Here is a 118572-nt window from a genome sequence, read left to right as displayed (position 1 = left end):
CACTGGTCACATGTCATGAGCAGGTTATTTTTAAAACATCTAAATGGGTTAAACTATTATTTTTATTATAATAATAGAGGGTGGCCCTTATGTAGACAAGATTGCTCAGGATTAGTTTCATGCAGTTAATATTCACTTTACTTAAATTCAATGCAGTGATTATTTTAAGCCTTTAGATTTGACTTGAACTCCATGTTTCTACCTTGATTAGAAAATGCTAACATTTTATCACTAAGTATACTTAGTGAGCATGTGTGAGGCCCTGGGTTCAATCCCCAGTACATTAAAAAAAACTTTAAGAGTCACTATTAAGAAAGACATTGGTGAACAGTCCTATTAAGAAATGTAGTTATTTAGTCCTATGGGGTAGTGCATGCCCTTGGTCCCAGCTCGTGGAAAATGACAGGATCAGGAGTCCAGGGTCATCCTCAGCTACACAGCAGGTTCAGACCAGCCTGGGCTACAGGAGAAGGAGGGAAAGAGGGAGAGAGAGCCCTCAGCACTCAGGAGGTAGAAGCAGGGGGATCAGGAGTACAAGGTCATCCTCAGCTACAAAACAAGTTTATATGAGCCTGGGCTAAATAAAAAAAATAGTCAACAAACTTCCCTTAAAATTTTAAACAAAACATAAAATTGATTTCTAAAAATACTTTTTCTCAAAGCATTCTTAAATATTTACAGGGAATTTTAACTCCTTATTTTTCCATACTGTTGATCTGAACTTTTCAGCTTTATCGAAAATCTGTATCAGTTACCCAGTTATATATTTTAAATTTAAATATGACCATAATACTCAAGTTCTCTCTCTCTCTCTCTCTCTCTCTCTCTCTCTCTCTCTCTCTCTCTCTCTCTCTCTCTCTCTCTCTCTCTCTCAAACAAGGTCTCATTCTGTAGACCAGGCTGGCCCCAAACTCACAGAGATCCACCTGCCTTCGCTTCCCAAGTGCTGGGATTAAAGGCATGTGCTACCACCATCTGGCTACAACTTCTTAAAATGCTACACACACACACACACACACACACACACACACACAAGATCTAAATTTAGCCTTCAAATATCAAAACTATGAGTTTCCTTCACATTCTTCCACATTAAAGGAAATGTTTCCAGGGTCAAAAGCAACTTCTGACCCAATAAAGAAGCAAGTATGGGATGGGGATGCAGCTCAGTGGTAGAGCACGTGTCTAGCACGTGTTGGGCTCTAGGTTCAGTCCCTAGAATCATTAAAAAGAAAGGGAGGGGGAGGAAGAAAGCAGGTGTAGTGGCACATGACAGCATTCTGGAGGTACTGGCAAGTCACCCTGCATGTTGAGAGTTCAAGGCCATCTGGGGCTACCTGAGTCTCTGTTTCAAGACACCAAAAAAGAAAAGAAAGAAAGAATCCCATTATGACCAGAAAGCGAGGGGGTCCTGTCCCAAGGACTGGATTTCCTATGTATTAGAAGACCCTGGGTCAGTCCATTTGAGGAGTTCTTGTTACTCAATGGAGAAACCCCAGCTACTTCCAGAGCCTCCTGACCTTCATGAGGCTGGCTGACTTCAACAGGCTCTAGGTCAGGTCTTAGTCAGTGTAGGTTGTGCCTGGATACACGCTACAAGAGATGAACTGTTGACAGCAGCTCTCTGGAGAGCACCTGAGTGTGAGGGCTCACACTGAACCATGCTTGCTTGCCACAGGGCTATTTCAGTTAGTGCTCAATTACCTCTCTCCAGTAGCTACAGACCTGTAATAAAGCCTGGCATAATTAAGTCATTGCCAAAAGACTAGGTAAGCTGAATTCTGTCTAAATATTCTCCTATTTTGATCTGGAATTAGGAGAGTACCCTTCCTCACTGACTACTGACTGGAGCAGGACCAGTTCAACTTTCCCATTCACAACCCCTTTTCACCTAAGAACTCCTCACACAATGCCAGATATACAGGTATATAAAATATGGAAATAAATCAAACATTTACTGATAATAAATCATAAGAAATTTTAAAACACATATAAACACTATACATACATAAATTCATGCTTTATTAAAGGTAAGAGTAAATTTGCATACTAATGAGACCAGTGTGCTAATTTCAATTTAATTTTACAATGAAAAATTAAGTATCTGAATATTTGATACTGTAGAGAGAAGAGCATCTTCAATGCTTTTCAGAGTTAATCAGTATTTCAATTTGATAATTAGAGATGTTGAGAAAGCTACTTTGCATGAGTGTGCAGTTAAGGGCAGAAGACTGCTTAGGGCCATTTCAGAAATGGTTAGAGGCCTGAGAGAGGAGACTCAGAAGTCAAGAGCACTGTCTGCTCCTGCAGAAGACCCAGCTGTAATGTAACGATTACGTTACTGTAAGAGCTGGAATTTTCCCATGTACAGTAAACACGGCAATGGACAGCATACAATAGTCTTAACGCTAAGCTACAGGGTTGCAGCAGCATTGGCTGTCTTGGCTGTGTGAGGGCATATCTGTACAAACTGAGCACACCGTTGTGGTCGGAATCAACCTTGCAGTGCAGTTGTGTGCTGCAACACCAACAAGCCTGCTAGAAACCCCTCAGATCCGTTACAAGTTCGACTTTAAATACATTTTTGGTTGTTGCGTGGTCAGTGGCCATTGATCACTGCTATTTTGTGCACTTCTTACATTCAGTTACACAAGACCATGTACACCCACAGTTTAAGACGGGTTAGGCAATGAAATGAGATGAATTGAGCATGAAGACTAGAGCTAGGAAGTGTGCAGGGGACTGCAAGAGCGCTCTTCACACCTCTTGTGATCTTCCCTGTCCTAAACTTTGACCTCCATATGCACACCATGACACACATGGACACACACATGCACACAAAGCAAATGAATAAATGCAGTAAATGGGGGGCTCCGGAGAACAGCCCCTGAAGTGTGGAACAGACTGTGGAAGGGGCAGAGTGGAGGCAGTCAACCAGAAAATCCGGGGTCCTGGCCATATGATGGTAAATAATGACTTATATCACCTGCTAAAAGTCCCACTCACCAAAGGCATTACAGTTTTACTATAAAATAGGAAAAATGTACACACATTGCTGTTTCATTCTTTATTTTTGAGACAGGGTCTTGCTATACAGTCCATGCTGGCCTTGAACAGCAATCCTGCATCAGCCTCCCATGTGCTGGCATGCAGTTGTGCACCGCCAAGCTTGCTGGGTGATTTATTATTTGCTCTTGGTTTGCAGTCTAAGTGATATGGAGACTTGTAAGAGGTGAGAACAGCCACTTGAAGTGTCCTACTACGGAGCCAGTTGGGCAGAGTGGGTGACAGGTCATCATTCTTTATTTGCTGTGATGTGGACAGACAAGCCTTCCAGCTGTGACTGACTGGATCGTGAGGGTCTACAGGAGAAGCTGGCCCAGCCCCCAGTCAGGCAGGGGTTTGAGTTGAGTGGGATAATGTGCTGAGACTTTTTATTTTTTTTTGTATATGCATGCATGCATGTCTTTTACCCAAGGAGGCCAGAAGGGGATCTTGGAGCCTCTGGAACCGGAGTTGTAGAAAGTTATGAGCCACCATGTGGGCACTGGGACTTGAACCTGCGTACTCTGGAAGAGCAGCAAGTGCTCCTAACCAGCTGAGCCATCTCTCTAGCGCTAGAGGTGTTAATGTTTTTGGTTTTTGTTTTCCACTAGGAGAGACAATGTTCTATGCAAAGAGGTAGATAGGGACAGGGTTGTTGAAACTCAATTTCCATTCTAAACTCCTTTATTCAAGTTTACCTTTTCATTTGTCTTTTTTGTTGTTTCATTTTTGTTTTGTTTATTGGTGTTTTGAGTTTCTATAGCCTAGCTGACCTCCGACTCATTATGCAACTGAGGATGACCTTGAACTCCTTATTTTGTAGACAGGTTGAGAGATGCCACCTGTCTGTCTGTCTGTCTGTGTGTATTCTCGAGTGTACCATCTGTCACTCTCTACCTTATTCCCTTGAGACAGGGTCTCTCACTGAACCTAGAACTAGGCTGGCAGGCAGCAAGACATAGTGAGCACCCTCTCTACCCTCCACCATGCTAGGGTTCTAGTTGTACACACGTGTGCGGCCTTGCAAAGCTTTTAAATTAGATACTGGGGATTCAAACTCAGGTCCTCATGATTTCACAGCAAGTGCCTTTAATCACTGAGCACCAAAATTGTGGTCTTTAGTTTCTCCCTTGTTTTGTTGTTTTTTTTTTTTTTCCAGACAGAGTTTCTTTTTGTAGCTTCGGCTGTCCTGGAACTAGGTCTGTAGACCAGGCTGGCCTCACACTAACAGAGATCCTCCTGCCTCTTTTAGCTTCTCTTTTTGTTTTTCCTCCCCTATCCTTCCTCGAGTTTTGAACCCAGGGCTCTACACACGGTAGGCAGGAATTCTACCGTGGAAATCTGTCCTCAGTGCTGCGTCTACTAACGTTAGATAAAGCAGATTGCAAGACGACCCCCTCACCCAGTATTTTCACGTTCATTTCAAAACTGATTCAGTGTCTTATGGCAACCTCTTCCTTCCCCTTTGCACCCTGTAAGGAGGAATTCTTTCAGCACACGTAAGCTTGCTGTAAGCCCTTGAACAGCACAGCAAATGCAATGGCACTGCTCAATTAAAAATGCTATTTCAGTCTTGGGATGCAAGATCTTCAGGGTTGCCCCCGAAGGTGTCAGCAGCAGGAAGGAACTTGCTTCAGAATAAGAGGCTGTGTGGGTGACTGGTAGGAAGCCTGAAGGACACAAGGAGGAAGTCTTACTTTGGTTTAAAGAGAATGCTGGGGGTGGGGTGGAGTGGGGGGAGGAGTGTTGCCTCTTTCCTGCAGTCGTTGTTATAGAAAGAGTATGGCTGGTAAACTGCAGCAAAAGTGGGACTCATACACCACCTGAACTGAGCATCACAAACATCTCCCCATGACGAGACCCATAGGGAACCTGAGACCCTTTTTATGGCGGGAGTTGAGACAGGGTCTCATAACTAGCCCAGGCTGGCCTTGAACTCAAGGTCCTCCCATCTCTGCCTCAACTGCTGGGATTAAAAGCATAAAATATCACCGGAGACTCTATAAATCCATCATGGTGGTATATACCTATAATCATAGCTAACAGGGAGACTGGGTCAGAGGGTTACAAGTTCAAGGTCAACTTGAGCTATGTATTAAATATAAACAAAAGGTGTATTGCTGGGTGGAGGCATGTTCCTGCAGTTCTGGTTTCTACAGGTGTTGAGGCAGGAGGTTTCAACTGTCACCGGTTTACTTCTGAAATGATTTGACATCAACATGATTTTGCTTCTTGATTCCTGACTGACCCTTGGGATTGCAAGTTACTCTGAAGTATGTCTTTGCCAGTTTAGTTTTCTTCCGGGGAGGAGGGGGGAGGAGGGGGAATGAGGGGGAGAAGGAGGAGGAGGGGACAAAGTATCAGAATTTAATTCCACTTGTTCCTTAGTTTTCTGAGAGAAAGCAGCAATGCACATAGCTTATGGATTCCAGTCTTCCAGTTAAGATCGGGGTTTAGCAAGCCAGGGACCTATGAGGATTTGCCACAAACCTCTCCATGGGTCGGTGCTATCTTAGTGTTTCAGAACCTTTGAAATGGTTCTCTTCTTAGAAAAGAAATTTAAGTATTTGAGAAACATACACTAGCATGAAAAGAGGAAAATAGAATTTACTAATAGGTATTTGAATATTGTGTGAGAACAGGAAAAAGGTGATCACAAAAGAAAAAAAGCCCAAACATTATCAAACCCAGAAGTTCCTGTACCCTAAAAACATTAAAAGTATCACAGCTCATGTAACTTTTAAAAGAACATGAATATAACAGTCTTTCTGTTATCCTGTGTGTGACTCCGAAGCTACAGGCCCCAGGGCAGGGAGCAGGGAAAGTGGGTCATTTCTCTTCCCCTGTAGCAAATTTCTCTTTCCCCATTACACCATAAGGAAAAGGGAGGTTGGGGGCCCACCCAGATTAGTGACAAACCCCAATCAACCAGCAGCTGTTTGTGTTCATGCACCAAGATGGGGGCTGAGCTATACCAGCAACTGAACAGCCACAAGTGGAAACAGAAGACATAATCCTTATACCAGAGACGGTCAGGACACCTGAGGACCAATAGGTCATTAGGAGTGGGAACTCGAACCCAAGAAAAACCCGGATCCCGCATCACAATCAGTGGATTCCCAGTCTGGGGCCCTTCTTGCTCAAGGAATTTGTATTCCTTGCCAATAATCTTAACTGTTGCTTTGCCTCCCTCCCTGTCTTTCGGTTCTTTAATTAATAGAGAAAAAGAACTTAACTACAACAAACCCAAGGCATCATACACACGAAATATTTCTCTGATCTTTCTCTGCTGCCAATTAAAACAAGTTTTAGTTTATGTCACTTGCAAGGGTCACAGCTCCATGGCACACTGGCACACATGCAACTGCCTAAGCAGCTTTTATTTATTTATTTATTTATTTATTTTTGAGACAGGGTCTCACTATGTAGCCTTGGCTGGCCCAGAACTCATTATGTAGACCAGGTTGGCCTCGAACTCACAGAGATTCTCCTGCCTCTGCTCCCAAGTGCTGGAATTAAATGCCACCATACTTGACATGAGGTGTGAATTTCAGAGGCCTCCACCCAGGCAAGACGTAGGTTTGTGGCTTCCACAAAGACAGGAATTTCAGGATGAGCCACGTTAGGTTTACTGAAAATAGAAAGGTGCTCCAAGAGAGAGTCACCTGACAGGACAAGGGAGTCATAGTTGGGTTTCTTTAAGGTGGGTATATACAGGATGTTGGAGGCATCATTATATATATATATATATATATATATATATAGCTAAGAAATCACCTTCCTTCTTTCCAACCTTGTCCAAAGAATGTATTCATTTATTTATTGGTTTTTGTGAGACAAGGTCTCTTTCTACATAGTCCTGGCTGGCCTGAAACTCACTATGTAGACCAGACTGGCTTCAAACTCACAGAGATCTGCCTGTCTCTGCCCGACAAGTACTTTTTAAAAAAGGATTTGTTTATGTGTATGAATGTTTTGCCTATATGCATATTTGTGTACCACATGCATGCTTGTTGCCTGCAGAGATCCAAAGAGGGTGCTGGATCATGTAGAACTGGAGCTACAGACAGTTGGAAGCCACTGTGTGGGTGCTGGGAACTGAAACGTGGACCTCTGTAAGAGCAGTATTCTTAAGCACTGAGTTATCTCTCCAGCTCAAGAATGTATTTTGCAACAAGGCTAAAAAAAAAAAATTTAAAAAATGAAAGGCTTTGGATGCTGGGAAGGGGCATGTTCAAAAGAACAGGAGGCAGATTGTTGGGGAGTAAGATTGTTGGATATAAGAAGTTTATTAAAGAGTTACTAATCACTAGTTGTAGTAGGTCACTCTGTAGACCAGGCTGGCCTCAAACTCACAGCAATCTGCCTACCTCTGATTCCCAAGTGTTGGGATTAAAGGCCTGTTGTATGCTCAACAAATTCATTCCTTCAAAACTAAAGATTGGCTCTCATAGATCATTTTCTGAACTGAACAAATTTACATGATGCTGGGGATTCTTTTTCCTATTTCTTGAGTCAATGTCTCTTTCTGGATCTACTCTTTGGGTTGTACTGGTATGAAGCATGAATAAAAATGATGTCTGAGTACAGACTGACCTTAGCTGCTCAGAAAGAGGCAGAAGCCTCACAAGGACAGATTTAGAAACAGAGGCAGATGTCTGAAGCAATCCAGCAAAAAGTTAAAAGTGGGGAAGTACAGGGTGGGGGACTTTCTTCATTATGAGGCTTGTGTTACCAAAACCCTTGAGTAGGGTCTCCCTAGGTACAGGATGGAAGAATGGAAGGAATAATATCCTAGGCTGAGGGAAGGATGACCAAAAATAGCCAGTGGTTTTTCTTGCCAGACTGAAGGTGAGGGTGTCACAGGACAGAAATAAGTAAGCCAAGGGTAGTGAGAACCACTCCACTTACACTGTCTGTACACCCAGAGCTGGCTATGGAGGATGAGATTCTTATACATAGGAGTGGTTTGAACGGCTCATGCATCACTTGAGCAGACTGGAGGGGTGCAATATTAGAACAGGGAGAGCAGCAGAGGCTCTGGGCCAATGCCTGGCCAAAGACCACAAATGAGGAGGATCTGCAATAAAAGCACTCCACTGGGTTAACATGAAAGATGGGAAAGAAAAGCAATGTATCTCAACTGCCACCTGGACTGGGATAAAAGGGAAGATTCTAGGAAGATTCCTAGGTTTCTCAGATTAAGAGATGCTTTTCTCCAAATTAGAGTTTACGAGAAGCTTATAAAGAGAAAAACTAGCCAAGTGTGGGGCATGACCGTAGTTAATGAGGGGTTGAAGTCTACGGTGCAGTGAGACCTCCTTTTGTGAGGACTGGATAAATGAGACTGAAGGTCAGGAGAGTAGGTGGAAGCACTGGAAAAGGGTCAACGGTGACAGACAGAGTAACAGAAATAGAGGTTGCACCTCAAGGAGGGAGTGGCCAAGAGTATCAAGGGCCGTAAATGGTCTAAAATGAACCGGCTCTGTTAGGCCTAGGAGAAGACATTTAATTTGTAACCAAATACAACAGAAGAGGCTGTAGCTTGAGTTTTCCTGCCTGGCCCACAGTCAGGACAAATCTCTATCACCTGCCAGTCCCACAGTCGCTCAGACCCAACCAAGTAAACACAGAGACTTATATTGGTTACAAACTGTATGGCCGTGGCAGGCTTCTTGCTAACTGTTCTTACAGCTTAAATTAATCCATTTCCATTAATCTATACCTTGCCACATGGCTCGTGGCTTACCGGCATCTTCACATGCTGTTTGTCATCGTGGCGGCTGGCAGTGTCTCTCTGACTCAGCCTTCCACTTCCCAGCTTTATTCTCCTCCTTGTCCCGCCTATACTTCCTGCCTAGCCAATGGCCAATCAGTGTTTTATTTATTGACCAATCAGCAACACATTTACCATACAGAACATCCCACAGCAAGAGGCAATCAAAAATAAAGACAGGCAGGGAATAGATGATTCTGAGAGGGTAAGAAAAGACACTTAAAAGAGCTAAAAATTCAAGAGTTTTCCTCTAAATGGGTTCTGCTAAAAATTGGTGAAACTTGGGTATGTGTATATACCCAGAGTGAAAACAGAGAAACAGTCTTAACAACACAGCCTGACAATCACAGTCCTAAAAAAACTCCAGCTTTGGAGGCTGGAGAGATGGCTCAGAGGTTAAGAGCACCAGCTACTCTTCCAGGGATCAGTTACCCCCAACCACATGGTGGCTCACAACCATCTATAATGAGATCTGGTGCCCTCTTCTGGTGTGTAGGCATACATGCAGGCAGAATTCTGTATACATAATAAGTAAATCCAAACCAACAAAAACTCCAGCTTTTTTGGTAACTGCCAAGAACCAGAAGTAATCAAGACATCCTTCAACAGGTGAGTACAGTGTAGGCTACACAAAGGATGTAAATTAGTTCAGGATAAATTAGTTCAGGGCTTGGTGACAACTCCTGTTAGCCCAGCAACCCAAGCAGAGATAGATCGGGAAGAGTTCAAGGCCAGCTGGGCTCTATCAGACATTGTCACAAACAAACAGCAAAACAAAAATAAACAAGCTATCAAGCCACAAAAAGATATGGGCGAACTTTTGAAGACAGAATCTCACTATATAGTCCCGGCTGTTTCCAAGGGCAGAGATGGGATTTCTGACACATGCCAAGCCTTTACAATGCTGAGTAAGAGAGGCTAGTATGAAAAAGGCATGTGCTATATGATTCCAATTATATGGCACCCCAGAAAATTCAAAACTATTCATGGTAAACACATCAGTCATTACCAGGATGGAGGTGGGGTTGGGTTTGAAAACAGTTGGTAAAGCAGAGGCTTTTTTTAGGGCAGTGAAATGAGTCTGTATACCAATGATGAATACACAGTACTGAACATTTGTCAGAACCCATTAAAACTTCACAGGACGATTAATGCACTTAATGTGAGTAAATGGGGGCTGGGGGAAATCCCAGAATGTAATGGAGAATGACATACAAATGCTAGTATTTCACACATGTGCAAAGAAGGCAGCCGCTGATGAACACGGGGCCACGCCAGATCATAAGCTGGCACTTTGGCCTTATATTTCCACCTCCAGAACCATGAGGAAAAACAAAACTTAACTGTTTAAACAGATTATGAGAATACATCACCTACTGAATCTTTCTAGTAATTTTAAGCAGACATGACTATTATCTCCATTTTCAGGTAAGGCAACAGTGAGCAGACCAGAGAGCCATGCATGCAGTCTGAGTCCAACACACACCAACACTATTCTCATTTCCCCAACACCACTCTCTTCTCAACTTCAGAGTAAAGTAAGTTTGGCTAAATGTTTGACCAAGTAACTGGGGTTACCAGATTTTCAGGCTGGGAAGGTGAGTCCTTGCTAATTTCACCTGCATCTTTCAGGATTTGTCCCTTGGAATTCTAGCTGTCAATCGCCTCTTACTTACCCGTCAAAGCGAGGAGAGATAGATGACTTAGAGCAGCAGTTCTCAATCTTCCTAATGCTGCAGCCCTTTAATACAGTTCCTCACATTGTGGTGATGCCCAACTATAAAATTTTGTTTCAACTTCACAACTGTAATTTTGCTAGTTATGAACCATAATGTAAATATCTGACATGTAATTCCACAAAGGGGCTGAGACCCACAGGTTGAGAATCAATTCCCCAAGCTTTTCCTAGCTGAAGTTCCAAGCTAAGGGGAAGATTCCATATCCTCTCCCTGATAAAATGTGCAGGCAAGCTGGAAAGCCAGTGTCTCTCTTAGGAAGGGGGACTGAAAGAAAATTCCCCAAACTCAGGAAGGGTTTTCAAGAGATTACAAATAGGACATCCAGAATGACAAATGGCAGGGCCAGTAAGATGGCTCGCTCGGTAAGGGACTTACTCTGGAGTCCGAGTTTGATTCTCACTCCCCACAAGGTAGAAGGGAGAAACAATTCCTGTAAATTGTCCCCTCACCTCCACTCTTATGCTGTGGCATGGGATGCACCGCACCCCCAAAAATTGGTAACTAAAGAATGGCAAATATGCATTTCACTGAACCTTTCTGGTTATATCGTCCTATTTTTTGTTGACTAGTAATTTTCAAACCATTCCACTACCAGAAATTCATCACAGTACCTTCTACTGAGCATAGTAGGACCTCACTGCAATCCTGGCATTTGGGAGCTGAAGGACTAGGCACTCAAGGTCATTTTCCAGTACAAAGTGAGTTCAAGACTAGTCAGGACTCATGCACCTAAGAACCTGTCTTAAAAACAGCAAAACCAACCAAACAAAAATCCCCACAAGAAGAAAGTACAAAGAACGTACTCAATAATGCAGTTAGGGATGATTTATACAATTACAAAGAGACAGGGGCCGGGCGGTGGTGGCGCACGCCTTTAATCCCAGCACTCGGGAGGCAGAGGCAGGCGGATCTTTGTGAGTTCGAAGCCAGCCTGGTCTACAGAGCGAGATCCAGGATCGGCGCAAAGCTACACAGAGAAACCCTGTCTCGAAAAACAAAAACAAAAAAACAAAGAGACAGGGGAAAGATCATGTCATACTGGTAAAGAACCTCTTGTGTCATCAGCATCCTCTAGTTGCTGCTGCTGAGAATGGCAGGGAAAGGCACTTAACACAAAGGACCAATATAAGGCATAACAAGGCAAGCACTCAAGACTGGAGCTTGCACCTTCCATGCCTTAGAGATGACACCGAACTAGCCATCATTCAGCAGCTGGGTACTTCAAAGCTCGAAAGGGCTATTTACATTAATATTCATATGCCTGATTCCACAGGTAAAGCTGGCACAAACATCACAGTTGCTTTTGACCTAGTCTTATAAAATGTCCCAAATACAAATTTTTTTTTCATTTTTATTATTTAATCCAAACTTACACACTATGTACTTTGATCACAAAACTCATCTTAGTTCAGTTTTGTTTGTATAGATTCTTGCATTCACTTGTGTGCACTAATGTGCACACATGTGTAGAAGCCAGAGCTTGACTCAGTGTCTTCATTGGCTCTTCACCTTACATTTGAGAGCAGAGTCTCTCAAGGAACCTGGAGCTCATTGATTTGGCTATTACTACCTGGCCAGTGAGCCCCACAGAGCTTCTGGTCTCCACCTCTCCAGGCTGAGGTTATGAATAAATGCATCTAAGCTTTCTGTGTGTTTTACAGAATGAACTCAGGGCTTCACGCTTGCCAGCAAGCACTTTACTGACTAAATCATCTCTCCAGACCTTAATTCAGTTGTACTCACGAAATACTCTAAAACAAAGTCCTATTCAAGTAAAAACACAAAAAAAATATTTTTAAAAAAGGTTCTATGTCTCCAAACCAAGTCCATGGCTATAAAGAAATTGAGGTTTCCCCCACCACACCCCCAGGCCATAACCTGAAGATGGAACAACACAGGAATATGTACTTTCCTCAAGTACCTCTTGCCCTGGTACTGAACTCAGTACTAAACACTTCTTGTTTCCTTTTTCTGTAGTCCAGCTGTTTAAGAACCTTGCACCACTGTGCTTCAAGAGTATAATTTCCCACATTTACAGAATTATAATAGGTGACAGTATCATTTAAATAGCTAACTTGGCAGAATTTTGTGAATTTTAAGACTACATATACTAGAACTAACAGTTTCAGATTTTGCCAGTATACACAACTCCAAGGAGCAGCCACTCCCAAAATGTAACTGGGCACACACTTATAATGCAGGTTCTAGGTTTTAAATTAACCTGATGTTTCTAATCCACCCTAAATGACTTCTATACCCATATACTTCACAAAACCATCACAAACCCTATAGTCTGGCTTAGCTTAAACAGCAAATAACTCAACCCAGCAGGTAGGCCACATGAGCTCTTGATTCTGCAATCTTAATTTAGGCTAAGGGTTTTTCCTGACTAGAGTCACTGAACTTCACTATATAGAAAGCAAGCATGTTCACCTCCAGCAGACCACCAAGATGTGACTTTATTGTACAATGTATAAAGCTACAGCTCTGTAACTTGAAGGCTTTATTAAGGAGGAAGAGGACGACTTAATACAAACTCCATTCTCAGCCTTTCTAGATCTTTTAGGGCCAGACATGCTACATGGCATGAAATCCCAGTGAAAGCAACCGACACAGAAGCAGCAGCGAGAAAACAACCAGAGGCACACAGGTTCTTTTTTTTTTTTTTTGGAAGGATTTTTATACTATATTAAAAAAACCACAAAATAAAAAAGGGATCCATCAACATATATCTCAGAAGTCCGTCCAAAAGTCTGTGTCCAACAGCCATGGAGGCTGACACCTGTGTCATTGCTCAGTCTGCAGCTCATGTAAGGATCATGGAGGTGACTTAGGTGACAATCAAACTTGTTCCGCGAGATCCAAGACTCGGAATTTATCCAAATTGTAGAAACATGCTTTAACCACCCGTCCACCAAAATACCTCCCATTCAGATCAACAACAGCTAAAAAGCAAACAAAAAGACAATCAGTTAATACAGGTATCCTGGAAGATATCAAAACAAGCAGTAACTTTAGTATTTGTTAAAATCTTTAATTATCAGTGTACCTTTAATTGCTGATTCAACTCTCTCAAATTCCAAAAATATCCGTACTGCTTCATCATCAGGGGCACCAGGAATCTAGAAGGGAAAGGACCATAGGAGTAAAGTTGTGTGTCCGTGCACATACTCTAATTATAATCATTTGTGTGTGTGTGTGTGTGTGTGTGTGTGTGTGTGTGTGTGTGTGTGTGTGTGTGTGTGTGTGTATGCATGCATACACACATACATATGACAAAAATGGTCAACCATCAAGGAAATAAATATAAATTGCTCATATCAAAATATACGAATGCTCTTTGAGGGTACTGTGTTAGGGGCTGAGAACACATCTAAAGCTAATCGATTGCAGTCTTTTGACTTCCTGGAGGACGCTGCCCATGGCAGCCAGCATATAATCAAGTGATCACACCCTCAGGAAACAACGGGTGAAGACGCAGCAGCAGCAGCAGCAGCAGCAGCAGCAGCAGCAGCAGCAGCAGCGAAAGCAGAAACTTTAGTACACGGCACTACTCCAGCTGCTTTCACACAGGTCTGCATTTTGACTTTAGCTTTTCAAGCCTTCCATAATATGGCTCCATTCCATTTATGTAAGCAGAACTCTCAACTAATTCCCCAAGGAGTCCTCACTCTCCTATCTATTGCCTTAGTCTGAACACCCGCCTCCACCACTCCCCACATATCCTACCAGAGCTAAGCTCACACCTGACGGTGTTCATAAGCCTCCTCCTCCTCCTCCTGTTTTTGCTGACCCTTTTCTCAAGATCTGTACTTACCACCACTACTAGGTCTACTGTTTTATATTTCCTGGTTATTTGCTATGTGCTATGTCTCTTCAACTGAGCATATTCCTCAAAACATAACACATTTCTGGTTTCTTAAATGTTCTCAATAAAGAAGGGCTCTATGAGAGGCTAAATACTTACAAAATGATGTAATAAAATATTTGCATTATACTACCAAATAAAATCTACCTTTTTTTTTTTTTTTTTTTGGTTTTTTTTGAGACAGGGTTTCTCTGTGTAGTTTTGGTGCCTGTCCTGGATCTCTCTCTGTAGACCAGGCTGGCCTTGAATTCAGAGATTCGCCTGGCTCTGCCTCTCACTGCTGGGATTAAAGGTGTGCACCCCTCCACCCCCGACCTCCAGCTAAAATCTACTTTTGTTTTTACAATTAAAACTAACATATAGCTGGAAGTGGTGGTGCATGCATTTAGTCCCAGCATTTGGGAGGCAGGGGCAGGCAGATCACTATGAGCTCAAGGCCAGCCTGGTCTACAAAACAAGATCTTGTCTTAAAAATAACAACAACCTAGCACATATGAGAAACGTAACCAATATGCATTGGCTTTTGTAGTAAGACAATGGATCAATGCCAATGCTACTTGTGGAAGAGGATTTATAATCTGCCAATTACAAGCTATATCAAAGGAAAATCTTCCTACCTCAAATATCACACATTTCCCAACTTTGCCATATTTTTCACATTCTTCCTTGGTTTCAACTTCCAAGTCTTCATCGACCTCTCCTGCACCAACCATGTTCTATACAGAAACAGACAAACAATTAAGTACCAAGCATAATTTACAAATGTGTAAGGGTTTCAGAAATAACATTTTCTTTCATAATGACAAGCGTTCTCTCCCTTCACTCACCCAGGACTAGAACCTTGCACATGCTAGGAAGCACTCTAACACTAAGCAACACCCCAGATGTGGGGCATGTTCTAATCCCCAAAACACAAGGAAAACTCTGACCCTCAAGTACTCAAAGCTGGCATTCCTGTAAATACACATGAAGCCTTGAAAAGCGCTACAAGACTATGTGCACAGAACTACACTTAAGAGGATGTTCCAGAAATTTCCAACGCTTTCAACTAATTACTTCAATGTCACACTCTACTGAGAGGATAACCCAAACCATCTGTAAGGCTGTACCCAGTATCTGTACTACCTGCAAAAGTATCATTTTCAGTATTCTTTTAAACAGTTTATTGATTATTATATGGATGGGCATTTTGCTTGAATGTATGTCTGTGTACCATGTGAGTGCCTGGTGCCTTCAAAGTCCAGGAAGGGGTGGATCCCCTGGAACTGGATAGTTCCATATAGACAATTGTGAACCATCATGTGGGTGCTGGGAAACAAACCTGGGTCCTCTGGAAGAGCATTCCCATGCTCCTAACCACTGAGCCACTGCTCCAGCCCATATTTTCAGTCTTCTTAACTTTTAGGTTACCAGTAGACTTTGTGAAAGATCATAGAGACAGGTAGATCGGGGTAACACAGAATCAAGGGGGACAGGTTTCTTTTACTTCTTACCCTCAGCAGGACCACCTTAGTAGGGCACTTAAGTATTTCAGTTAATGGATTTGAATCCGACTTCTTGGATGCATCTGTATCAAAACATTATCAGACACTATGATGGTTAGTTTTAATTGTCAGCAACACAATCTAGAACCATCCAGAAGGGCCTCTGAGAATGTCTGTGAGATACTATCTTAATTACATTCGTTGACATGGGAGAGCCTCTGGGTTTGGGAGCCTAGACTACACCAGTCTGGGAAAGCAAACTAGAACTAGCTCGTATGCATTAATTCACTGCCCCCTTCTCCAACTACAAGTCATGTGACCAGCTGCTTCAAATTCCTGCTGTCACCCCTCAGTAATAGACTGCAACCTGGAATTGGCCAAGTAAACCCTCCATGAGGTTCTTCTGTCCGTGTACTTTACTACAGCAACAGGAAATGAAACTAAAACAGAAGTGTTATAGAACTGAGTCCCATCACATGACTAATTCAATTACAATAGCAACTTCATTATTTGTGCCCTCAAGTCATCTATAAAAGCATCTATGCAACCAGTCCCTGCAATAAAAACATGTTTTTCTTTGATACATGCTTTTATGGTATTTTCTGAATGTTTCTAGCTTCTACCATTACCTTTTGCTTGTTTCATTTCCTGAAGGCTGGCAGAGCACATAGATTATAACATTTACTGATGGATGACCCTTGTCTTGGAGTAACAGTTCAAGGTTGCTGGCCTAGACAATTATCTAGCCACAAGCTAACTGACTTTAGATACTACTGTAAACCGGGATAACTATTGTTTTTGCAACCAGTACTCAGCATTCAGGTAACTGGCTGCTGCTGAGGCGGTGTATTAACAGGGCTGCCAGGCAAGTCATTACTGTATTTTAGGGAAGGGAATTCAGATAAGCTGATTTATAATTAAACCACTTTTTTTCTACTTAAAATGCTAATGCTAAGATATGCTTCATTCCTATTTTCTATACACACAGAACAAATTATAAAAATCAAATGAAAATAAAATAGCAACTCGGTACTACAAAGCAACAGTAGACCTCAACAAATGAATGGTCAGTAAGTGAACCAAAAACCACATCTATATTGGAAGGGTAAAGGAAGATCCACTGAAGATGTGAATAAAGAGGACACTGAATATTTATTATCAAGCTATGGAGATTCTTGGCCTAATCAAAGCAGCTGGGTAACTTTGCCATAAGCATATTTCATCTCTGTCTTGGCTCTGAAGAAAATAAAGATGAGTCTCAAGGCTTCCTGGTTTCATAAGACGTAAGTGGAAAACATGTCATAACAGAAATCGCTGTGCACCAAAAGGGAGAGTACACGTCCCTCTGGGCTGAAGGACCCACACTGCTCTGTGAACTTACCCTGAGACTCGCCCTTCTCCGTCGCATCACCCACAATGATCTTGCCGCCCCGCTTGCTGGTCTTCTCCACTGACAATGCAGTACTCAGCCCTTGCTCATGTTTCCCCAGCCCCTGGCCTTCCCGGAAGCCATACTTCTGCATGATCTTATGAGCCACTGTGCCACTAGGAGGAAAGGAAAAGGGCCCTTAGAGTCGATGTCATTGACACTGGAACACAAGGGATCTATGGCAGCAATGCCCTGGCCGGAAACAGTGTGCATACCACAAGGCTTCAAGACACACAGTTAGTAGTGGCTTCTAGATGGAAACCTTGGGGATGCCCAGGATGGAAGAAGTATAAAAAACTAATAAATGCAACTCAAGATAGCCGAGTTTATCTCTGTGGGGAATGATAGCTTCTTTAAGAACAGCTTTGTCGAGTAAAACAAACTGTATCTCCGTGAGCTGCCTGTCTGCACAGCTACCTCGCTTAAGAGCAGTTGAAAATGGTGGCCTGTCAAGTTCTAAGTACGAGGTTTCAGATAAGAAGATTGTATTTTCTTGTGGCACAGCAGAAACTACAATGAAAGAACCTTAGAAAGCATCCACTGAATGGACAGGAAGTAAAACAAGGCCAAGGTTAGATGGCTAGTTTAAGGTCAAATGCACAGCAAGAAAGCATTGGAAACACTTTTTCCAGGTGTTAAGGGCACAAATGGAATTGGATTCTCGGTCTGCTGCGTTCTCAAGGGCCCCCAGTGACACCATCTGCCTGCTTTGATCAGGAGCCCAGCTTCCACCAGAGCTGCACCTGCCTGTCTTCTGTAACTCCTCTCAGATTTTCTTTGAACAAGCTATTCCCGGGCAAAGCAAACTACTATGAAGGCTAAACTATACCATGTTGGATCCTTTTGAAGTCAGAAATCCAATTCTCATTTAAATGAGTTTTTATGGTGAGCAGGAAGGACAAGAACCAGAAGCGTATCCCTGCTACCTTCCCCTCCAGTGTCGGGCTGTGCAGTAAGACGAGGCACTGTCCATAAGACAGCCGTCCTGACCTGCACCAACACCCGCACTGCTAACTGTACTGTGTGCTTACCAGCAGTTGAGACCGGTGTGACTGAAGAAAGTCTTTTCATCATTTGAAAAGCCCTCCCACTGCATGAAGCCAGCCATCTATCTGCTCCAACTCTTTCATCAGTACCTCCTGAGGGCTCTCAGAATCCAGGTACACACAGTGGCCACTCAGTGGGACCACCCCACCTACTGTCTCACTAACAGCACTTCTACTCCAGCAGCATCCTGCTAAGCAGCATGGAACAAATCATTTAGGGCAATGCCACTTGAGCAGCCCTTACAGCATTAGAGCTGAGATAAAATACAGTGGCACACCCCTGCAATCCTAACGTCAGACTCTGGAGACTGAGGCAGGCGGCCGGAGAACAATGAGTTTGAGGCCAACCTGGGCTATATAAGCAGACACTACTCCAGAACCAATGAATAAAATCCACCAGTCGTACTCAAATGTTAATCTTAAAACTCATTTGTTCATACTATGACAAACACATGTCTATATAGTTAGAATGACAAGAGGTGTTTTTTGTTTCGAGGGGGAGTAGTTAGGGTCAAAGCCCAGGACTAGTGCACAGCAAAGGAGCCTTCTACCACTGAACTCCACCCCCAGCCTGAATAGTTTCTTAAAACCAAAGGTGTAAGACCATAATCCAAGGCAAAGGACCCATTTCTTCAGGAAAATCCAGTGTCCCTCACCCTTTGGAGATAACCCAAACCATTTCTAACTCCTATGAGCCATTCTATTTGCATGTTATAAAAACAGTGTAATTAACTATCAGAAACTTCTCTTATATATAGAAATAATGTGTCTAAATCAGCCATGACTTGTATTAGAAGGCTGCTTTGTACAAACCCTCAGCGGGTTGGAAAACACTCAACATGATTTGAAGACTAATCCTTTACAGAAAAACATGTGACAGTCTTCATTTTCAAATGAGTTCCACCCATAGAGAGTGACAAACACTTCATACTGTTTTTCATTCTCACTGTGTAGTCCAGGCTAGCCCGAAACTCGATATCCTCTGTGCTCCACTTTCAAAGGACCGTGCCACACCCACACCCTGAGTCTCAAGCCACTTGTGATATTTTTCTTAGCTGGCTAGGACACTTAAAGCTCTAATTACCCCATGTTAGCAAGGAAGGAGTTGCTGGGTCCAGTTGGAGATCTTGGTCTATCCGGCTCCTCATACACTGGGGGAGGAATAGCAGCTTTGGAAGACTGAGATCGAGGTCTTGAGTCCTCTTCATAAGGAAAATCTCGGGGTACTGTTGGAAAAAAGTAAAGTAGGCAGCTCACCACAGTGCCACAAAACAAACAAACAAAGAAACAAACAAAAACACCATCCAAAGCTTCACTATCTTCATCTGTCCACCGTGAGCTGATTTCACCTACACTTTTGTTATGCTCTTTCTTTCCTAAAAACACTGTCTCTATTTCGGCAGTCTTCACAGCCAGCATGAACTGTTCGGAGATGACTTTTTAGACTCATTTATATACCTTCCGTGTATGCCTAAGTGTATGTATGGACAGGCTGTTGATGCTAGGAACCTAACCCATGGCCTCTGGAAGCAGCAAGCCCTCTTAACTGGTGAGCTACCCATCTCTGCACTCCTGGTATTTTTTTTTTTAACAATTAAATAAAAACTATATAATTAGCATTCAGAACAGTAGGCTACATTATTCATTCACATGTTTTGCTACCTTCTGTCCCTCTGATTTTTCTGATCTACAGCGTCTATGTAGGTTTTTAAAAAACCAGAGTAGGAGAAGACTCTTAGTTCTACTGCTCATATCTTCCCAGGCATACTTTTTCCTATCTTACTGAAATGCTGCTCACCCGCTAAAGCACTCACTTAGATGTCAGCAACTCTCCTTGACTGCAAGATCTCTGTATGCTCCATGGAGATGCAATGTAACTCTCATTGGAGTCCCACAGCATCAGAGTACCTGCTCTAGACTCTAACTTAGCTAGCTGCAAAGACCATAAATAACTAACTAAATAAATAACTAAATAACTAACTAAATAAATAAATAAATAAATAAAATAAAAAAATCTGTGCTGTCAGGACCATATTCGGTTGCTTTTTAATGCAGTTGCATATTAGCATCAACAGGAAACTTTAAAGACATCAGATGCATGGCCCTCCTGTCAGAAACTGGTTTCAACTGCAGTTTATTGTCTGTCAGGTGTTTTGTTTAAACAATATATATTTGATGATATTCTTAAACTATCTTCTTTTAAAATATAATAAACAGCATACTACATATTAAAAAATATTAGGGCTGGAATGATGGACCGGTGGTTAAGAGTACTGGCTGCCTTACTGAGGGCTCAGGTTCGGTTCTCAGCACCCATATGGTAGCTCACAACCTTCATAACTCCAGTTCCAGGGAAAACAATGCTCTCTTCTAATATCCACAGGTATCAGGTATAATGCAGGCAAAACACTCATATACATAAAATTAGAATAAATAATAAATATTTTTAAAAGATTACTGACGGCTTTTAATTTTGTTTCATTTATTTTATGTGTGTGAGTCTTCTGCCTGCATTTATCTCTATGTACCAAGTGTATGCACATCTGGGGCCCATAAAGAACAAGAAGAAGGTGTCAGATTCCCTGGAACTAGAGTTATAGATGGCTATTAGCCACTGTGTGAGTGCTGGGAATCAAACCTGGGTCCTCTGGAAGAGGAGTCAGTGCTTTTGACTGCTGAGCCATCTCTGCAGGCCTACCCACTTATTTTTAATGATAGGTTAGGTATGGCTCAGCATACAGCATGGGACAAAGCCCAATTACAACCTCCAGATTTTAGAAGAGGTCCAGAGGAGAATCAGCAGTGGGTGGGCATGTTTTAGCAACATACGTATATAGAAAACTACTGCTCAGTAACAAAAATTAATGGGAAATTTTTTAATCAAGAAAGGCACTGCCTCCTTGTGAAAGGTCAAAAAATACAACAGGCTCTAAACCTCTGAGTTACAAAGTCTGTTATCTATTTGTGATTTTTGAGACAGGTCTCACTCTATAGCACAAGCTAGCCTGGAAACACACTAGACAGCACAGGCTGGCCTTGAATTTGAGTAATTCCTTTGTCCCCCATGCTGGGTAATGGGCATGAGCAACTACTGCTTTTATTAACTTCAAATGAATCTCACACAAACATGAAATCTTGATGAAAACAACAATAAAAACCAATTTATCTTCCTGTATAAAAATCTGCACTCGCTGAGCGGTGGTGGCACACGCCTTTAATCCCAGTACTCGGGAGGCAGAGTCAGGCGGATCTCTGTGAGTTCAAGGCCAGCCTGGGCTACAGAGTGAGTTCTAGGAAATGCACAAAGCTACACAGAGAAACCTTGTCTTGAAAAATAAAACAACACAAAAAAATCTGCACTCAGATCCTGATACTAAAAAATTCCACGTGCAGGGTGGGGCATGGTGGTAGTACATGCCTTTAAACCCCAGCACTCAGAAGGCAGAGGCAGGTCAACATAGTTTCAGGTCAGCCAGTACTACACAGTTGAGACCCTGTTGCAAAACAAAACAAAGCAAAGCATCCCAGTTTAGCAGGTAGCAAGGGCCACTGTGACTTCAGGGGTAAAAACTAGAGATTCAAGCTTAGGATATCCACAGTCCATAAATATCTGTAAGAGAATACGAGGATAAAAGAAGAAAGCAATGTACATACACTCCTTGTCTTTCTCTACAAGAGAAGTAGGCGGGGCGATGGCAGCTCCTCCCATACCTGTGAAAACACAAGGATTGTGCTTAAAGGACAGCACACTCACAGGAACTACTGTTCAGCGCTTGCCCATCAGTCGTATCACCACCCTTCTCTCCAAGAAAGAATCATCTCATCCCTCACGGCAACATACAAGCAATTACAGGTCTAAAGCTGGTGTCAGAATGTAAAAAAGTAGGGGCCCAGGAGCTCCACGCCATAACTGAGTAACTAACAACTGACAGTTTCTGGGGACTACATACATAGTTGTTGACTGTCTCAAACACCACCATTACCAACCCCACCACCAAATTACAAAACACCACCACCACCACCACCACCACCACCACCACCACCACCACCACCAACAACAACAACAACAACAACAAAACCCAATACAAATACATTTAATTCACACATCCAAGTACTAAGATATTTAAATTGTAAACTTCTTTTCCACTTGGCAGGTATTTTTAAAATTTAAATTATACTGTTGTAGAATATTATTTTAAGATGTTACATTTGATTACGCTGTGGAACATTTGTTTAATGATGCAAAGATGTGTTGCATTCTTTTATGTTGCATTTGTTTAACTGTGAAGTTGTGTTACTGTGCCTGTCTAAAATACCTGATGGTCTAATAAAGAGCTGAACGGCCGATGGCAAGGCAGGAGAAAGGATAGGTGGGGCTGGAGAGAATCACTACAGGAGAAATCTGGGAGAAGATGAAGGAATGAGAGAGAAAGGAGGACTTTAGGGGCCAGCCACCCAGGCACCCAGCTACACAGCCAGACATGGAGTAAGAAGGAAACAAAGGAATACAGGAATAGAGAAAGATAAAAGTCCCGAGGCCAAAGACAGGATAATTTAAATTAAGAACAGCTGGCAAGAAACAAGCCAAGCAAAGGCCCGGTATTTATAATTAAGAATAAGTCTCCGGGCCCCCAAAAGATCAAAGAGCCAAAAGTAAAAAAACAACAACAAACAACATTATACCCTACAACAGGCTTCAGCATATAGCTGGGGAGACCATTCCTGCCATAAAACAGAACTTCTATACAGAATGATACACACACACACACACACACACACACACACACACACACACACACACACAGAACTACTATACAGAATGACAACTACCAGGACACATAATCCTTAGGGTTTATGTTCAAGACAACAAACTACAATGAGGGCTTCAGGCAAATAAAATCAGGGATAGACCAAAAGTGGGCTTATCATATACAGAATGCACTAAGCCCCGAGACTCACACTAAAGTTAACAGACCCTACTAGGTGTCATGAAGGTCTGAGATGCTTAGAATAGCGCTTGTTAGGTAGTAGAAAAGTAGAAGTTTCTGCCAACTAAGACAGCCAACTAAAGTCGTGGCAAGCACACCATCATGAAGTCAAAAGATTATTCTATTCTTTCAAGTGCCATTAGCTACTGCTTGTAATTGCTAGGAATTTATTTTACACACAACTAAACCTCTACTCACAAAACTGTTAGTAGAAGGTTCAAAGTCCCCAGTGCAGGTTTTGATCTCCCTGCTCTCTCAGGAAGCAGGTGAACATGCAGAGAAGCATAATGGGCTCTCAAATGCAGCTGAGTTAGAGACAAATGTGCTCTGAATATGGGTCTTCCCTCTCTACCTAGTGCTGACTGGAAATGCACCGGGCTTGAGAAGCAAGAGATGACCATGCCTCAAGTAAGGGTAAGTGCAGAGATAAAACTAATGCTCTTTTCAAAATATACAGCAAATGTCTCCAAGTGTTTATGAAGTTCAGAGTGGAGTACATATGAAAACAGTATAATCCAAAGCTACTATGGCATGTGGACTGGTGGGAATCTAGAGCACCTCCCCCGACCCCCTCAACTACCCAAACTAATGTAAAATAAACCACGTCTCAAACGAAAGGAAGAGCAAAGCCTGGGATAGCGCTGAGTCTAAAGTGTGCTCATGTCTGTTTACGCCTTACTTCTTTTCCTCCGCTCTCGCTCATAATCTTCATCTTCATCAGAATCTGGGTCTGGTCGTCTTGAAAACCCGCTGGCTTCATGCCTGTCTTTACGCCTCCTGTAATAACAAAGTAATGAATGTTCATCACAGATAAATTAGTATAGAACATGAAGCTTAAATATCATTGTGACTGCCTCTTGGCAAAAGAAAAAGGAAGAAAGAAAAATGTTCTTTGAGAATAAATTGTTAATTTATGCATAAATTTATGTATATATCAGAGAAGATTAGCATGGCCCCTGCGCAAGGATGACACGCAAATTCGTGAAGCGTTCCATATTTAAAAAAAAAAAAATTTATGTATGTATGTTGGGGATGTATACAACAGAAAAAATTCAAAATAAAATGAACAAGTTGAGCCAGGCGGTGGTGGCGCACGCCTTTAATCCCAGCACTCGGGAGGCAGAGCCAGGCGGATCTCTGTGAGTTCGAGGCCAACCTGGGCTACCAAGTGAGTTCCAGGAAAGGCGCAAAGCTACACAGAGAAACCCTGTCTCGAAAAAACCAAAAAAAAAAAAAAAAAAAATGAACAAGCTGAACAGATACATGAGGGTAATCCATAGGAAGAAAATTTTGACATATAACTTTTTATTTTAAGGCATATGCATATACAGTTTAATGATCTCAATTTTCTAGGCTACACATTCACTCATTAAAAAAAAACCCATCCAATAAATAAGAACTGCCATATTAGTATAGAATGCATATTAATTAACACAATTAAATATTTTAAGAAGCTAGGTATAGTGGCACATGTCTTTAATCCCTGCACTCAGGAGGCACAGGCAGGCAGATCTCTTTGAGTTTGAAGCCAGCCAGGGCTACATAATGAGACCCTTGGCTTAAAAAAAAAAAAAAAAAAAAAAAAAATTAAGAAATAAATCCTATTGCCTATAATTTTAAAAAGCAGCCGGGCGGTGGTGGCGCACGCCTTTAATCCCAGCACTCAGGAGGCAGAGCCAGGCGGATCTCTGTGAGTTCGAGGCCAGCCTGGGCTACCAAGTGAGTTCCAGGAAAAGGCGCAAAGCTACACAGAGAAACCCTGTCTCGAAAAAAACCAAAAAAAAAAAAAACACAAAAAAAACAAAAAAGCAAATGAAAAATACATGTACTTTTGCCTGGCTCAAAAATAGGAAAGGGGACCAGATAGAGTGGCACTTGGGAGGCAGAGGCAGAGGCAGAGGCAGGCACGATCTCTTGAGTTCCAAGCCAGACTGGTCTACAGAGTGAGTTCCAGGACAGCCAGAGCTACACACAGAAACCCTGTCTCAAAAAACCAAAACCAAAAAGTTGTAAAGGAATAACACTGAAATAGTTGTGATTCTAGCAGACACAGCCCTGCAAACAATTTCAACATGGGTTTCTGTTGTGTTTTGGTTTTCAGGCAGGGTCTCATGTAGCCCTGGCTGGCCTTGAACTCCGCAGGTGGATTATAGGAATACACCACCACACCAGGTGGGTTTTCTAGGTTACTTTTCTAATTCATGCAAAGTCTGCACTTTAAGGTTTTCAGGGTCTATAAATAAACTTTCTGAAGTGCACTGTCCCACGGGGACGGAACGATTATAAATTCTTGAAAACAAGTAAACTCCTGCTGATTGAAACCCTAACTCCAGCCACAGAGACAACACTGAAATCCACTCATATGCACATCAACTGCAAGACATCTGTTCCCAAATCAAGATGAAGCTTACTTTTCTCTTTCTTCTATTTCCTTCTGTCTTTCCAGCTCCCGCTGCCTCTGGCGCTCTTCTCTCTGGCGCTTTACTACTTTCTCATAATCGTTAGGAAACATAGGGTCATATTCATCAGCTAAGGGGATCAGAACCTCCCCTGCAGAAAACCCACTGGGGACAGGGTCCTGAGGAAGAAAAACATCCAAGTGAGTACCATCTTCATATCCTGCAGGGTTATCACAGGATCAAGGCCAAAGGATGACCAAAGAGAGGCCTTGCAGGTTATCTTCTATTTCCTAGATGAGTAACAATCATAGCATACATCTCACCAGGTGGTGGCACAACCTGGCAATCAAGCAAAGCTTAATTATTCACAGAAAAGTACTGCAGAACTTAAAGACTAAAACAATTCATGAACACAATCATTTCTTAAATGGGTTTTTGTTTTTAAGATTGATTTATTTATTATGTATACAGTATTCTGCCTGCATGTGTCCCTGCACACCAGAAGAGGGCACCAGATCTCATTACAAGTGGTTGTGAGCCACCATGTGGTTGCTGGGAATTGAACTCAGGACCTCTGGAAGAGCAATCAGTGCTCTTAACCACTGAGCCATCTCACCAGCCCTTAAATGAGTTTTAAACTACCACAGTCACCATTTGAATGACATCTGTAGAAAAATACATGTGAAAATGGATTATCATTTACTACATAGTGTCTTGCTCCCTCCAGATAGTATCTCACAGAGTCACAAACTAGACACAAAGCCAAGGATAATGACCCCGAACAAGTCCCAATCCCCCTACAAATCCTGGAGCCCTGTCCTATTAAAGACATGCAGCACTATGCTCAATTTTTATTTTTAATGCTTTTCTCTAAAATAAGCTCTGACACTGTTAATAGACAACAGCTAGAAACAATTATATAGTTTACATACATCAACAGAATTAAATTATAGGTAATCTACGAAGGCAATACACTAAAGCCATTAAAAATGACCACATAGGGGCTGGAGATATGGCTCAGTAATTAACTGCACTGACTGCTCTTCCAGAAAACCCAGGTTTGATTCCCATCACCCACATGGTGGGTCACAACTATCTATAACTCCAGTCCCCACAGGCCACAGGTACACATGTAGTACAGTAAAACACTCAAACACACAAAAAGATTTTTAAATATTTCTGTATTTTTGACAGAGATGGATGAACACTCACTGAGATATTAAGAAAAGCAAATTAGAGAACAGAAGGCAGAACTCACACAAGAAAGACATTCTAAAATTATGTAACTTTTAATGCGTGGAGAGTATGACTGGAAAGATACCTGCTTTTCTTTTTTGCCCATCTTTCATTCCTGATGAATGATTTACCTAAAACTATTTTAGGTAATAAAAGTAAACTTGAGCTGCAAAGGTTACTAGCTTTCAATGGCTCAGGGGTTGACAGTGCTTACTGCTCTACCAGAGGACCAGGCTTTGGTTCTCAGAACCCACACCAGGGTGTTCACAAATGCCTAAGTCCAACCCTAAGAGATCTAATGTCTTCTGGCCTCCATGGGTACCAGCACATACATGTGCACACATACACATATGTGTATACACACACACACACACACACACACACACACACACACAGTCTTAAAAAACCAGAGGAACGTATGTGTAAAATGAAGGAAACAGGAAACGCAACAACAAAGCCCCAGGCGTGTGCAGGCTTACCTTCAGCCCAGCTGCTACATGAGGTGGCGTGTCTACGATCTGCCGGTCGTCTGAGGAGCCTCCTCGCTTTAGGTCGATGACTGGGGCAAGGACTGTACTTTGTTTTGTCCGCTGGCTCTGACATCAGAGACAAGAGAAACACACCCATGTTCCAAATTAAAATTCCTGCTACTTGCAACAGACACTTTTTCTGGTCTCTGTAACAAACCTCCAGCTGTGATAAAAATCACAGTCTGAAACAGTAACAGTCTTTAAAAATACAGTGTTTTCTGAGGCAGGGTCCTATGTAACCCAGGCTGGCCCCCTGTGCCCTATGTAGCTGATGATGAACTTGGACTCCTGACCCACCTCACTCCACATCACTGAGTGTTGGTATATACCCAGACCCAGTTTATACAGTGCTGGGGATTTAACACAGGACTTCCTGAAGACTGGGCAAACACTCTATCAACTGAGCTATATCTTCATCCTTTTTGATCTTTTTTTCAAAGCACAGATTTCTTCCACTTTTCTATAAAGTTTACAGTAACTGTGACCACTTTCTGGTTAGTCTTAACTTCTCTACCTCCCGAGGACAAGCTCCTACCCTACCTCTTTTAGTATGACCTTACTCTGACCAATTAAAAGTACTTATAGACTTACTTGGGTGTGTACGCATGTGTGTTTACACGCAAACACCACGGCGTCTGTATGGAGGTCAGAGGACAACGGAGGGACAGGTCTCTCCTTCCACTATAGGGTTCTAGTCAAACTCACGTCATCAGGCTGGACTCACTGAGCATCTCACCATCCTCAAAGTGCACTTTAACCAGCTGGTCTGTTTTTTCAAACAAAGACCCTGACATTTCCGAAATGTACTTCTGGTCTGTGGGTGTCTTAATCTTAGCAGTCCCTCTTCCCCGGCACCATCACCACCTTTGTTTTCTCCCCGGAATGTTGTTCTTTGGAACGCTGCTTCTTCTAGACCGTCCAGTTAACTTAGACCTCTGCGATCCAGCATTTCTAAAATCCGGTAAAGCTTATAGGCAAGAATGTGTCTCACCGTGAGCTGGTGAACTACATCGAGTTCTCAGGTTGCTAAGACGCCATGGCTGATCAAATGGAATGATGGTGATCACGAAAGTTTAACTTCTCATTTTTACCATTTAAAGAGGCACAAACTTTCATTCTTATCAGGAAGTCTGAGCTCTCTGGACTTTAACAGTGCTTTAAGCAAACAACATGCCATGCAGGTATCAAATGCAAAATCACAACATAAACCCTAAAATTTCCACAATAGGGGTTAGGATAATCATTTACTTGCTCATTTTTAATTTTAATAGGTATTTTCAAAAATGAAATACAAATGAAACCACAGCTTCATCTTTCAGGTACAGGTAAAATTTTTCTTTACCAAATATTTTTTACAAGTTTGATTAGTACTCTGAGAAACTCCCTGAGGAGCCCAAGAGAAACAACATAATGTAGCTTCACTTCCTCATAAGAAATTAAGCACAGAGAGAATCCTCAAAATTCATGTCAGAAGGTTATCAGACATGATTTTTTTAAAAGTAATGTTCCATTTTGACCGATTAAAATCTATCTGCAGTATCAAGATATTTGCTAATAGCTGACAATAAAATATCTGGATAACTAGGTGTGATGGCGCACATTTTTAATCTCAGCACTTGTGAAGCAGAAGTGGATGGATCCTTGAGTTCCAGGACAGCCAGGGCTACACAGAGAAACTCTGCCTTGAAAAACATATAATATATACATATACATTCATATATAAGTGTATATATCAATAAGCAAAAATAAATATAAATTAAAAAGACTGAGGCAGAAAACCAATAGCCTAGATTTCATATGAAAATATTAATTTCTTGCTCCTAAGCAGCAACTTCTTAAAAACTAACTTCATATTTTCACACACACACAAAAATGTCATTAAAAAAACAAAACAAAACAAAAAACCATCGTGAGCTGGGCAGTGATGGTGCATACCTTTAATCCCAGCACTTGGGAGGTAGAGGCAGGCAGATCTCTGTGACTCTGAGGCCAGGCTGGTCTACATACTGAGTTCCAGGACAGCCAGGGCTACACAGAGAAACCCTGTTTCGTCTTCACCTATACTACCAGGTTTTCTGCCACTTCAAACACGTACACAATGTATTCCCTCATATTCATCCCTCAACTCCATCACCTTCTCCCATTCTCACTGATCCCCCTCCTCTTCTAAGCTAATGTCTAAGATGGTTTTGAACCTACAGATTTGAACTAAAAGTTCATGAACAGATTTATGAACTGGCTAGATACAGAAAATGACAAATTAGACATGGCTTAAAAAATCAGTTATATATAATCTATAAAATTGGCTTTTTTTGAAGGCAGGGTCTCATCATATAGCCCAGGCTGATCTCAATCTTCTGGGCATTCCTCCTGCCTCAGCCTCACAAATTCTGGGATTAAAGATATGTACAGGTGTTTTTATCTGGTAAAGACTATTTTGGGGGAGGGAGGTGCTGAGGATTGAACCTGATGACTCACACAAGCTAGAGAAGCACTCTATACACACACAATTTTAATTTTTGAGTGTTTTGCCAGTGTGCAGTCCATGTACCACATGCATGCCTAAAGAGGTCAGAATAGTGTGTCAGATTCCCTGGAGCTGGAGTTAGAGGTGTTTTGTGAGATGCTTAATGTGGGTGCTGGGGTCTGAACTCACATCCTCTACAAGTGCAATAAATGCTCTTAACAGACGAGCCATCCCTCCAGCTACCAATGGAATCATTTCATTAGCAACCCTTCAGTGTCTACTTCCAAGGCAGCTTTTCTAAACCCCTCCACACCTTTTCTCATGCTATATACCAGACTGATACTCCCACCTCCGCCTCGTAAGTGCTGGATTACAAGTGTTGTGCTACTATGTTCAGCTTCAACCTTTATTACTTCCCTCTTTAAGGAGCCACAGTAAAGATACAGTACACATTGTCTGTGTATCTATACTTCCTACAAGAGCAAGACCTTTACCTAAGAAACAAACACTGAGCAAATTATTCTTATTCCTAAAATATACTGGACATTTTAGTTAAGAAACATCCAGTTCACAACTATACCTTCCATATTTTAAGTTTTGTGGTAGCCCACACCTTTAATCCCAGCACTTGGGAGGCAGAGGTGGATTTCTGTGAATTTGAGGCCAGCCTAATCTAAATAGCTAGCTTCAGGCCATGTATTGAGATCCCGTCTAAAAAACAAAAACAGAAACAAAGAAATAGCGGAATTATTTCAAAGATAATGCTCATGTCTAATGCGTATACAACACAGACAAGAATAATTCCCACCTATAACTATACATGCTGGACATGTTCACAAATATGATGCCCTCTGTGATGTGCACCGTGGATCTGATTATTCTACTAAGCTGCTTCCAAGCTTCCTACAATAAAAACCTAACAATGTACATTCCTAGGACCCTGTCTAGAACCAGAACCACCAGAATATTAGGACTCTAGCTATGAAAGAAGCATCTGAAACAAGTTCTCAGTCTCTGACACACTCAAGTCTAGAGCCAGCCTCTTGGATAGGAGTTGAGAGGACTGATTTTCTTCACTTCTACTCTATGAAATAGTTCTGCTGTTCCCAAGAGCCAGGAGAAGGAAAGAAACCTCACCTCTCCATCCCTCTCTCCATCACTATTTCATATTGACCCAACAAGGAGGCAAAAGAGCAAGTTTAAACCAAGGTATTCTCAAGAACTCGAGTGGCAGACTTGCCCACTCCTGCTCTGGCCTGTTTTTACCTTTGCTTGAGTGAGCGCTGCCTTCTTCACCTGAAGCTGGGACTGCAGAAGCTTGAAGTTTTTGGACCAGCCTTCAGTTTTTGAGTCACTGGTCTCCACTCCCAGGTCGTCATATAGGGACATCTTTTTGGTTTAATGCTGAAAGAAAGCAAGGGCAGAGACTAATATGAAACTGAAGCAAGTTCTGAACATCTGTGTGTTAAAATAGTTGCACCATGGACCGCTGTCGTCACAAATGCAGGGTTCTTTCTAAGATGCAAAACTATACCCATGATCTATTTTAAAACAGTCCTCTAGAATTAATTTTTCTTTTAAAACTGGTTCTCATGTAGCTCAGGCTGGTCTTGAACTCACCACAAAGATAAGGCTGGCCTTGAATTTGTGATTCTTTTTTTTTTTTGAATTTGTGATTCTTTTACCTACACCTTCTGAGTGCTGGGAAATACCACTATGTCCCACCTAGAATTAATTTCTCAACCTAAAAGACTGGTGAAGTGATTCATGAGTAAAATCAGTTCTAGAACAAACAATGAAGTAAGATGGAAACTCTACATTTGCGGCATTATTAACTATAAAGATCAGTTTTAAAACTCTTCATCTCAATGGCAGAAAGCAGAAGTCTTATAAAAGCAGCAGTTTGTAGGCTAGATCAGCATAGGTAGCTGGTCTTTGTAAAGAAAACATGCAAACCAGGTGTGGTGGTGCATGCTTGATATCCCAGCACTTGGGAGGTGGAGACTGGTGGATCTAGAACACAATGTCATCTAAACTACATAAGGAGTTTGAGGTTAGCCTAGGACACAAGAAACTCTGTCTTGGATAATTAAGAATCACATATTCACAGGAAAAAAGGGTGGTAAAATGATTCATGACTATTGAGGGAAGAGTAATACAATAGAGGGGCTGTCTCTTAAACACTCCTGTTTCTCCACATCCACCCGTGGGGCTGCAGATGGAGCTCAAGTGGCAGACTGCAGAGCACACAGAAGCCCTGGGTTTGATCCGCAGCTCTTAGAAGGTACAGGGAGGAGGATCAGAAGTTCATGGTCATCCTTGATTACATAGTGAGTTCTAGGCCAGCTTAAGCTACACCAAATCCTAGCTCAAAAAAATCTTTTCTGAAAAAAGACAAAAAGTTGAGCAATGTTGAGTATATTTACCACCTGCCCTAGATTTCTTTCTATTGTTGTGACAACACCATGACCTAAAGCAACCTGGGGAGGGAAGGGTTTATTTGGCTCACGTGTCCCACCATAGTCCATCACTGAGGGAAGTCAAGGCAGGAAATGAAGCAGGGCAGAAACCTGGAGGTAGGAGTTGAAGCACAGACCATGGAGTACTGCTAACTGGGTGCTCTGCTTGCTTTCTTATACAACCCAGAACCACCTACCAAGGGTTGGAAACACCCACAATGGACTGGAACCACTCACATCTATCATTAATTAAGAAAATGCCCCCACAGACTTGCCTATAGGCCAATCTGATGGAGGCAATTTCTCAATTAAGGTTCCCTCTTCCCAGATGACTCTAGCTTGCATCAAGTTGACAAAAAAAATCAAACCAAACAACAACAAAAAACTAGCCAGCACACTGCCATAGAAGTGTATACTTACAAATAGCTAAAACAATAGTGTATTTGTATTACATTTGTTTTGCCACAGGGCAATCTCACCAAGAGGCTAAGGAACATGAGTTCCAAGTCAGCTGGTGCCACATAGCAGTTTAAAAATAAAAAGTTAAAGAGGAAGTTCTCGGGATAGAGATGGGAGTGAACTAACACTAGAAAACACTGGTATACCACCCTATTCAAAGTGTCAACTCTGACACATGTATTTTCATAAATTTTGGGGTTAAAAAAACAATCAAACACTGTGAAGGATCTCAGCACCCAACAGAGCTCTTCCATCTGAAAATTCCTATTTAATACACACCACCTCTCTGTCTCTGTCTCTCTCAGACAGGGTCTATGTAGCTCTAATTGGTCTGGAATTCGATACACGAACTAGGGTGGCCTCAAACTCATAAACCTTCTGCCTCCCAAGTACTGGGATAAAAGGCATGTACCACCACTCAAGGCTAATGCAATCTTCATTGCTGAATTAATGAGGTTTTGTGAACTACTGTGATTTCAATTCACTTCTCTAAATTGAAGATGGTCTGTTGACAAATCCATATGATCTGACTAGCTCTCCTTTGCCTTAAAAAAAAAAAAAAAACCTTTAAATTAGAAACCAAAGTCATCTCTTCAGCATTTGATAGTTTTCTGTAACATCTCACAAAAGTACACCTTTACATCTCAGTAGATATGGAAGAATGGTCTTCTGATTTTCTGGTTTTCGCTGAGCTTTACGTTCACAGAACTGGACTATCACAGTAAAAGCACATTTGTCACCTCCACATAAATGTATTGATTACTTCAATGATAACTACGACAAGTTCCTGTGAATTCATCAACTAAAACAGAAGACAGGATATGGACAAGAAATCCCTTGGCTCCTCAAGCCAGCCATGTGATTTTTCCCTAAATACTGCTCTATTACTCCCTTGGTTTTTACCTTAAATAATTTTCCTTGCAAAGGACCTATTCCTTTTAAGGTGTATATATTTACATTTGAGCTATTTTAAACACTTATGAATATATCATAGTTTAGTCATTAATCTCCCTACAAACACAGGGCAAACACTGAAGTAATACATTAAGGAGACTCTGGAGAGATCCAAACTTAAAATGTTTTAGTATCACTTATATAATATATTTAGTTCATGAAGTCTGATGCCAGCTGATAAGAAGCAGCATTTTCTAATATTTAGACATATCACAAGAATCAAGACTCAAATGTAAATACAAACAGAAGCTGGCCTTTATAATGTAAAATGTTTTAATGAATTCATGTGTGTCAAATGCCCGCAGAACTATGAGCATCTGAAATTACAGCCTTTCACCACCATGCTCAGCCACTGCCTGTGTGCGTTGTATGTATACACATGCATGCCACCATGCTCAGCCACTGCCTGTGTGCGTTGTACGTATACACATGCATGCCACCATGCTCAGCCACTGCCTGTGTGCGTTGTACGTATACACATGCATGCCACCATGCTCAGCCACTGCCTGTGTGTGCTATACGTATACATATGCATGCCACCATGCTCAGCTACTGCCTGTGTGTGCTGTACGTATACACATGCATGCCACCATGCTCAGCCACTGCCTGTGTGTGCTATACGTATACATATGCATGTGGAGGCCAGAGATGGACACTCTTCCACAGTCACTCTCCATCCACCTTACTTTTGAGACAAGGTCTCTTATCAAACCCAGAACTCACTGACATGGCAAGACTAGCTAGCAAGCCCCAGGGGACCTCCAGTCTTGGCTTCCTCAGAGCTGGGATTATAGGCATGCACCTCTGTGGAGAAATTTTTACATGGGTGTTGGGGTTCTTAACTTAGGGCCTCATGTTTACCCAACAGTAATTTACTAAGCCATCTCCCCAGTCCTTAGCTCATTTTTTTATGACAATATTACCCTTTGATCAGCCCATCTTATTGTATTAGTCAGGGTTCTCTAGACTCTAGAGGAACAGAACTTACAGAATGAATATATATACATACATGAATTTATATAGAGAATTACATATATAGAATGAATATATATGTGTATATACTATATAGATGTATTAGAATGGCTTATAGGCTGTGATCCAGCTACTCCAACAATGGCTGCCTACAAACTGATAGAGTCCAGTAGTTCAGTAGTTGTCCACGAAGCTGACTATCTCAGCTGGTCTCCAGTGTACACTGGAATTGAAGAAGTGGACTACTTACTAATGAGAAGAAGAGCAAGCAGGCAGGGCAAACTGCCTTCTTCCACACAGAGGCTGCCAGCACAAGGTGTGGTCCAGATTAAAGGTGGATCTTCCTACCTCAAAGATCCAGATTAGGGACTAGAGAAATGGTTTAGCCATTAAGAGCACTGGCTGCCCTTCCAGAGGTCCTGAGTTCAATTCCCAGCAACCACATGGTGGCTCACAACCATCTGTAATGGGATTTGATTCCCTCTTGTGGTATGCATGAAGACAGGTCACTCATAGACATAAAATAAATATTTAGCCGGGTGGTGGTGCACACCTTTAATCCCAGCACTCAGGAGGCAGAGGTAGGTGGATCTCTGTGAGTTAGAGGCCAGCCTGGCCTAGAGTGAGATCCAAGACAGGCTCCAAAGCTACAAAGAGAAACCCTGTCTTGAAAAAAACCAAATTAAAAAAAAAAAAAAAAAAAAAAAGATCCAGATTAGAAGTGGGTCTTTCCACTTCAAATGAAAGCTGGGTGTGGTGGCGCATGCCTTTAATCCCAGCACTTGGGAAGCTGAGGCAGGAGGAGCTCTGTGAGTTTAAGGACAGCCTGGTCTAAAGATCAAGTTCCAGGATGGCAAGGATGTTACGCAGAGAAACCCTGTCTTAAAAAAAAAAAAAAAAAAAAAAGAAAAAGAAAAAAGGTGTGCCCAGCCATTTGGGTTCTTAATTCCAGACGTAGTCAAGTTGATAACCAAGAAAGAGCAACCATTGCAAGCCTACCCCTTGTCAGCGTGACACACAATCATACCTTATATACAAGACGTAATGAGGACTTTTTACAGAATTATTTATTCCCCTCTATCTGTAGCTACGCCATCTTCGACAGTTTAAATTTCCCATCAAAATTCCATAGGCCAGAGGCTCTCAAAAACAAATTAGAGACATCTGTAACTTAAGCAGAGCAGGTTTCCCTACTGTTCTCAACTCGCAGAATTACTACTAATGTAAACTGTTCCCTGCTGGATGTGTGAAAAAGCCATGCACAGGGGAAAATATGTAAAAACAAATAAGGGGGTCACTAAGGACCCACATGATAGGAGAAAAGGGACTCCTGCAGCCTGTCCTCTGATTTCCACATGTGGCTTGTCCCTGAACCCCTAATCTTCCTGCCTGCACCTCCCAAGTACTGGTGGAGTTCAAGACACGTGCCACCATCCCGGGCTAGATTATTCATATTTACTATAATTTGCTTTCTCGAGATGTTTACAGCTCACCCAGTATGTGTGCGCTGCACTGCATGATTTAAAAGAACCACCTGTCGCAATCCTACTTTCCATCCTTATGTGCCCTCACCAATAGGAATTTAATGTCAACGGTCCTCCCTTCCTGACTTAACAAAGGGTGGTCAGGATCTGATCACCCCTCTAAACCCCTCTTAACTGCCTTAAACTGCAGAATACTCTACGGTGTTTCGCTGTTGATGCTTTTTCACTTCTGCACTTCTAATAAAATCCTTCTAAAACTGAGTAAACATCAGCTCCTCTCCCAGGTCTTTTCAGGTTGTACTCTGGTTCTTCTCATCAACCCAGGCCTGGGTTTTAAAGCCTGCTTCTTAGAGCTCTAACTCCTGGAGAAGTACGTCACTGAACTTGCAGCACGCATTCATAGCACACCTAGCCCAAGCAAACGAAGCTCAAAACCTAGGGGATGGGCACGAACGATAAACTCCCCTTAATCTAGGGCTGAGGATGCCGGGTTTACAAGTGTCTCTACCTGTCCAGGTGAGACAACGCCCTCAACCCTTACTTCTGGGGCCCCGGAAGGAAACAAGTTTTGGGGGGGAGGTTGCCCCTCCATTCCGTAGGCCGGACGCACTCCGCGTTACTGGGGTCTAGGGACCCAACAACTTCGTCTGGACGTGGGTCATGAAGAGGTGAGAAAGGTACGTTCTTTAGTGTCAAAGCGATCAAGACAGGTGGAGGGGAGATCCAGGTGGCCCGGTCGAGCCTGGCAGATAGAAGAGGCCCGCAGTGGAGGGCTGGGAACCCCTGGGCAGCTCGGGGTGTCGCGCCCGCATCCCCGTGCCCCTCACGGCGCGGCCTAGAGTCGCGGCCTCGCGTCCAGCTCCTCCGTGGAGGCGCGCTCACCCAAGTCCCCGTTCCGGATCAGACCGCCTGCCCGGGGCCGCCACGGCGCTACTCACCCGGCCTTCCGAGACGATTCTGCCCATGGGCCACGGCGGCGGCAGCGCGGAGCCCGGCCGCCCTGCGCGGAAGCCCGCCGACCGCCGGAGCCCGCCGCGGCGCCGACCCTCCGCCGATTCCGTAGGGTGATCCACCGCGCGGGGTGAGAGAGCGGAGGCTGCCGGGAGCACACGTCTGCGCCTGCGCGTGACTCGCGGACGCAAAGAGGCCCGGCCCGGCTCGCACTGCACCCTGCTGACGGGAGGACTACACTGCACCGCCCCTCCGCCTGCCTCTCATTTCACCAAGAGATGTCGCTATTGGTGCAAGGTTTTGAAATTCCATAGGGTTCATGCATGACTTTTGAGTAAGAGCAATGAGAATCCCCTATTAGGCTCTAGCTATTCATTCCCAGCTACTCCTCTATAAACTAAAAGCTGGGAATGAATCTCTGTAGGCGGTACTTTGCAGAATAGCATTGAAAAATACGCTGAGATTAGGGCTTCAGAGGAGAAGGTAAACACTATAAACCTTGCCCACTTTAAAAAAAAAAAAAAAAAATGAAGCGAGCGGGGCGGTGGTGGCGCACGCCTTTAATCCCAGCGCTCGGGAGGCAGAGGCAGGTGGATCTCTGCAAGTTCGAGGCCAGCCTGGGCTACAGAGTGAGTTCCAGGAAAGGCGCAAAGCTGAACTGAGAAACCCTGTCTCGAAAAACCGGAAAAAAAAAAAAAAAAAGAAAAAGTGTTCAAATAATTCTGAAAGTTTGAAAACTGGGAAAGATGTACCTCTTTATGGTAGATAAATAAAAAGAAATCAGATACCAACAGTGTGTACAGGTTGATTTCTGGACAAAAGTTTTAAATAAAATTTTATAAACATAATTCCTAATGAAAAATAATGGGAAATCTATGCACCAGATAGCATAATCTCATTATTTATAGCAAACACTATAGGAAAGAGGAATTGGTGCATTCTCTCTCTCTCTCTTTCTCTCTCTCTCTCTCTCTCTCTCTCTCTCTCTCTCTCTCTCTCTCTCTCACACACACACACACACACACACACACACACACACACACACACACACAGGATAGTTGAGATTTTGTTTTTATAGGGCTGGAGAGAGCAGTTAAGAACACTGGATGCTCTTCCAGAACACCTTGGTTCACTATCCAGCACCCCCAGGGCAGTTCACAACATCTCTAACTCCAGTCCCAGGTGATCCAATGGCCTCTGTGAGCAACAGGCACATAGGTGGCACATAAACTTACATCCAGATCACCCATACTCATAAAATAAAATACATTTTAATTGAGATTTTAAAATAAAATTAATTTGTTAGGTCTAATATGTAGACTTTCATCTATTTTTTAAAACTTTTTTGTTTGTTTGTTTGCTTGTTTTGGTTTGGTTTGGTTTTTTGAGATGCTGGGATAAAGGCATGTGCCACTGTAACACGAATCTTTTTTTTATTTTTATTTTTTTTTATTTTTTTTTTTTTTTATTTTTTTTTTTTGTAACACGAATCTTAAAAGGTCTCATTAATAAAAACAAACCTGAAGCAAGGTATTGGGGTGAATGCTGGAAGATCAGAGAAACAGAACAAGCCACAGACACCTCACCTCACCAACTTCTCAGGAGATCCTGTTTCCTCAAACTGGAAGCCTCTGAGTCCTCGTCCAGAATGAATCTCAGCTGAGCTGCTGCTAAAAGCCTAAAAGCTTAACCAGCTCTAGTTCCTGGTCCTCACGACTTATATACCTTTCTGCTTCCTGCCATCACTTCCTGGGATTAAAGGCGTGTGTCACCATGCCTGGCTGTTTCAGTGTGGCTTTGAACTCACAAAGATCCAGACAGATCTCTGCCTTTGGAATGCTAGGATTAAAGGTGTGTGTGGCACCATTTTCTGGCCTCTGTATCTAGTGGCTATTCTGTTCTCTGACCTTAGATAAGTTTTTTAGGGTGCACAATATTTTGGGGAACACAATAGCACCACATGCCACCATGCACAGCTTTTTAAAAACTTTTATTTTGTTCTATTTCTAGCTTCTTACATAGCCTCTTAGATCAATGAACTTATTTCAAACTTTCAGTGAACACAAAGATTTTTAAATGAGAATTTTCTTCTCATTTAAAAATAAGGAGATGAGAAGAAATTGAGAAAATGACAAGAAAATTCTCATTTAAAAATAAGGGACAAAGGCCGGTCAGTGGTGGTGCACGCCTTTAATCCCAGCACCAAGGAGGCAGAGCCAGGCAGATCTCTGTGAGTTCAAGACCAGCCTGGTCTACAGAGCAAGATCCAGGACAGGCACCCAAAATACAGAGATAAACCCTGTCTCAAAACCCCCCCCCAAAAAAAACCAGAACTCAGGAGGCAGAGGCAGGCGGATCTCTGTGAGTTCGAGGCCAGCCTGGTCTCCAATTTCTGTGCATGCTTGATGGCTTTCATGTGACTAGACTTTTCTTTTCTTTTCTTTCGATTTTTAAAATGTATTATTCTCTCATATATTACATCCCTGCCTCAGTTTCCCCTCCCTCCTCTTTTCCCAGTCCCTCCCCCCAACCTCCTCTCTCTTCCAGATCTACTCCTCCATTTCCCTTCAGAAATGAGAAGGTCTTCCAGGGATATCAACTAAATATGCCACAACAAGGTGCAGTAAGACTAGGCACCTCCCCTCATATCAAGGCTAAGTCAACCCAGTAGGAGGAAAAGGGTTCCAAAAACAGGTAAAAGAGCCAGAGATACCCCTGCTTCTACTCTTAGGAGTCCCACAAGAATATCAAGCTACACAACCATAATATATATCAGAGGACCTAGCTCAGACCCGTACAGACTCCCGGATTGTCACTTCGGTCTCTGTGAGTCCCTATGAGTCCTGCTTAGTTGATTCTGTGGGCTGTGTTCTTGTGGTGTCCTCTGCCCCTCTGGCTCCTACAATCCTTCTTCCCCCTCTTCTGCAGGATTCCCCAAGCTCCACTTAATGTTTGGCTGGGGGTCTCTGCATCTGCTCTTATCAGTTCAGTTACTGGATGAAGCCTCTCTGATGACGGTTGTGCTAGGCTCCGGTCTACACAGCAGAATATCATTAGGAATCCTCTCATTGACTTTTTTTCTTCCCCCCTCCAGTCATGTTTGATTCTATCCTAGGTCTCTGGATTACCCAGACTCTGGTTCCTGGCCATCCAGGCAGTGTCAGGCTTGGGCTCCCTCTTGTGGCAAAGGCCTCAAGTTGGACGGGTCAAATTGGTCAGCCACTCCCACAAGTTCTATGGCTCTTGTAGCTTTTCTCACTTCTAAGTTTGTGTACGCATATACCTAAAGTGACATGATAAATGTCTTTATCCTTTCAGCCATGAGGTTCCCACCCCTCAAGCAGTGAAGGCAAGCGCTTGGTCCTGGTGATGTCGGCTTGGAGAACTGTCACAGTCCTTTTCATTGTGTCCTTTAGTTCATACCCAGTGTACGTGAGCAGAAACAAGTCTTTGATGGGGAGTACAGCTCTGAGTGGTGACCTTCATGTGGTCCCCAGTGCGTGTGATCAGGTCATCAAAGCCATGTAAGCCAAGGAGGGGCACGATCGGGAAATGACTTTATCTGTGATCTGAGGGTTTCAAGGGATTAGTAACCCTTTCGAGTCACACTCTCTTCTCGCTCTCTGGGGCAGAAATGATGCAAGGTGACAGGGCTCAGCCCAGATGTGAAGACATGGTTAGGACGGTAGAAGAGGATTGCAGCTAGAAATCTTAGCATCGGACATCGCGTTTATTTCCATTCATGCAGGAATTATGCCCACTTTTCATAATGACACAGGGAGGCTCACAGAAGTTAGAGAATTTCCTGAGGCTATACAACTGGTGAGTCACTGAGTTGTAATGAGAACTGAGGTCTGCCTGGCAGAAGTTGGTGTGGTTTTTTTGTACATTCAGCTGCTTATGGGAAGACAGTTTAATGAGGGGCATGGCAGTGTTGCTCTCCACCAGGCATACTTTTGACTTTGACGTTTAGTTTCCAATTTAGAATCTCACTGAAACACTCTCCTTATCCCCATCCTAACAAATAACGGCATTTGTCAAACCCTCTGTATATACCAAACACTGGAAGGAATCAGTTACATAGTTACTCTAACTTATTCCTTCTGAGGTCTGTACGCTAGCTGTTACATACCCATTTGCAAATGAAGAAATGACAACTTCAGGAAGTTTTGCCAACGTTCATAAATGTTCAGATCCACAGGTCCTTCTCCCACCAAGGAAAAATAGCAGTGATCATCAGCTTTTTGTTACTGTAAACAAATACCTGGGATAATAAGCTTATAAAGACAAAAGGTTTGCTTTGGGTCACAGTGTTGAAGGTCTTAGTTCCTAGTAGGTTGGCTCTGGTGTTTCAGAGCAGTACTAATACAGTTACATATTGGCAGATGCTTGGCAGAGGAGGTCTGTTCACTTCCTGGCAGAGAGGGGGATGGTAGATTAATGTTAGATGTCTTCCTCTGTTATTCTGTACCCCCCCTTTTTTCTGTTTTTGAGACAGGACCTCTCACTGACCTGGAACTGCCAATTCAGCTGGAATGACTGGCCGACAGCTCCTCCTGGCATGAGTATGGAAGGTGACTACCACTACCCTAGGCTTTTTAGTTGGGTCTAGGGATGAGTTAGGTCCTTATGCTTGTACAGTAAGCTCTTTACCTACCGAGTCATCTCCCTTGCTCTATTTATCTTTATTACTAATGATTTTCTAGTATGACTCCAAAATATTGATATGGGGGGGGCAGAGGAGATGGCTCAGAAGATTCAGCACTTGCCACGAAAGCATGATGACCAGAGTTCAAATCCCCAGCACACATGTAGAAGCCTACTGTGTGTGGTGGCCTACGTATAATCCTAGTACTCGGGAGGAGACAGGGGATCCTCGAGGACAAGTCAGCTAGCTTAACTGGACTAATCAAAAGCTCCAGGCTTTCTAAGGTTTACCAAGACTCTGCCTTAATAAATAAAATGGAGTACAATCAAGTAACACGCTGGGATTATAGGTGTGGGCTGCCACCCCCAGATAATGATCTGAACTATTTGAAACCATAAACCACAATAATCCTTGTCTCCCTTTAAGCTGCTTCTGCCCGGTACTTTGTCACAGGGACAGGAAAATGAGCTAACGCTGTCTTCAGTCCACACTCACCCATGGCAAGTGAGGGACCCTTTACACCCACTTCAGAGGAGGAAAGGATTTAGCTGCCTTCAGAGAAGCCAGCTTATTATACGATGCATGCTGGAAATAGAAGTCCTTACAGCTGTACCCAGGGAGGCCTTGAAGGACAGTGGTGACAGTCCTTCTCATGGGCCCATTGATGGAAGCTCTACTGTGTGTGGAGAGAAGACATGGCCTGAGGATAGACTCCTACTCATCAGTGTAGATGATCTGACTGACTGGTTAGGGATATGGAAGGAAAAGCATTGGAAGACTGGAGATGAAGCAATCTCGTGGACATGAAGCATGAACACTTTGTGGCTCATCTCTTTGATTCCAGAAAGCTTCCACCACCAAAGAGGGACTAAAGATTTAGAAGATAATGCCATGGGGAGATGACATCAGTCAGCCGTGGTTGTGAATCACCAAAGTGCTGGCATGTCCTCACTGAGTGAAATGGCCAGCATAGCAGACAAGGAGGCTCTCCAGGAGCGCAGGGGCACAAACTCCCACCTCCTGGGCTGATAGTATCTCACCCTGCACCACTTAGCTATAGATGTAATTCTAAACTGTCTTATTAAATAAGAAACACACAGCCAAATAAAGAGTTAAAAGCCCAGAGATCGAGCAGTAGCCAAGAGCTAAGACCACCTTAACTTACCACTTGCTGCTGTCCTTCCCCTGAGAGGGAGACCTTCTTCCTGTGTCCTGTCTTTTTATTGCCTTTCTGTTCTGCCTTCTCATTGGCTGTAAACTCAACCACATGACTTCCTCGTCACTGCCTGTCTATGCAGACCTCCAGGTCTCTATGGTTTGTACTGAGATTAAAGGCGTGTGTCACCATGCTGGCTGTGTCCTTGAACACATAGAGATTCTGCCTGCCATGTGATCGGATGAAGGGCATGTGCTACCACTCCCAGACTTCTGCTTAATGGCTTGCTCTTAGCTCTGATCCCCAGGCAACTTTATTAACATACAAATAAAATCACATTTCAGCACAAATAAAATATCACCATACTTAGCAGCTCCTGGCCAAAGGGAACTAGAATGGTTTGCCAAAGTTTGTCTTCAAAATTCCAACTCAGAAGTGATTCTCCACAGTCTTGTCTTCTGTGTGCTGCAGGAGGCAGAGTCACAGGGGCATGGCCACCCACACCTGACGTGTTCTAGAGAACAGACACAGAGTTTGGGGTTTGGGATCTGCCTGTGGGTTTCAGTCCTGCTTTAGCCGGCCAGTCTTTGATCTGCCTCATTTCTCCCTGTTAGAATACACTGGTTTTATTTTTCTGCGTCACTGTATATTGGAAACACGATACTTTAAAATATTATATTTATTTAGTTAGTTAGTATGTGGTATGTGTGTGGTATGTATGTGAGTGTGTGTGTGTGTGTGTGTGTGTGTGTGTGTGTGTGTGTGTGTGTGTAGTCCAGAGATCCGACTCAGATATCTTCATCAATTACTTTTTACCTTTTCATTTGACACAGTCTCTTACTCAATCTGAAGCTCTCTGACTCAGCTAGTCTGGCTATCCCATGATATCCTGTCTTTTTATTGCCTTTCTGTTCTGCCTTCTCATTGGCTGTAAACCTCTAGGGATCCTCCTCCTGTCTCAGCCTCCTCAACACTGGGATTGCTGAGGTACACTACCACTCCCAGCTTTTCCGTGAATTCTGGGGATCCAAACTCAGGTCTCCATGCTTGTGCAAACATTTTACCAACTGAGTCATAACCCCAGCCCCATTAACCAGGACTTTTGTTTTTAATGCCAATGGTAGCGGTGTTGGAAATATTTAGAACTGAAAAGAAGTGAGGTGAGGGCTCTTTGCACTAGCCTGGTAGTCAGGTATGGGTCTTTACATTTCTCTTTTTACTACAAAAATGGTCTATGCAAATGGGCATGAGGCACACAAAGGGCTCTGTGGGCTGCAGGAACCCCAAATAAGTCAGATGGGTGATTGAAGTGGGTATGTATAGCACACTGAGATACACCAAAGCTTACATCACACGTATCTTCAGAGATGGCCACCAGCTGCAACTTTACTTCCTTTTTTTCCTCAAAAGAATTACTATATGAAGACCATTTAGAATGGACATATGAACATAGACTGAACATAACTTCACCTTAATTTATGAAACTGGCAAATGCTAGGAACTTTGTGATTAATAACTTGCCCCATTCATCATTACTGGTAAAGGTCTTCTGGATCGACCTTTCATCATGGACTAGATTAGATGTTCTATGATTCTGTCCACCTTTAGGCTCCTGATTTACAAAGGAATAAGAAACAAGAGGAGGGGCTAGAAGAGGATCATTGGCACCCAGGAGGATAAGGCAAGGCCAGTCAGTGGCCACATTGTCCTGCACTGACCACTAGACCTTTGTGGGGGTCCCCTTTATTTTTGAGGTCCATGTAGCCACCAGTCCATGAGACAAAGGGGCAGAAAGGATGACAGAGATCCCTGGACAGCCCATGAACAGAATGGAGATAGCCCTCTGGGGTTATTCCAGAGTACGAGGGACATATAGGATTGGGAAGCCTGGGAACAAACCCTAATTTGCATTAAGGGGAATGCTGCTCCTATCATAATGCTTCATATGTGGCAGCAGAGTCCTGTAGCAAAGCTCCTAGCACAAATCTTAGTTACCATATGTGCAGTAGAGGAAAGGCTTCTAGCAGGAAACTGTGCCAAGGACTGTGCTAGAGATGACAGGCATCCAGACTTAGAGACAGCTTTCAGATAAGGTCAGTCCTCCAGGCCCAAGGCCATTCTCCAGATAAGGGCAGGTAGAGAGCAGAAAGTCTCTGCTGGAGAGAGAGTCCCCCATGTTGTCAAGCTTTTGGAGAAAGCTGCCAGGCCATGGTAGACTGCGACATCTGACCAGCAGGGCCTCCCAACAGAACTTTGTTTGTATCAAGCCTCATTTGGTAACAAAATGATGAACAGCCACTGTGGGATGGGTGGATCATCCTTGCCTTTGGACAGCTTGATCTTGAGGTACCTTTCAGAAACTCTCCAGAGGCAATCATCCTCCTTTTAGCCTTTCTTTCTTTCCACAAGCTACAGACACCTCATGGGATCTCACTTTTAGTATTAAAGCTTTGCCTTTCACTTACACACACATCGTCTTCACTGGACATGTGTTCCAAGATTTCTCCAAGCACTCATGGCAATATCAAACATGTCTTTTTTTGCCTCTTTGGAAGTTCATTTTCTACCGTGAATTTTCATTTCAGAAGATCATTTATGTCTTCTAAGGTTTAGAACTTTGTATGCTGGACACACGTATACTATTTAGACTCTTATGAAAATGTCTTGTGTACAGACTTCCTGAAGTCATCTCTTATTATTTGTCATATATGAAATTATAAGTTAATTTGTGGGCCTCTGATTTATTGAAAGATCTTTATGATTTCGTTGGAATGCAGGATGCAATGTTAACTCTTTTGTCTAGTTTAAGAATTCCAAATAACCATTCCTTGAAGACCACTTTCATATTTAAAAACACATTTTCTTCCTTTTTGAAATAGGTTCCAGTTTAATTTTTAGAATTTTGAAAAAGGTTCTAGTTTAACTTTTAGAATTTTTAAAGTTTTTAAGTTTCTTAGACCATATTAATTATGTACATGACAGACTTCATTACGATATAGTCATAATTATATATCACATATTTCTTATTCCACTCCTGGCTAACACCCTTCCTTTTCCCAGCAAGTCCCTATTTTCACATCTTTGTGTGTGACTCAATGAGTTTCATTCTGGTTGCTTACAGGAGCATGGGTGAATGGTTATTTAAAGGAGCATGGACAGCTTACACCACAGAAGAAAGGCTTCTTGTTCCCCCAGCAACTACAAACTGCCTCAAGCTGCTGTGAGTGTGGGCATCCAACAGCCACTTACTCTCAGCACTTGGACAGACTATGCATCTCTGAAGTTAGCACTTCCCACTGCAGAGGAGCCAAGAAAGACTCTTCTCCAAGCAACACTGATGGCAGCACCCTTCTCTGGGCATAAACAGAATATTTAGATTTCAGCCTGATGTCCACATAGCAGAGGGGGAGCCGTAGCTTCCGCACTAGGGTTTGTGACCTCCCCAGCCATGGACTTTAAAACTTTATTAAACCAGACTGTTCCTGGTGGGAGCCTGAAAGTCGACATGAAGAGTGTGGAGTCCAGATAAATGGGTGGCTTGGAAAGCGAGGCCCTCGGGACAAATGGGGAGAGGCTTTGCTTCAGTCTCCCTTCACCCCCACTCGCCAGTGAGGTTCAAGGAAGGACGGTGATGCTGTGACTCACAGCACCATCTACCTACCCATCATGCACCAGAGAGGATGTCCTTATCAAAACATCTGTCAGTGTGACCTTCAGAGAAACAGTGAGCATGGGTGAATTTCTTGACTTTTCCCCTTAACAGATATTTTCTTTCCCCTTCTTTCCTTCCTTTCTTTCATTTCCTTTCTGTTTAGATGTTTTCCTTGAACAAAAGTAGATGTCATTTCTATCACCAAAAAAAAAAAAAAAAGTTGAAAATCAGAATTTAATGTTTGTCTCTCTGGGAGTTTTGGTTTTCTGTGGTCCAGAGAAGACATTTTGCTTATCTAGACATAAACACTGTTCCAGAAAAGAGAGCAATTCTGAAATGTCTTCTTCACACTCAGATGGGGGCTGTCAGAAACCATGTGGTGGCTTGACGTTGCGCTGTCGAGAATGAATGAAGGGGATGAAATCGAGCAGCCTCCGTAGAGTCGCGCCATGTTAAGGGGGGAAGCACCTGTAGACTCCATCATCTAATTCAGTGTGAGATCATTTCTCCTCTACCCATGAGACTGGAACTTCACTGCGCCGTGCCTTCACGTGGCTTGTCCTCTCCAAAACCCATGTCGAAATCTGGTTGCCATTGTGGTGGGAGTGCTGGGAGATGGGAACTTTAAGGTGGTTAGACCGTTAATTGTGACTAATGCCATTCTCGCGGGAGCAGCTGTCATAAAGTACGCTGCCCTTATCATTTTGTGGGCTCCAAATGTATCTGTCTGCCCTGCCGTTTTCCTCCATGAGTTGAAGCAACAGGAAGCATCACGAGAAGCTCAGGACAGTCTAGCACCATGGTCTTGGATTTTTCCAGCCTCCCAAATTATGAGTCTAGAAAGATAATGTCTGCTGTTTTTATTTTGGGGTAGTGGAGCAGGGGGTTGTTGAGACAGGGCCTCATGTAGCACAGGCTGGTCTTCTGCCTATGCCTCCTAAGTGCTAGAATGACAGGTGTGCACCATGATACCTGACTTTGTCTCTATTATAGTCTCAGGTTTGGGGTTACAGCAACAGAAAATGGAAGAAGACACGAAGCTAATTAATTTCATCTCCCTCCTTTCTGACTACCAAACCTGTTAGGAAATAAAAGGAACATAAAAATTAAAGTATTATCCTTACTGGTGGTAAATCTAGATTGGAATGCATGGTGAATTTGAAGTGTGAGCCAAACTGTAGGCTTGTGACTCACATGTGGAGAGTTGAGTGTACAGAAGGGACTCTTGTCTAGCAATTTCATGGAGGAAGAGGCTTGCCTTGACTTCTTTCAGAGCACAGAGCCTAGACAACCCTTTGCACACTCAATTCTGTTGAGAGCAGAAAAGTAGACCAATGCCCACTAGACTTAGCCCGTCAACTTCTTCTTGGAGGAAGGGTAGAGAAAGGGTAAAGAAGATGAAAATTTCTATTCAATATTTCTAGCAGCTAGAATTCAATAGGCAGATGTTATCTATACCTGAATTTCTATTTCTTGCCCCAAATCATTGACTTCTAGGAATGTGGCTTTAAAGAACTGTGCTTAAAGACGTTGAGATTATAAAATTGCTACCAACAATTCATCATATATAGAACTAGGAGTTGTTGAGGGCTATGGATATGGCTTTAGTGATATAACACTTGCCAAGCATTTATAAGGTCTTGAGTTCTATACCTCGCTTGGGAATATGCCGATGCTTGTAATTCTACAATTAGAGAGGCTGAAGCAAGAGGATCTTGAGTTCAAGACTAGCTTGGTCTTCCTGTCATGACCCTGCCTCAATAAAAGCTGGGGTAGGGAAGCCACATATTTTAATTGTTTTTCTTTTCTTTGATATTGAGAGGGGTTGAGAAGTAGTCTCCCTAAGGAGCCCTGGTTGGCCTGGAACTCACTATGTAGACCAGGCTAGCTTTGAAGCTGCTGTGGTTCTCCAGACTCTGACTCTGAGGTGCTAAGAATATGGGCATATAGCAACATGCACAGTTTCATTCTTTAAATACACAGTATGACTTTTATGTTAACATTTTTAAAGTTATTTTATCACTTTTAATGTGTATAGATGTTTTGTCTGTATATAAATCTGTGCACCATGTGTGTGCAATGCACATGGAGGTAAGAAGAGGGCTTGGAGCACCTGAAACTGGAACTACAGATGTTTGTGAGCTTCCATGTGGTGTTGGGAATTGAACCTGGGTCCTCTGGAGGAGAGATCAGTGCTCTTAACCACGGAGCCAATTCTCTAGCTCAGCAGTTCTCAACCTGTGAGTTACAACCCCTTTGGGAGTCCAACAACCCTCTCACAGAGGTCATAAGACCATCAGAAGACACAGATATTCACATAACAGTTCATAACAGTAGCAACCTTACATTTATGAAGTAGCAACAAAAATAATTTTATGATTTGGGGTCACCACAACATGAGCAACTGTTTTTAAAAGTCACAGCATTAGAAAGATTGAGAATTGCTGCTCTAGTTCCTAGCTTTTATAATTTTTAGCTAATCTTATTCTCCTTTGTCTACTCAGCCTAGAATCACTGTCTTTAAGAATCACCTATCCCTACACTTGTGAGCATGTGCATGCATGCACGCATACACACACACACATACACACACACACACACACACACACACACACACACACACACACACACACACACACACTTTCCTGTAACCATAATCAGTCTGTGTGACCAAGGCCCTTGGCATTGCTGGCTGCTTAGAGGAGGTTGTGCATATTCAGGATGGTATGCTGGGAGTTTTGACTACATCAGAAAGCATCAGAAATGGGGCCCTGGCTTGGGGAAATTCAGATCCCTTGGTTGTTTATGGCCAATCCCATGCTCATTGAGAGTGTGAATGGACAGCGCTGGGAGTTATGGGCAGAGCCATTGAATGTTTATTCATTAAAAGCCTCTACTTCTTTTCCTTCTGCTACTCCAAGCTACTGTAGCCCAAGATTTCCTTGGGTCTTGTGAGAAACTCCTATATCCTTCCACAAACTGCGCCCCCCTCATTTAAGTGGATTTGTGTTAAGTAGAACTACATAATTCAAAATGCCCTGTCTTTGAGAAGACTTAATTAGTAGCCCCAACTTGTTATTCTAAAAATCAAATCACATATCCCTGCTACTCTCACATTCTGATGTATGTGTGTCTGTGTGTGACTCTGTGTGTGGATGTTCGTGTGCGCGCACGCACACGCGCGCGTGCGCGCGTGTATGTGTGTGTGTGTGTGTGTGTGTGTGTGTGTGTGTGTGTACATCCTGTGGAGGACAAAAGACAATCTCATGTGTCATCCTCCAGGATGTCATCCACCTTGTTTTTTAATAGAAGATCTCTCATTGACCTGAAGTTCACCAAAGAGGCCACGTTGGCTGGTGATGTGAGTTCTGGGGACCCAATTCAGGTCCTCTTGCCTATGCAGCAAGCCCCTTATCATCTGAGCTATCTCTCTGGCTCTTCTCTCACTTCTTTTTTTAAATATAAATGTATTTATTTCATATTCTCACTCCTTAATCTCAAATATCAGTTGCCAATTAAGACTTAAACCCTGCTTTCAATGGAGACTACACTTGAAAATTATCTGAGAGTTTTGAGAACTTGAAGATACCTCAAACTTCTGCGGATTGAGCCTGAAACTCATGTGTAGAGCTCAGTATAAAAAGATGCTAATGTTACACAGAAAATTCTCAGAATCACCCAAGATTGAAAAACATTAGCATGTGACACATCTCGTTCCCTGGGTGTACTCAACAGCTTAACATACAGCAAAGTTCATTATTGGCACACACCTTACCTGCCAATGGTTTCAATTTTAAGCAAATCAAACACAGAAACATAATGATGTGGCGAAGTGCGTTCATCAGCTGCAGAAGATGGCCGGTCTGACGGGGAGGTTGTGAATGTGTGACATACTCACAGAAGGTAGATGTGACATCTGTACCATCTGCTCATGTGTTGTTCACTCAAGTCTGCTCTGAAAAATACACTCTGGGGTTTTTGCTGTTGTTTCGTTTTGTCTTTGTGTGTGTGTGTGTGTGTGTGTGTGTGTGTGTGTGTGTGTGTGTGTTTTGAGACAGGCTTTCTCTGTATAGCCCTGGATATCCTGGAACTCAGTCTGTAGACCAGGCTGGTCTCAAACTCAGAGATCTACCTGCCTCTGCCTTTCAAGTGCTGAGATGAAAGGCTTGAGCCACCACTGAACAGCTATATACTCTAGTCCCTCAGCTCCTTCCACTTCCTGTTTAGATATTCTCTGCTCTACTTTAGAGCACACTGTCTCCACTGAGGTGGTTATTCCATCCACACAGCATCTCCATTTAGATGCCAGGTGCTGTCGCCCCAAACAGAAGTCCTGGCTCTACATCTTCTTTATAACCACACACCAGCTTCTATTCATCTCCCTCAGGAACCAGCAGCACCTTTAAAAATGCTCCCCATGGGCTGAGGAGATGACTCAGCCCTTAAGAGCACTGGCTGCTCTTCTGGAGGACACAGGTTCTATTCCCAGTACCCACTTGGCAGCTCCCAATAACCTGTAACTCTAGTTCCAGGGGATCCAACAGCCTCTGAAGTAAGTCATGTGGTCCATAGACATACATGCAGGAAAAACACCCATACTCATGAAAAATGCAGAAAAGTATTTTAAGTGTGTATACAAGTGTGCATGCTTGTGGAATGTGCACCTGAGCACCGGTGCCCATGGAGACCAGGGGTGTCAGATTCCCATAGAGCTGGAGTTACAGGCAGCTGTGAATTGCCCTACATGAGTGCTGGGGACTGAACTTAGGTCCTCTGGAGGAGGAGAAAGCTCTCTTAACCACTTGAACCATCTCTCCAGCCCCAGCAGCAACATCTTTCATTGGGGAGTCAGGCCAAAAATTTGAGTCAAAATCGATTTTTGTATTTCCCTTATACACACATCCCATTTGATCAATGAGGCAATATACTGGGGGATTTGTGTGTGTGTGTGTGTGTGTGTGTGTGTGTGTGTGTGTGTGTGAGAGAGAGAGAGAGAGAGAGAGAGAGAGAGAGAGAGAGAGAGAGAGAGAGAGAGAGAGAGAGAGCCTTGTAGATGTTAGGCAAGCATTCTATCACTAAGTTACATCCCCAGCTCTTGCTGGTTATACTTTTTAAAACAGAGTCCCAAGTAGCTACCACTTACCCTCTCCCAGCAGTGACAGACTATACATGACCTCCGAGTTGAGTAACTGCACTAGCCTGAGTGCCTTTTCCCTCGACTTTCATCTACCTGTAGCTTCTCCACACAGAATAAAATCCCAGACTCCTAACCTGTCTGCAAGCTTTTAAACAGTCGAGTCCTGCACAAATTCCCAACCTGCATTGATCTCCTGTGTGCCTGGCTTCTCTCCCTCACTAGTCTGATTACTGTCTTGCAATATTAATTACCCTGAACTCCTTGGCTCAGAGGTACTCTTCTCTCGGAGAGGGATGTTTTGTTCCATGTCAGAGTACAACTTCTCCAATGAGGTGTTTATCCAACATGCATATAGTAGCTCCATTTTGTTGTTCAATGGGGTCTCATGTATCCCAGGCTGGCCTTGAACTTGTTATGCAGCTGAGGAGGCCTGGCTTTACATTGCTTTCATAACCCTAGACCTAGGCCAGCTTTACTCAGCTCTTTCCCAGAAGGAGTTCCTGACCCTCCTGCTTCTCGATCCAGGGTGCTGGAGTTACAGGACTGTGCTACCATGCTTAGTTTTATGAAGTAATAGGGATGAAATCCAGAGCTTCATACACATGAATGAGCACTCTGTCCACTGAGTTACATCCCCAGCCCAGAACTGCCAAGTGTCGACATCAAAAACAGAACTCTTGGCTGTATGTCTTTCTCATAAACCCAGCTTCTATTCCACTCCAGCTTAGCAAATGGCACCTTCTCTGGGTGACTTTTTCACTTACAAGGGCACTCTCTCCACCTTATCTCTGGCATGACTTGCTTACTTCCATTACTTTTCTTTATAATCCATATCACCATGGAACATTATGCTACACATTGGTTTCATTGCTTCTTGTCTGTCAGCCTCACCCCAACTGAAGGGCCATAGTGACAATATGACAGATTTTATGTGTATTTATTTGTTTTCCCAATGCTTAACATGCACCTGGCACATAGTAGCTACTTCATAAATAGGTGGGGGTCACAAGGGTTCAAATCTGAGCAGAAAGTATTTTGCATAAAACAGGTGGGCCGGTCAACAACATGGAAAAATGTGGATTATGAAAACAGAGACTGCTTTCAGCAAATGACAGACAGGTAAGATAATTAGGAATGGGTCCTTTCTGAGCTGGTTGTGATGGTGCACACCTATAAACCCTGCTCTCAGGAGGTAGAGGCAAGAGGGTCAAGAACTCAAGTTATCTGCAGCTACATAGCAAATACAAGGTTAGCCTAGCTACATGAGAGACTATCATGAAACAAAGAAGAAGAAGAAGAAGAAGAAGAAGAAGAAGAAGAAGAAGAAGAAGAAGAAGAAGAAGAAGAAGAAGAAGAAGAAACAGAGAAAGAGAGGAAGGATGGAAGGAAGAAAGAAAAGAAGGAAAGAAAGAAGACAGTCCTTTTTCTACTGTGGATGAATTCTCCCAGGCTCAGTCTTTTCCTGTATCAAATAAAAAATATTTCATGGTGTGTTGGGCAGGAAAAATGAGGCTATCCAAACAAAAAGTTTCTAGCTTCTCAGAAAAAACGAGTATCATTGATTCAAGGTATTCTTGATATGCCATCCTGCCGTAGCTGATGAGACAGATATTTGATTCTGTGAAACGAACCACTTGGAGCACTGCTTCTGGGTGCAGCAGAGTTTCTGTGAGATCGTCCTCCCTTCCTTTTAATGTTCTATGAACATTGTTGTTGGTGCTGTATGAAAAACACTAGCCTCTGAGGAGGCAATCCTCTGGCGTCATCGCTGAGAACAATTCCATGGTTTGTTTTTGTTTTGACTTTTTTTTGTTTTCTCGAGATTTGACACCAGAAGTAGGAGACATGTAGGGAAAGCTGAGACTCAGAGGAGTAGAACAAAGTTGCTCGGAACCTAGAATGGACAAGACGTTACGTCACTGTCCTCTCTTGTCTCTCTCTTTTCAGGAAGTAGTCTCGTGTGCTCAGAGCACAAGGCTAGCGTGCTCCACTTCTGTTGACCCATCTGCTGTGAAGGAGAGGTAGGTCTAGAGTCAAAGGAGGGATTTTACAAGAAAAAAAAATTGCATCAGCAGGCCCAACTTTTTGAACTTATGGTTGAGCCTATGACTATCCAACTTCACTGAAGTTTTCTACCAAAACATTGTTTTGATTTTTAATTTTAAAAAATAAAGTGTGTGCTGTGGGATGTCTTTCTGTATGCTGTGAATATGTGCTGCCCCCATAGGCTGGTAAATAAAGCTGCACTGGCCTATGGCAGGGCAGGATGGAGCAAGTTGGGAAAATCCAAGAGAGATAGTGAGAAGAAAGGAGAGTGGGGAAGATGTCAACCTGCTCCCAAGGAGCAACATGTAATGGGACACACGTAAAGCCATGGAACACGTGGCAATACATAGATTAACAATAATGGGTTGAGTTAAGTTATACAAGCTAGCTAGCAAGAAGCCTGAGCCATAGGCCATACAGTTTGTAATTAATATGAGCCTCTGTGTAGTAATTTTATAAGTAGCTGTGGGACAGTGGGTGGGAGAGATTTGTCTGGACTGAGGGCTGGGCGAGACTGAGAAACTTCTGCCTACAAGTGCGTTAATTTTTTTTATTTTATGTATTTGTGTGTTTTGTTTGCATGTATTTCTGTGCACAACATGCAGAGCATGCATAGCTGGTGCCTGTGGTAGCCAGAAGAGGGATGTCCTGTGAGAAGAGTTACAGACGGTTGTAAGCCAAATAAATTTGTTGATTTTTAACAGGATTTTGTCACCATAACAGAAACACATCTGCTGTGGGATGTTCTGTATGGCAAATGTGTTGCTGGTTTGTCAATAAATAAAACACTGATTAGCCATTGGCTAGGCAGGAAGTATAGGCGGGACAAGGAGGAGAATAAAGCTGGGAAGTGGAAGGCTGAGTCAGAGAGACACTGCCAGCCACCAAGATGACAAAGAGCATGTGAAGATGCCGGTAAGCCATGAGCCATGTGGCAAGATACAGATTAATGGAAATGGATTAATTTAAGCTGTAAGAACATTAGCAAGAAGTCTTCCACGGCCATACAGTTTGTAACCAATATAAGTCTCTGTGTTTACTTGGTCAGGTCTGAGAGGCTGTGGGACTGGCAGGTGAGAGAGATTTGTCCTGACTGTGGGCCAGGCAGGAAAACTCAAGCCACACACATCTGTTTAACACATCCAGTGGGGAAAAGAAAACAAATAAAGCATTTACACAGAAGCCTTTTAAATGGTTCTCCATAGAATACTTAATTCAACAGATAGTGAGTATGTATCATGTGCTAGATCCTCCACTCAGAACTGAGACTAAAAAGGTCATGTTAGAAGACAGATCCTTTTTCTAAAGACACACGGAGTACAGTTGGAATTCTTGGGCATGCATCCAGTGATGAAAGCAGCTTTAAGTTGGTCAATGTCTTGACAGTGATGGGATGGTGGCCCATTTGAGGGTTACATTTGCAGACACCACTCCTTACAAGCTGTGTGAGAGTATGCATTTCATAACCACAGTAATGCAATATCTTCATCAGTAAATGGAAATCGTGATAATGCACCAGTCATACACAGCTGCTGTGTAAAAGTCAATATGATAAGACATTCAAAACGCTTGGCACAGAGCCTGTCATGTAGTAACCATTTACTCAATGCTAGTGATTATTTCAGTACTGGAGAGGTAATAGCTCAGAGAAGAGAACATCTCCAGATGGTGGCATCTGATGAGACATTTTTAAAGAAAGTGGTATATGGATTTGGACCTTAAAAAGTAATAGGGGCCGGGCGGTGGTGGCACACGCCTTTAATCCCAGCACTTGGGAGGCAGAGCCAGGTGGATCTTTGTGAGTTCAAGGCCAGCCTGGGCTACCGAGTGAGTTCCAGGAAAGGCACAAAGCTATATAGAGAAACCCTGTCTAGAAAAACTAAAAAAAATAATAAAATAAAATAAAAAAATAAAAAGCAATAGGGGAGTTGGTACTCAAACCATATAAGGACCCAACAAATAAAGAGAATTACATATCAATTCCCCCATGAACATAAATGCAAAAATCTCAGTAACATACTTGCAAACCGAATCCAAAAACACATTAAAAATATCATCCACCATGACCATGGAGGCTTCATCCCAGAGATGCAGAGATTGTTCAATATATGTAAATTGATAAGTGTAATCTACCATATAAACAAACTGAAAGAACCCCCCCCCCACACACACACACACACACGATCATCTCATTAGATATAGGAAAAGCTTTCAACAAAATCCAACACCCCTTCATGATAAAAGTCTTGAAGAGATTAGGGATACAACGGACATACCTCAACATAATAAAAGCAGTTTACAGCAAGTCCATAGTCAACATCAACTTTAATAGAGAGAAACTCAAAGCAATTCCATTAAAATCAGGAATAAAGCAATATTGTCCACTCTCTTTATGCATATTTAATATAATACTTGAAAACTTAGCTAGAACAACAAGACAACTAAAGGAAATCAAGGTGATACAAACTGGAAGGAAAGAAGTCAAGGTATCTTTATTTGCAAATGACATGATAGTTACATAAGTGACCCTAAAAATTCCACTGGGAAACTCCTACAACTGTAAACACTTTTAACAAAGTAACTGGATACCAAATTGACTCACAAAAATCAGTAGCCCTCCTAATATACAATGACAAGCAGACTGAGAAAGAAATCAGGGCAACAACGTCTTTCACAATAGCTTCAAATAATATAAAATGTCTTGGGGTAACTCTACTAAGCAAGTGAAAGACATGTATAATAAAAAACTTTAAGATGCTGAAGAAAGAAACCGAAGAAGATATCAGAAGATGGAAAGATCTCCCAAGGTCATGGACTGGTAAGATTAATATAGCAAAAATGGCCACTCTACCAAAAGCAATCTAAGGATTCAACGCAATCCCTGTCAAAATTCCAACACATTTCTTCACAGATCTAAAAAGAACAATTTTCAGCTTCGTATAGAAACAGAGAGAGAGAGAGAGAGAGAGAGAGAGAGAGAGAGAGAGAGAGAGAGAGAGAAATAGAAAAAACAATCCTGAAAATAAAACAACTGCTAGAGGTATTATATCACCATGCCCAATTTCAAGCTGTACTATGACAGAGCTATAGTTTTAAAAAAAAAAAAAAAGACAAAGAAAGAAAGGAAGGAAGAGAAAAACAAACAAACAACAACACCAGCGTGGTATTTGACACAAAAACAGACACATTGATCAATAGAATTGAACTGAAGCCCTGGGCATGAATCCACACACCTATGGACACCTGATTTTTTATAAAGAAGCCAGAAATACACAATGGAAAAAAGACACCATCTTCAACCAATAGTGCTGGTCAAACTGGATGGCTGCATGTAGAAGAATCCATATAGATTCATACTTATCACCCTGTTCAAAACTCAAGTCCAAATGCATCAAAGACCTCAACAGAAAACTAGATACACTAAACCTGATAGAAGAGAAAGTGGGGACTAGCCCTGAACACACTGACACAGGAGACAACTTTCTGAACAGAATACCAACAGTGCAGGTACTAAGACTGACAATTAATAAATGGGATCTCATGAAACTGAGAAGCTTCTGTACAGCAAAGAACACTGTTATTTGAACAAAGTGACAACCTACGGAATGGGAAGAGTTTTTTTTTTACCAACTATATATTTGATAGAGGACTGATATCCAAAATATATAAAGACCTCAATAAACTAGATATAAAAGCCCCAAAATAACCCAATTTTAAAATGGGGTACAGATCTAAACAGAGAATTCTCAAAATAGGAAACTCAAATGGTTGAGAAACAAGGAAATGTTCAATGTCTTTAGTCATCAGGGGAATGCAAATCAAAACTACTTTGAGATTCCATTTTATACTTGTCAGAAAGGCTAAGGTCAATAACACAAGTGACAGCTCATGCTGGCAAGGGTATGGAGCAAGGGACCACATTTCTACTGCTGGTGGGAGTGAAAACTTGTACAACCACCATGGAAATCAGTGTGGTGGTTCCTCAGGAAGATGGAAATCAACCAGCTTTACCATGCCTGGGCATATACTCAAAGGATGCTTCATCCTACCACAGGGACACTTGCTCAACCATGTTCATTGCTGCTCTATTCATAAAAGCCAGAAACTGGAAACAACTTATGTGTCCCTCAACGGAAGAATGGCTAAAGAAAACGTGGTGCATTTACACAATGGAGTATTACACAGCCATTAAAAGAAGAAGTGGAAGAAGAAATCATTAAATTCAGAAGGAAATGGATAAAACTAGAAAAAAAATCACCCTAAGTGAGGTATCCCAGACCCAGAAAGACAAATATGATATGCATTTGCTTATATGAGGATATTAGCTGTTAAGTCAGTGATAACCAAGCTACAATTCATAGAACCATAGAAGTTAGACATAGAGTAAGGGACTAAGGGGTACGGATAGATCTCATTAGGAAAGGGAAATAGAATAGTTAGGAATGGATGGGGAGCTAGAACAGGAGGATCAAATGGACAAGAGGAGGGGAGAGGGGGATGAGGGAGGGAATATGAGAGGAGAGAGTTAAAATTAAGGGCCATTTGAGGTGTAGTATGGAAACTTAATACAGTAGAAGTTTCCTTAAATATATACATATAAGGTGATCTAAGGGAAATCACCAAAAGTGGGGGGGGACGACAGAGCCCCAACTAGCTATCTCTTTTCACCAAAGGAAGCTTTCAGTACCAGGATTGGGTTACATTTAATTGAGTTGTTGGCTAAAGGAGTCCCTTGGGAATCCCCAAACAACCTAGGCCATTGCCAAGATAATAGGTTGCTTTCCACAAACTGACAGCAAGGCCTCATTGCTAAAGACAACACTTCTCACTGAACATGGAGAAGTTGACCTGGTGCCTGCATAGATAGAGCCTTTATGTCCATGTTCTGGCATCTTTGGTACAGGAAGGTACTCTGCACATACCAAAAGGTAAACACCAACTCAGCCACAAACCCTCGGATAGACAATGCTGTCCTGCCTGTAAGATATGCTAGGGCAATGGTGGCACAAAGCTCGTGGGAGTAACCAATGTCTAATTTGACTTGAGGCCCACTCCACAAGACAGAACCGGTACCCAACACTGCTTGGGTGATGAAGATTCTTAGACTAGATACCCCAGGGACCCAGAGTAAAATCAAATACTACTGTTTTAAAGCAGAACAGAACAACAACAGTAAAAATGTAGCAATAAAATGACTCCTAATGACACTCTGCTACACTCATAGATCAGTGCCTTGTTCAGCCATCCTCAGAGAAGCTTCCTCCTGCAGCAGATGGGAACAAACCCACAGCCAGACATGCAGAGAATGAGAGACCTTGTAACAGTAATCCCTAAATGGGATGTGTCCATCAAATCCTTTCCCTCAGGGCTCAGGGAATCCTGTGGAAGTGGAGACGGAAAGAGTGTAAGAGCCAGAGGGGATGGAGGACACCAGGAAAACAAGGCCCTCTAAATCAGCTGAGCAGAGCACATATGAGCTCACAGGGATGGGGCAGCACGCACAGGGCCTGCACGGGTCTGCACCAGGTTCTTGGAGTATATATTATGCCTTCCAGTTTAGCGTTTTTAATGGTATTCCCAAGTGTATGAACAAGTCGGTCTCTGATTCTTGTGCCTTCTCTTTACCTCTTTTCCTTCTGTTTGTTTTGCTCAAATCCAATGTGTTAATTTTTGTTTTATCTTTATATTTTATTATTATCCCCTAGAAGCCCACTTTTTTTCTAATGAGATACAGAAAAGGAGTGGATGTGGATGGGAAGGGAGGTGGGGAGAAACTGGGAGGAGTAGAGGAAAGGGAAACTGTAATGAGGATACATTGTATGAGACAAGAATCTATTTTCAAAAAAGGAAAACATTTAAAAAGTAATTGAGGAGTAAATATGGTCAAGTATATTATATGAATGTCTGAAAAATGTCTTAATGGAATACACTGCTTTGTATATATGCACGTCTGAAAAATGTCTTAATGAATTACATTGCTTTGTATAATTACTATACACTAACTTTTTTAAAAAAGAGTGAATAAGATTTGGAATTGCAGATTCTTCAAAGACAACTAAGAAAAGAGGAGACCATTTTTCTTCACAGAAGGTGTGAAGAAAAAGTGGAGAATTCACATTGAAGAGGTAGGCTGAGGCCAGGTATGAAAACTTGTAAATATCAGGCTAAAGACTTTGGGATTAATTTCAATGGTATTTTGGCCATTTCTAAGATGAATTTGGGAAAAGGAGGGAGAAATGTGTTCTTCAGGAAGGGGAGACTAAAGGAGGCAGTAGGGTATAGCCCAGTGGTGAGAAATGTGTTCTTCAGGAAGGAGAAACTGAAGGAGGCAGTAGGGTATAGCCAAGTGGTGAGAAATGTGTTCTTCAGGAAGGGGAGACTAAAGGAGGCAGTAGGGTATAGCCCAGTGGTGAGGCACTTGCTTAGCATGTGCCAGGCCCTGCATTTGATCACCAGCACTGGAAAAAGAAAAAGAAAAAAAAAAAAACCATAGCAGAGGGCAGAATGTCTGAGTCAACGAAGTCAGTTGGAAAGCTATAGGTTACATAGATGTCTAGACAAAAAGTGACAGACATGACTTCACCTTCCTCCAAAACCCCACAGCCCAGCAATACAGAACCTCACAATCTTTGCCTCCAGAAGCCGCTGGAGTTCATCACCGCTGGCTTGAGAGACTAAGATGTTCTATTGTCCATCCTTGAGATAGAACAAGGGCAGAAGGGGTAAGGGAGCCTTTCCTGATAGCCATGTGGCAAACGCTCAATAGAAAGGGGGATCGTGTGCTGGGGAGGTGGGTCAGCCAATAAACTATCTACACAAGCATGAAGACCTAGGTTTGATGCCCAGTCCCAACATAAGTGGTGCCCTAGAATCCTAGTACTAAGAAAGTGGAGACAGGGCTTGATAATCAGCTAGTCGAGGAAAATTTGGCAAGTTTCAGGATCATTAAGAGACCCTGGTCTCCAACTAAAATGAGATTGATTAAGGAAGATACTCAACGCCAACCTCCTCTGGTCCTACACATGCAAACCCCTGCATGCACCCCTGCACACATGCACACACACACACACACACACACACACACACACACACACACACACAGAGAGAGAGAGAGAGAGAGAGAGAGAGACAGAGAGAGACAGAGAGAGACAGAGAGAGAGACAGAGAGGAGAGAGAGAGAGAGAGAGAGAGAGAGAGAGAGAGAGAGAGGTGGGAGAGAGGGAGGGAGGGAATAGGAATCTGACTAGTTAGCATAAACTGCAGATGACAGCAAAGTTGATGTTCAATTTTCAGCATGGGGACTGAACTTGTGAGTTTGACATAATGGTCTCCCAGTACTTTATTAGAGGAATAATTCACAAGTCGGGGAGCTCCTTGGGAGCTCAGCATTTTCACAGAGGATGGTTCCTTGGTGCACAGTGGATTCTGGTTTTCCACAGGACCTTGTCTAGCAAAACCTAGTGGAAATTACAAGCTGAGAAATTCAGCCCTGTGCCACAATAACAGGATGCACCTGTAGATTTCACAGAATTAGCCGCCGTCTTCTCTTAACACCAGTTTGAGAGAAAGAAGCCTGTTTGTCTGCTGCCAAATAGGGCAGAATCTCAAGTGTTCCCATATACCTGCCAACGATGGAAGTTATCAACCACAGTGACACTGTCTTTCCACCAGCCACCTGACAAGGACTGAGACCTGCTTGCCTCCCTTCCCACCATACTCCCTCTTTTTGGCTTCCGTGGGGTGATCCATTTGGAATGCTTTACTGTTAATAGGGGCTTGTCTGACCCTGCCTTCCCATCTCCATGGTTAGAATGCCAGCTCTTTGAGAGCAGGAATCCCTTTCAATTCATTTCTGATTCCACACTCTGGCACAGAACCCACTTCCTAGATCCTTAACTGGTATTTATTGAATTGAATACTACAAAATGATGCACACACGAGCACATGAACTGTGTAAAGGTGAAATGGTGGGGACTTAGGTGGACATCCAAGCCCCCGTGTCTAAGAAATAAAGGCTTGATGCCCCAGAGGCTGAAAACCACCTAAAAATGCAGTAAATATATAAATGATGGGTTCCCTGGGCTACTCCTAGGATTTCTCCAAGAAAATGAGGGCTCTTTTCCTCCTCACATCTCCCCTTTCCCTCTTCTTGACTTTCCCCTCTCCTCTCCTCCCTTTTCTTCTCCTCTGTATGTACCCCCCTTTCCCATCTTCTCTCCTACCCCTCTCCTCTCTATTCCTTTCTTTCTCTGGCTTCTCTCTCCTCTCCTTTCTTCTCCCCTACTTTCCTACTCTCCCCTTCTCTCTTCCCCGGGCCTCTTCTCTCTCCTCTCTTGTCTTCTCCCCTCTCCCCTCCCCCTTCTCTCCCCTCTCCTCCCCCTCCATGCCTCCTCCCTAACCTCTTCTCCCCTCTCCTCTTCTAATTCTGAGACCACAGACGAGCACATGGCTCTTCAGAGAGAGGAGTGAAATGACAGGGTGAGGAAGCTTTCATGTGGTGTCACTCGGGTGGTACCAGTAGGTCTGATAGTGTCAAGGAGCAGTGAGCAATTGCTTCTCTTTCCAAGGGCCGGTTTCTTTTTCTCCTTGAGTAGATTCTGGGCAGTGACGACCTCTTCACTTCTTGACTTCAGAGCCCAGTGTAACGGGTTGTTCAATCGCAGGTACTCAGCCAACATGTGTTCATGGACAACTTGACAGAGATGAAGGGCTTTGGTCTGAGTTTCAGCTTTTGTTCCCCGTGGACTTCCTCTGTAGCCATAATGGACAGGAGCGATGGGAGAGGAGGAAGAGGGGACTCGTGAGACTCTGGGCTACACAGCTCCCTCTCACGCCTGCTCGCAGAGAAAGCTGTGCTCAGAATGTTAACACATCCTCAAAGCTAATTCAACTCCAGAACGTATGACTAAGAAAAAGGAATTTAATCAGGAAAAGTTTTGGAGTGTTGGGGGAAAGGTTAATGTCACAAAAGGAGCCATAACCTATTTCCTTCAAATGAAGTTCAGGATTTCTTTTACTCCCTTGGCTGTGCCCCCAAAGTTGCCCTAGTCTTTCCACTCTATCTCGAGCCCTGTCTGCCACTCCTCCTTAAACTCTGTTCTACTGTCTACTGCGTTTCTTTTCATTAATTCACTTCCTGTGTGCATATGTGGCTGTGGAGTGTGTGCATGTTTGCATGTTTGCATGCATGTGGGCGCCTGAGCTCCTGGGTGTGCGTACATGTGCACATGCATGTTTGCCATTAGGCGTCTTTCTTGGTCACTTACTACTTCATTCTCCCAGGCAAGTCTCTTGCTGAGCCCAGAGCTCCCCTGAGTCAGAGTCTAGCTGGCCAGCTTGCTCTGAGGATCCCACTCCTACCCACACGTGTGGGAGTTATAAGCAGCCGCCATGCCTGGTTGGCTTTTGCCTGGGTTCTGGAGATCTGAACTCCAGACCTCACACTTACGTGGCAGGTGTTTTATCCATTGATAAACATCTCCCAGTCCTTCCTCATCTTTTCTAAAGTGTAAATTTTCTCACTCTGCATCTCTAATTTGTGAAGTCTTGCCTACCACATTAAGCATGTTAGAGAGACAGGGATATGCTAGGGACCACAGCCTCACACATGCTAAACAAGTACTCTGCCACTGAACTGTTCCCCATCCTGAACCATTCTTAACAACTGAAAACGATAAAATGATTCAACTGATGCCTTTTGAAAAATTATTTTTATTTTTTATATGTATGGGTCTTTTGCTGTGTGTTTGTAAATACACCATGTGTGTTCAGCAGCCTTGGAGGTCAGAGGAGGGAGTCAGATGCCCTAGAACTGGAGTTATGGCTGTAAGCTGCTAGGTGGGTGCTGGGAACTGAACCCAAGTCCTCAAGAAGAGTGGCTAATGCTCTGACTCCTGAACCATCTCCCCAGCCCCTTAGCAGATGTTTTTGAAAGGTAGATAATGGGTACCAAGAGGGAAGAAGGCTGTTCTAATGTTCTGTAATGTGGTCGGATAACTGTAATCTTCAACAACTTACAAGAGAAGGACCTGCATGTTCCCAATACACAGGGATGAAAAAAAATTCAAGATGGAAATGCTATCACCAGACTACATCATTACACACTGCACATATGCTCATAAGTGAACATAGACGTCATTTTTCAGTTTTTAGAAAAAGAAGGCTTTGGGTCTGGAGTTATATGGCTCAGCATGGGACATGTACCTAACATTGATGGGACATGTACTTAACACATGTGAGGCCCTTGGTTCCATCCCCAGCCACAAAATAACAAAAAGCACAACTTTTTGAAAGTGTTAAAGAAAAAGATTAGTTTTTTTGTTTTTGTTTTTGTTTGCTTGTTTGCTTGTTCTTAAGTAGGATATTGGGCCTTCCAGGACCAGAGAAAAATAAAAGCAAAGTTAACATACAGAATAGAAGATGAGACTATGGTAATAGGATTAAAAAAAATCAAAGATGGTTACTTCTACAAAACACTTGTGTAAAATTGTTCATGTGAATATTTTAAACTTACCTACAAAAAAGTAATGGAAATGTAAGGTGGGCATGGTGATGCCTTTAGTCCCAGTGCTCAGGAGGCAGACAGTGGATCTCTGAGTTCAAGGCCAGTCTGGTCTACATAAGAAGTTTCAGGACAACCAGGGCTACATAGAGAGACTCTGACTCAAAAATATTAATGGAAGCAGTAACCGTTTGTGGGCAGGATGAAAGCATCTGCAATAGAAAAGAATGACCGAATGCGGGTCCTCACCAGCCAGGAGAAGCCGCCACCCTCCGAGCAGTTCTTCCTTAGCCCATTCACGCCTCCAGTCTTCACTCCATCCTGCACACACATGCCTTTTCCTTTCTTTCCCAGGTCCATCTATGCTCTCTGGGGCTGGTGGCTTTTCTGAGATTGCTGTAAAAAAGCAGGAGGGCCAGGGAAGGGAAGGGAGAGGAGACTTGACTTCCTTCCTCAACTTTCCCCTCAGTTCCTTTCCATCTTCCTCTCTAGTCTTGACTCTGATCAGCAAAAAAACGCTATGTTAAAAGTTAGTGAGGTGGGGGTGGGGGAGACTGGGAATTGAACGTTAGTTAGTGTAGGTGGTAAAAAGACCATCTTCAGCCAGGCGGTGGTGGCACATGCCTTTAATCCCAGCACTCGGGAGGCAGAGTCAGGAGGATCTCTGTGAGTTCGAGGCCAGCCTGGTCTACAGGGCGAGATCCAATACAGGCACCAAAACTACACAGAGAAACCCTGTCTCGAGAAACAAAAACAAAAACAAAACAAAACAAGACCATCTTCAAAGACTATCCCATACAGTGTGAGAGAGAGAACGGCCCAAGCAGAGCATTAGCTCCTCCCTGTAAGTGGAACCATCCTTCTACTGCTCACCTAACACCAGCCTCACGCACCCGAACTCAGCCCTTGCATGCGGTTAACTCAAGCCAGTGAATTTTTTCCCCCACTAAAGCCCACAACCTCTGTTCTCTACCTCCCATATTCAGGTATTAAAAACTGCATTTTCCCATGTACAAATAAATACTCTGCCAGCGAGCTTCCATGTTATTTGGATTTATAACAAACTAATTTAGGTCTCTATTATTTCATGCCTAGAGAATATTTTAGCATCTCTCAGACTTCATTTCTCTTGAAATTTAACTCTTCCCAGCATACCATACTAGTTTTGGCATTCCTGGGTGTCTTAGGGTTACTATTGCTGTGATGAAGCGCCATGACCAAAAGCAACTTGGAGAGGAAAGGGTTTATTTCACCTACAGTTCCATATAACAATTCATCATCAAAAGCAGAGAGGGCAGAAACTCAAGCAGGGTAGGAACCTGGAGGCAGGAGCTGATGCAGAGGCCACGGAGGGGTGCTTCCTGGCTTGCTCATCATGGTCGTCTCAGTCTAATTTTTTATAGCACTCAGGACCACCAACCCAAGGATGGCATCACCCACAATAGTCTGGGCCCTCTCCCATCAATCATTAAGAAAATGTCCTACAGCCACATCTCACGGAGACATTGTCCCCATTGAGATTCCTTCCTTTCAGAAAACTCTAGCTGGTGTGAAATTGACGTAGAACTAGGTAGGACACTGGAATCATGCTCCACCCTGTTTGGATATGTCCAGTGGCTCAGATCTAATCATCTTATTCTAGCTTTCAAAATCCTCTTCACCATTAATACAACTGATGTTTCTGCCTTCACCTTCTTCTAGCCGCCAGCTCAACCGTACTTCTGGTTAACTGTTGACCACAGTTTGCGCCTGTAGGATCCATATATGAAGACTACGTTCACCTTTCAAGGACAACCCTTATGTCTTTCCTGAACATATCTATTACTTTTCCCTTGCTAAATCTCTCCTGCTCTTCTGCATCATGGTCACCAGTCAACTACCACCTTGTACGGTTAGAAAGAGCAAAGCCTCACCTCCTAAGAGGAGGCAATCTGGGTCAGATATTTTTTGGTGCCTGGTATGACAAGCAGTTTCTTCTGAGAAATACCAAACATTTCTGATAACAGAGCTGAGCAACTTCCTGATAGTCTGAGACTCAGCTTTATACAGTTGACCAACCACCTGTCCTGAAGGAACATAGTGACCTTTAACCAAATGTTTCTTAAATTAATCTATTGGGGTCATCTAGACTATCATTTCTCCCTTAAAAAGTCTTTGCCAGGGAAGAAATATTTGAAATGGACTTAGTGGAAACTACCTATTTCCAGCAGGTTTGACACAAAACTTTGAAATGTGCTCACAAGAACTTGTCTGAAATGGCTTGAAAAGTATGCTTATTATATATTCATGTTTACGTGTGTCTTAATGCCTCATGATTGAACACCCACATGTATTATGTACTACTATTCCAGTGGTGATGTCAAAAATACATTGGATATAGTCTGTTTCCAGAAGCCCACAGTACCTTGAACCTAAGATTCTCAGACTCTTAGAGTTCAAAGTGCCTGTGACACTCATGAAAATGTCTATAGATTACCTGATATATATGCCGATGTGCATTTTTCTCTCAAGGAAGGAGACCAAGATTTCATCAGATCTTATTCATAAACCAAGATGAACAGCAACTAAACTAGAGGTAAAAAAGGCATACAAATAGTGGCTGACAACACAGCCTGGCGATGCTATGAGAGTATCCAGAGGGTTCTGAGAGGCCTCCTGGGAGAAGACATACTCAAGAGTCTTCCATTGCAACTGCAAACTCATCTGGGTACCAGTCCGGCTTCTTATTTGTGTATCCTACACCCATGGTGCAGTGAACCATGCTTCAGAATTATTCAAAAATCTCATACATGGACTGAACACATTTGTTTGTCATATCCTCTAAGCCCAGAGCACAGCCTGGAACCCACTTAGACTCCTAAGAGGGCTCCAGGGTCAGGCCAATTTACATGAAATGTCCATCTTTGGCCAAAGCTGCCTTTCCATGTCCTTGCATGACCTTGCTCCTCCATTCTTCACAGCCTTTGTTGAGTCCTCTGGAGGGGACTCCCCACTAGAGGACTCAGTTTACAAAACTCTAAATGAGACCACTGCCAAGAAATGCTTGCTCACCCCTCCTTCAACAGCAGGGGAATCTCCCTTTCCTTTTATGGGTGAGGCACAAGAAAGGATTCATATGTGGAGCCTGATCCTTCTCACCAAGCACAGCCCACACCTCCCAGCAATTGAACTTGAAAAAAAAAAAAAACTGGTTTGAAAAATTACCGCAAACTATATTGTCATCAAAAAACACTTCCTATATGAGATCACAGAACAGAGTAGGCACAACTTCCTGCTGAGCAGATCAGCCTAATGCTTAAATAGAACAACTCCTGACTGTCATTGACATTATATAAAAGCCAAGATGACAGCCTGAGAGGATGCAGCCCTTGCTCTGACATCCTCCCAGTAGGATGCAGGAAAGAGGCTGACCCAACATACCGCAGAGCATTTCAGCCAGTTCCCTGTTCCACCCTGATTCCACGAGCCTGGAAGATGGAGACACCCTTGCTGATGCTAGGATTACTCTCATTCCTCATAGGACCCAGTTGTTTGACAGGTAAGAGGCCAGAAGCTGCCCTGGGAATCTTGGGAAGGCTAATGGAATCTTGGGAAGTCTACCACTTCCCAGCTACAGAACCAGAGGCAGCACTAAGGTAGAAAACTGTGAAAAGGGAGTTGAATCTTGGGTTCTACCTTTTGTCTGTGGCCCATCAGGACATCATTTTGTGCCTCAGTGGCCCCTAATCTGTAAACCTTGCTTAGAATGGCATGAAGGATTTTATCACTCATAGTCCTTTTCAGTTTTTGTTTTTTTGAGACAGATTCTCATATAGCCCAGGCTTGCCTCAAACTTCACTAGGCATAAACAAAGATGACCTTTAACTCCTGATAAGTGTGCTCCACCTGTCTGGTAGTTGCTTGTTTTCAGGTAGTCATGTAGCCCAGGTTAGACTAGAACTCACTATATAGCCTAGACTGGCTTCAGACTGGAGATCCCCTTCCTCAGTCTCCCACATGCTGGGACTATAGGCCTGGGCCACCATGCCCAACTAATACATTTTCTTTTATTCTTCCACTGCATCTCTAAACACAACTGTATGATAATTCTAAAAAGCTACTAGAGACCTCTCAAAGTCAGTTTTAATCTGCCTAAAGTATGAGCAATTCATATAAAGCAGACAATTTAGGACTTAAGTATGTTTTATCCCCAGAGAAGTTTTGGTTTTGCTGTCGTAGGGAGATACTTGTGAGTGTGATTTTATGGCAAATTCAGAAAACAAATATACTCATTTTCACAGCATAGCTTTTATCTGCTTCTCTGTGTGTAGCTTCTGTATGTGTACATATGGACACATATGTTAATCATAAATTCCATCATCGTGGATTTTCTCAGATATTATTTTAAGAAACCACCAACTTGGGTATCAAATAACTCTTCTTAATTGAAAGTGGATTTTCTAATGCTGTTTTTTTTTCTTGATAACCCAGCAAGAGAAATAAGGTTTGGGGGAAATATATAGAGAGAGAGACATGGGAGTGTCTCCCTATGTAGTCAGTCTTGTATTGCCTGGAACTTGCCATGCAGACTAGATTGCTTCAAACTCATAAAGATCCACCTGCTTCTGTACAAAACACCACTCCAGGCTGAAAAAATATTTTTGAAAGCCTATGATTTCATATTCTTAATTTCTAGAAATGTATTCTTAAATGACTTCAGAAAAAATGCTTTGAGAAGAGAAAAATTACAACATATCTGTGGAGTTTAGTTGCTGATTTGGGGGCAAGTGACCACATTGTGTTGGGCCACGCAGTGACCTGGTATAGAAGCATTGTGACTTTGGAGTTAAGGTTGTCATGATATTAGGAAGCTTTTAATGTGATTTCTCCCTCAACAGCAGCTTTCCCTCAAGAGTGTCTTTGCCAAGTCAATCCAAGTCAGAATAACCAAGTCATTACAATCAAGCATATTCTGTCTCTAAGGAAGGCATTTCAAGTAAACTTGTGTTATTATGAGCCATGGTTGACCTATATGGGGTTCAGAATGGTCTTTGTGGATTACCATTCAGAGTCCTTCATTTACTTGATTTTGCAAAATATCTGCCCAATACTTCTTGTGCATATGTGTACGGAGAAATGACAGTAATACAGGTTGGAATGTGTGTAGAGCTACAGGAGTGTGGGGCTGTCAGAGACGCCTTCATGAAGGTAGCATGTCAACTGAGCCCTGGGGACTGGCAGATTTCCTTAAGGTAAGATTTAAGATGACATAGAGGACAAGACATAGAGGTGCATGGGGAGTCAATAAGTGGTCCAGTGTATTCTCTATCCTGGGCAGGAATATGGGGCCATGGGGTAAAGAACGGAAAGATAGGAACTAGGCCAAAGGAATTAAAGCCCTGGACAGAAAGTTCAATCTTTTTCTTTTCCTGTGTTGTTGGGGAAGAAATCCAAGGCCTTGAACATGCTAGACAAGTACTATACCACTGAGCTGCATTCTTAGTCCACAACTTAAAATGTCTTAGTTGCATTTGGTAGGCAACAAAAAGCTACTTGAAAATGTTAGGGAAGGCCATTTATAGAGTACATTTGATGCGCAGATGTATAAATTTTATTACAACTTATAACCACTTTGCAGTGTGGGTGTCATGAACCCATAGAACAACCTCAAACTCAGATGATCATGGTTGCAAGGCTCAAACACAGCTTGTTCTTTCTGTTGAAAATAGGACCGGAGGTGACCCTGGCTGAGAGCAGAGGTAGAGCAGGTATAGGAAGTATGTCAAGAGGCAAACTGGTTCCCAGTGGGAAAGACAATGAATTGGATTGGAATGCTGAGGTCAGAAAGCGTCTCAGAAACTACCCCAGGGCAAAAGATAATCTCTTTCCAGACTTCTTTTTCCTCCAGGAAGAATCCAGTTTAAACAATTAATGGGGCTGGAGAGATGGCTCCTTGGTTTAGAGCACTCTTTGCTCTTGGAGAGGACTCAAGACCCAACATAGTGGCTTCCAGCCATCTGTAACTCATGTTCCAGGGGATCTGACAACTTCTGGCCTCCACAGGCACTGCATATACACGGTGCACAGATGTATACACAGGCCAAATACTTAAACATATAAAAATAAATAAATCTTAAATCTAAAAAAGTTTAGAAAAATAAACAAGTCCTTCTATTCCTCGGTCTTTAATGAAATAAAACAGATTGTCAACAGATATGTAATTTCTAGCTGATTCATAAGACAGATTTTCATTCTGAAAATTTCCAAAGCCACCATTTAAAAGTGTGATGTGGTACAAGGGATGTATTAGTCAACCTGGGTGTTTTTAGTCTCTATATCACTGGGTCTTGGGATGTGGTTAAAAAGAGAATTCTCCCTGATATTGCCAACCCAGCGGGTTACTGAAGGCACCTTTCTCAGAATTGTGGAAATTCTGAGATGCCCTTTGATCATCTTTCATTCTAGGAATTCTGTAATCAAATCTTTATCCCTGCAGAGTAAAAAGACAAAAGGTGTGGAAACCCATTAAGGTGATATGATTGTCTAATTATCCCTTCTGGTAAAGGCTACTGCCCACATTAGAATTTCCCATCTTTAGCTTTGTTATTATGACACATGCTTCATATGTGATCCTTCAGTTTCTCCACAGTATTATAGCTACTGTTGCTGTGTTCATCTTCAAAATAGACCTTGGAGAGATGGGACTTTGCTAAGCATTCGGAATACTTAATAAGAGTCTTGACTTTTTTTTTTAAGTGTCTTAAATAGACCGTTTGGTATGTAATCCATACTTATGCTCCATTTAGCTTTGAGAATTGAAAAAAGCATAATTGATTCCATCCACTTATATGTCAATTGGCCATGCTCTGAAAGAACAGCTCGTACGCTCTACAGCTCCATCACTCTGTTCCTCCCAATTGGAGATTTTTCTGTCCACGCATACACACTTGTGTTCATGTGGATATGTGTGTACATGAGTGTGTGGGGGGGGGGAAGTCAAAAGTCAGTTTTGGTATTAATCCTCAGGTGCCACTCACATGAGGTTGTTTTGTTGTTTGGGAGTTGTTACTGTTGTTGTCTGGAGATGGGGTTTCTTGCTGGCCTGGGGCTACATGGTTAGGCTAGGCTGGCTGGGCAGTTTCAGGAATCTGCCTATTTCTGCTTTCCCAGGGCTGGTATTAAAGGTCTGACTGCCACGTCTTGCTTTTCTTTTTTTCAATTTTTAATAGTATTTTATTTTGGGTGTATGAATGTTTTGTCTGCATGTTTCTATGTGCACCATGTGACTACTTAGTACCTCAGAGGTCAGAAGAGGGCATTGGATCCTCTGGGAATAGAATTACAGATGGTTATAAGTTACCAGGTGGTGCTGGGAAGTGAACCTGGGTCTTCTGAGAGCTCACCAAGTGCTCTTAGCTGCTGATCCATCTTTCCAGCCGCCATACTCAGCTTTCATGTGGACACTAGGGATTAGAACTGAGGTCATCATACTTAGGCAGCGAGTACTTTACAAACTAAGTCATCTCCCCAGCCCTGGACACACACACACACACACACACACACACACACACACACACACACACACACACTCAAAAACTTGGAAAATTCTAGATACTTTTGTGTAATTTCTTGTGGAAATCATCCCTGTGATAGCAATGCACACCATGAAGGCAGACTGCACCTTAACACACTGGCTGTTCAGGTTAACACCACATTTTCCTTATTGTCTGGTAATGGACGTAAATTTTTACAAATGAAGAATGAATTCCCTTAAGAAATAGAGCATGCCATCAGTGGTCAGTGAGGAACAGAACTAGGAGGCAAACGAACTTTGAAAGAAGTGGCATTTGGAGTAAGACACCTAATGATGGTGTTGGCAGAACCAAAGACAAGACCTAGGAAGTCACAGCTGTCAGCAAATTTCTCTCTGCAAAAAAGAGAAGGTTGATAGAGGGCTGTTGAAATCCCCTTCCAGCTCCATCATTCTATGTCAAGAATTTTGGAAACAAAAAAGTTCTGCACAAAAACATTTTTATTCTGGGGTACTGTTGGAAACAAAAGAAGTTCCCAACCAAAGACATGCCTGGTACCATATGGATTGAAAGGTCACCCTTCAGTATCAACAGACCAAAATCTGAAAGCTCAGTTGTAGGTTATTTCCCACTCTCAAAAGGTACTGCCCTGCATTGCAGCATGATTACTATTTCCGTACTGCTCAAGTTGTGGGCGTAAGGTAAAAACATCACTGTGTTTTGGTGAAGTCTTTGCTTTCTATAGGAATTTCTTCCCTCAAATGATGTCCATGTTTCTCAACAGGAGTGGGGAGCTAGCTCTCTCCTCTCTTTATCTTGAGCCATTCATTCCCTGTGAGAAAGAAAAAAAGAGCACCTTCATTCAATATATTAGTTCAAAATGTTATAAACCCCAAGGCTGAGATGCCCCAGTGGTTAGGAGCACATGCTATGTTTGATGAATTTGGTTCCTAGTTCCCATGCTGGGAATCTCACAACTGTTTGTTTGGATCCAGTGACCTCTTCTGGTCTGCATGTACATATAGACACACACATAAATACAAATAATTCTTCTTAAAACGTTATAAACCCTTCATCTCTGAATGGGTTTCAAATAAAGACTAGAACCCACGCCTCTCGAATACTGGCCCAGTATTTCTTGTACATCTTTATCCTGATTTTCAGAAGTGATGTCTCTTTCTCCATCTAGCCATCCATTTACATATTAGGATTATAGGGATGAGAAAAGGGACAGCCCTTGTTCTTCACCAGGGAAAATTAAACATTCTCCTGAGTGGTTCCTATCTTGACTGCCAAGGGAAAGTCAACATCTGCCAGTGAGTCAACAGTCCATTGCACGACCGATTCCCCACCATGTTTTCAAGGAAGTCACCCATTTGCAGGAAAAACAATAATTAAGTCATCCTTGGAAATTTTAGACATTTTCTACTGTAATGTTGCTCAGATAGTTTTTGGCTATTTGATTTTATGGTCATTTTGGGATTTGCCTTCATCAGTAAGCAAACACAGGGACTGTCTGAGGAACAAGGTTTCTCAATACCAGATGCACAGTAGAATGTGCAGCTGGGATGCTTATAAAAGTGATGAATAGGACTTCTTAAGACCAGTGAAGTCAGACTCTCTGGGGTAGAAAAACCAGACACACTGATGACATTGTTTTTTATGTCTCTCAAAACAATGGAGATGCAGTGAGGATTGAAATCCAACAAACACTTTAGAGAAGTAAAATAATGTCCCAGCCAGGCGTGGTGTGTACACCTATAACCCTGAATCTAGGAGATTGGTGCAGGAGGATTGTGAGTTTGAGGCCAACCCAAAGCTCCGCAGTGAGACAGTGTTAAAAAGAACAAACCACAGAAGATGAGGAGGAAGGGAAGTGGGGGAAGGAGAGGGAGAAGGAGAAAGAGAAATACGATTCCCGTGTTGGTCTAATTTTACTTCATTTTCATTCATTGAGAATAGAGGAGAACTTCCCGAACTTTACAAGACACCTGGAGATTTTGTTATAAAGCACTCTGTTTGGAGAGGGATTTGGTTGCTTGAAATTCTAGTTCAAAGGGGCTCTGACATGAAGCTGTGTTGTCAGTGCAGGGACCCTGTTCTGAGCATGAACAGTGCAGGGACCCTGTTCTGAGCATGAACAGTGCAGTGCATGGGCCCTGCTCTGAGCATGAACAGTGCAGTGCATGGGCCCTGTTCTGAGCATGAACAGTGCATGGGCCCTGCTCTGAGCATGAACAGTGCAGGGACCCTGTTCTGAGCATGAACAGTGCATGGGCCCTGTTCTGAGCAGCAGGCTATCACATAACAGTAGAAATGCACACTACCTACCCATACAGAACTCGAGACTAAAATGGGAAGCAACTCCAGAGGAGATCAAATATTGATCAAAGATTGCAAGGTTTGTATAACGCAGCCTACGAATATTAAATATTCTCTATGAATATAGAGAGCAGAATGTTGCCTGGATAATTAAGGAAGATTCTCTGAGAAGGGCTTTTAGAGAAACTAGCTCTGAAGGGTGTTTAAGAATAATAGAAGATGTTAGAAGATAGTACTCTATATGGTTTTACTGAAGCTTTACACATGGACTGTTATCCAGGCATGGTCAACTGAAGTCTGAGGAGCTAAACAGAACAACCAAACTGATGAACTCTATCTGTCATATTCATATGTGCATATATATATATGCATATATATGCATACAGGTGTGTGTCTGAAGAAAATGAGGTTCAAGTACATAGCGGTTCTCTGATAAGAATTAATGCTTTCCCCCACATAAAAAAGCTGAACATGGTGACACATGCTTGTAATCCCAGTGCTGGGAAAGCAAAGCAGATCCCTCTAGGCTAATGGGAAACCCTATCTCAAAAGAAAAGCTGGATACCTCCCAAGGAATGACACCCGAGGTTGACTCCAGGCCTCCACATGCACACACATGACAGATACACCCTCAGGGACGTGTGCAGCAATAATAGTAGTAGCAGTGATACTTTTGCTCAGACACAAGACTTTGCCTGTTCCTCATCCTGCTTTAATTCTCTAGTGCCTAGAGGCCTTAGTTGTCTCTAGTAGATTTCTTTGACATGATGGATTACTGACCAGCATTGTCAGTATCACGTGACATCCCTGGGTGGTCAAAGAAGTTTTGAGTCTTCTAGCTCTACATCTATGTTTTTAACTCTGACCAGCCCTGTCAACCGCATTCCACAGGCCAGAATTCCGGGACTTCTACCCTGACAGCCTGCTTCATCCTGCCAGCTCGCTAGGCTTCGGCCAGACACTCTCAAGGGAGTAGCAGGCATCCTGCATGCAAGAGGCTTAGGTTTGCATGACTGGAGTACCAGCAGTAAACGGTTTCATGCAGAAGCAGCAGCATTTCATTTCTTCATTTAAAGATTTTATAATTTTCTATGTATGGGTGTTTGGCCTGCATGTGGGTATGTGCACCGTGAGCATGCTTGGTGCCCAAGGAGGCCAGAATAAGGCACTGGATCCCCTGAAACTGGAATTATGAAAGGTTATGAGCCACTATGTGGGTGCTGGGAACCGAACCCGGGTCCTCCACAAAAGAAATAAGTGCTCTTAACTGCTGACCCATCTCTCCAGCCCCAGAAAAAGCATTTTAAACAGTGATGATAACAAGAGTTTATGTTCACAGTCTGTGTGTAGTTTTTCAGGTGTTGTGTTAAATCAGTATCTCTTGGGTCAGTTTTCAAAATAAGGTAGTTCTGCCTGGCACTGTGGTCTATGTCTTTCAATTCAGCACTTGGGAAACCAAGGTAGCAGGTCTCTAGAATTTCTTCTACATAGATTAGTGGTTCTCAACCTTCTTAATACTGTGACCCTTTAATACAGTTTCTCATGCTGTGGTGACCCCCAACCATAAAATCATTTTCGGTGCTACTTCATAACAGTAATTTTGCTACTGTTATGAACTGCAATGTAACTATCTCTGTTTTCTGATGGTCTTAGGTGACCCTGAGAGCCACTAACATAGAGAGTTCCAAGCCAGTCAGGGCTACATAGTGAGGCCCTGGATCTCAAAAAAATAAATAGTTATTATTATCTCCACTTTATACTTGACAAACTGAGTCTTTGATCAGTTAGACCAGTAGCTGATGTAACACAACTAGGAAGATTCTAGAAATTGAGTTTGCAGTACCTTTTCCCACTACCTACCTTGCACAGCAGCTCCACAGTCTACCAGAATGACCTACCTGTTGAATCGCTTGTATTTCTTTTTCCTGTGTGTGTGTGTGTGTGTGTGTGTGTGTGTGTATACATATACACATGCATGTATATACATATGTATGTGGAGATCAGAGGTCAACATTCTATCTTCTTTTATCTTTCTACTTTTTTTTTTTGAGACAGGGTCTCTCACTGAACCTGGAGCTTACCAATTCAGCTAGACCATCTGGTGAGAAAGCCCCAGTGATCCTCCTGTCTCCCCCAGCCCCACTGCTACAAGCATGCATCGCCACGGTCTGATTTTCACATGGATAGTGGGGATCCAAACCTGAGTGCTCATGCTTTCCCAGTATAGCCTCAGCCTCTTTCGTTTTTCTTCTGAAACATGGTCTTATGTAGGCCCGGCTGGCTTAGAAATTCACGATGTGACTAAGGCTGGCCTCAACATCCTGATCCCTCTGCCTCCACTTCCAGATGCTTGGATTATAATCGCATGCCACTCTATCTGTCTGGTAGATGGGTACGTGCAGACAGAGAAGCTGCTGTCTCTTCAGGACACGTGTGGTCCTTAGAACCCATGCTGCCTGGATCCTTCTGTTTCCTTTGCAGCTCTTTCTACCTGTTTTCCTCTTGCTACCTTCAAAGAGCAGTTGGGGGTATTTTCCTTGCATCCGACTGAGCTTCAGAGAAAGCACTGTAGCTGAGTCTGCCTCAGAAGCCCACAGAACAGAGGAAATTCTGAGCACCTCTGGGCATGAGTCACCACACCTTGTTCAGGAATTGCCATCTCTGCCCACAGAATTACCCACTGTTCTCTGTTTGGGACCAAAATAGATACCTCCTTCAGAAACTGGGTTGGCTTTTGTGTGTGTGTGTGCTCTCAATAATAAAAAACAAAAGGTAAAGATGGGTACGTGCAGACAGAGAAGCTGCTGTATTGGTAAAATGTGACGGGTGGAAGGAACAGAGTGACAGGAACACACTGTCCTTGTCACCGGACTTGTGATTATTTCTATGTCTATTGCTTTGTTCAGTCATTTATTCACGAATTCATTCACCATCTGTTGAGCAGCTACTACGTGTTAGTCACAAGGTTAGAGAGACAGAGATGAGTAAGACTCAACTCTTGGCTTCCAAGAGCTTACTGTTTATGAGGAGAGAAATACTGCCTGGACTCTCATGACCCAAGCCAAGGGCTGAGCTTCAAGTACGAACACAGAGATGATGTACACATAGGCCTTTGTCCATTACTCCTGCAAGACCACACCGTAAGCCAGTAACCGTTTCCATTACACTAACATTTAGAATAGACAGAAGGGCTGAGAGCGTTGTTATGTCAGCATAAATTGCTGGAATTATTAGGATCCAACACTTTGCATTTTGAATTTAGAACAGTTTGGACAGAGGTTGTGCACTTTGCCTCAAGAGATTCCTTGCAGGAACATTTGAGGTAGGATATATTTGGAGTCCTTTAGCAACAGATTATTTCCACAGCCTCATAAATCTTAGAGGCATCATCTACAGGCCAACTGTCACATGTCTGAGTACATTTGGAATTCTCTCCAGTCCTCAACGCCTATGACCCTTTCAAGGAAGGAAGGAAAAAAGGGAGGGATGGAGGGAAGGAGGGAGGGAGGGAGGGAGGGAGGGAGGGAAGGAAACTCATTAACCCAATTCATATGGTTAGTGAGTTTCTCTTTCCTTCCTTCCTCTCCTCCCATCCCCTTCCCCTCCCCTCCCCTTCCTTCCCCTCCCCTCCCCTTCCTTCCCCTCCCCTCCCCTTCCTTCCCTTCCCCTCCCCTCCCCTCCCCTCCCCTCCCCTCCCCTCCCCTCCCCTCCCTTCTCTCTCTCCTTTTGTGGTGTTAAGGATCTAACAGGACCTAACACATGCTCAGCTAAGTAACCACTCTACCACTGAGCATATCTCAAGCTTTTGTTTTTTGAGACACAGATTCTAGTTCAGGCTGATCTTGAACTTTCTACACAGTCTGGCCCCAACCTCATTACCTTCCTTCCCCAGCATCTCCTAAGTGCTGGGATTACAAAATATAGCATCACACTAGACTTTTGTTTGCGTTGTTTTGTGTGATGCTGAGGGTTGAACCCAGGCTTCACTTATGCTAGGCAAACACTTTACCACCAAGCTACATCCCCAGTGCTCACATTACTTTATAAAGCAGAGAATCAGTGCTTCTTTAAAGATGTATTTATAAACTATAAGAATAATACAAAATAAATGAATATATACAAACATACGATGTTTATATGTAAATGAATTAGTCCCCAAATCAAACTGGCCCATGTCCCCCAGGGAAAGATCAGTTTATCATGTTGCTGGGTAATGGCAAATGAAATGTTTCTGAAAGTTTTATTTAAAGTCCCCCAACATCTGTGTTGACGTCAACCTCTTCCTGCCCGGCACCTTGAGAGTTTCCAGGGAGTTTTGGGGCCAATGACTTGACACCAGGTTGCATGTTTGACACTTGCTGACTGTGGGCAGGCTGTGGTGGCTTTCCCCGCCAAGCCTGTCACTCAGCTGAGCATCAGCGTGGTATCTGCTTCCTGTCCTTGCGGTGGTGACACCTCTGTTCAGAGTCTGATTTAGAGCAAAAAGAACCTTTGTAAAGAGAAAACTCCTTATTTAAAAGAAAGTAAAACAAACTTCTTAAAAGTCTTTTTTAGAATAAAAGGGCAATGTCCTCAGACATCCCGCTAGTACCCCTGAGGGGAGGTGCACCCTGAGGGTTCTTGATGTTCGGTTTTTCACTTAGGCTTCCTTGTCTGGTACCGGCCAGTCCATCACTTCCCCTTTCTCACTGTTTCCTCAGGTTCTGCCTCTCTGAGGCAATTCTTAGCTACTGATGCCAAGGAACTACTGGCCAGAGCATGCCAGGCTCCAGAGGCGTCTGGCCGCCATCCTCCTCAGAGAATACAATTGCAGTGATTGACAGCTAGGCTGTCTAGCCAGTGAGCTCAGGGGGTGAGCTTCTCCACTTCTGCCTGTCCTCCAGTATGGGGATTTGAATGTGCACAGCCATACCAGAGCCTATGGGATGCTGGGGAAATCAACTCAGGTCCTCACACTTGTGCAGCAAACCCACGGAACCATCTCCCAGCCTTGGTTTCATATATTTCAACACAAATTCATATTATAATAAACAGTATAATGTAAGTTCTTAGACTACAGTGTTGACAATGCTTAGCATAGTTGCTCCTGAGTGCCTCTTTTTTTCCATGACTTTTTGTTTGGTTTTGTTTTCTGTTTCTCTTCTAATTCTAAATTGCTATTCCACACCATGTTTACTTCTCTGGTCTTTTCTTGTGTTTTATTTCATTTATTTGTTGGTTGGTTGGTTGGTTGGTTGGTTGGTTGGTTGGTTTATTGAGACAGGGTCTTCCTATGTACCCCTGGCTGACCTGGAACTCACTATATAGAGAGACTGGCCCTCGAACACATGGTGATCACGTCCCTCAGCCTCCTGAGTACCGGGACTACAAATCAGGGGAAATCCCACAGATGTCCATTTGAAAATCTCCTCATCAATACAACCTAACTTCTCGGAAGGCTCTGTCTGTTTCCAGAAGACTGTGGGTGGGATGTACCAATTTAGTATATCTGCTAAAAATATGGCTCCTTCCCAAGAAATCAGTTTCTAAGATTTGGGGAAAAATAGTTTTCAGAGAAAGAACAGGGATGTTTCTTCCCCATCTGTTTTTTTTTTTCTTTCTTCTTTTTTTTTAAAATCTGATAACACTTTAATTTAAATCAAGTTGACATTCTGTGGTAAATTTGTGGTTAACTCTTTCAAGTACTGAACCTTGTTTTCAGTGAGGAGACTGGAGAGTGAGAAAAACCAGGCCCAACCACTCTACGGCGGAAGCATTACCGATGGCCAGACTTGACAATTGAGAGCCCTTGCTTCTCTTTCCCTTTCTGAGAGCAAATTCCTAGTTCTTCTAGACCTGTTGTTTGTTGTTTGTGTAAGTACTGCCAATGAAGGCACAAGGTTGTCCGCAAAGGGGTCTTCCTGGTGAGTCACCCATTCCTGCCTTGTGGAAGCTGCCTCTTTGATGCAGCCTGAGAGCTGGGCCTCAGCAACTGTGGGCCAGATCACCAGGACTCTCAGAGGAGCCGCAGCAATCATAGGAGACACCACTGTGCAAACATCACTGCTGTTTATTTTCAGTGTCTTCGCTCTGATTTTAAGAAACTTCTTGAGCCCGGTGTGGAGGCACAGGCCTTTAATCCCAGCACTCAAGGGGGTGGGGATGGGGCACAGAGGCAGGCAGGTTTCTATGAGTTCAAGGCCAGCTTGGTCTACATAGAGAGTTCCAGGACAGCTAGGGCTGTTACACAGAAAAACTTTGTCTCTAAAAACAAAATAAAATAAAATAAAACAAAACCAAAAACCAAAACCAAAACTTCTCTTTAATAATGACTACTTTAAGAGATGTTTCTTTTAATCATATATATATATATGTATTTGTGTATACATTATACATATATATACATTATATATACACATTATATATATACACATTATATATATACACATTATATATATATATTGGACAGGGTCTTACTTGTAGCCCCTGGCTGTTCTGGAGCTACAATGGTCTACTATGGAGACCAGGGTGGTCTAGAACTCACAGAGATCCACCTGCCTCTGCCTCTGGAGTGCTGGAATTAAAGGACTATGCCACCAAGACTGGCTTTAATGAATACTCCTTTAATCTTCTTTAGAGTCTTTTCTGCTATTGACATGACCATATAATTTTCCACCTTTAAACAGAGTCGTGAATCACATCAAGAGATTTTGCACTAATGCACCTTCCATCACTGCAGAGATAAATTCTAATCAATCAGAATATTAATTTTTTATCATACATGGCTAAAACTGAGTTCGAATATCATAATCAATATTCTGATATCTGTTTTTATAAGTGAGATTCTCTTATGATCATTTCCTCTGCAGTTTAAATTAAACTCCAGGTTTAATAGAAAGACTAAAATAACCATGTAAAGAACTTGGAAAGAGTCATTTAACCATCTGTGGTGATTTGAATGGGAGTGGCCTATAGGCTCATCTATTTGATAGTTGGCAGAACCATTTGGGGAGACTTAGGAGGGATGTCCTTGTTGGAGGAGGTATGCAACAGGAGTCAGGGATGAGCCTCGAGGTTTCAAAAGACTCATGTGATAGCTCATGCGCTCGCTCTCTCTCTCTCTCTCTCTCTCTCTCTCTCTCTCCCTCATGGTTGTGGACCAAGCTGTGAGCTCTCAACTGTTCCTTTGCTCTGCCATCATGGATTCCGACTCTCTGAAACCATAAGCCAAAATAAACGTTTTCTTTGTAAGTTGCCTTGGTGGTCATGATGTCACATCACAGCAACAGAACAGTAACTAAGACACTCTCTGAAACAGTTTGCATTAAACATCTGGAACTTATTTCATGTATTTGTTCATGAGTTGACTTTTTCAAATGATTGATTTCTTTATTAGTTATAGTTCTACTCTTTCTTAAATTTCTTTCTCTCTTTCTAAGACAAGGTCTTGCCACATACCTCTGGGTGGACTTGAACTCACAATCCTGCTTACCTTTGAGTGTTTGGTGGATCAATAGTTACACCTCCCTTTTCTTCATATTGTTTTTCTGTTGTACTTGCTCCTTTCCATCCTGGTTATTTTCAGAATCTACTTAAATGAAAAGCCTTTAATTGGCTGACATTCTCTGCTGGCTATTTTTTTTTCCTCTTTGATCAGTTCTTCCTGTAGTCTTTGCATCTTTGATAAGCTTTCTTTAACTTTCTTCCACTGTTTTTAACTTCCTTCAGTAAATATTTAATTGGACAATGATTGCTCTTTAATTAAGCATATGTTTTCCTTTGGGGTTGCAAACCTCCCTGTAGGTACTGTACTGCCTGAGTACTGTGGGTTTTACACTTATTGTGTGTTGGCTGAGTACTGCGGGTTTTACACTTAGCATTGTCTTTACCATTCAGCACAGAGTGAGTTTTGAGTTGCCTTTGATCCACAGATTTGGAACTTTAAGCTTCCTTTTTAAAATGTGCTAAGTTTTATTGTTGTTTGTGGTTTTGCTTTCTGTTCTTAACTTTTAATTTCATTACACCATGGTTAGAAAATGAATCTGTGTGATCCTTATTCTTTGATACTTGTAGAAACCACCTCTGATGCCTAAGTAAGAGCTCAGCTTTTGTGAAGGTTCCAGGTGTGATAAAGAGAATACATGTTTCCTATGTAATGGGCACATAGCTATACAAATGCCCACAAATCAAGCTTACTGACAGTTAACAAGACCTTCTTATAACCTTCTCTTGATAGTGGTCCTTGGAATAACAGTTTGTTGTGTAGTGAGTGCTGAGTTTAATTCTAGTTAGGTTAGTTCTAGTGGTTTCCTGGGCTACATTTGGTAGCTTCTGATTGATTGAGTGCTGAAGGACCTGCTTTTTCTGTAGTATTCCCATGAGTGGGGTCTCTCTGGTAGTTCAGGAGCTGTTTTGTAGACAGTGCAGTATATGAGATGCGTTATCTTTGGTTGTTGTTGTAGACTCAGCACTGTGTAACTTGGAAGAGTATAAAAGTGATTGAGATTGGTAGCAGTGTTTCTCTTGTGGGAGTGAGAACAGTGTGCTACTTCTCTCTGTTGGTACATCCAGTATTGAGTCTCCAGCCTTGATTCCAACCCACTCCTCTGCATCTTGGGACTTTTGTCTCCTTCATTATTCGTGTTGAGATATTGCCTACATTTGAGCAGGACTGAGTCATGGAGGGGAGATAGTATAATTACTTTCATCTGAGATAGGAGTATATCTCCCCTCCTACCCTATGTGGTCCAGTGCTGGGCTTGATTTCCAGCGACAACAGTAACATCAATGGCTCAGAAGCAAATCGTGTTCTAAACATACAATAAACTCAATACTGGATGTACCAACAGAGAGAAGTAGCACACTGTTCTCACTCCCACAAGAGAAACACTGCTACCAATCTCAATCACTTTTATACTCTTCCAAGTTACACAGTGCTGAGTCAACAACAACAACCAAAGATAACGCATCTCATATACTGCACTGTCTACAAAACAGCTCCTGAACTACCAGAGAGACCCCACTCATGGGAATACTACAGAAAAAGCAGGTCCTTCAGCACTCAATCAATCAGTAAAACCTACTAAAATAACATCTACAACACCAATGACCATAAGAAAGTAAAGAACTAATATCACACACCTAGAAAAGATTAACAATAATGAAAGTTGAACTAATATAAAAAAGGAATTAAAATGAGAAATAGATGGAAAAAATCCAAGTTAGGGAATAAATACAATTAGATAAAGGAGTGAGAAAAAATATTCAGGGAAAACAAAGACAAATTCAAAACAAGCGAAATTAAGCAAGTTGAAACTTCCTTCTTGCCCAGGTAATGAAAATGCTTCTTTTCCCAGCTTCTGGTTTCAGAGTTCACCAGGGTTTTGTTTTGTTTTGTTTTGGTGTGTGTGTGTGTGTGTGTGTGTGTGTGTGTGTGTGTGTGTGTGTGTGTGTGTATTTTGGGGGCGGACCTTGAAATAGGTCAAACCAGATAGGACAGTGCAGATGCTGAGTTCTGGCCTCCTTGACCATGAGCATAGCAAGGCTGTATTCACACCACTGAGCTACATCACTCTGGGACTGTAGGAGTCACCTGCACGCTCTTCTCCCTGGCCAAAATTGTCCTTGTGCCTGCAGAAGTGGAAAATGTCCAAGTCATTGGCTAATCCTCTAAATGTCTCAGAACCTCTGAGCATGGAGAACATGACCAACCAGAGCAATTAGTGCTGAGGTGAGGGTGGGCATCAGCAACAGTGATTGACTTACCTGCCACCTCCGGCAAATCCCCTATTGCTGTCCCTGCTTACAAAGGAAATGCCTTCCAGTTCCCTCTGCAGAGTAGACCATGCTTTCTACCATGCAGACTCTGAGCTTTAAAGTGTGTCCAAGTCACAATCAGTTTCCTAGGTCTATACTGAATCTTGGTGTGGCCACACGCTGAGCCAATCAAGAAGGAAAGCCTATTGGAACTTGGAACTTAGAGATGTTAAAGTACAACAGTTGGTGCTGGCAAGACGGCTCAGCAGGTAAAGAGATTTGACACTAGGCCTGATGACCTGATCGCTGGGACCCACATAGAAAACTGACTCTGGAAGTTTTCATCTCACCTCTACACATACACTGTGGCATATGAGTGCTCATGTATATACACACACAAGAAAGAGAGAGAGAGAGAGAGAGAGAGAGAGAGAGAGAGAGAAGGAAGGAAGGAAGGAAGGAAGGAAGGAAGGAAGGGAAGGAAGGAAGGAAGGAAAAAAGAAAGAAAGAAAGAAAGAAAAGAAAGAAAGAAAGAGAAAGAAAGAAAGAAAGAAAGAAAGAAAGAAAGAAAGAAGAAAGAAAAGAAAGAAAGAAAGAAAGAAAGAAGAAAGAAAGAAAGAAAGAAAGAAAGAAAGAAAGAAAGAAAGAATATAAAAAGAACGCATAGCCAGGCATAGTGGCACATGCCTTTAATCGCAGCACTTGGGAGACAGAGGTAGGTGAATCTCTGTGAGGCAGAAGCCAGCGTGTTCTACATGGAGAGTTCTAGGACAGAGCTACATAGAGAGACCCTCTCTCAAACAAACAAACAAAAAAACAAACAAACAAAGACCAAAAAAACCACCCTCCCAAAAAAAAAACCAAAAAAACTTTCCACACATCAGACATTCAATGAGCCATATTTTAAAAAGAAAAGAAAAAACAGAGTAGCTTATGATATCTCCGGAAGTAAGGTCATGTTATAACCACAATTGGGAAGGAGAGTGCTTGAATATGTGTATGTCAGTGTTCAGCTGACCCTCCCCATTTTATGCAGTCCAAGATCTCCTGCCCAGGGAGCAGTCAGCCCACAACTAAGATAGGTCCACTAACATCAATTAATGCAATCAAGACAATCCCTCACAGATATTCTTAGAGGTTGCCCTTAATCTCTAGACAACTTTTCACTGGTGTGCCCAGATACTTGCCGCCTAGGTGACAATACTGACCATCACACTAACCTACTGTGTGCAAGGGGGTGTAGCAAAGAAACTTCTGACATGACTATCCTATGGTATAGTTAAGGTTTTTACTGTAGATAAGAAAGAGAGCAGAGAGAAAATGAAGCGGACTGAATATGGCCAGGGCTAGGGAAGCAGGAGGGGATATTGGAGATAGCAAGACAACAAGAGATCATCACTATTCAATAGAGCGTCGTGAGAGAGCGAATAAGACAGAGTAAGAGCAGCAACAGTCGGGAATGTGGGTTATAAGGAGGGTGAATAACTATGGGGAAGGACGGTCCAGGAAACCGTCATGGAAGCTTTGAAATGTGTAACAGGGGCTGTGATGCTGAAGGAGGCTGGAGGTCAGCATGTGCTTTGATATGCTGATAGGCACCATCGGTAGCATATGCCCCTTGTGTCAGAGGTCGGGGAAATGACTCCTTTTGGCAGAGGGGAAACGGTTCACAAGTTCCTGAGGAAGGCTGGCTTTTATCTAACCACTAGAAATCCTCCTAGAGTCCAGGTTGAACTCTGGCCATTTGGACTGTCTGTAGAACTACCAGCCACCACTTTTCTTCTCTCCGTTGGCGGTATTTGGAAGTGAGTCTTTGGGAGGTGATTATCGTATAGGAGGTCGTGAGAGTAGGACCCCATGGTGGCAGTAGTGGATTTACAAGAAGAGGAGACAGTCGAGCTACCACTCGTGTGATACCATCTGCCTTCTTACGGTGTAACAGAAAGCCTCTCATCAGATGCCTAGCAAATGCCCATGCTATCTCTTAGAGTCCAAGACTTAGACTGTCCGGCCTCTAGGACTATAGGCCAAAGAAACTTCTGTTCTTTATAAATTTACCAAGTCTCAGACATTTTATTATAGCAACAAAAAAATGGATCAATATAAACTGGTTCAAAACTATTATAACTTAATTTTAAAAATCTCTAAAGATACTGTTATTAGCTGATTCAAGCCCCTGATATGTGACTTTCCCAAAATTATGGACTATAACCAGGAACTGTGAGCTAAAATAAACCCTTTCTCCCATAAGATGTCTTTGTCAGCCTGGCAGTGGTGGTGTGTGCCTTTAATCCCAGCACTCTCAGGGAGCAGAGGTAAGTGGATCCCTGTGAGTTTGAGGCCAGCCTGGTCTACAGAGTTAGTTCCAGGACAACCAAGGCTACACAGAGAAACCTTGTCTTCTTGAAATACGAGAGAGAGAGAGAGAGAGAGAGAGAGAGAGAGAGAGAGAGAGAGAGAGAGAGAGAGAGAGAGAGAGAGAGAGATTGTTTGTCTGGCTGGAGACATGACTCTGGTTAAAAAGCACTGGATGCTCTTCCAGAGGGCCTACGTTCAATTCCCAGCACCCACATGGTGGCTCACAACCATCTGTAACTAGTTCCAGGGGATCTGACTCCATATATGTAAGCATATAAAATAAAATAATCTTTTGCTGGGTAGTGGTGGCACATGCCTTTAATCCCAGCACTCAGGAGGCAGAGGCAGACAGATCTCTGTGAGTTCTAGGCCAGCCTGGTCTACAGAGTGAGTTCCAGGACAGCTAGGACAACACAAAGAAACCCCGTCTCAAAAAACCAAACAAACAAACAAAACGCAACAAAACACTAAGAAGTAGTCTGAGCAGTCATTAAGACTTATGAGGATTTTACAGATGAAATGATACGTTATTTCAAGGAATGCTCATCTTTCTGTCCCTTCTGAGTAATATTCCAGCATGAGAGTCTCCCCATAGTCTACTGAACACAGCAATGCCTTTTTTTTTCCTGTTTCCTAAATTTATTTTTGCCTAGAAATTTATAATTCAATCTGAAATGACGTAAATGTCTGTTTTTCTTTTCCAGATTTGTTTTTTTTTACTTTTAAAAAATGTTTTTATTTGTTCTTGAAGAATTTCATACAATATATTTTGATCATATTCTTTCCTCTCCCCCATCTCCTCCCAGACTCTCCTCCACCTCCATACCCACACAAGTTTATGTTCTCTCTCTCTCTCTCTCTCTCTCTCTCTCTCTCTCTCTCTCTCTCTCTCTTTTTTAATGCCAAATGCTGTTTATTGAAGGAGGGAAGAGGTCTTAAATACAGGCTTACAGCACAATGGGAGAACCCCGGAGGGCAGAAGTTCGCTACTGATGTTTTACAATCTTACAGCAATGCCTTTGTGATGACTAATCTCATTGTCAACTTGATGGGATTTAGAATCACCATGGAAACAAATCCTAGGGCATGTGATTTGTGTGTATGTGTATCTTTCCAGATTAGGTTAATAAGTAAAAGTGGGTGGTCTCATTTCCAGGGGCAGAAGTCTTGGTCTGCATTCAAAAGAGAGAGCTATCTGGTCACCAGCACCCATCACTCTCTGCTTCCTGATTATGGATGCAATGTAGTTAGCTGCTTCCAACTCCTGCTGCCGTGACTCCCCACCATGATGGACTGCATCCTCAAACTATGAGTCAAAGTAAATCCTTCCTTCCTTAAGTTGCTTTTGTTGGGTATTCTGTTAGAGCAAAGAAAAAAAATAATACACTGTGTTTCATAACCCTTCTGCTAGGATGGCTTTTGTCTACTCTGAACTCCAGTCAAGGGTCATCTCATTCCTTTGCCTGGCTTTGAGGCAGGGGCCAGGATTCTCCCCAATGGGCCGCATGCCAAAAGCCCAGAAGGACAAATCTGTGTGGCCAAAAGCAATGTCTCCGGGTGACTGAAAAGCTGCTTTGGTCATGTGGCCGATTGATGGTTCAAAGGAAGCTGCCCTCTGCTATTTGATTGGCAACTGGATGCTCAAAGCAAAGCAAGGACAAAGTCAGCATTCCTTGCCAAGAACTCAGCATACGTTAGGAAAAACAAAACAAAACAAAACAAAAAAAAAAAAAAACTTCCTGGGTCAAAAGAGAGGCTTTGTATCGGTGCTGAATCCAGAGATAAACCACAAAGGTGAATCACACGTGCACTTCACTTCTAGTTTTTTCTTTGTTTTGATGGTATTTTAGAGGCATTTTGGAAGGGTAGAGAGAAGTGGGGCAGAGAGAAATGGTAGGATGCTATTGCCACAGAGGTGAACAATTGCTGGGTTGTACTGGAGTTTTGAAAGTCAGTGGAGAGGGCATATGAGTGCAAGAGTGCTATGCCTCTCGGGAGCTGGGTAGATGTGAAGGCCGGGGATGTGTGGAATTAGCTGAGATGATAACGGTCACTAAGAGAAATGGATCAGAGGGGAAACAGGGTGGTTTGTGTGTTTATTTCTAACGTTGGGCTTCAAGACCATTATTGATTCATACTTCTTTTCTCTTTCTCATTGTTCTGTCCTACCACATTTGTGTTTTCTACTTGAAATAATTTCCTAAAGGTAAAAGGGAGATTTTTGTTTTTCTGAAAGATAAAAATAAAGGCAGCCAATTAGTTCCCACCACTATGAGAATGTGGTTTGGGTAACTTGACCTCCTGGGACCTCAGTCTTCAGCTGTGTGAAGCCGGATGAGAAGATCTCACTTTCGTGGCTGCAATGCTCAGAGCAGTGGAGGTAAAGCACACAAAGCAGAGATCAGAAATTAGAGCTGTTATTACATTTAAAAAAAAAAAAAGCCCCGCATGGGGCAGGGGGAGGGGCGGGGGGGAGGGGCAGGGGGGGGCCTAGCACTCTGACTTGCAGATAATGATCTGAACTGAACCACAACATCACTAAACACTCCTAGTCCACAGATAGCTTAGAATGAGCTAGCTCCCTGCAAACCACAGCCTTCAACAGGGAGGAGAGCATCCTGTCCCCGGGAGATTCCATGTCTCTGACATGGAAGGAAGATCTCTGAATCTGGAGTCAAAGAACGTAGGTCTTCCCTCAGGCTTTCCCACAATTCACAGAAAGGACAAAGACATCGGTTTCTTCCTAATGACTCTACCAGCTCTCAGAGCATTTTGATCATGTTAAAAGATATTTATCACATCCTATAGTATTTTATTGCACACACACACACACACACACACACACACACACACACACACACACACAAACAAAAACAAGAAAACCACTGACTATAACACCCAGTCACTGATTGGGGTTGGAGACAACCTGACATTACCCTTGGCTTTCTTATTAGAGCTGGAAGCTGAAGAGAAGGACTTTCGGGCAAAAGCCAGACTGTTTCTTTATCGGGTGACTCACACTCTTCAGGTACTTATGAGTCCCTTCTAAAGCTTAGCAAGTGCTCATCTAGCAGATCCCATGCTTGGTGAGTGATTCTAATCTCCCTCCTCACTCCCTGTAGATGGAAAAGGGAGAGGAAGGAAGGTGAAACCACTTTCTCAGGGCTGGCTGTGCTACAGACCTAACAGCTTTTCCTTGAATCACCCACACAGCAACGACTCTTATCTCAAACTCTGTCCAAGTCCTAGGGAGCCCCTTCCTTTTCTGTACCTTTCATGTCACTTACATGGGCCGCAGGCGTCAGATAATGTCTCCCAATCCACAAATGTTTCTCATTCACCCACTTTTCCTGCAGCCACAAGCTAGATCCCGAGTCAAAGGACAAACCACTCTGAAGGCACATTCCAAAGCACCAAAGCCCTGCTCATTGTGCACTGGAGGGCAGCAGTCCTTGGGAATGGTATACAGAGAGAAAGGAGGCTGCACCAGCCAGGAGCTCTCCCTAACCCTTAGCTACCCTGTGGGGGACTGTAGACAGGAAGTACCAACACCACCTGAGAGCTTAGTAGGAAGCCCAGACTGTATCTCCAGGTGACTTGAATGTTCACCGCCAAGAGCAGCCTCGGCTTCACCCGTCACCCTCCATCAGTGGTAATAATGTCTTACTGATGAAAAGGGCTGCCTGTCTTCCAAGTACGCTTCAACTATCAATATTCCCGTTTAACTCAAGGGACACAGAAGTATGTCAAGGCAAAATTAGTTTTAGTGTTTTCTCTTTCTAAAAATGAAGAGTTACTACTTGAGGAGTGGAGCTGAAGCCATAAAACCATATGAAGGGGATGGCCATGAGGGGAAGAGGTACTAAGCTCATCTGTGCTCCTTAATTTCATTGCTGTATGTGGAGGCCTCTTCCTGGGAGAAGGGGAAAAGGAGGAAAGCAAAAAAGACCTCCTTTCACAGCGAGGCTCCGCCTCTGAAAGGTTCCACAATATTCTCCAACATCGCCGCCAGCTGGGGATCAAGTGTTCAAACATGAGCCTATGGGAGACCGGACCCCCACATTCAAACCACAACACACACCATTCTCCCCTACCTGTTCTCTGCTGCAGTCCACAGGAAGGAGGCTTTGTGTCGCTAGTACTTTCCAGAATGTTACCTGAAGAAGCCAAAAATTCCTACGTCTTTTATTCCAGTTGTTCAGGGAATACCTGGAGATGCAGGACTCACAAATAATCCCAAGGGTAGTTGCCTCATGGTAGTATTTCAGAGAGAGTGATGAGGAGAGGTTTGGGGAGAAGGGACCCCGCAGTATGGTGACTCTAACATAAGATGGGCAACATAACATGTTCAACACTGGAAGAGTTTGGTATTGCTCTCCCAGGGCAGGTCTCTGATCCAAACCCTTGAGATTATCAGTTGATAACCGCTGACTGCTTCCTGGCCCAGTGCCTACATGAAAGGTGTAAAAGCTGAAAGACAAAGCCACATGGTAAACCTTGGGTCTGTGCTAGGAGCCTCCTGGGAGCCCCATATTCCAAGCTTTAAGGCAGAGGAAAACCTGGGAGCTGAATTTGGAAGACATGCTTTTGGGGTTTTCAGGAGATAAAACTGCCACATGATGTCATTTTAGACTGGTAATATGTTTAGGATTCCTTCTCTGAGCTGTGTACATGGAATTCTCCTTCATGATCTCTCTGAGAACCTTCTAGACAAATTATTTTTATTCTTTCTTGGCTGTTGATGTTTCTTTTTTTTTTTTTTTTTTTTTTGGTTTTTCGAGACAGGGTTTCTCTGTGTAGCTTTGCGCCTTTCCTGGAACTCACTTGGTAGTCCAGGCTGGATGATGTTTCTTTTATGACACCAGAGTGAGAAGAGCTAAGAGTAACCCAGATTTACTCCTATGGGATCAGAAAGAGCAAACCTCCATGACTGCCATTCCCATGGACCCTTCTGCCTCAGGGTCTTTGGATAGTTTTTGGAACATGATTGGCAAGGCCTTTCAGGGGAGAGAATTATAAGCAATTCCGGGAAAGATTCTTTTAGGAAAGAAAAATCTGTGAGAGTACAAATTTCTAGAACTTTCTCCATGTCCCCACATGACCTCCTTGGACACTGGACTACTCCACAGGACTGTGGAAATTTCCATGGCCTTGTCTAGAAAAACACCACGTTATAGTGAAGAATGCCTAGGGTGCAAAGTTATCCCCAAGATAACCTATCTGACTCTTTTCAAATTCTGTGTTTAAAGGCTCCTTGGCTTGAGGTGTATCACCAGATTCTAAAATACATAAGATTAACCCTTGACTCTTTGTGCTGAGGAACCCAAGAGTTGCTACGTTAATTGATTTTGTTGCAGTGAAATTAGTTATAGAGAAATTATTTTTAAAGGATTTTATTTATTACTTTAGTTTGTTTATGTAATGTATCTGTGCCTGTGTGAGTGTATGCACACTTGTGTGTATAGAGGCATATGCCTGACTATTATTAAATCCGTAAGATGCTATTAAGTGCCCCCCCACCTTGTCACTCTCCCTGAACCTGGGCCTCATCTGTTCTCAGTTAGTCTGGAAGTCAGTAAATCCAAGCTGTCCTCCTGTCTGCACTACCCACTGGGGCTGGGGTCGCAGGTATTTGTAGGAACACCCAGCTTGCTGCACAGGTGCTGGGATCCAAACTCTGGTCCTAATGACTGAGGAGCACAATCAAGAGCAGCAGCTGGTCCCTCCCTCCAGACCCCAACCCTGCAGGTTTGTTTTATCTTATTTATTATGATTATCAGTATTATGTGTGTGTGTGGTGTGTAAGAAAGATTGTTTCTAGAGAAGCTGTATGTACAGATTTGAAGTGACTTGATGAGTTTTGACAACTGTGCGCAAGCATATGATCAGCCCAGAGCTTTTTTTTCTGTCTCCTTTGAGTAAGTCTCCACCTACCCTGAGAAACCACTGGCCTAAGTTCTCTGTGTTCAAACTCTGTCTCTATCTGTCTGTCTCTCTCTTTATGTCTTTCTCTGTCTCTTTCCCTCTCTTTTTAATTTCATGTACATGTAATCATACAATATGTCTAGCTTCTTTGGTTCAACATTTTTTTTTTTTGAGATTTATCTATGTTGTATGTGGCAGTAATTCATTCCTTTGAATGTTTGAGTGGTTTTTTTTTTTTAATTTATACTCTATTCTCACAATGATAGGTACATGAGTTACTGAGTTAGTTTTGTTATTTTAGAGATAAGGTCTCTGGTTTCACAGGGATTAGAAGGCAGCATCATTTCCCCCTGGGAATGGAATTACCGAGAGTTGTGAACCACAGTATGTGTCCTGGAAAATGTGGATGCTCTGCAAGAATATCGGCTCTTAATTGCTGAGCCATCTCTCCAGCCTGTTTTAAATACCTTAAACCAGTGGTTTCTCAACCTTCCTAATGCTGCAACCCTTTAATACAGTTTCTCGTGTTGTGGTGACCCCCAACCATAAAATTATTTTTGTTGCTTACTTAATAACTGTAATTCTGCTACTATTATGACTCATAATGTAAATATTTTTGGAGATAAAGGTTTGCTCTGTAGTCAAAAGATTTCCTATGTCCCGCCTGGCCCATGGTCGGGACAAATCTCTCTCACTCGCAGTCCCGCAGCCGCTTATAAAATAATCACTCAGAGGCTTAATATTAGTTACAAATTGTATGGCCTATGGCTAAGAATTCTTGCTAGCTAGCTCTTTCATCTTAACCTATTTCTATTAATCTATGTCTTACCATATAGCTGTGGTGTTACCAGTCTGTTGGCATGTTGCTCCTTGAGAGGTGGGCTGGTATCTCCTCTGTCTCTGCCTTTCTTCTTCCTGTCTCTCTCTTGGATTTCCCGCCTGGCTATAACCTGACTCATCATCGTCCAGAGCACAGAGCAGCTTCTTTTTTTTTTTTTTTGGTTTTTCGAGACAGGGTTTCTCTGTGTAGCTTTGCGCCTTTCCTGGAACTCACTTGGTAGCCCAGGCTGGCCTCGAACTCACAGAGATCCGCCTGGCTCTGCCTCCCGAGTGCTGGGATTAAAGGCGTGCGCCACCACCGCCCGGCTCAGAGCAGCTTCTTTATTAACCAGTCATAGCAACACATATTCACAGCATACAGAAAGACCATCTCACAGCATTGCCCAAAGGGTCGAGACCCACAGGTTGGGAACCGCTGCCTTAAATAGTTTTTCCCAAATAATTTTATTTTGTGCTCTCAGTGATAAATAAGAGAATACCAGCAGCTCTGGTCCCCCTCACATTTCTTGGGGTTTCTCCTTTTGATCCATCTCATCCATTTTAATGGGCAAATTTATGATGGTTTTCAATTTGTGATTTATTTCTTTAAAAATGTGTTTTATGTGTGTATCAAGTGCACAAGCACACATGAGTGGAGGCCAGGGAACAACTCAGGAGTGGGTTCTGTCCTTCCTCCATGGGTTCCATTGGATTGAATTCAGGTCATCAGGTTTGGGCATAAAACACACTTAACCTGCTGAGCTCTCTCAAGCTCCTATATTTTCTCGATAGCTTATTGAGCGCCATAAGCATTTGTGATAATCATATATTTTCTTCAGAAACTTGACTATTCAAGTGTTTGTTCATTTATTGGGTCATTTGTCTTTTAGTGTTGATATATAGGCCTTTATGTATTCTGGAAAGAAATATTGTCATATATACATTATAAATATTTTTTCCTCACAGTTTACCATTTCTTTTCCATTTTCTCATGGTCTTTGGATTAGCCAAAGGCATTTTGTATTCTTTTCGTTTAATGTTTTTAATCTGTGTGTTGGGGTGGGAGGGTGGGGTCAGATTCTCTGGAGTGGGAGTTCTAGGTGGTTGTGAGCTGTTTGGTTCAGGGGCTGGGAACAGAACATAGGTGCTCTGCAAGAGCGGCAAGCATTCTTAACCACTGAGCCATCTTCCCAGCCCTATTTTTCTTTTATATTAGCACAAGCTGTGTCCTCAGAAATCTGTACCTACGCCCAACTTCTGAAGCTATTTGCCTTTATTTCCTTTTAGAAGTATTACTGCTTTAATTTTATGGTTGCATGTGTGATGTATAAAGCTAGTATACAGTTCTTTATACATAAGAAAAAATAAATTTTTATCTGTGGAAGGAAGCCCTTTTCCCTCTACACATTTATCCACAGGACTCAAGAGTATTTTCTTTTCTTCATGGAATTGCTTTGGCAAATTGGGGATGGGGGGGGGCAATTAAATGTGCATGAGTTTCCAGAACTTCTGTTCTGTTGCGGTACTCATTCTCGTCTTAATAGCTTGCTGTCTTTACGACTAGTTCATTGATGGTCTGAGTCTCCAAACATACACTCCATTTTAGCATCCTAGACACTTGCAAGGAAATTTGAATAACAACTTGCCAATTTTACTAAAAAGTCCGTTGAATGTTTTGATTGTAATTACACTGAACTGAAGATAGACTGACATGAGTCTTTAAAAATCAGTGTTCTAAGCCAGGCAGTGGTGGTGCACACCTTTAATTCAGCACTCGGGAGACAGAGGCAGGTGGATCTGAGTTCGAGGTCAGCCTGGTCTACAGGTTCCAGGACAGCCAGGACGACACAGAGAAACCCTGCCTCAAAAAACCAAAGCGGGGATAATAGGCAGTCTTCCAATTTATAAACATTGTATCTCTATTTACTTCTCTTGAAATTTATCTCAGCAATGTTACAGTTTCTAAGTCTGGTCTCCTTGGAGGTTTGGGTGAAATTTTTTCATGAATATTTTATGGTTTTGATGTGTAAATTCAATTGATTATAGATTTTGTCTACTTGATTCAGTATACACAGATGGCAAGTGGTTTGAGATCACCATGCCTGATGACTCAAATGCCATTGTGTAGAATTCTTGGTACTTTCCTGGGAAGAGGCATTTCAGCTGTGAATCATGCCCTTTCTCATGGGACTACTTTCTGGTAGTAACATAGCCACATCGGCTTTATTATGCCAATCTCTGTGTATATGTTTTTACTCTTTTACTCCCAGTTTCTTGTGGGTTTTATATTTAAGACTGTTCTTGGATGGATGGCATATAGTTGGGCACTGCTGTTTGTCGTAGTCTGAAAGTTCCTATTTTAGAAACTTGTTATTTATGTTTAATAGCTGATAACAGCTTGACCTTCACATCTGCCTTCTTGCTCTTTCCTAGTCTCCCCAATTTCATTCTTATTTCTTTACTCTTCATCTTAGCTACTCAAATACATACTTAATACACATTGGAATATTCTGTTTAATTTAGTCTATTACCTTTTTATATATGCTCCCTGTAATGTTTTGTTATTTGGTCCCTTTCCTAGGGTAGTCACCATGCATTCTTAATTTTCCATGCTCTGTTTAGTTAATATTGTGTCATTTCGGATATAACTTAAAAAGCTAAAGGCCCATTACTCTCAACCTTCTTTCTACACTTGTCATGTTTTACATTTACATAGGCGGTAAGATCTACCAAGTAGGGACTAGCAAGTTGCCGCAGTGATTAAGAATGTATACTGCTCTTTCAGAAGATCTGAGTTCAGTTCCTGGCACCCCATTATGCCACTCACAATCAATCACCTGTGACTCTAGATATCTGTTACCCTCTTCTGGTCTCTAGGGATATTGCACTCATGAGTGCTCCACAACCCCCAACAGACGTAATTAAAATAAATAAAGACCTACCACACAATATTATATTTGTAAAGCTATTCTTTCAAGGGAAAAGATGGTATTTTCACATGCATATTTAGTTACTCATATCCTTCATTATTCCCAGTAGATTTCTATTTCTGACTAGTGTAATTTCCCTGCAGCTTGAAGTTTTGTCTTTAGCTTTTTTTTTTTTTTTCACTTTAATATGCAATGCAAGTGTGCTCGTGGGATTCAGTCAACTTTCTTTTACCTGAAAACGTGCTAATCCCACCTTCACTTTTTAAGGGTGTCATGTCTAATCAGGAACCTGAGCTGATAAGACTGTTTGAAGGCTGGCTTTGTTACCCTGGTATTTTCTGGCTCCCTTTGTTCCCATCATCCATCCCTTTTTCCACTTATATGTGTAACTTTTTCCTCTAGCTGCTTTAAGAGATTAGGTTTTTGGTGGCTTCACAATGGATGCACGCTGATCTGCTTTTCTTGGAGTAGGGAGCATCTTGCATCTGTAAGTAAATGTCTGTCTCAGGATTTCAGAAATGGGCCTGCAAGATGGCTCAGCCTGTAAAGGTGCTTACCACCAAGCTGCCACCCATCCCATGTTTCATCCTTCCCAAACAGTTCCACCAAATGGGACCAAGCATTCAAATATATGAACCTATGGGGGCCATTCTCATTCAAACCACCACAAAGAGAGGAGAGGGAGAGGAGGGGGTAGAGAAGAGGGAGAGGGAGAAGGAGACCAGGAGGGGAGGGTGATAGAACACACTTCATTGCCTTCTACTTCCTGTCCCAGCCACATCCCTGGCTGACTGGCTGAATAGTGGGTGCTCTCACAGAGGGTGGTCTTTTCTCTATTACTTTGCTGACCCACAGTCAATCTTCTCTGGTGATATGCTTATGGATACACCCAGAACTATGCTTTGAATTCTCTAGGCACCCATAAAAGCATTCAAATTGACACCTTGAACCAACTGTCACAATAAACAACAGTCTGGTATATACAGCAGGTGCTGGGATTAGACTCAGCGTGCTCCCCCCAGATGGAGTGGCTCACCCCTACAACAATCTCTTGCTTTCCCCACATTTCCTCTCCTTACTGTTACCCCATTCCTTGTGCTGTCTGTGGTATTTCCTAGTCACCAAATCTCTTCAAGTGGAAGAACGTGTTGCAATGGAATGATTTTCTTAGATCAAAACCACATTTCCTCCTCAAGAGTTGAGTGTTGAGAGCTAGCTGTGGTGGTGTGCACCTATAATCCCAGCACTTGGGAGTGGAAGCAGGATGATAGGAGTTCAAGGTTATCCTCAGCTACATAATGAACTTGAGGCCAGTTTGGGCTACACGAGAAGACCCTGTCTCAAAAAATATTACACGTGGAAGCACTGTCTCTGGTGTTCGTGCTAGGACACTAGGTCTGTCTCTGGAGCTTTGACTTCCTGTGGCCCACCCTCTCTTCTGTGTTTACTAGGCATGCGGTATCTTCAGAACAGAAGTCTTCTTACTTCTACTTCTTCCTTCTATGGCGTGTATTTTATTCTGCAGAAGATCTTGATTGAACAGTGCTATAGCATCTCTGACACAGTTATCTTTTTAGTTTTATTAGCATATATTAAACATATATAATGGGTTTCATTATGACACTTCCACACATGTATATAATGTATGCTCTCATGTTCACATACATACCCACCACCCTCTGTGGTCCCACTTCCACTGATCCTCTGCCTCTTCCCAGCTAGCTGCTCTTCTGTGTTCTTCTCTTTATTTGTGGTGAAGCAATGAATTTAATTAGAGCTACTTATAGGAAAATGGTTACAGGGTTATTTATAGGAAAATAAGCAATGTATCAGTGGCTATATCACTCAGGAAAATGTCTCTCCCTCTATCAGCAATCATCAATTGCCTATATATCTTCTGTGGCGGGGCCTCATTGTGGAAGTCTGTGGGAGTCCAGCTCCAACCTGCTCCCACCTTATGAGGGGTTCTTGGGTGGAGGAGAGAGAAATGAGGAAATATTAGGTAGAAAGATAGACCTAGACGATGAGGAGAAATACAGAGACACAGGATTGCTTCAGGAGGTCCCTGGGTCAATACCCAGCTACCTAGAGGTTTGTTCAAAGGGGCTTTTTATAATATGCCAAGGGAAGAGGCAAAAGACCTCCCCCTTGCAAGATCAAAGCACATCGAACAGCCAAATGTAGACCCTTCCAAACACCTGGTAAACACGCCTGTGGCCAAATCATCCCCTTATGCAGCCCTGCTGGGTAAAGCAAGCTCAGATTCTCTGACCCTGAGTAAGGTCTCACTAGATAGCCTCTGTGGGCTCCCACACCTCATGATATCCCCCTACCTAGCAACTGTTAACTGCCTATAAATCATTGGGAAGGGGTGGAACCCCATAAGCCCCTCCCCTTTTTATGATGAAATGTTGACAGACACAGTCTGGTGCAGGTAATTAGAGGTGCTGGGAGTTCAAGAGTGCACACGCAAGTCACACTCGGGAAACCGTGTTCTACCCACTCCACCCTTTCCTCTCTCTCTTACTTTGTTCCCTTCCACTTTTCTGCAACGTTCCCAAGCCTTGGAGGGAGTGATGCAGCTGTCACATTTAGGAGCTGAGCATTCAACGGTCTTTTATTCTCAGCACGTCGATCATTTGCACATCTGGGCAGTGACCAACACCCACTGCAAGTAGAAGCTTCTCTGATACAAAGACTTCACCGGAACTGTCTTAGTTAGGGTTACTATTGCTGTGACAAAACACCGTGAGTGAAAGCAAGCTGGGGAGGAAAGGGTTCATTTGGCTCACACTTCTACTTCATCACTGAAGGAAGTCAGGGCAGGAACTCAAACAGGATTCTGGAGACAGGAGCTGATGCAGAGACCATGAAGGAGTGCTGCTTACTGGCTTGCTCCTCCTGGCTCACTCAGCCTGCTTACTTATAGCACCCAGGACCACCAGCCCAGGGCGGCATCACCCACAATGGACTGTGCCCTCCCTTATCAATCACCCATTAAGAAAATGCCCTATAGGCCTGTACATGCTCTGATCTTAGCCTGATCTTATGGAGGCATTTTCTCAGTTAGGGTTCCCTCCTCTCAAATGACTATCCTGTGTCAAGTTGACATAAAAACCAGCCAGGACAGGAACCACTGTGTGAGCCTCGGTTCCTTTCCCAAGAAAGTGGCATGCATACCAATCCTTTAAATAGAAGGAAGAAATGTGTGAGCAAGCCCCTGCAAGATCAAACTCACGTCTCACTAGGGCCTGCTCCACTAACATTCTTCTTGTCTTTGCAGAAATGTGTGGGCATAACCCACCAGAGGTCGCCAATGCCACATTCAAAGCCCTCGCCTACAAGAATGGCACCATCCTCAACTGTGAATGCAAGAGAGGTTTCCGGAGAACAAAGGAGTTGGTCTACATGGCTTGTTCAGAGAACTCCTGGAGCAGCAGCTGTCAATGTACAAGCAACTGTAAGTGTCCCTTTGTAACCTCAATGGGAAAGGAACTAGGGATAGCAGGAGACAGAGTCAAGCTGCCATTAACTCAGACCAACATAACATAACAGTAGACAAATCTGTGAGTAACTGGTTTTAGAGGCTTCTGTGACAGCCACTCACTTAACATTATTTCAGGAGTGTCTACTCGTTCTGAGAACTAGGCTTGCTAAGCCCGGGTCAATCTGATTGAGTCCATGACTTTGTTGTTGGTCTCTATCCTTTTTTCCCTGAGTTCAGAATGCTCCTTCACACAGCCTGTCTCTGCACTCAGTTTCTTCCCCATTCTGGGGGTGGTGAGACTGTAGAAAAGTGTTAGTTTTATATAATATATATAATATAAAATATATAAATTTTATATTTTTATAAATACATATATGGTACATTATATATCTAAAACATTTTCATTGCATATATCCATTGCACATAGTACTGTATTACATAAGAATGTCTTCATATAGGTGCACACTGTTGAATGACTATACCCTGCCCCCACCTGATACCCCCACTGTCTCTTCTATACCCTTCCCATTAGACACTTTTGGTTTCCTTGGACAATTTCCTTGTACTTTCATATAGACATACTTAATTTTAGGTACCTATAGAAAACCTAGTAACTACAAATGAAAGAAAACAAGGTATTTCTCTTTCTGAGGCTGGCTTAATTTGCTTAAGTTTGCTATCCCTAGTTGCACCCCTTTTCCTCTTTATGGCTGGAAACGTCCCATCATGCAGCTGAGCTGAGAGTAGTGGCGCACGCCTTTAATCCCAGCACTCAGAGCCAGAAGCAGGTGGGTCTCTGTGAGTTTGAAGCCAGCCTGGTCTATATATAGTGAGCTCCAGGCCAATCGGGACTGCGTAGTGAGACCCTGACTGTAATGTATGTGTATGTGGTTATGTATGCATATAGGCATGTATTAAAGAAAAATTCCATATATGCCACATTTGCTTTAATTATTCCTCTGGTGTTGGACACCTAGGTGGGTCCCATAATTGATCTTTTATGTCATATATATTTATTTATTTATAGACAGGGTTTCTCTGTTTAGCTTTGGAGCCTTTCCTGGAACTCACTCTGTAGCCTAGGCTGGCCTTGAATTCACAGAGATCCGCCTGCCTCTGCCTCCCAAGTGCTGGGATTAAAGGCATGTGCCACCACCACCCGGCTCATCTTTATTTCTTAACCCTAAGGATGGAGTGGGTCAGTAAGCCAAACCATGTGTGGAGGGCAGAGTTTAAAGATGGCTGCTCTATTGAAGTGCCTGATTAACTCACTTTCCGGAAGATCTCCCCTTGTCCTAAGATGGAGTTCTGAGGCCTCCTCACTAAGGTGCTCATCTGCAACTTCTCTTCATAGCTGGCATTTTCTTATCATTGCCTTAAAAGCACATTTCTCCCATTTGAATAGCTTTGAACCACTGCAGGGGAGTGAAGGAATAAGTGCCGGTTGTGATGTTAGACCACTCCACCTACTGTATGCCATGCCAGCAGCACTGATAACAAGGAGAGACCCATTTTGATTATGTTCCCGTCATGTGTACACAAGGATTTTTCCAGCAGGAGAATCTCACATTTCTTCTAGGAACGTGTTGAATCCATTATCAATATACACATGAATGTGAATGTGTGTATGAGAGGTCAGTGCTAAGGTGAGGTGTGCAGGCCCCATCCAAGGGAGGGCTTGTTTGTTCAGCTTTGCAAACCCAGCACTCAGCTATTCATTCCTGGATGCCAGAGAGACGTCCTGGGGTGAACAGATGCACGAACAGCTTTTTTCTATTCTGAGCATTTTGCAAACTTATTTGCCTCCTTCCGCCCATATTCTCTAGCCCATAGCAACTCAAGAAAGAAAGTTACACCTAAACCTGAAGACCAGAAAGAGCAACCAACCACAGAAATGCAGAAATCAACACCGTCAGTGCACCAAGGGAACCTTCCAGGTAAGATATGCCTCTCAACAACCTTCCTCTAGCTGGCTCCTGGGAGCTGACTTTAATTACACGGAAAGGAGGAGCCAAAGGAGGGAGATCAGTCCTGTTCTCCACAGGCAGGAGCAGCTCCTCCCATTGCCTAATGTTGGCAGACTCACTGCTCAGCATTTCAAACTCTCTTTCTGAAGGTAACAGACTCTGGCTTAGGAGCATAAAATTCAACTGCAGTTCAATTCAGTTCAGAAGCATGTGTTGGGAAAAACTGTGAGCCAGACAATGCCCACAGAAGTAACACATTGAATAAGCAATGGAGCCTGCCCTCAAGAATTCCTCCTATTTTCTCTTAAGTGCAAGACAATTAACGTCAAGCAAAACCATTGATAGCAATTGGCTTCTTATAGAACAGGGTTATAAAATGGAAGCCACAGACAATTATTGACTAGTTAATGAGGAGTGAGTGAGTGGGCACTATGTCTGCCCATACCTTTCCCAAATGAAATAATAATACTCAACTTAAGCCACGATGTCAGGAACAGAGTCTGCTAGGGTTACTTGAGAGTAGCAGGGACCGGTTGGCCATATGAAAACCCCATAATCTTATGATAAAGCTATAACCTTACAAAGAACGTTCTTATATCACGTATAATCTCATTTGGACCCCACAACCAAGTGAATCACCTGAGACACAGGGAAGTTAAGCAATTTAGCTAAAGTCACATCATAGGGTGAAAGTAAGACCTCTGGTCTCCTAGATTAGATAAGGAATCTTTCTAAAGGGTTTTTTTTAAAACTATTTAAAAACTACTCATGGCATCCAATAATGGGGGGCAGATGGCAATCAAGAAGCATTATTGTGATTTGATGTTTTTAGTCCCTTTCCTCGTCCAGTTCCATCCTGAAATTCTGTTTCCAAATACCTTTGATGTTTGCTCTGCTTTCCTGCTAACCAGTGCCAACCTCTGCAGTTGTTGGAAGGTCAACGTTTGTTCTTACTCAAAAGACAGTCAGTTGAACTGGACATTAGTGTACATGCCAGTTATCCTGGCATTTGGGGACCAGAAGCAGGAGGATCAGAAGTTCAAAGCCAACCTGAACTGTATGATACCCTCCTCACCTCCAAACTACAAAGAGAGAGAGAGAACCAGCTGTTTCTACCTAAGGGATGTTTTATAAATTGTCATAGTTTTGTGTTTCCATTTTAAAGAAACAAATTAAATTCAGACAGGTTCTGTCAGTTATGAGGTTTCTTGACCTTAAAATAATATTTTGTTCTGAGACTAAAACATAGTTCCAGTTCTGTTATGCAAAGTGAAATATTGTTTGGAACACGCAGCTTCCTACTGGGTTGGAGGGCTTGTATGTGTTTCTGTTGGAGATCGTTTTGAACATCTGGCAAGTTCCAAACCTATGAGTAATGTCATGATCCAGAGTTAGACAGTCTATATAGTTCCATCTGATCAGATGGAGGGCAGTGGGTAGGAAGTTCCAGATTAAATTAGAACAGGTCGTGATCTCAGGGGCCAAAGTTCAGCCAACCCTAGGTCAGTCCAGTGAGTATAAAGTTGCTGGGCACAGGGGATCTTTAGGAGGCCTGACAGGGCCAATGTGGGTCAAGCTTCACTTCAGATGTGGTTTAATTAAGATCATGATTCATTTCTCTGAGATTTTCTCCGTGTCTTCCCTCCTCCAGACATAAGCCTTATTCTTGGTCAGCTCAACAAAGTCTGAGAATGATTACCAACTGCCACTCAAATTTCTGCCTCCTCACTTATTCCGTGGAAACATAGAGTGCTCTGTCCTGTTGCTGCCCCTCAGCGGAGCCCCCTCTTACACCTGTCTGCTTCTCAAAAACCCTCAGGGTCTTTGCAGCATCAATCAAATGAAGAGCCCATTCCCCTGCGCCCCTGGCAAGCATCTACTCTTCACCTGCAATACCTACTTTCTGTCCACCTATGTCTTTCTCACCTAATCAACTGTCTGACCCTTGCAGGAGTGACAGAGTACTGTGTGACTTTTTCTGGGGAGACTCATGTCATACAAGCATCTGTTCACCAGATGTTGTCAGAGCACTGACAACAAACCAAAGAAACTTTTCTATCCAAGTGTCATGAAATAAACCAATCAATTTATTGGGCTTACTCTTGGGAGCATGGATGATGCAAACATTGTTGCATCACCAAAAACCCACACCAGTATGGATGACAACCCATGAAATTTGCATCCTGGAGATCCTTGCAGGACCGGGAGAGAGCTCCAACAATTTGAGAGTCCCCTCAGTCACTGTTACTGCTTATGTAACTTTGCACAGGAGATTGGTGAGTTTCAGGAACTTCCTGAGACCTGTGCGTTTTGTTTATTTTTCTGAGTCCTAAGGAGCATCCCTCCAAGAAGGAATATTTCAATGCACAGGAAATAGTTGCACAACACTGGGTTCCATGCCTTCCTACAATGCCTGCATTCCTGACCCCCTGGATGCTCTCAAGAGTTGCAGGTTCAGCGAGAGAGTGAAACAAAAGAATAAGAAGCAAGGTCCAGTTTCTAGCGACCAGAGTCACTCTGGGTGCAAGAAGCAACCTAGAGGCACTCACTACGCCTTCCCAAACTTGCCTTCAGCATTATTTTCCTCTTCCAGGTCACTGCGGGGAGCCCCCTCCATGGGAACACGAAGATAGCAAGAGAATCTATCATTTCGTGGTAGGACAGAGAGTTCACTACGAGTGTATTCAAGGATACAAGGCCCTACAGAGAGGTCCCGCCACAAGCATCTGCAAAACGATCTGTGGGAAGAAGGGGTGGACTCAGCCCCAGCTCACATGTGTACATGAAAGAGAACACCATCAGTTTCCGGGTAGGTTATTCCTTTCTTGTGCGCATCCCATTCTTTTCTCCATCTGGACCAAAGTGAGACTCCCCTCTGCCCTGGGACCTTGGGATAGCCACTTGACCCTCTAGGTCTCATCTTTTAAAACAGAACAGACCAACACTGAGGTCCCCTCATCTCTGCTCTACTCATAGGTAGTTAGAGGCAGAGAAATAGTGATCTGTCTAGTGTTCCAATGCAGCACACAGGATGCTTTCTCATTGTAATAATGCTATCCTGTGTCTAGCTGATCCTGAACTTCCACAGTTTCTGCCCAACTACCAAGACATCCCATAGTTCACGAGGACAAGTCCAGCTTTGTGCCCACATGCTTCTTCCTTTCACTGGTATTTAATGTAGGTGTGTCATTGTAGAGTGCTCCATTGTCATTACACTCCCTGTAAAGGTCCTCCCTGATCTTTGATTAAAAAATATATACATAAAGTATGTGAGAAGTGGTTTGCTTTAGCATGTATGCTCACATACACACTCCTGCTCACATACAACCTGCCTGTGTTGAGATCTTCTGCCATATTTGTTTGAAATCTTACTACTTCCATAATCAAAAATGACTCACATTCATTCATGAATTTTCCTAGTTTCTTTACCATTTGTCTACTACCATTTGTCACATTCTGTGACTTCCTCCAGGGTCTTCTTGGGATGCTATGTCTTTGTCATCACTCACTTCCAATGAGTCACCCTCATGGCCAGGGCATGTCAATAGTTTTCTTTGTAGGAGATGGAATGGCAAGTCCCTAGGTGTCTGTGATAAAATGCTGTGACCAAAAGCAACTTGGGGAAGAAAGGGTTTATTTGACTTATACTTCCACACATCACTGTTCATCACTGAAGGAAGTCAGAACAGGAACTCAAATCAGGGCAGGAACCTGGAGGCAGGAGCTGATACAGAGACTGTGGAAGAATGCTGCTTAGTGGCTTGCTCAGCCTGCTTTCTTGTAGAAGGACCACCAGTCCAGAGGTGGCATCACCAGTGATGGGCTGGGCTCTCCCCCATCAATCATTATTTAAGAAAATGATCTACAGACTTGCCTATAGCCCAATCTTATGGCAGCATTTTCTCAACTGAAGCTCCCTCTTCTCCAATGAGACTAGCCTATGTGAAGTTGACATCAAACTAGCCAGCACACTCTATTATGAGAAATCCATGGAGTCTGCTTAGAGGCGAAGGAATTTATTAGGGAGGAAAACTCACTACAGCACGAGAGACTTATCATAGGGTCCTGGAAGGCCGAGGTACAGTCCCACACTGTTCTTCCACCTGGTCTGTCTCAGCATCCAAGCCCGTGAGGGAGAGAAGAGGAAGCGGCATGTGTACCTCTCAGGTCTTAAGGGTAGCCCTGAGCCACGCCCCAGGGGCAGATACTTCAAAGTCATAGGTAGTAGGACAGTTACCTGCTACCTCTCTAGGGGCGGTGCTTCAAGGTCATAGACAAAACGGTTACCCACTACAACACTGAGTCACTGATCACAAAGGGACTGTAAAAGCTAAATTTGGTGGTGTGTGGGGGGGAGGTATGTGTGATTTTGACTCATTTCCAAGTCAAGGGTGGAATCCAGGCCTGAGTAGAAAGCCTGGAGAGAAAGACTTGCTCACAGTTCCATAGATAGTCACTGTCAGGGTTAGAATTCCCCCTTATATGCTCTACCATGGCCCTCTAGCTGCTTTTGGTGCCCCTGATGTGGAACTGTGTCCCTGAGACATGCCCAAACAAGGTGTCATGCCTTATAGCAGGTATATCTGGAGCCAGCGGCAGATGGCAGGTGGAGGGAGGCATTAGAGTCTCATATATCCATCCTGGGTTCCAAATTCATTGCTTTTTCTCTTCTGCAGCCAGTGAAGAATCTCAAGGAAGCAGAGATCCTTTTCCTGAGAGTGAGAGTGAGACTTCCTGCCCCATCACCACCACAGGTATGGAGAGAGCTTCTGAGAACAGACATTCGGCCATCGAGCAAGGGCAGACAGTGCTATGCAAGCTCCTCCAGCAATGAATAAGATGAGGAGGGGAAGCTGGCCCTAGCTGCCTTCCTCTCCTCCAAAGCAAGAACATGGCCATAGCAACACAATCAACCCAAAGCAGACTGGGAAGATGGCTCAGTTGGTAAGGTGTCTGTCATGCAAAGCATAAGGACCTGAGTTTGATCCCCCAGAAACTATGCTCAAATATGGCAGTATTTGGCTATAATCTCAGCACTGGGGAGGCAGAGACAGAGGATTTCTGGGGCTTGCTGGCCATCATCTAGTTTAGCAGAACCAATGAGCTTCAGGTTCAATAAGAGACCCTGTCTCAAAAAATAAGGTGATCAATTAAGGAAGACATCTGATGTTGACCTCTGGCCTCCATAGGTACATGTGCCTGGGCGCTTGCACATACATGAACACACATACACATAAACGTGTATACCCTCTCTACATACACCAACAATCTAAAGGAAGCATCAGAAGGAGAAATCACAAGACTGAGGTTGAGGTTTCCAGACAGATCCTGCTCACCAGGCCCCTCATATCCCTTTCCCCAACCAAGTGATGAATTCACTGAGAAGCCCCTCCTCTTCCGGCCTCGTGCAGTCCTATGCTTGCTATAAACTGAGTGTCTGTTTGTCTCTCTTTCCCACAGACTTTCAGCTGACAGAAGCCCCTACAACTATGGAGACATTCATATTCACAACGGAGTATCAGATAGCAGGTGGGTCAGGCTGTTTCATTTACAGACTAATTGTGCAGCATGCCAAGACATAGGCAGTCTGACTGGTTGAAATGATCCTTCCTTTCACTAATGTTTATAAGGAGAAAAGATGACTATAGGTTTGAACATTGCTCAAAACCCTGTGGATCAGCTGTGGTATGCTGGGAGTTGGATTAGCTACCTTTCGAATTGCTTTGATCAAATGTCTGATGATACAAACCGGAGGAAAGAAGGGTTTGTTCTGACTCCCAGTTCCAGGATCCAGTCCCTCACCATGGGGATGCGTGGCAAAGGAGAGGGAGCAAGCTGGTCACATTGCATCTACAGTTAAGAAACAGAGAAAGGCTGGCTATAGTGGTGCACGCCTTTAATCCCAGCACTTGGAAAGCTGAGGCAGGCAGATCTCTGCAAGTTTGAGGCTGGCCTGTTCTACATAGTAAGTTCCAGAACAGTCAGAACTACACAATGAGACCCTGTCTCAAAAAATAAAAAAGGAAAGAGAAAGAGAGAGAGAGAGAGAGAGAGAGAGAGAGAGAGAGAGAGAGAGAGAGAGAGAGAGAGAGAGAGAGAGAGAGAGAGGAGTGCTTTGCTCAGTCCACTTTTCCCCCTTTTCATAGAGCCTAGTATCCCAGGCCATGGAACGGCACTGCCCACTTTTAGAGTGGTCTCCCCACCTCAGTTAACCTAGTCTGGATAATCTCGCACAGACACGCCCAGAGTTTTGTCTCTAAAGTGACTCTAGGTCCTGACAATCAATACAAACCAAGGGCCTAACTAACAAGACTTAAACCTTGAAGCGCCCCAAACCAGTTCCTCCCACATACATCTTCAAGAACAATGACCCCCGCCCCCCCCGCCCCCCCGCAAACTTTAGTGAGGGACAAAGCCGGGACCCAGGGAGAGAAAAAAAATGTCCATAAACACCTCAGTTGTTCCCGGTAGGGGTTAAAAACAGGCTTCAAAGCTATACTGGCCTGGACCACGGGGGTGGGGGGTGGGGGGGACCGGCGGATTCTGGAACCTTCACAAGTCAGCATTTGGGAAGTGAAGCACCTCCAGGAAATATCAGTGTGTTTAGGATTTCTCACCTTGTTTCAACGTTTCCTTCACGGAAGAAGCTACTGGTGAGACCGGCGCTCTGAGCCTTCCTTAAGTTTCAGCTGCACTCCATTCCAGAGGGCAAGTGCCAGCCCCTTTCTGTGCAAAGAAGAAGCTGTAGGCTCCAGCTGTGCAGGAGCCTAGGGAATTTTCTCGCCTGCCCTAGGGATCCAGCTCTTTTGCCCCCCTCCCCCCAAAGCATGGCCCCCGTGCTCAACCTGAACTCCCTCTCTTTTCACAGTGGCCAGCTGCGCCTTCCTGCTCATCAGCATCCTTCTTCTGAGTGGGCTCACCTGGCAACGCAGATGGTGAGTCCGACAGGATAAGGGCTAAGTACCCCCAATGTCTGGTCCCTGGCCTGGCAACCATGAGCACTGCCCAGAGCCTGGTCTTAACTGACAGGCTGCGGAGATCCCTCCCTCAGTCCGGTGCTTACCGTGCAAGCGCGAGCACCTGAGTTCCAGTGCCCAAAGCTCTTTAAAACAAAAAATTAACAAAAGCACACGGAAGCTGGACGTGAGGGCACTCATCTGTAATTCCAGTGCCGAGGAGGCAGGCAGAAGTGGAGCCCTCAGACTCTCTGGCCGCCCAGCCTAGTGAAACGGGCGAACTCCAGGTTCATTAAGAGACACTGTTTGAAAAAAAATAATGTGAATGGTCTAAGGAACAATACCCAAGGTTGACCTCTGGCCTCCAAATACACATTTACTCCTCCTGCGCGCGCGCGCGCGCGCGCACACACACACACACACACACACACACACACACACACACACACCCCCATACATACATACTTGCACAGGGCAGGGGAGGGAGGGAGAGAGAAAGAGAGGGAGCGGGGAGAGGACTTGGCATGCTGGCACATACCTTTAATCCCTACACTTAAGACTTGGAGGCAGGAAGGTCATGAGTTTGAGTTTGAGGGCAGTCTGGGCTGCATAGAAAATAACATGTCAGCCTCAGGTACGTAGTGAGACATAGCTCAAAAGAAATGAATGAATAAATAAAGGGCCTAGGGATGTAGCTCAGTTGGTAGAGTGAGTACCTAAGGATGTTCACAAAGCCCAGGCTTGAGCTCAGCATCCTAAGAAACCAAGTATAGTGGTATACACCTACAATCCCAGCACTCAGGAGGCAGAAGCAGGGAAATCAAGGCATCAGTCCTGGGCTACATGAGATCTTATATCAAAAAACTAATGAAATAATTTTAAAAAAAGTAAGAATGTAAAATCATCTTGAGAAAAGCCAGTCCATCCTCAGTAGAGTCAGCTGGATAAGCTATCCTGTCCCTGTCCTGGTTTCATTTCCTGTGGGTAGGATAAAATACCCAGACAAAAGCAGCTCAAGGGAGAAAGGGTTTATTTGACTGACAGTTCCGGGTTGCAGTCCACCATTGCGTGGGAGCTAAGGAACTTGAAGCAGTTACTCATATCACACCCACAATCAAAAGCAAAGAGCAATAAGTTAATGCGTGCACACTTAGGCCCAGCTCACTTTCTCTTTTTTATACAGAAGGAACCTAACCCCATGGGTTTAGGCTGGGCCTTTCCACATCAATTAACGTAATGAAGACAATCCCCTGCAGACATGCCCACAGGGAACTTGATCTAGCTAACCCCTCTTTGAGCAATTCCCTTCTGGTAATTTTAGGTTGTGTTAAATTGACAATTAAAACTAACCATCACAGTCCCAGATGTGAAGGGCATCCCCCTCCTGCCAAAGCAGGTTCTGGCCAACCCGGATATTCTTAAATCCTTTAATAACATAGCTGTAAAGTGGGTGGGTGGGAATCCAATTCCTTCCATCCTTATGTTGTTCATCTGGCCTGCTCCTAATTTTCTTCAGGTGAATCAAGAAGTAGAAATCCTTGCAGCCCAAATGAGGAGACCCCAACAGTTGTTGCACTAGGAATTATTCATAGCCCTGGCAATCTATCCATTTCCTTAAGGTGTTCTCTTAGGGTTCTGGGATGAAGCATAATATCATATGTCTGACAGTTTAGGGGACTCAGTACTTATTAGACCATCTCCCTGCTCAGAGTGAGCATCTACCTGGCAATAGCCTTTTCTTTGGTAGCTTGAAGACCCAAACTCAAGAGGATAGGCTCCTTGTGAGCCTTAATAGCACAGTTTATAATGGGAAGTAAGGAAGTGTCTAAAACCACAGGAGTTCCCAAGACTTCCCAGTACGACAGGCATTAGGGAGACTGCAATATAATTTCAATATGACCCCTCTGATCAAAGAACTTGATAAAAACAAAACAAACAAACAAACAAAACCCCAAAACAAAAACCATACCTCTGTGGGGGGGAGTAATTGTGGAACATACCTGAAATCCCAGCACCAAGGAGTCCAGCCTGGGGCTACACAACAAGACCCTGCCTCTGACTCACATCTGCACCCCCATATGGACACAATTAAACATAAGATAATTTTTTTGTAACAAAAACAAAATTTCTGCTTTCTATAGGCTAATTTCACCTAATGGTGCCCTCTTGTGGCCAATTAGAAATCCTACCTCTGAATTACTGAGAAATCTGATCTTTGCCTGAGGTGTTCTGGTTGTTTAGGAACAATTACTAGGAGCCAGGAGTGTGCAATGAGAGACCCAGTCTCAAAAATATCAGAGTAGATGGCTCCTGGGGAATGGCACCCAAAACTGTCCTCTGGCCTCCACATGCAATACACACACACACACACACACACACACACACACACACACACACACACACAAGTTCTTTAGTTGCATTAACCATATTTCAAGTTTTCACTACCAACATATGTCTGTTTAGTAGACAACAAAAGTACAAAGGATTCCCATCATTGCAGAAAAATTTTTTTGTGGTGCTAGGGATATAGTAGAACACTTTCCTAGCCCTGGGTTCAATCCCTAATACTGAAGAAAAAGCAGAAAGGGAGATAGGGAGAGAAGGAAGGAGGTAGGAAGATTTGTTAAAAGTCTAAGATGGAGACATGTAAGCAGAAAAGGTATTTAATCCCACATGGGATTCAAAGATGGCTTACTGAGCTGATGGCCTCTGAAATGTCAGGTAAAGGAAGACAGGAAATAGCTTCTGGAAGAGGAGGCTGGGGTGGGTATGGAAATGTGAAATAGAGTGGTAAGGTTTGGGAGAAGGCAGTCCTGGATGATGGGGTTTAAAACAAATGGGGACCATGGCCACAGTGATACCACACTGCACAGATGGACAGAAATATTGTCATGGAAGATGAAGCCATACTAAGGAGCTGGAACTTCCTACTGATGGTGACCACACCTCAGAACACCTCACTTAGGAGAGAAACTGTAACCCTGGGCTTCTGAGTGGTCTGAATGCCATGTAGAGGCGAGGTTTACATGAGGTGGCAGTTTGATTACATTACGATGGAATAAATCTACATAGAAGTTGATGACTGCACTTGGGTGGGTCTGTGGATCTGATTGAAAAGGAAGAAAAGAATCAAGCAGTACAGAGAAGAGTTGACCAAATTAGTATGATTGGTCAGCTGGGTAAAAGTAGGGAGTAAGGATGAGAGGTGAGTCAGAGAGGGGCCCTGGGTTTCCAAGAGAGGGACAGCCTATGACCACCAGACCCTATGGTGAAATGTAAAGTGAGGGTCTCAGCTAATATGTGCCTTGGAGGTTAGCCACCAAGCACACCCCATTAGGACATCCACCTCCACAGACCACTCAGTCTCTGTATCTGTACCGTCCAGCCTGGAGTTACCTGAGATATGGGAGGGCTTCTTTGGATTCTTTCTCAAAACAGTGAGTTGTGTTATCAATGCACAGAAGAGACTAAGTGGACAGTCAGTTTTGGCCTCTGGAGGGAGGGGGAAGCCTTGCAGCTAGGTTTCATCAGATAGGAAGGTAGCAAGATTCTGAGGTAGAATTCAAACTTAGAATCTCAGCGTTAAAATGGACGGTTCAGTTCACATGTGTTTGGGTGGGGACCATGTTGTACTATGACACGTGTGGCTGTGACTGAGTTAATCTTCCAGGAAGAAGAGTAGAAGAAGCATCTAGAAAACTCGGAGCAGTCGGAGGCCAAGAGAAACTGATGGGAATCATGAAGCTCAAGCAAAATCAAAGAAGACAAACACTCACTCAACAGGTGTCTCCTGTTGATCCCTTGGGTTCTGGAAACTTCTGAAGTCACAGGACATAACAGCATGTCCATCACTAACCTGGACTTTGCCACTGAAGAATGGGATCTAACTAACCATTTCTAAAGTCTTTAATGGGAGAGAGGGCCCAACAGCACTCTGTGTGTTTTGGTTTTGTGCATATTTGTTGATGGAAGTTAGGGTGCATGGACACTTTTCATGCCATATATAATAGAGAAAAAGTAGCTTTAGGTGACTTCACTGTAACTTCCCAGTTTGGAAAGCCTAGCACTAATGTAAATACTCCTCAGTCCTCCTCCATCCTCCTTCCTCCTCCTCCCTTGCATCCCCTTTCTGCTCTCACAAACTCATCCTAGCCAAATGGCTCCTTTATCAACCTCTGCTTGCCCAACTGGTTCTTCTGATTTCATCATTTACTGATCAGCCTTTAAAACTCTGGGCTGGTGACTAGGACTCCATATGTTCTTATCTCAATCCTAGAAGGGAACCCCCTTTCTGCTGAAGCTTCACTTTTGAATTTCTAAAGAGCAGAAACTGTGGCAGAACAGTTTTTGAATAACATCAAACCAAAGGGGCCAAGTTGTGGGGAACTGTGGAGCTTCAATGTTTGGAAGCCTGTGTCTAGGATCAATGTCAGGAGCAGAAGGCTAGGTCCCAGGACATGAATTATACTTATCAAATGCTTTACTAATAGGCCACTCCAAGAGCTGGTTCCTTTGGGACTAATATCAATTGTACTCTAAATTTGGCCTGCACTATTGATGCTTACAAGTGGACACACAAAGTACAGACGTGTACCTGGTACAGATCATGAAAACACTGAAAAGAAAGGAATACTTTCAATGTTTATAAAGGGAGGAAATGAAGCAGAGGAGGTGATTATACTAAAGATTAACTATAGACTGGATATTCCAGCCGTCCTCAAATAATTCCCCTCCAAAAATCTCCCAATCCAGGGTTACCAGGAAGCCTTAGGAAACAGACTGTGGGGCCAGCCCAGTCTCTGAGTCAGTAAATGTGGACTTTGGAATTCTCACAAGTTCCTGGGTAATGCCTTAATACTGATCTCTAGAGCACACTTTGTGAACCACCGGGCTATCCCTGTGTGCTCTCACCTTCTACTGCTACCAAAAGCAACTAGGTTCTGGTTCCCACGCCCTCGAGAGCATTCTTGTTCAATCTCTTGCATAAGATTTCCTCTCAAATGAGTTGAGTCAGATGTTCAAATTTAACAGTGCTTTGGGGGATTCACAAGAAGCTTAAACTATCAGTTTTCATTTCTGGCTGGAAAATGTAATGGAAAATCAAAGGTCAGACAGAGCCTTTTTTGGTCTTTCATGTGACCAAGTGTAAACCAGACTTTTCCTATCTATGGTCTTCCCCCCCTTTCCAAAAGATACCTTTTTGGGGAAAAGAAAGGTTAAGTAGAATCTCAAATCACTAATTTTTGAAAAGAAAAAAAATGTTAAAATCTTTCTAAAGAGCTGTGGTTAGTGATACAGACTTGTAAGCCCAGCACTCAGAAGACTGAGGCAGGAGGATCACAGCAAGTGTGAAGTCAGCTTGACCAACATAGCAAAACCCTGCCTCAACCCCCACCCTCGCCATAAAAACAATCTTACATGCATAAAATTAAAATTATAACGTAAATCTGTTTACCACATGTAAGCCTGGTGCCCAGGGAGGCCAGAAGAAGATATTGGATTCCCTGGAACAGCTGGTTGTGAGTTATCATGTAGGTGCTGGGAACTGAACCCCTGTCCTCTGAAAGAGGGGCCAGTGCTCTTAACCACTGAGTCATTTCTCCAGTCCACTTAATTGAATTGTGTCATCATCATTACTTATTATGGGAGATGGGGATATGATCACAAAAATTTTTTTTGATAATACTAAGATACTGTTTAACTAGTTTACGCTCCTTCACAAGTGTATGGTGGAAATTCCTAGAAGCTGCATGTGTAATGTTGTCGTCATTCTGGTGTTACATACAATGGATTTATCTTATTGTTTATAAAATAATAAATGATATTTTAAATTTTTCTTGGTTTTAGTTTTTAAAGATGATTAAGATTGATAGATAGTAGTTTACATTAAAGGTGCCTAGGCTCAGTGTACTGGGCTCTGCTGACTCCCCATGGGAGACCTTCATTTGGGGGATGTGGGGATGTGGGGTGGCTTGGGAGGGAGGGCTGGGAGAAGGGAGGAGGGAGGAGGTGGGATCTGTGGGTGGTATGTAGAGTGAGTAGAAAATTTCTTAATAAAGAAAAATGGGGAAAAAGGGAAAAAAAGAAAGTGCTTGACTTGGAGGACAAAATTTAAAAGAAAGAAAGAAAGAAAGAAAGAAAGCCCTTTGGGATCCTCAGTAGTTTTTAATGGTTTTAATAATTTTTAATAACTTAAAAAAAGTCTGACAAATTCTGCTACAAAGCTGTTATGGTTTGAATTGAAAATGTCCTCGACAGGCTCATGTATTCAAACACCAGCTAGCAGAGCTGCTTTGTGTTATGGGACCTTTAAGAGGTGAGGCCTTGCTCATGGAGACAGATCTTTGGGGGTGAACCTTTGAGAATGACAGCCCAGTCTTGCTTCTAGTCTCCCTCTCTGCTGTCCCATGAAGCCACCATGTGAGGAGTTCCCCAACATACCTCTGCTGCCACAGGGTCACTCCCCGGTGCCTTCCCTGCCACTGTGGAGTGTACCCTCTAAAACTGTGAGCCAAAGCCAACCTCTCCTCCCCTGAGTTACCTCTGTCAGCTCTTTTGTCCTACTGAGGAGAAAAGTGACAAAGACAAAGGCAAGGCATGGTTTGGAGGCTTGTGGGAGCTTCACAGCCAGACTCAGGTACAGCTGAGATGGTGGAATTATTGAGAGGGGTGTACAACAACGAAAAATGAATCCTTACGACAGAGATGGCTATGGCACCCTAATTCCATTCTTTTCTTCTTCCACTGGTAGTAAAATATCCAGGTTTTAGAAGAACACATCTTGTTGGTGTTCTAGTCAGTTTCTATTGTCAACTTGGCACAACCTAGAGACACCTGGGATGAGGGAACCTCAAGTAAGACTCCCCTTGATCAGATTATCTTCACTGATGATTGACATGGGAAGGCCCAGCCTACTGTGAGTAGCATCATCCATAGGTAGGTAGACTTGGGCTATATTAGTAAACTGACTGAGCATGAGCCAGAGAGTAAGGCACTTTCAAGTGTTCTTCCATGACTTCTTACTCAGTTTCTGCTTGAGTTCCTGCCTTGATTTCCTCAATGATAAGATTGTGACCTGGAAGCATAAGCTAAAATAAACTCTTCTTACCCATAGTTGCTTTGGTCATTGTACGTACCATAGCAACGTAATAGTAAAATACCACAACACCTTTCTCCCAAGCTAATGACATTCTCCAGCCTTTTTTTGCAGCTGCATGTGATCATGTGATTACGTTTTGAACACAGAGATAGGAGTAGAAGCAATGTGTGCGATGTCTGGGCTGTGCCTTGAAGAGAATGTGAGTTGCATTTCCTCTCTTAGCTCTGCTCACTGGCAGACACGTGATCTTAGAGCGGGAGCTGGAACCACCAGTGAGGTAGAAGCCCTTTTTAAGTTTGGCAAGGAGATAAAATTGTCTGATGCCTCGAGGAATTGCAACATGACTGATTGTATTGGACTGTACTTGGGCCAGACATACCATTCTATTGAGGCCACTATGACTTCTCCTTTGTTATGACAGAAGTAACAATCACTAACACCTGTACTGTTTTCAGATCTGTACATACCCTCTTCCCACTCCCAAATTTTCCCCTGTGGTAGTATTAGCACTAAAATATTTTTACTAACATTTGACGTAAGAGCAGACTCAAGTAACTGCTTGTTCTGTGTTGCACGACTCTCGCCTGAGAGCTCCCCTCCAGCAGGTAAGTGCATGAGATGAAACACCGTGAGTTCTCCTTCCTAACTGGACGACTCCCTTCCTTGTCTTTGGAGATGCAATCAATTTGCAACAACCCTGAAGGATTTACAACAGCCCTGAAGGATTTCTGGGAATTGTTGGTTCCTATGGGGATATTTCCATCAGATGAGGTTTCTGGGAAAGTCAAAAATCACAAAGAGAAAGCTGTTGAGAGATTTCCAGCCATCCCACACTCCAAGAGGCGAGGGATAAAATACTTCTTCTCTTTTGCTGCGATATTAAAGATTTGTGGGCTTTTTTTTCAATCTGGTCCCTTAGCCCTACATGGAAACCTTACAGAAAAGGGCCAGTGAGATGGCTCAGTGAGCAAAGGTGCTTGCTGCCAAGCCTGATGAGTGGATTCAATCCCTGGAACCCACATTTTGGGAAATAGAGAACTGACTCCATTAACTTATCCTATGAACCCCACATGCACACCATAGTGCAGGTTTCTTCCCACCATACAGACACACGCGCGCGCGTGCACACACACATACACACATACACACACATACACACACATACATACATACACACACACACACACACACACACATACATACATACACACACACATACATACATTCATACACACATGCACACACACACACACACACACACACACACACACACACACACACACACAAACACACACAGCCTTTATAGGAAGGAAAACTAGAGGCAGAAGTTGGAGATACAGGTTTCATGAAGCTAAGTTGGTCTTTGGATAAACCTAACACTACTGGTGACTACAAATTTGGTGTTTTTGTTGTTTGAGACAGGCCGTCATTATGCAGCTTAGGCTAGCTGGACTTGAACTTGCAATCCTGTTTTAGCTTCCTGGGATTGCAGGCATGCACCGACATACCGACATACCCAGCTCTAACTTTCTTTTTTTTTTTTTTTTTTTTAGTGAGCCTTAAACTTCCTATGTATTGAAGGATACCCTTGAACTTCTGGTCCTCCTGTCTCTACCCCGTTGAGTTCTGGGATTACAGGCACACATCACCATGCTTCATTTACACAATGCTGGGAATGAAACCCTGCTAGTGCAGGTTAGGCAAGCACTTTGACAAATCAGACTAAAAAAAAAAAATCTGAGACAGATACAGATCCCCTCTAATCCTTCCTTTTTCTTCTCCAAAATTACAATTAGAGTCCTAAGTTCTGCTCCATAGGCTGGCCAGACAGCCCAGATAAACCTGAACCCTAGTGGTGATGGGAACTTCTGATCCACATACATGGAGATGCAGGTTTGGAAACATTGCTTGGACACTCCATGCAGACGCTCCATAGCTGGTGTGACGGGATGATGTGGATGTGCTGCTTTTCAGCTTTCAAGCCAAGGAATTCAGCTGTGCCCACTTCCCTTATGACCGCCTACGCATGCATTTGGGAACATAAAATCACTAGATGTTAATCTGCTGGGTTGAAAAACATTCTGCCTGATGTGTAACCAGAAAAGTGGAGGAGCAGGAAACAAACAGAACTGGTTTCCTTCCTACCTACTCCTGGCCTTGCTGTGAAGGGGAGGGGAAAGATGGGTAGTGAGTTGGACCAAAGCATCAATCTTCTTACTGCTTTGTGATTTGAGGAGGAACGGTAGTCCTAATCCATAGTTCCATGTTAAACTGAGGTGCCTGAGAATTTAGAGGTGTCTAGCTGTGTTTTGAGACCAACCACTATGAATGCAAGTCCTGCAGATAAGAATTGGGGAAACAAGGGAGAATTAGAAACACCCTATGGATTTTCCTCTAGTGAACGTGGTCCAAACAAGACCCAAATGTTCCCACTTGCCCAACTTGTGAGAAATGGCTAGCTGAGGCCAGGAGCAGGTATACCTTCCCAAGGATTAATAAGGAAGGTGCTCAAAACCCTGCCACAAGCCCACAGGAAACTGGGTCTCCAGTGGGCATCCTTGCTGGGACTTGAATGGACACCTACAGATCTTCAGGCTGCTGCCTGCTACACTCCCTCTCCATCATAAGAATCTTGGACATTTTTACACACGTAAGACAGAAAGGGAAGTGATGCTCCTACCTCCAGTGTGTGACTAGCCCTAGCCTTCTCCATCGTTCCTTCCCAGAGTGCCTGACGCTGAAATTCTAGCAGCAGATACCCAAGGAAGAGAGGATGAGAACACAGGTCAAATTATAAGCAAAATTCTAATTGAGTTAATAATTGACTTAGGAAATTACTGAAGTGGATAAAGGAAACTAATGTGGGGTGAAAAAAAGTTCATATGAGGACGCCTTGTAGACTAAGAATTCAGAGTTAGATGACTGCTGTGACTATAAAATATGATTCTTACCTCCAGGTTCTTAGGCCAATCTGTTCCCTTGTCTTAGAAAAAAAACACATGGTATTTTTGATCCACAAAGAACGTATCTGGGAGTT

The 118572-nt window shown here is 43.1% G+C and overlaps 2 protein-coding genes and 1 non-coding gene across 3 annotated transcripts; 2 read left to right on the top strand and 1 right to left on the bottom strand.

Annotated features, from left to right (window-relative positions):
• Positions 1-13001: 13001 nt before the first annotated feature.
• On the bottom strand, positions 13002-37400 carry Rbm17 (RNA binding motif protein 17). Its single transcript, XM_052728375.1, has 12 exons — positions 37274-37400; positions 31274-31411; positions 27490-27606; positions 25787-25953; positions 24055-24152; positions 22042-22098; positions 19472-19613; positions 17294-17457; positions 15922-15995; positions 15046-15144; positions 13610-13682; positions 13002-13505 (listed from the first exon to the last, which is right to left on the bottom strand). Exons 2-12 carry the CDS (start codon positions 31394-31396, stop codon positions 13402-13404), a joined length of 1218 nt encoding a protein of 405 aa, XP_052584335.1. The 5' UTR covers positions 31397-31411; positions 37274-37400; the 3' UTR covers positions 13002-13401.
• On the top strand, positions 24273-24376 carry LOC128104808 (U6 spliceosomal RNA). The gene has a single exon (XR_008216111.1). It is a non-coding gene; the product is annotated as a U6 spliceosomal RNA (small nuclear RNA).
• Positions 34993-114199, top strand: Il2ra (interleukin 2 receptor subunit alpha). Its single transcript, XM_052729491.1, has 10 exons — positions 34993-35167; positions 36966-37012; positions 37175-37394; positions 99310-99486; positions 101340-101450; positions 104074-104289; positions 106157-106234; positions 106941-107009; positions 108349-108415; positions 112107-114199. Exons 1-10 carry the CDS (start codon positions 34993-34995, stop codon positions 112129-112131), a joined length of 1185 nt encoding a protein of 394 aa, XP_052585451.1. The 3' UTR covers positions 112132-114199.
• The last annotated feature ends 4373 nt before the right edge of the window (positions 114200-118572 follow it).

Source organism: Peromyscus californicus, unplaced genomic scaffold (assembly GCF_007827085.1).
Source record: "Peromyscus californicus insignis strain IS unplaced genomic scaffold, ASM782708v3 Scaffold_8__1_contigs__length_139910024, whole genome shotgun sequence".
Taxonomy (NCBI): Eukaryota; Metazoa; Chordata; class Mammalia; order Rodentia; family Cricetidae; genus Peromyscus; species Peromyscus californicus.
The sequence above is the reverse complement of the archived record's forward strand: the minus strand, read 5'-3'. Positions and strand labels throughout refer to the sequence as shown.

Excerpts from the sequence above, each read along its gene's own strand:
- Rbm17 (XM_052728375.1), bottom strand. The coding sequence starts at position 31,396 with ATGTCCCTATATGACGACCTGGGAGTGGAGACCAGTGACTCAAAAACT. Across the intron at positions 25,954-27,489 it reads ATGTAGCAGCTGGGCTGAAG|GACCCTGTCCCCAGTGGGTT; the intron begins GTAAGCCTGCAC and ends TTTCTTCCTCAG. Across the intron at positions 22,099-24,054 it reads GCGAGAGCGGAGGAAAAGAA|GTATGGGAGGAGCTGCCATC; the intron begins GTAAGGCGTAAA and ends GTGTTTTCACAG.
- Il2ra (XM_052729491.1), top strand. The coding sequence starts at position 34,993 with ATGGCTGCCTACAAACTGATAGAGTCCAGTAGTTCAGTAGTTGTCCAC. Across the intron at positions 37,395-99,309 it reads GCCGACCCTCCGCCGATTCC|AAATGTGTGGGCATAACCCA; the intron begins GTAGGGTGATCC and ends TTGTCTTTGCAG. Across the intron at positions 108,416-112,106 it reads CTCACCTGGCAACGCAGATG|GAAGAAGAGTAGAAGAAGCA; the intron begins GTGAGTCCGACA and ends TTAATCTTCCAG.